Source organism: Mustela lutreola, chromosome X (assembly GCF_030435805.1).
Source record: "Mustela lutreola isolate mMusLut2 chromosome X, mMusLut2.pri, whole genome shotgun sequence".
NCBI lineage: Eukaryota > Metazoa > Chordata > Mammalia > Carnivora > Mustelidae > Mustela > Mustela lutreola.
In genome coordinates, this window is record NC_081308.1 from 45,428,587 (window position 1) to 45,572,765 (window position 144,179).

Genomic DNA, 144,179 nt, shown 5'->3' on the forward strand with positions numbered 1-144,179 from the left:
ATGGGTATTAAGGAGGGCACAAATTGCCTGGAGCACTGAGTGTTATACACAAACAATGAATCATGGAACACTTCATCAAAAACTGATGATGGTGACTGATATAACATAATAAAAATTTTTTAATTTAAAAGAAGAAAGAAAAAAAGATGAAAGAAAGAAAGAAAAGGAAAGGAAGGAGGAAAGAGAGACTTCTATTCTTACTTGACACCATAAGCAAAAAAAAACTGGAAATGGAAATGGAAAACCTAAGTGTGAGTTAAAATTCTTAAAATCCTACAAGGAATCATGGGAAATTATGACCTTCATAGTGTGCTTGATTTGGATAAAGTTTTTCAAAATAGGATGTCTAAAGCACAAACTATACAAGAAAAAAATGGGTAAATTTGACCTCACCAAAATAAATATATATATATATATATTTTGGTATTCAAGTGTCACTGTTTTGAAAATGAAAGAGAAAGTCACAGGCTGGGATGAAATACTTAGGAAAAAAAATATATCCAACATAGGACACGTTTCAACTATATAAAGAACTCTTCAAATTCAATCATAAGAAAATAAATACCCAACTAAAAAACTAAAAACCTGGACAAAATATTTCAACAGACTACCTCAATAAAGAAGTAATACAGGTGGCAAGTAGGCACATGAAACATGCTCACCGTCATTTATTATTAGGGAAATGCGGATTAAAACCACAATTTAAAACTGTGGACACCCTAGCATGACTAAAATAAAATAGCTGACCATAACAAATGGAACAGAGCAACTGGAATACTCATACACTGGTGGTGGAAATGTAAAATAATGCAAACACTTCAGAAAATAGGGGGCACCTGGGTGGCTCAGTGGGTTAAGGCCTCTGCCTTCGGCTCAGGTCATGGTCTCAGGGTCCTGGGATCGAGCCCCACATCGGGCTCTCTGTTCGGCGGGGAGCCTGCTTCCCCCTTCCCCTTTCTCTCTGCCTGCCTCTCTGCCTACTTGTGATCTCTCTCTGTCAAATAAACAAATAAAATATTTTTTAAAAAAATAAAAGAAAATAGTTTGATAGTTATCTGGCTAAATATACATGTCCCATACAACCCAGCCATTCCACTCCAAGGTATAAAATCTATTTCTACAGAAAGTGTGCATATGAATGTTCCTTGCAATTTTATTTCTAATAGACAAAACCCCAGAGACAAACCAAATGTCCATCAACAGGGACATGATCTAATTGTGGTATATCCATACGATGTCATAAGCCATTGAAAAGGAATGAATTATTGATATATACAGCAGCGTGAATAAATCTGAAAATATAATACTAGAAAGAAGGCAGAAGATCCCCTGCCCCCCAAAAAGAATACATGCGGTACGATTACACTTATTAATACTAGAAAATGAACATTAATCTATAGTAACAGAAATCAGTTCTATGGTCGCCTGGTGATGAGGGCATGAGGAGGGCAGGATGGCTTTCAAAGGCACACGAGGATATTTTTGGTTGTTGGTATTGAATAGATAATGAATATATACGTATACGTACATATACATACATACATACATACATACATATACATACGTATACATACATACATATTCATTATCTTGACTATGATGATTGGTCCACAAGCACATATAACAAAATGCATCAGACTGTACACTTTACTTCTAGAAGATTTACATTTGTTAATTTGAGAGAGAGGGGGAGGGAGTGTGTGCCCCAGAGTAGGGGGACGACGTGCAGAGAGAGAGGATCTTCAAGCAGACTCCCTGCTGAGTGCAGACCCCAACGCAGGGCTCAATCCCCTGATCCACGAGATCACCACCTGAGCCAAAACCAAGAGTCGGGCGCTCAACTGACTGAGCCACCCAGGCGTGCCCAGACTGTGCACTTAAATTAAGTCTGCTGGGTCTCTAGTATGTCAGTTTTAACTCAATGCAGCCATAAAAAAATAAATAAATAAAAGATCAGGGATAAGGATATATGTTACACATTTTACAAATTTATAAAATGTAAATATCAAATACTGTGTCCACCAAGAACACTGGTCTCACTGTATGCATTTTTCAGTTGCATAAAGAAAATGATACATATTAAACACACTGGATTTCTTGTTTCTGTAAGAGGCACAGAGTTGGAGTGGAAAATGCAAACAAAGAGCATCAAATAAATGAATGACAAGTGAGGGGCCTGGCCTGAAAGAATCACGAGAACAGTGATATGAGCTGGAAATAAGATTTTGTCAAACTCTGACCCTAAAGTATCCGCACTGCCCCTTTGCTTGAACTATTCTGACCTTCTCTTAGGCCTGTGAGAATCATACTTGGGCCTGCCTCAGGAACTTTAGAGTGCTATTCCTGGAGACCCCGAAGTGGTAAGCCATTTTCCTCTCCTGTTCATCTGTCTACCTCATGCTTATTTTTGAGGTCTCAACTTAAATATCACTTTTTCATGAAGGCATTTTCTGGCGACCAACCACTTTATCCCCAATTTAAATTACTCATCCTCTTTTCCTTTCTCTTAGTACCTGAAAACTTCCTCCACTTCGGTATTTGTCACAAAAGTTTATATTCATTAGAGAGAGCCTTTCTGAAACATCTGTCTCCCCGTTCCAGCCCAAGCCCCATGATGAAAGTTGCCATTGTCTGTTTTCTTCTCCACTGTATGTCCTGAGGGCCTATTCCAATGCCTGTTACATAATGGACTCTCAAGTATGTCTGTGGGAGGAATAAACGAATAAATGAATGAATTGAAAAACTGAGTGGAAAGGATGGAAGAATTGGTAGAGGGATTGGTATATGAATGTATAAATTCACGGTTTTCCTGCAGATGTGGCTCCATGTGGCCCTGACAGTAGGGAAACAGACAGGCATATGGGAGGGAGAGCAAACGGATGAAAGGTACCCAGACATGGAATATGGGGGAAAGGATGGAAGGGAGAAAGAGAGACTAAGCAGAAAAACCAGTGGGAGGACCGAAAAGACTTAGGAAAGAGGGAGAGAGAAGTAGTAGCAAAGAGAGAGGGAGGAATCAGGGGAGACGAGGGAGAGGTGGGGGGAGAGGGGCAGTAAATAGGACAGCAGGGTGACAAGCAGAAAGGCAAGGGGTAGGAAGAAAAGTTAAGGAGCACCTCTCCCCAGTGACACACCTTACTGGGTGGTGAACAAAATAATGAATTCCAGAAGTGCCCCCCTTTTCTTTCTATCACTATCATCTCTCAACATGGGCCACGGAAAATTTAGAGCTGTTTGTAAAAACCGAGACCACAGAGGTCCTGCCTCATTCATTGCTCTTGGTGAAAAGCTGGTAGCTGAGATCTCACCAGCGATAAGGCTACAGGGAAGAAACATGAACAAGAACACACTCCTCATTCTGAAGCCAGCTGCATTCAGGTGGCTACACAGGAAGCACATACTGTGAAGGTATGTGCTACACTGACGTGTGCATTGTATTTGTGGAAAGAAAATAAAAAGGAAATATTTTACCAAGTCTTTCATGTAACATGCCATGGAGAATTCCCCATCGTGGGGGCACTGGGAAGGAATTGAATCCTCTCAGGGACAACACAAGGAATTCCAGATAGAAGTTGCTTCTGCTGCTGCTGGTATTGGGAATTCATTATGTCAAACCTCTGGAGTACTCTCTGGAATAGAGAATTTAATGTCCCAAAGCCATGAAAAGGTTTGTAAACATGATCATTTGATCCCAAGCACGTTTCTGCAAGTGGTGTTAGACTAAGGGCACTCAATGAAAACAAACAGCCACATTTTAGCATTTACATGCTAATACGAAACTACCCTAACATCCTGATCTTAGTTTTGCCATTAGATCTTCCCCTTCCTTCTCCTGAGACATGAGGGAGGTAAAAATTTACAATGATCCCATTTTGGGTACCTTTGAGTAATGGTGTGGGGGTGTGTGTGTTGCCCCTCACAGTGGATTTTATTTGGGGAGGACAAGGAAAGCAAACATGAGGAGAACTTATGAGAGTGAAATGTTGGCTTCCCAATAGTAAACGGCAGCCCTGGGGCAGGCAACACAGGATTAACCGAAAGGCTGATTACTAACAGACTTGTGAGGCTTATTCAGAAAGTGGTTATCAAGGGAAAGTTATTCTTGGATCCCTTTTATCATCAGATCCTTCTTTGGGGGGGGGGGAGAGGGAAGGGGGCCATTAGGGGGGCTAGGTACAACAAGAAATGTGCAGAGTATTATCAATATAGTACTTAATGGTAGCCAAAAGGCATTTCTCAAAAAGGCAGTAGGGTTATGTGTTGTCCAGTTGCAGATAACTGTAAAATGTGAGGTACATGAAGTAACATCGTGTCCAGAGTAAATGGATAATTATTTACATATGTGGGAGTAGTTACTAAGTATGACCTGAAGTGGCCAATTCTATCTGAAAAATATCAGACGCCAGTAACTCAACCATGGGACGTGTTGACAGTTTGGACAATCTAAATGTCAAGAACAAAGTGCTGAGAGATAAAACGAGGCTTAAATGAGGACAACCTACTTATGTGGGACCAGTTTAAGGTTAAGAACACTGATGTCATGGTACCAGACATTAGTGCATGAGCCCCTGATGGAAAAGCAGGTGTGAGGGAATGACTGAAAATTCAGGGGTCCTTAACCAGACAATTTACCTTATCTTCACATGCGTTGAGTCCACCAACCATGCCTGCAAACACCAAGTGCCGGTCTCTGGATGAGACTATGGCATCACCTGAGGCCACGTCTATTCAAATGGGTGCATGTGATATTTCAATGTGGGTTATGACATTTGGGTATATGTGTTTCCCATCTGCAGTAGGGTGAGAGGTATGTGAAAGTGTGGAGTTATCGGTAAGAATCTGACAGTACGGGACTAGTATTTGTCCAGAGGACGAAACGACATCTTCCTCCTACCCGGCACTGCCACTCTGCCCTCTCCCAGAGCTTTCTCTAAATGAGGCACAGACACAAGGGCTTGGAATATTGTCCACTGGGCTAGTTCCCTTTACCCCTCCATTTAGAGCCTTCTGGTTCTACACACAGGCGTGGGCTCAAGAATGAAGCAGAATTCCTTTGATTCATTCTGCATCTTACCACCACTGACCCCCAATGTGCAAGGACGATGACTAAGCCCCAAAGCTCCAGTGGGAAGACAGGAGGAGAGAGTGACGTGGCAGCACCCCGCCTTCACCGGTGGGCACTGGCTCAGCTTGCAGCTTAGTATTGTAAGAGAGAACATGGGCGTGTCCTACATGCATGCATGCCACCTCACAGTGGCCAGTGGTACTGTGCTCAGTGCTCCAGAACCTGGCCCATCATAGGAGTCTTCCCCCTTGGGATCAGGGCCTTTCCCTGGACTGAGGAGTGCAAAGAGAAGCCCGACTCCATTCCCTGTGAGCTAGAACCACAGATAGAAACCAATTTGGTCAAAGAACAAGGAAGTCATGTGTAAAAACTGGTTTCTCTAAAACAAAAAAAAACAAAAAACAAAAAACTGGGTTTGCTGTTACAACCTCAAACTGTTAAAATCTGGGCCTGATGAGAAAAACAAAGGTGAATTCACGAAAGTGAACTTTCACTAAAAAATGAAGGAGCAATAAAGTCTAGCATGTAATGGCTGACGATTTTGAAACTTTTAATCAAGGTGGAAATCAGTCACATGCTTTGGTATAAAGTACTACAGTGTGGGGTTTATACAAATTAAAAAAACAAAGGATATTTATTATACACATTTATTACAACATGTTAATTATTTTGAAAAAATCAAGCACTACAAGAAAATATTAACATGGATACAATAAATTATATCAAATTGCAATGTTCAGAATTACTGGTTCAAAATCATTGCATACAAACATCTATGTTTTCATTTGTGAGATAAACTCACAGGCTAGCAGATGGATAGCAAGAAAGATAGATAAATTTACAGAAATGATTTTTACAAGAATCAGCTTCTAACACACATGCTATTCAAATAAAAAGTACCAGATTTTATTTTATTAGACTATGACAAAATAAAGGGCAGGAATCAAGAAAGAGGTAAATCTTGTTTAGTGATCTCTTTACCCAAAGAGATATTTGTTTATGGAAGATTACTCCAAGGTTAAGGAAAAAGAATTCTGGAAACCAATAAAATGTGGATCTATTGAGAAAAATAAATGTGAATTCACTCACAGAAAATTACCCCTGAAACTAATATTACGCTGTATGTTAACTAACTAGAATTTAAATAAAAACTCAAAAAAAGGGAAAAAAGCAACAAAATGTAGCATATAGATGCTGAGGATTTTAAAGTGTTCGATGGTGGGTATAAATTGAAAACATGGTTTAATTAACTAATGCTATTCTGATCAAAATTCCACCGGTATTCCTCAAAGAGCTGGAGCAAATAATCCAAAAATTTGTATGGAATCAGAAGAGACCCCGAATCGCTAAGGAAATGTTGAAAAACAAAAATAAATCTGGGGGCATCACGTTACCTGATTTCAAGCTTTATTACAAAGCTGTGATCACCAAGACAGCATGGTACTGGCGTAAAAACAGGCACACAGACCAGTGGAACAGAGTAGAGAGCCCAGATATGGACCCTCAACTCTATGGTCAAATAATCTTCGACAAAACAGGAAAAAATATACAGTGGAAAAAAGACAGTCTCTTCAATAAATGGTGCTGGGAAAACTGGACAGCTATATGTAGAAGAATGAAACTCGACCATTCTCTTACACCGTACACAAAGATAAACTCAAAATGGATAAAAGACCTCAATGAGAGACGGGAATCCATCAGACTCCTAGAGGAACACATAGGCAGTAATCTCTTCGATATCAGCCACAGCAACTTCTTTCAAGATATGTCTCCAAAGGCAAAGGAAACAAAAGCGAACATGAACTTTTGGGACTTCATCAAAATCAAAAGCTTCTGCACAGCAAAGAAACGTGCAACAAAACAAAGAGGCAACCCACGGAATGGGAGAAGATACTTGCAAATGACAGTACAGACAAAAGGTTGATATCCAGGATCTATAATGAACTCCTTCATCCTCACTAGCCATCAGGGAGATTCAAATTAAAACTACATTGAGATATCACCTTACACCAGTTAGAATGGCCAAAATTAGCACGACAGGAAACAACATGTGTTGGAGAGGATGTGGAGAAAGGGGAACCCTCTTCCACTGTTGGTGGGAATGCAAGTTGGTGCAGCCTCTTTGGAGAACAGTGTGGAGATTCCTCAAGAAATTAAAAATAGAACTTCCCTATGACCCTGCCATTGCACTACTGGGTATTTATCCCAAAGATACAGATGTCGTGAAAAGAAGGGCAATCTGTACCCCAATGTTTATAGCAGCAATGGCTACGGTCGCCAAACTATGGAAAGGACCACGATGCCCTTCAACGGATGAATGGATAAGGAAGATGTGGTCCACATACACTATGGAGTATTATGCCTCCATCAGAAAGGAAGGATACCCAACTTTTGTAGCAACATGGACGGGACTGGAAGAGATTATGCTGAGTGAAATAAGTCAAGCAGAGAGAGTCAATTATCATATGGTTTCACTTATTTGTGGAGCATAACAAATAGCATGGAGGACAAGGGGAGATGGAGAGGAGAAGGGAGTTGGGGGAAATTGGAAGGGGAGGTGAATCACGAGAGACTATGGACTCTGAAAAACAATCTGAGGGGTTTGAAGTGGCGGGGGGTGGGAGGTCGGGGTACCAGGTGGTGGGTATTATGGAGGGCACGGATTGCATGGAGCACTGGGTGTGGTGAAAAAATAATGATACTGTTATGCTGAAAATAAATAAATTTAAAAAAAATTATATATATAAAAAAAACAACATGTAGCTACATTTACAAAATGTAAGAGGGTTAGGTATTATAAATTTAAAGACATAGGCCTGTGATTTCATAAATTTATTACAATACGCTGATTGTTAATAAAAGAAATCAAGGACAATGTGGAAAAATAAGTGCAAAACAATAAATTATACCAACTTTAACATCCAGAATTATCTAGTTCCAACACTGGCTCAAAATCACTTCAGATACTTTGTTATTCACCTATGAAACAAAAGGATAGGTTGGTAGAGGGAAAGCAAGAAAGAGGGACAACTTGAGAGAAATGAATATCACAAAAAGTGGCTTATACCACACATGCCATTCGAGATAAAAATATACTCAATTTTGTTTTATCAGTATGCTAAAATAAAGGGAAAGGGAAAAAGAAAGAGATGAATCTCGGTTTGGGGATATTTGTGTCTGGAAGATTCCTCCAAAGTTAAGAAAATAGATCCTCAGTAACATTATGTATTTGGGGACTTTATTATTTTCACGGTTCATTTAAATTTTGTTGGGCTCAGGAAAATCCCTGCCTTGGAAGATAACATACGAAGAGGATAGTTCCCTTGCACTTTCCACCACAACAAACCCCACCCACATCCATTCTCCCATTTTTTACAAATACACTTATTTATTAAAGTATAAATTACAAAAATTATTCAAATCATGATTGTGTTGCTCCATGTAATTTCACAAAGTGAACACACCATACCTATACAATCCCCATCAGACTGAAATGTAGAATATCACGTACCTCCCTACAAGGCCCTCTTGGGCCCCTTGCCAGTTACTGCCCATCCCTCGTCTGCAAAGTAACCATAGTCCTCACCTCTGGCATCATGGTGTGGTTTTGTCTGATTTTAAATTTATGTAAATGGACTCATATGGTATAGAGTCTTTTGTGTTTGGCTTCTTTTCACTCAACATCATTTTCCTGTGTTTTATCCATGCTCTTGGGTCTGGTAGTTATTCAATCATTTAATTGTTACGTTGTAGTCTGTCATATGAATGTGTATAATTTATTCATCAATTTTACTTGTTGTAAATATTTGGGTAGTTTTTTGGTCTGGAAAAGTACATATTTTGCTATATGAACAATATTGTACAGACTTTAGCATTAACTATACTTATATATGTGAATTTGTGTGGTCACCTAGGAGCTGAACAGCTAGGACATAGGACATTGCCTACAGTCAGCTTTATTAGGTAGTACCAGAGAAATCTCCAAAATGATCGTACTACTTTAAAAAAAATGCATGGTAAAATGTACATATCATAATAGTTATCATCTTAACCATCCATAAGTGTAGAATTCATGGTATTAAGTACATTCACAATGTACCCATCACCATCACCACTAACTGTACCTAAAAAGTTTGTCATCATCCCCAACACAAACTCTGTACCTATTAAAAAATAACTCCCCATTTCTTCCTCCTGCTGGTCAACACAAATACAGTATTTGTTTTACTGTGTCTGCCTTATTTTAGTTAGCATAACGTTTTCAAGGTCCATCCATGTTGAGGCATATGTCAAAATTTCGTTTTTAAAATATCTGATTAAAATTCCATTGCATGCACATACCACAAATCATTTACCGATTCATCAGTTGATGGACACGTGGCTGTTTACACCTGTTGGCCACTGTCAATAATGCTGCTATGAACGTGGGTATACAAATTTCTGTTTGAGTCCTTGCTCTCAAATTTTCTGGATATATACCTACAAGTGGAATTGCTAGGTCATGTGGTAGCCCTGTGTTTAACTTTATGAGAAGCTGCCAGCTCCTTGGCCATGAAAAGCTGTGATCAACAATCAGAATCCAGAGCCTCAATATTTAGAGAACAAGGTTCTAATTGCCCACGCTGGCTCCAGCAAGCCACACCAGCTGCCTGACTGTATTTTCTTCTGAAAGCTTTATTATTTTACATTTCTTACTTAGATGTGGAATACATCTCAAATGGATTGTTTCACATTTTGTGAGAATGGAGGAATATTCTTTTATTTCCCCCTGTAGAGATACACAACTGATACCGCACAAGTTATTGAAAAGACCATCTTTTCCCCCACCTCACTGCAATGGCATTTACATCATCAGTGACCATATATGTGCATGTGTGTTTCTGGACTCTTTAGTCTATTCCATATGTCTGTTTATCCTTGCACCAATAATACAATGTCTTCATTATAACTTTCTATTAACTCTTCTTATAGAGCCCTTCAGCTATGCTTTTCTTCATCAAGATTAATTGGCTCTTTCTCTCCATTTCCATTTCCATATACATGTTAAAATGAACTTGTCAATTTCCAAAAATCCTGCTGTGTTTTTTTAAATGTAATTAAATGTAATTTAATTTTAATTCCAGGATAGTTAATATATAATGTTGTATTAGTTTCAGGTGTACAAATAGTGATTCAACAATTCCATTCATGACCCAGTGCTCATCACAGCAAGTGCACTCCTTAATCCCCATCACCTATTTCACCCTTCCCACCCCCCACCTCCCATATGATAACCATTGGTTTGTTCTCTGTAGTTAAGAATCTGTTTCTTGGCTCTTCTCTCTCTCTCTCTCTCTCTCTCTCTCTCTCGCTATTGGTGTTTCTTTAATTCCACATATGAGTGAAATCGTATGGTATTTGTCTTTCTCTGAATGACTTATTTCACTTAGCATTATACTCTCCAGCTCCATCCATGGCATTGCAAATGGCAACATTACTTTCTTTTTTATGGCTGAATAATATTCCATTGTGTGTAAATACCACATCTTCTTTATCCATTCATCTATCAAGGGATACTTGTGCTGCTTCCATAACTTGGCTATGGTAAATAATGCTGCTATAAACATAGGGGTGCATGTATCCCTTTGAATTAGTGTTCCTGTATTATTTGAGTTAATACCCAGTAGTGTGATTGCTGGATCATAGGGTAGTCCTATTTTCTAACTTTCTGAGGAACCTCCATACTGTTTTCCACAGTGGCTGCAAAAGTTTGCATTCCCACCAACAGTGCAAGAGAGTTCCCTTTTCTCCAATCCTCATCAATACCTGTTGTTTTTTGTGTTGTTGGTTTCAGTGATTCTGACAGGTGTGTGGGGTGATATCTCATTGTAGTTTTGATTTTCTCGATGATCAGTGATGTTGAGCATCTTTTCATGTGTCTGTTGGCCATCTGGGTGTCTTCTTTGGAGAAGTCTGTTCATATCTTCTGCACATTTCTTAACTGCATTGTTTGTTTGGGGAGCTGAATTTGGTAAATTCTTTATAGATTTTGGATATTAGCTCTTTATCAGATATATCATTTGGATCTATCTCCTCCCATTCAGTAGGTTGCCTTTTTTTTTTTTTTTTAAAGGATTTATTTATTTATTTATCTGAGAGAGAGGGAGAGTGGAGCGAGGTGCAGAAGGAGAGGGAGAGAGCGAATCTTCAGCTGACTCCCCACTGAGTGTGGAGCCTGACGTGGGGCTCAATCTCAAGATCCTGAGATCACGATCTGAGCCAAAATCAAGAGTCAGATGCTTAACTGACTGAGCCACCCAGGCACCCCAGGTTGCCTTTTAGCTTTGTTGATTGTTTCCTTCAACGTGCAAAAGCTTTTTATTTTGATGGAGTCCCAATAGCTTATTTTAGCTTTTGTTATCTTTGCTTCAGTAGACAGAAGCTGCTATGGCTGATGTCATAGAGATTACTGCCTATGTTCTCCTCTAGGATTTTGATAGTTTCCTGTCTCACATTTAGGTCTTTCAACCATTTTAGAGTTATTTTTGCATATGGAGTAAGAAAGGGGTCCCTTTCATTCTCCTGCATGTTGCTGTCCAGTTTCCCCAACACCATTTGTGGAAGAGACTGCCTTTGTTTTCACTGGATGAACTTTCCTGCCTCATCAAATATTACTTGACCATATAGTTGTGGGTCCATTTCTGGGTGTTCTATTCCATTCCACTGATCTAGGTGTCTACATTTGTGCCAGGACCATACTGTCTTGATGACTACAGCTTCTTTTTTTTCCCTCGTTAAACTTGTGTTTTAATGGGTCTCGAAATTCTGTGACAGATTTTTGGTCAAGTTGTTTCCATTACAAAGTACTGATTTTAGTAATAGCTTAGAATTGCCACACACATGAAAAAAAAAAAAAAAAAAAGAACAAATGGTCCACAGGACATTTTCCTTTCCTTCTGAAGGTTTTACGATGCATTGTTATCATTTACCAGTCTTTTACTATTAAACTTAAATGGTCAACTGACACAAACCATTCTGAGACCATTCTTCCACAGCTGATTAAGACCAGAGTGACAGATATTGGGAATAATATACATTTAGGCTTCTGAGCTTTCTGGGAAGACTTGGTGACCATACCAGCTCCAGCTGTCTTCTTGTCTACTGCTTTGATGACACCCACAGCAACACGGCCCAGAGGGGGATAGTCAGAGAGGCTCTCAACACACACAGGCTTGCCAGGAACCATCTCAACAATGGCAGCATCACCAGATCTCAAGAACTTGGGACCGTCTTCCAGCTTCTTTCCAGAATGATGATCTATCTTCTCCTTCAGCTCATCAAACTTGCAGTGTGAGCTGTGTGACAATGCAGCACAGGTGCATATTCAGCACTGATTTGGCCTGGATGGTTCAAGATAATCACCTGAGCTGTGAAGCCAGCTGGTTCAATTGGTGGATCATTTTTCCTGTCACCAGCCACATTGCCACGATGAACACTTTGGCAGACATCTTCTTGACATTGAAGCTCACATTGTTCCCAGCAAGAGCCTCACTCAAAGCTTCATGGTGCATCTCAACAGACTTTGCTTCAGTTGTAACATTGACTGGAGCAAAGGTGACCACCATGCCAGGTTTAAGAACACCAGTCTCCACTCGGCCCACAGGGACAGCACCGTACCACCAATTCTGTAGACGTCCTGGAGAGGTAGACACAAGCTTGTCAGGTGGACAAGTTGGTGGCAGAATGCAATCCAGAGCTTCAAGCAGTGTGGTTCCACTGGCATTCCCATCTTTTCGGGTGACTTTCCATCCCTTGAGCCAAGGCATGTTAACAGTTGGCTCTGGCATGTTGTCACCATTCCAACCAGAAATTGGCACTAATGCTACTGTGTTGGGGTTGTAGCCCATTTTCTTAATGTAGGTACTGCCTACCTTAATGATTTCCTCGTATCTCTTCTGGTTTTCGGGTGGCTCAGTGGAATCCATTTTGTTAATACCAACAGTTAGTTGTTTTACACCCAGTGTGTAAGGCAGAATGGCATGCTCATGGCTCTGCTCATTCTTGGAGATGCTTCCTTCAAATTCACCAATGACAGCAGCACTAATCAGGACAGCACAGTAAGCCTGGGATGTACCTGTAACCATGTTTTTGATAAAGTCTCTGTGTCCTTGGGCATCAGTGATGGTCCCATAATACTTGCTGGTCTCAAATTTCCACAGGGAGATATCCATGGTGATACCACATTCACATTCAGCTTTTGGTTTGTCCAAGACCCAGGGACACCTGAAGGAGCTCTTTCCCATCTCAGCAGCTTTCTTCCCAAAATTTCCATGGTTCTTTTATTGATTCCACCACATTTGTAGGGCAGATGACCAATAGTGGGTTCAATTCCTTGATTTATCTTTCTGCTGCTTCATTATGGGTGTATAGAAGTACAAGACACATAGATCATTGTAACAGAATAGACAGACCAGAAATAGACCCTCAACTCTATGGTCAACTAATCTTTGACAAAGCAGGAAAGAATGTCCAATGGATAAAAGACAGTCTCTTCAACAAATGGTGTTGGACACATTGGACAGCCACATGCAGAAAAAAGAAACTGGACCACTTCCTTACACCACACATGAAAATAGACTAAAAGTGGATGAAAGACCTCAATGTGAGAAAGGAAATCATCCAAATCCTTGAGGGGAACACATGCAACAACCTCTTCAACCTCAGCTGCAAATCTTCTTCCTAGGAACATCACCAAAGGCAAGGGAAGCTAGGGCAAAAATGAACTATTGGGACTTCATCAAGATCAAACACTTTTGCAGCAAAGGGAACAATTAACAAAATCAAAAGTCAGCTGACAAAATGGGAGAAGACATTCACAAATGACATATCTGATAAAGGGCTAGTTACAAAAATCTATAAAGAACTTAGCAAACTCAACATCCAAAGAACAAATAATTCAATCAAGAAATGGGCAGATCATTTGCGACGACGTGGATGGAACTAGAGGATATAATGCTTAGCGAAATAAGCTAATCAGAGAAAGACAACTATTATATGATCTCCCTGATATGAGGAACTGGAGATGCAACATGGGGGGCTATGGTGTAGGAGAAGAATGAATGAAACAAGATAGGATTGGGAGGGAGACAAACCATAAGTGACTCTTAATCTCACAAAACAAAATGAGGGTTGCTGTGGGGAGGGGATTTGGGAGAGGGGGTGGGGTTATGGACATTGTGGTGGGTATGTGCTATGGTGAGTGCTGTGAAGTGTGTAAACCTGGTGATTCACAGACCTGTACCCCTGGGAATAAAAATACATTATATGTTCATAAAAAAAATAATAAATAATAAATAAATTTTTAAAAAAAGAACGAAAGCTCTAAGTTTTCCCCTAAAAAACCTGCTGTGTTTTAATATTTTTATTACATTATCTCTATGGAGCAATTTTGGCAGTATTTACATCTACATCATTGACATTTCCAATCCAGGAGCATGGCATTTATTAAATTTCCTTTAGTTTCTCTAATAATGTTTTGTGTCTTGCATTTCTTTCCTTGAATTGATTCCTAGATTTTTTTCTATGTTATTATAAGTTGATATTGCCGTTACTGTGTCCCTTACTTTTCTTTGCTTATTTTTATTTGTAGAAAAATAATTGTTATATATCACTCTTGCATCATGCAACTTTGTTAAATTAACCTATTAATTCTAATAATTTGTAAATCCTTTTGGATTTTCTATGTTTTTGGTAATGCCATATGTTAATAATAACATTTCTATTCCATCTTTTCCAATCTATATCATTTTTCTTGTCTACCTGTACCATTGTGAACTTTAGGTAGAATGTTTTAAATAGTTCACCACTCTTGATATTGCTACATGTTTTATGGAGAGTATTTATCAGGACTCTATTCACTAATTTTCTAAGAATTTTTCAATAAATAATTAATTTTGTAGAATTATTTTGTTCTATATCCTTTGAGACTGTCATAATACTTAATTCCATTTTATTAATGTGTGGAATTACACTGATAAATTTTTCCAATATTAAATCACCCTTGCCTTGTTTAATTATGTGTTAATCACATATACTATCCTGTATATATATATTGCTGGATTCTATTTGTTGATATTTTGTAATTCTGCCTTTTGTAAGTTCTGTGTCCCATTTTGGGTCAAGATATTTCCCAGAGAGTTAAAGTAGTTTGAAAGGGTACTTCTTTATCAAAGACTTTATTTATAACTGGTGCCATTTCTTTCTCTCTCTTTCTCTCTCTCTCTCTCTCTCTTTTTTTGAGTATAGTTGACACACATTGCTGCATTAGTTTTTACCTAATATAAATATACTGTAGAACATGGTGCTTAGCAACACTAATCATCAGGAAATGCAAATCAAAACCACAAGATACCACCTCACACCTGTCAGAATGGCTAAAACCAAAACAGCAAGAAATAACAAATGCTGGCAAAGTTGTGGAGAAAACAGAATGCTCATGAACTATTGGTGGGAGTGTAAATTTTTATAGTCACTGTGGATAAGAATCTCAAGTTTCTTCAAAAATTTTAAAATAGAAATATCATATGATCCAATAGTTCCACCACTGGATATTATTTAAAAAAAAAAAAAAAAAACACTAAGCTGGTGCCATTTCTTTTCCAAGTGTTTAGAAGGATTCATTGGTTGAGCAATCCATGCCCCCAATTTTCTTTGTGGGAAGGTATTTTTTTTTAAGATTTTATTTATTTATTTGACACAGAGAGATCACAAGTAGGCAGAGAGGCAGGCAGAGAGAGAGGAAGGGCAGCAGGCTCCCCGCTGAGCAGAGAGCCCAACGCGGGACTCCATCCCAGGACCCTGAGATCATGACCGGAGTGGAAGGCAGCGGCCCAACCCACTGAGCCACCCAGGTGCCCTGTGGGAAGGTGTTTAATGATCTGTCGTTTTAACAAAGAATTTTAAAAAGATTTTATTTATTTATTTGACAGACAGAGATTGCAAGTAGGCAGAGAGGCGGACAGAGAGGAGGAAGCAGGCTCCCCGCTGAGCAGAGAGCCCGATGCGGGGCTCTATCCCAGCACCCTGGGATCATGACCTGAGCCAAAGGCAGAGGCTTTAACCCACTGAGCCACCCAGGTGCCCCCATTTTAATAAATTTTAATATCAAACGTATTTTCTATTTCTTCTGTCAGATTTGGTAAGTTGTTTCTCTTCAGGAATTTTTCTTTTTATGTAAATCTTCAAATTTGTTAGTGTAAAGTTGTCCATAACAGTTTTACACCAGCAACCTTTAAATATATATGTCTTGAATGTTATCATCTCATTCATTCTTGATATTGTAATTTATGCTTTCTCTATTTTCCTTGATCAGTCATGCTATTGGTTTAACAGACATAACCTTTGCAAATAAATTTTTAGTTTTATTTCATATACTCTATGTCTGTTTTTCTATTTCATTGATATCTTCATTTCTAAATTTTTTAGTTCATTAAGCTTTAATGTAATTGCTGATATATTTCCGTTTAAATCTACCATCATAGGATTTGCTTCTGTGTCTCCCATGTGTTTGGTTTCATTTTTGTTTGGTTGCTTTGTCACCTTCTGAGTAACCAAGTTTATCTGTTTTGCCACCTTCTGACATTTCCTCTTCAGTACCAAGTTATATGTACAATTCTTTTTCTTTTAGTGACTTTTCTCAAGAATACACTCTGAATTTTGCTTATTAGTACATAATTTTTGTAGATACTTCCACTATTTCCCAGTAAAGTGCAAGGATAGTAAAACACCTTAGTTCCCCTCACGTTCCTCATCTTCTGTGTTATTTTAAAAATATATTTTAATTTTACATATATTTTCAGGTCCATATGAAATTATTACCGTTTTTTCATAACCAATATTCATTTAGAATAACCCATATATTTTCCCCTTCAATTTATGTTTCCATTGGTGATCATTTTACTCTACCTGAAGGATGTCCATTCTGCCCCATTCTCTCTCCTTTCTCTCTGCCTGCGTCTGACTAAAATTCAATTTATTATTATTATTATTATTATCATCATCATCATTATCATTATTATTAAGTAGGTTCCACACTGGGCTTAAGCCCAACACGTGGCTTGAACTCATGACCCTGGGATTGAGACCTAAACTGAGATCAAGGGTCAGATACTTAACTGAGCCAGCCACCCAGGCACTCCTGAAATTAGGTATATGTTATACATATTCTCTATTTCTCATGTATCTTACACTGACTTTTTGGCCTTCTATCCTTTTTGCTTTCTCCTTCTCATTCTGGATATTTTATTTTTTATTTTTTTATTAATATATAATGTATTCTTTGTTCCAGGGGTACAAGTCTGTGAATCATCAGTCTTACACAATTGACAGCACTCACCATTATTTTTCATTTTTTTTAAAAAATTGTATTATTATGTTTATTCATCCAACATATAGTACATCATTAGTTTTTGATGTAGTGTTCAGTGCTCATCCCAACAGGTTCTTTCTTTAATACCCATCACCCAGTCACCCCATCCTCCCACCCTCCTTCCTTCCATAACCCTCAGTTTGTTTCTCAAGGTCCAGAGCCTCTTATGGTTTTTCTCCTTTTCTGATTTCTTCCCATTCCTTTTTCCCTCCCTTCCCCTGTGGTCCTGTGCACTATTCCTTATATTCCACATACGAGTGGAACCATAGGATAATTGTCTTTCTCTCCTTGATTTATTTCACTTGGCATAATCCCTTCCAGTTCCATCCATGTTGATGCAAAAGATTCATTCTGGATATTTTAATCTGATATATTTTCCAGTTCCTATTCCTCTCTTCTTGTCTTACCTCGTTCAAAATCAATCTGTTGTATTTTTAAATCATTATTTTATTTTTATTTTTAAAATTTTATTGTGTAATTTCTTAAATTTATTAATTTATTTATTTTCAGCATAACAGTATTCATTGTTTTTTGTACCACACCCAGTGCTCCATACAATCCGTTCCCTCTCCAATACCCACCACCTGGTTCCCCCAACCTCCCACCCCTCGCCGCCTCAAACCCCTCAGATTGTTTTTCAGAGTCCATAGTCTCTCATGGTTCACCTCCCCTTCCAATTTCTCCCAACTCCCTTCTCCTCTCTAACTCCCCTTGTCCTCCTTATATATTTACCTGGTGAGATTCTTTTCATCTATTTTCTTAAATTTTAAAATCTGGATCATTTATGGGTCTGTTCTTTTTTCTTTTTTTCTTTTTCACTGGGGATCCATTCATTTAGTCCTATTGTTCATGGGCTGCTACTTCGTATATAAAACATGTTGAAATCACTTAAGGTTTTGACCTCCATAAAAGAACTACTTTTGCTCTCTGGCATAAAATTGGAATAGGAGAAGGTCATCTTAATTCCTGAAACTAGACTAGCTAATCCCCTTCTCAATTTACTTTTGATATTTGTATTATTTTTCACTTTGACCATTTTCATAATGCTTGCCTTCTATTCTGTGCTCATAACTTCCTAATGGTTTAGTGTTCATTCTAGTTGTAAATAGGTTTAGTGTTCAGCCTTCATTATACTCACACTTTTTAAATTCCTGGTTTATGCATTAGTATTCATCTATGAGTTAGACTTCATCATTAAGCACTGTGATTATTCTTTTAATAGGTTCTTTCCATATATTCTTTCATGTTTGACAATGTGCATAAGTTACCTTCATATTCAACAGCTATTTTGGTTGTGTATGATACTTTTGAGTTATAGTTAGTCCACTCACAGTTTTATGACATTGCTCCATCGACCTCTGTCATGAAATGTTGGTGTGGTAATATCTGAGCTCAAACTAATTTTTTCACTTTGTAGGCGATTTGCCTTCTCTACTTGGCCATATGAATAATTATGTTTTTATACTTCCATATAAATAACTTAGTCTGGATTCATCACTGTCATCATTTTTCAACACATTTTTCCAATATATGGTGTGCTTTTATGAGCCAGAACTTCAGCATGTCTTTTACTTCAAGAGAAACTTCTTACACTATTGAAATTTTAATAGATTTCATATATTTTAGGGATTCAATTAAGCTAATTTTCTATTAACTTGTTTCCCATTTTTATGATTTTCCTAATTGCTTAATTTTCCTGTTTTCTTTCTTTAAAAAAAGATTTTGGACTGCCTGGATGGCCCAGTGGGTTAAGCCTCTGCCTTCGGCTCAGGTCATGATCTCAGGGTCCTGGAATTGAGTCCCGCATTGGGCTCTCTGCTAGGCAGGGAGCCTGCTTTCTCCTTCCCCCACTTCTTGCCCCTCTGCCTACTTGTGATCTCTGTCAAATAAATAAAATCTTTTTAAAAAAAATATTTACTTATTTGTGTGAGAGAGAGCACAAGCAAGGGGAGAACCAGAGGAATAGGGAGAAGAAGGCTCCCCACTAAGATAGGAGCCTGATTCAGGACCTGACTCCAGGACCCTGGGATCATGACTGGAGCCAAAGGCAGCCACTTAAGGACATTAGGAGAAGGAAGGGAAAAATGAAGGGGGGAATTGGAGGGGGAAACGAACCATGAGAGACTATGGACTCTGAGGAAAAAATTGAGCATTTTAGAGGGGAGGGGAGTGGGGAGATGGGTTAGCCTGGTGATGGGTATTATTAAGGAAAGCATGTACTGCATGGAGCACTGGGTGTTATACACAAACAAAGAATCATGGAACACTACATCAAAAACTAATGATGTGCTGTATGGTGACTAACATAATAATAATAATAATAAAAAAGATACCCTGACTGAGCCACCCAAGCATCCCAATTTTCCTGTTTTCTTTCTTTGCACTCACTGTTATGATCACAGTCCAGTTTCTTCTTAAAATTATTCATTTTAAAATAAACATTTTATTTTGGAAGAATTTTAGATTCACAGAAAAATTGTGAAGATAGTACAGATTGCATAGAGTTTCCTTTATTATGAACATCTTACATTAGTGTGGTAAATTTGCCACAATTAGTGAATCAATAGTAATATTGCTAACTAAAGTCCACACTTCCTTGGTTTTACCTACTCTCTTTCTGTTATAAGATTCCATCCACACTGGAAAAAAAAAATTCCATCCAACATACCACGTTATCATGTCTCCTTAGTTTCCTCCTGTGTGTGACAGTTTCTTAGTCTTTCTTTGTTTTTAATGACTTTGACAATATTGAAGAGTATTGCTCAGATACTTTGCAGAATGTCCCCAACTTGGGTTTTGTCTTATGTTGGTTTCATGATTAGACTGGGGTTATAGAATATCACAGATGTTAAGTGTCATTATCATCACATTATATTAAGGGTGCATACTATCAACATGATTTATCACTGCTGATGTTAACTTTAATTGTCTGGCTGAAGTACAGTATGGCAGGTTTCTTCACGAGAAAGTTACTCTTTTTTCCACTTTTCCATACTTTAGTCTTTGGGATTAAGTCATTATGAGCAGCTCACACTTAAGGAGCGGAGACTATGTTCAACCTCCTTGAGCATGGAGATTCTATAAATAATTATTTGGAATTTGTAACCATGGGAAATTTGTCTATTCACCTCCATTTATTTTCTTCAATCACTTATTATCATGCGTACATATGTTATATTTTGGATTATAATTCAATACTATTTTGTTTATTTTTTCCCTGAGTTGTTTCAGCCTTGGCCACTAGAATATCTTTCAGTTAGCTCCTGTGTTTCTTTGACTTAACCCTGTTATCGATTTTTTTTCAGTATTCAGTACTTTCAGTACTTTTTCACTTTCTGGTACTACAAGATGCTTCATACTCATGTTGTATATTTCCTCCTTCAGTCCTAGAATTAATCATTTCTTCAAGAAGCCCTGATTCCTTCCATGAGAGAATGATATTAGAAATCAAGGCCTGTAGAGAACAAATAGATGGTTTCCAGAGGGAAGGTGAATGGGGGAATGAGTGAAATAGGTGATGGGGATTAAGGAGCGCACTTGTGATGGTGCACGGTGTTGTATGGAAGTGTTAAATCACTCTATTGTATGCCTGAAACTAACATTATACTGTATGTTAACTACCTAGAATTAGAATAAAGACTTTAAAAAAGTCAAAGAAAGCAGGGTTTGGGTATGAGGTAGCTGATGTTATTCCTACTTTTTTTCTTGGTTGCTTTTCTTCCTATTTCTTACAATGGTGTTTTGTGTTTGTTTGTTTTTGTATTTTTTTTAGTTCTTGGTTCATTTCCTAAGCTCAGAAATTTTTCCTTTCATCACATTCTGTTAGTCTAATTTACTGTCTTTGAGCTAGTGTTTAAGTGAATGTGTATTATGGATAAATTCTTCTGTATTATGAAATACTTACAGAGAATAATTCATTTATTTCCTTTGGGTAATGATTCTTTCTTTCTTTCTTTTTTTTTTTTTTAAAGATTTTATTTATTTATTTGACAGAGAGAAATCACAAGTAGATGGAGAGGCAGGCAAAGAGAGAGAGAGGGAAGCAGACTCTCTGCTGAGCAGGGAGCCCGATGTGGGACTCGATCCCAGGACTCTGAGATCATGACCCGAGCCGAAGGCAGCGGCTTAACCCCCTGAGCCACCCAGGCGCCCAGTAATGATTCTTTCTTGACTCTTCTATTCCTTACTCCTTCTTCAAGGATCATCAATATACTGATTTCCAAACAAGATAGATTAGTTTTGCCTGTTTTAATAATTTATATAAATGGATTCAGACAGATTGAATTATTTAATGTCTAAGTTCTTTAAAGTTATATTTGCGTGATTTGATTCATCTTGGTTGATGTATGTAGCTGTAGATCATTGATTCATATAGTATGATATGAATATAACATAATTTATGTATCTATTTCACTATGGCATTTGATTAGTTTCAAGACAGTTGAGAGAAAGAGCAAGAGACAGATTAGTAATAGATCTATCATCCTTTCCTTCTATTTGCTCTTTTTTTACACAAGTTTCCCATCTTATCTAAGAGTACTAAGCTTTCTAGATGAAAATCTGTCCACATGCAGAAATCCACAAACAGGAAACCCAAGAATCAAAAATAATGAGTGTTGGGAATCAACATGTTCAAAGACAAAGTCTTTGAAAAAATTTTTTTAAATTTAATTAATTTATTTGACAGAGAGAGATCACAAGTAGGCAGAGAGGCAGGCAGAGAGAGAGGGGGGGGGAAGCAGGCTCCCTGCTGAGCAGAGAGCCCGATGCGGGACTCGATCCCAGGACCCTGAGATCATGACCTGAGCCGAAGGCAGCGGCTTAACCCACTGAGCCACCCAGGTGCCTCGTCTTTGAAAAATTTTGAACTTTCTATGTAGACAATCATATCATCTGCAAATAAAATTAAGTTTGTATATTTCTTTCTAGTTGTATCTCTTTTTTACTCCAACTTATTTTTTAAAATTTTATTGTGTTTTATTAATCACCATAAAATACATCATTAGTTTTTGATGTAGCATTCCAAGATTCATTGTTTATGTACAACACCTAGTGCTCCATGCAATATGTGCCTTCCTTAATACCCACCACCAGACTCACCTAACTCCCACCTCAGTCCCCTCTAAAACCTTCAGTTTATTTCTCAGAGTTCATAGCCTCTCATGTTTCGTCTTCCCCTCTGATTTCCCCCAGTTCACTTTTCCTTTCCTTCTCCTAATGTCTTCCATGTTATTCCTTATGTTCCACAAGTAAGTGAAACCATATATAATTGACTTTCTCTGCTTGGCCTATTTCACTCAGAATAATCTTATCCAATCCCATTCATATTGATGCAAAAGTTGTGTATTCATCCTTTCTAATGGCTGAGTAATAGTCCATTGTATATATGGACCAAATCTTCTTTATACATTCATCTGTTGAAGGGCATCTTAGCTTTTTCCACAGTTTGGCTAATGTGGACATTGCTACTATGAACATTGGGGGTACATATGGCTCTCGTTTTCACTACAACTGTATCTTTGGTGTAAATACCCAGTAGTATAATTGCCAAGTCATAGGGTAGCTCTATTTGTAATTTTTTGAGTTATCTCCACACTGTTTTCCAAAGTGGCTGCACCAAATTGCATTCCCACCAACAGTGTAAGAGGATTCCCCTTTCTCCACATCCTCTCCATCATTTGTTGTTTCTTGCCTTTTTAATTTTTCTCATTCTAACTGCTGTAAGGTGGTATCTCAATGTGGTTTTGATTTGACTTTCCCTGATGGCTAGGGATGATGAACATTTTTTCATGTGTCTGCTAGCCATTTGTATGTCTTCATTGAAGAAGTGTCTGATCATGTCTTTTTTTAAATTTAATTTTTTTTATAAACATATAATGTATTATTAGCCCCAGGGATACAGGTCTGTGAATTGCCAGGTTTACACACTTCACAACACTCACCATAGCACATACCCTCCCCAATGTCCATAACCCCACCACCCTCTTCTGACGCCCCTCCCCACAGCAACCCTCAGTTTGTTTTGTGAGATTAAGAGTCTCTTATGGTTTGTCTCCCTCCCAATCCCATCCTGTTTCATTTATTCTTTTCCTACTTCCCAAGCCCCCCACATTGCATCTCCACTTCCTCATATCATGGAGATCATATGATAGTTGTCTTTCTCCAGTTGACTCATTTCGCTAAACATAATACCCTCCAGTTCCATCCACATCGTCGCACATGGCAAGATTTCATTTCTTTTGATGGCTGCATAGTATTCCATTGTATATATATACCACTTCTTTATCCATTCATCTGTTGATGGACATCTAGGTTCTTTCCATAGTCTGGCTATTGTGGACATTGCTGCTATAAACATACAGGTGCACATGCCCCTTCAGATCACTACATTTGTATCTTTAGGGTAAATACCCAGTAGTACAATTGCTGGGTCATAGGGTAGCTCTATTTTCAACATTTTGAGGAACCTCTGTGCCGTTTTCCAGAGTGGTTGCACCAGCTTGCATTCCCACCAACAGTGTAGGAGGGTTCCCCTTTCTCTGCATTCTTGCCAGCATCTGTCATTTCCTGACCTGTGAATTTTAGCCATTCTGACTGGTGTGAGGTGGTATCTCATTGGGGTTTTGATTTGTATTTCCCTGATGCCGAGTGATGTGGAGCACTTTTTCATGTGTCTGTTGGCCATCTGGGTGTCCTCTTTGCAGAAATGTCTGTTCCCGTCCTCTTCCCATTTCTTGATTGGATTATTTGTTCTTTGGGTGTTGAGTTTTCTAAGCTCTTTATAGATTTTGGATACTAGCCCTTTATCTGATATGTCATTTGCAAATATCTTCTCTCATTCTGTCAGTTGTCTTTTGGTTTTGTTAACTGTTTCCTTTGCTGTGCAAAAGCTTTTGATCTTGATGAAATCACAATAATTCATTTTTGCCCTTGCTTTCCTTGCCTTTGATGATGTTTCTAGGAAGAAGTTGCTGTCAGCTGAGGTCGAAGAGGCCGCTGCCTGTGTTCTTCTCAAGGATTTTGATGGATTCTTTTCTCACATTGAGGTCCTTCATCCATTTTGAGTCTATTTTCGTGTGTAATGTAAGGAAGTGGTCCAGTTTCTTTTTTCTGCATGTGGCTGTCCAATTTTCCCAACACCATTTGTTGAAGAGACTGTCTTTTTTCCATTGGACATTTTAGATAAACTAATAAAAAATCGTTAAAAAAGAAAAAGGTAACAGTTAAAAAAAAAATTTTACCCGAAGGCGAGAAAAAAAAAAAAATTAAATTAACTGCAAGACTAAAAAAAAATCACAGGAAAAAAGCCATGAGTTCCGTGCTTGGCTTTCTCCTCCTCTGGAATTCTGCTGCTCTCCTTGGTATTGAAACCGCACTCCTTGGTAGGTGAACTTGGTCTCGGCTGGATTTCTTGTTGATCTTCTGGGGGAGGGGCCTGTTGTAGTGATTCTCAAGTGTCTTTGCCCCAGGCGGAATTACACCGCCCTTACCCGGGGCCGGGGTGAGTAATCCGCTCGAGTTTGCTTTCAGGAGCTTTTGTTCCCTGAGCGCTTTCCGGACATTCTTTCCTGCTTTGTCAAAGATTAATTGACCATAGCATTGAGGGTCTATTTCTGGGCTCTCTATTCTGTTCCACTGATCTATATGTTTATTTTTGTGCCAGTACCATACTGTCTTGATAATGACAGCTTTGTAAGAGCTTGAAGTCCGAAATTGTGATGCCACCAACTTTGACTTTCTTTTTCAATATTCCTTTGGCTATTTGAGGTCTTTTATGGTTCCATATAAGTTTTAGGATTATTTTCTGTTCATGTTTTTTTCCCATTTTTTTTTTGACATGATTGTTTTTTGGGGGGTGTTGAGTTTGAGAAGTTCTTTATAGATCTTGAATATCAGCCCTGTGTCTGTAATGCCATTTGAGAATATCTTCTCCCATTCTGTGGATTGCTTCTTAGTTTTGTTGACTGTTTCCTTTGCCATACAGAAGCTTTTTATCTTAATAAAGTCCCCCAAATTCCATGTAGCTAACATATAGTGAAGGATTAGTTTCAGGTGTAGTGTTTAGTGATTCATCACTTACATATAACCCTTGGTGCTCATCGTAACAAGTGCATTCCTTAATACCCATCATCCCATCATCTATTTAAAGCATAACCCCATCCACCTCCCTTTCAGTAGCCATAAGTTTGTTTTCCACAGTCAAGAGTCTGTTTCTTGGCTGGCTTCTCTCCCCCCCAACTATGCCAACTATGTTCATTCATTTTGTTTCTTGAATGAGTGAAACCATATGGCATTTCTTTCTCTGATTATGTTTTTTCACTTAGCATAATACTCTCTAGCTCCATCCATGTCATTGCAAATGGCAAGATTTCATTCTTTTTGGTGGCCAAGTAATATTCCATTATATATGATATATTACATATTAGTAATTATTTATATGTAATCATTAATTATTATCAACAAAATATATAAAATTATATATATATATATATATATATATATATATATATATAAAATCTTCTTTAACCATTTCTTAGTCAATGGATATTTGGGCTCATTCCATAACTTGGCTATTGTTGATAATGCTACTGTAAACATCCGGGTACATGTATCCCTTCAAATCAGTATTTTGGTATCCTTTGGGTACATACCTAGTACTGCAATTGCAAGGTTTAATGTAGTTCTATTTTTCACATTTAAAGAAATATCCATACTGTTTTTCAGAATGGCTGCACCAGTTTGCATTCACTCCAAAAATGCACAAATGTTCTGCTGTCTCTGCATCCTCTCTAATACCTATTGTTTCTTGTGATGTTGATTTTAGCCATTCTGACTGGTGTGAGGTGATATCTTATCTATTTTGATTTGTATTTCCCTGATAATAGTGATGTTGAGTTTCTTTTTCTGTGTATAACCATCTGGATGTGTTCTTTGGAAAAACATCTACTCAATGTCTTCTGCCCAATTCTTAACTTGATTATTTGTGTTTTGGGTTTTGAGTTTGATAAGTTCTTTGTAGATTTTGGATACTAACTTTCCTTCTCCACGGGAGCACTGTTATGCCTGCTGGGCTCTACATCTGCCATTGTTTGGACTTGCTAAAACTTCAGTCTTTTATAATCAGTCTCTGTTGATTATAAAAACTCAGGATAATTAGTCCCTCTCAATTTCCCAGTGAGTAGTTTTGGGGAAATACTTTTCTTGGGCAATTTCTCTCCTCTTTCCATGACCAAGGCTCCCTCCTCTCTGCAGCATCCTTGATTCTTTTATCCCCCTGAATAAGGAGTCTGCATTTCCTACCTTCCATGATGTGGCCTCTTTTCTCCCTCTAGTTATGAGTTTGTTCTCTCAGTCCTCAGATCAATTTCTTGGGTGTTTACAATGATTTGATGTTCATTTAGCTGTGTTTGAGGGACAAGGAAAGCATGGAATACCCCTACTACTCTATTTCTGTGACTTATTTAGTTTACAATAGCTGCTATCTCTTATTGATCCCTATTGTGTTTTAATTTGCTCTTACCTAATGGATAATTATGTGGAGAATCTTTACTTCTGCTTATTTAACAATTTTATTTCTTATTTAGAAAAATGTCTATTTAAATCTTCTCTTTTTAAAATTGGGTTATTTATTTTTTATTATTGAGTTATTAAATTAAATGTATGAATACAAGTCTCGTATGAATACAAGTCTCTTATCAGACACATGATTTACAAATATTCTTTTCCATTCTGCGGGTAGTTTTTTCATGTTCTTAATGGTATTTGCAGCACACACTTTTAGATTTTGATAATTGAGATTTTATTTTTACTACATTTAATTACTTTTTAAATTAATTATGTATTTAACCTTGGGAAACAATTTTATATTTCAAATTTCAAATATCAAGATTTCAGAACCACTTAAAGATAGAAAAAGCTTTGGATGGATTTACATGGAACTACAGATAAGAAAGGCATTGGGGTTGGAAACAGGCTTAGACAAAGTGATAAAGGGAAATTTATAATTTTTACTTGGTGTGTTAGAAATATAAGTTAACAAAAAGGCTAAGTGTATTTTTTATATTTACTTCATTGAATTACAAATTATCCAAATTCCATATTCAATTCAATTCAAGGACATACTTTTTTTGTGCACTGTTATAATTATTTGGTATATATTAGTGAACAGAAAAGACAGGGTTCCTGGACCTTAAGGAGTTTACATCCTAATAGAGACAGATAACAAACTATAAACAGAGAGTAAATTAATTATATGATCCATTAGATGGTAATGAGCTGGGAGGAAAGAAAATGTAGAGTGGAGGAAGGGATCAGGAGCACAGGTCAAGGCCAAGAGGTGAGAAAAGAGGAAAAATTGCTGTATTAAATGGAGTAGGCCTCCTTGAGAAAGTGAGATTTAACCAGATTGAAAGAAGATTGAGAGAACATGCCAAGTGCATCTGGGGCAGCATCTCAGGCAGTAAAAATAACTGGATGGCAGCCATGAGGCAGGAAGGTGCCTGGCCAGCTAGGTGGGATAATAGTGAGGTAAAAGGTTAGAGAGATGAGCAGGAAGGGAGAAAAATTAGATCAGCCTTACAGGCATGATTAGAACATTTGAAGTAAACAAAACTTTACAGGGTTTTGAGTAGAGATCTAATATCATTTGATTTATAAAACACTCACTGGTATTAAGCATAATTAACTCTAGGGAATAAGAATAAACACTAGGGAATTTTCTTTTGATAAAGTGCAGATTTATTGGACTAGCCCTTCTACAGATAGTGTTGTAAATGCTAGGCAATGTAGAAAAGCTAATTATTTGATGGCCAAAACCAGATGGCAAAACAACAACAACAAGCAAAGCAGCAGGGAGGCAAATATCTAACTTCTTGAATTCCGTGCAGGGAATGAATCTGACCTGTAGTCACATCTGGGAGAGTGAACTCAAGACTGGTAAAGTAAGAGAAGTGAAATAGAATCATGTAAATCATAAAACATATTTATTTTGCTGTATGTTTTCTTTTTAAAAAGATTTTATTATTTATTTGATAGAGAGAGAGATTACAAGTAGGCAGAGAGGCAGGCAGAGAGAGGGGGGAAGCAGGCTCCCTGCTGAGCAGACAGCCCAATATGGGCCTCAATCCCAGAACTCTGAGACCCTGACCTGAACTGAAGGTGGAGGCTTTACACACTGAGCCACCCAGGCGTCCCTTGCTGTATGTTTTCTTATGTAGACAAGTAGTACTTATTAGATATTAAAAATTAAAAAAACATTTCTTTATTATTCTTAATACACTTCTGTCTCATAAAGAATATATTAGTAGATCAAAAACAAAACAAACAAAACAACCTCATACTTAGTAGCATTTACCATGATGCTGACTAGCAGCATGTCAGAAATGCTCTTCCCTTTCTTCAGCAACTTCTCCGATTTTACACCAAACTGTGAAAATAAACAATGAATAGTAGAGAACAGCTAATTTAAAAGTTGGAACCCAAATATTTGGGGGGAAATTAAATGGGCATACTCTCTGGTGAAAACACCGATCACCTGGCACGTTTCTGGAGTCAGCCAAGCATTAGGGGAAATGTGCATGTAGATTTTGAGGCTCCTCTGTTGTGGTTCCCTTGTTTCCAAGATCTTCCTCTTTTCAGCTGCTCTGAAATCCCTAACTTTCATTTGCTAATACCTTAAATCAAAACAACTAAAGATTTCTGTTTGAGTTCTAGCCACTCTAATACTATGCAGATGTGACATTTTCTGGGATAAACTATACAAGCATGGCTCTTGCCCAGGGAATTTTCCTTCCTTCAGTAGTCCAATTCCACACAATTCCTGCCAGGTTTATGCTGATGTGGATCACTTTTTACCACTTTTGGTTTGGTAGCATATTTAAAAACCTATTGTGTAACCCGAAGTCATAAAAATTTACTCCAATGTTTTCTTCCAAAAATTCATAGTTTTAGGTCTTGCATTTAGGTTGATGATCCACTTTGAATTGAGATTTGTGTAGAGGTACAACTTCACGTTTTGCATGTGGATAGCCAGTTGTCTCAGTATAATTTTTTGAAAAGGTTATTCTTTCACCATATAATTGTCTTGCCACCTGTGTGGAAACTGACAACAAATACAAGGGATTAATAGACTCTCAACTCTATTCTATTTATCTGTATCTACTCTTGTGCTAGTATAACACTATCCTGATAACCACACCTTTGTAATTAAATTTTTATGTTGGGAAGTATGAATCTTCCAAATTTGTTCTTCCCTTTTTAGATTAATTTGGCTATTTTGTGTCCCTTTTAGTACAATAAAATTTTTAGAGTCACCTTGTCAATTTCTTTTTCATAATTGTCATTGTTTGAATTATTTAAAATTATGTTATTTTTTTAATTTTTAAAAAATTTTTAAATTTATTTTCAGCATAACAATATTCATTATTTTTGCACCACACCCAGTACTCTATGCAATCCGTGCCCTCTCGAATACCCACCACCTAGTTCCCCCAACCTCCCACACCCCTGCCACTTCAAACCCCTCAGATTGTTTTTCAGAGTCCATAGTCTCTCATGGTTCACCTCCCCTTCCAATTTCCCCCGATTCCCTTCTCCTTTCTAACTCCCCATGTCCTCCATGCTATTTGTTATGCTCCACAAATAAGTGAAACCATATGATAATTGACTCTCTCTGCTTGACTTATTTCACTCAGCATAATCTCTTCCAGTCCCGTCCATGTTGCTACAAAAGTTGGGTATCCTTCCTTTCTGATGGAGGCATAATACTCCATAGTGTATATGGACCACATCTTCCTTATCCATTCGTCCGTTGAAGGGCATCTTGATTCTTTCCACAGTTTGGCGACTGTGGCCATTGCTGCTATAAACATTGGGATACAGATGCCCTTCTTTTCACTACATATGTATTTTTGGGGTAAATACCCAGGAGTGCAATGTCAGGGTCATATTATGTTAGTTTTGAACCTACTATAAATGTAAACAATATTTGGATTGTTCATTCTTAGGTTATAGGAATACAAATGATAGTCACCATACAGTACATCATTGGTTTCTGATGTATGGTGACTATCATAAAACAATTAAAAAAATCCTTTAATAAAGGAATACAAATGATATTTGCATTGATTTTGTATCCTAAAACTTTGAAGAATTTATTATTTCTAATAGTTTTTAGTGATTCTTTAGAATCACTATATACACTATATATAAGATCATGTCATTGTAAAGAAGACAATCTAAATTGGCTTTCTAATCTGAACATTTTATTTCTTTTTCTTGCTTGGTACTGTCTAGAATCTCCAGTACAACTTGAAAAAAAGAAAAAAGAAGTGGTGAAAGTGGATAACTTTGTTCTAAATAATAAGGGAAAATATTCAATTTTTCACATTGAAATATGATGTTAATTGTGGGGAGTTGTTGTAGATGACCTTTATCTGGTTGAGGAAGTCCTTATCTTTTCCTAGCTTTTTGAGTGATTCTATCATGAAAGGTGTGATATTTTGTTACATACTTTTTCCTGTGTGTATAAGATGATCATGTGAGGTTTGTCCATTAGCCTGTTAATGTGGTATATTGTATTAATTGTTTTTGAGGTGTTAAGCCCACTCTCCGTTCCTGGGATAAATCTCACTTGGACACACTGTATAAAGCTTTTTATATGTAACTGGAATCAGTTTGCTAGTATTCTGTTCGAGTTTTTTTTTTTAAGATTTTATTTATTTATTTGGGAGAGAGAGAATGAGCTAGAGAGAGAGAGAGAGAGAGAGAGAATGTGAAAGTAGAGAGGTCAGAGGGAGAGCAGACTCCCTGCAAGCAGGGAGCCCAATGAGGGATTCGATCCTGAGACTTCAGGATCATGACCTGAACTGAAGGCAGCTGCTCAACCAACTGAGCCACTCAGGCATCCTCAAGATTTTTTTTTTAATTAACATACACTGTTATTTGTTTCCGAAGTACAGGTCTGTGATTCATCAGTCTTACAGAATTCATAGCACTCTCCATAGCACATACCCTCCCAATGTTCATCACCTAGCAATCCCATCCCTCCCACCCCCCTTCCCCTCCAGCAACCATCAGTTTTTTTCCTGAGATTAAAAAGTGCCTAATGATTTTCCTCCCTCTCTGATTTCCTCTTTTTTCATTTTTCCCTCCCTTCCCCTTATGATCCTCTGTCTTGTCTCTCAAATTCCTCATATCAGTGAGATATGATAATTGTCTTCTTCTGATTGATTTATTTTGCTTAGCATAATAAACTCTAGTCCCATCCATTTCATTGCCAGTGACCAGATTTCATTTCTTGATGGCTGCATAGTATTCCCTTGTATATATATATACCACCTCTTCTTATCCATTCATCTCTTGATGGACATCTAGGTTCTTCCCATTATTTAGATATTGTGGACATTGCTGCTATAAACATTCAGGTTGCAAGGTTTTTTTTTCTATTAAAACATTAAAAATTTTAAAAATTTTTTAAAAATTATAATTGCAATAGGGTAACTCTATTTTCAACTTTTTGAGGAAACTCCATACTGTTTTCCAGAGTGGCTGCACCAGCTTGCATTCCCACCAACAATGTAGGAGGGTTCGCCTTTCTCCACATCCTTGCCAACACCTGTCATTTCCTGACTGGTTAATTTTAGCCATTCTGAATGGTGTGAGGTGGTATCTCACTGTGGTTTTGATTTGTATTTCCCTGGTGCCAATTGATGTTGAGCACTTTATCATGTGTCTGTTGGCCATTTGGATGTCCTCTTTGCAGAAATGTCTCTTCATATCTTCTGTCCATTTCTTCATTGGATTACATGTTCTTTGGGTGTTGAGTTTGATAAGTTCTTTATAGATCTCGGATACTAGCCCTCTATCTTATATGTCATTTGCAAGTACCTTCTCCCATTATGTTAGTTGTCTTTTAATTTTGTTGACTATTTCCTTTGCTGTGAAAAAGCTTTTTATCTTGGTAAAGTCCCAATAGTTCATTTTTGCCCTTGCTTCCCTTGCCTTTGGCGATGTTCCTAGGAAGAAGTTGCTGAGGCTGAGGTTGAAGAGACTGCTGACTGTGTTCTCCTCTAGGATTTTGATGGATACCTATCTCACATTGAGGTCTTTCATCCATTTTGAGTCTATTTTCAAGTGTGGTGTAAGGAAATGGTACAATTTTATTCTTCTGCATGTGGCTGTCCAATGTTCCCAACACCATTTGTTGAAGAGACTGTCTTTTTTCCATTGGTCATTCTTTCCTGCTTTGTCGAAGATTAGTTGACCGTAGAGTTGAGGGTCTATTTCTGGGCTCTCTATTCTGTTCCATTGATCTAGGTGTCTGTTTTTGTGCCAGTATCCTACTGTCTTGATGATGACAGCTTTGTAATACAGCTTGAAGTCTGGAATTGTGATGCCACCAACTTTGGCTTTCTTTTTCAACATTTTTCTGGATATTCAGGGTCTTTTCTGGTTCCATATAAATTTTAGGATTATTTGTCCCATTTATTTGAAAAACGCTGATGGTAAATTGATAGGGATTGCATTAAATGTGTAGATTGCTTTAGGTAGCATAGACATTTTCATAATATTAGTTATTCCAATCCATGAGCATGGAATGTATTTCCATTTCTTTGTGTCTTCTCAATTTCTTTCATGAGTACTCTATAGTTTTCTGAGTACAGATTCTTTGCCTCTTTGGTTAGATTTATTCATAGGTATCTTATGGTTTTGGGCGCAGTTGTAAATGGGATTGACTCCTTAATTTCACTTTCTTCTGTCTTGTTGTTGGTGTATAGAAATGCAACTGATTTCTGTGCATTGCTTTTATATCCTGATACTTTACTGAATTCCTGTATGAGTTCTAGCAGTTTTGGAGTGGAGTCTTTTAGGTTTTCCACATAAAGTATCATTTCATCAGCAAAGAGTGAGAGTTTGACTCCTTCTTTGCTGATTCAGATGCATTTTATTTCTTTTTGTTGTCCGATTCCTGAGGCTAGGATTTCTAGTACTATGTTGCATGGCAGTGGTGATAGTGGACAGCATTTCTGTGTTCCCTACCTTAGGGGAAAATCTCTCAGTTTTTCCCCATTGAGAATGATATTCGCTGTGGGTTTTTCATTGATGGCTTTGATGATATTGAGTTATGTACCCTCTATCCCTACACTGTGAAGAGTTTTGATCAAGAAAGGATACTGTGCTTTGTCAAATGCTTTTGCACCATCTATTGAGAGTATAGTATGTTTCTTGTTCTTTGTTTATTAGTGTATTGTATCACATTGGTTGATGTGTGGTATCGATCCAAACTTGCAGGCCAGGAATAAATCCCATTTGATCATGGTGAATAATCCTTTTAATGTACAGTTGGATCCTATTGGCTAGTATTTTGGTGAGAAATTTGGGGTCCTTTCTCTTTTCTTTTTTATAAGTCTGGCCAGGGGTTTATCAATCTTATTAATTCTTTCAAAGAACCAGCTCCTAGTTTCATTCATTTGTTCTACTGTTCTTTTAGTTTCTATTTCATTGATTTCTGCCCTGATCTTTATTATTTCTCTTCTCCTGCTGGGTTTAGGCTTTCTTTGCTTTTCTTCCTCCAGCTCCTTTAGGTATAAGATTAGGTTGTGTATTTGAGACCTTTCTTGTTTCTTGAGAAAAGCTTATATCGCTTTGTACTTTCCTCTCAGGACCATCTTTGCTGTGTCTCATAGATTTTGAACAGTTGTGTTTTCATTTTCATTTGCTTCTATGAATTTTTAAATCATTCTTTAATTTCCTCATTGACCCAATCATTCTTTGGTAGGATGTTTTTTAGCCTCCATATATTTGAGTTCTTTCCAAGTTACCTCTTGTAATTGAGTCCTCATTTCAGAGTATTGCGGTCTGAAAATATGCAGGGAATGATCCCTGTCTTTTAGTATTGGTTGATACTTGATTTGTGACGCAGGATGTGATCAATTCTGGAGAGTGTTCCATGTGCACTAGAGAAGAATGTGTATTCTGTTGCTTTGGGATGAAATGTTCTAAATATATATGTGATGTCCATCTGATCCAGTGTGCCATTTAAAGCCTTTATTTCCTTGTTCATCTTTTCCTTAGATGATCTGCCCATTTCAGTGAGGGGGGGTGTTAAAGTCCCTTACTATTATTGTGTTATTGTGATTTGTTTCTTTGATTTTGATGTTAATTGGTTTATATAGTTGGCTGCTCCCATGTTAGGGGCATAGATATTTTAAATTGTTAGATCTTCTTGTTGGACAGATGCTTTAAGTACAATATAGTGCCCTTCCTCATTTCTTATTATATTCTTTAGCTTAAAATCCAATTTATCTGATATAAGGATTGCCAACCCAGCTTTCTTTTGATGTTCATTAGCATGGTAAATTTTTTTCCACCCCCTCACTTTAAATCTGAAGGTGACTTTTGGTCTAAAGTGAGTTTCTTGTAGACAGTATATCGATGGGTCTTGTTTTTTGTTTGTTTGTTTGTTTGTTTTTCCAAATCCATTCTGATACCCTGTGTCTTTTGATTGGGGGCATTTAGCCCATTTACATTCAGGATAACTATTGAAAAATATGAATTTAGTGCCATTGTATTGCCTGTAAGGTGACTGTTACTGTGTATTGTCTCTGTTCCTTTCTGGTCTATTCCTTTTAGGCTTTCTTTGTGCCTAAGGACCCTTTTCAGTATTTCCTGGTGGGCTCATTTGGTGTTTAAAACTATTAATTTTTGTTTGTCCCAGAAGATTTTTATCTCTCCTTCTATTTTCAATGACAGCCTAGCTGTATATAGTATTCTTGGCTGCATATTTTTCTCATTTAGTGCTCTGAATATATTATGCCCATCCTGTCTGCTCTGATATGTCTCTGTGTATAGGTCTGCTGTCAATCAAATATTTCTTTCATTGTAAGTTACAGACATCTTGTCCCAAGGTGCTTTCAGAATTTTCTCTTTGTCTCTGAGACTTGTAAGTTTTACTATTAGATGATGGGGTGTGGATCTTTTTTTTTTTATTGTGATGGGAGTTCTCTGTGCCTCCTGGACTTTGATGTTTGTTCCCTTCGCCAAATTAGGGAAATTCTCTTCTATAATTTGTTCCAATATACCTTCTGCCCCTTCCCCTTTCTTCTTCTTCTGGGATCCCAATTATTCTAATATTGTTTTTGTCTTATGGTATCACTTATCTCTTGAATTCTCCCCTCATGGTCCAGTAGTTGTTTATCTCTCTTTTTCTCAGTTTCTTTATTCTCCATCATTTGTTCTTCTATATCACTAGTTCTCTCTTCTGCCTCATTTATCCTAGCAGTAAGAGCCTCAATCTTTGATTGCACCTCATTAATAGTTTTTAAAATTTCAACTTGGTTAGACTTTAGTTCTTTTATTTCTTCAGAAAGGGTTTTTATTTCTCCAGAAAGGGATTCTCTAGTATCTTTTATGCTTTTTAAAAAAAATTTATTTTCAGTGTAACAGTACTCATTGTTTTTGCACCACACCCAGTGCTCCATGCAATCCGTGCCCTCTCTATTACCCACCACCTGGTTCCCCCAACCTCCCACCCCCTGCCCCTTCAAAACCCTCAGATCGTTTTTCAGAGTCCATAGTCTCTCATGGTTCACCTCCCCTTCCAATTTCCCTCAACTCCCTTCTCTTCTCCATCTCTTTTATGCTTTTTTTCAAGCCCAGCTTGTATCTTCATAATCATCATTCTGAACTCTAGTTCTGACATATTAATAATGTCCATATAGATTAAGTCCATAGCAATTGGTACTGCCTCTTGTTCTTTTTTGAGGTGAGTTTTTCCACCTTGTCATTTTGTCCCAAGAAGAATAGATGAATGAGAGAACAAAATACTAAAAGGGTAACAGTGACCCTAGAAAAATATACGCTAACCAAATCAGAAGAGACCCAAAAATGGGGGAGAAGAAAGAAAAAAAAATATGATTATGCTGATGAATAGAACAGAGCCACCCACTTGACTTTGAGTGTAATTTGGCCTCTTAAAATAAACTGCCTCATAAAATTTAAAAAAAAAAGAAAAAAATATGTATGTATATGTATATGGGTAAACATGATGAAGGGATGGAATATGACTGCAAAGATTAAAATTAAAAATGATTTTAAAATAGAAATTAATAAGATAAGTAGTCGGTTGAAAAAAGAAAAAAGAAGAGAGAGAATGTGATCAGGCTGGAAACTAGAACAAAGCCATATGCTAGATCTAGGGTATATTTTGGTCTGTTAGAAGAAACTTTATCCCAAAATTTTAAAGAAAGAAAAACTTACATGTATACAAAAAATAAGTTTAAATACAATGAAGGGATAGAATATGAGTATAAAAATGAAAATTAAAAAAAGGTTTTAAAAAGGTACTGAGAAGATAAAATAGTTAAAATAGGTTAAATTAGGAAAGAGTAAAAATTCAAAAGGAAAAATATAGGAAAAGAAAAAATGTCAATTTTTAAAAAATTTTATTTATTTTTAAATTTCTTTTCAGTGTTCCACTGGGTGTGGTTCATAAACAATGAATTCTGGAACACCGAAAAATAACAAAAACTTTAAAAATTTAACTTTTAAAGACTAAAGAATCATGGTGGGGGAAAGCCACGAATTCCATGTGTTATATTCCCCTAGCACTGTTTTTTTGTAGTTCTCATTGATCAAACTTGATCTTGGCTGGATGTTCTTGCTGATCTTATGGGTGAGGGCCTTCTTACAGTGATTCTCAAATGTCTTTTCCTGAGGCAGAATTGTATTGCTCTTGCCAAGGGCCAGGCTAAGCAATTTGCTCAGGTTTGCCCTTGGTAGCTTTTGTTCCCTTAAAGCTTTCTGTACAGCTTTGGAGGACAAGAATGAAGATGGCATCCTCCCAATATCTGGCCCTGGAGGAGCCAAGAGCTTGAGGGCACCCCTCTTTAGTGAGTCCTCAGAGAAAACCAGTCAATCACTCCTGTCTCCCTGGTCTCTGGCCGCACTCCATGCTCACCTGACCTGTGACTGAGCATTTGTATTTCTGGCATGTGGCCCCATTTGGAGTTTCCAAACCCAGCCGATTCCTGCAACACACTCCCATGCCCCTCCTCCCAGTGGGGGAAGCGGGGGTCTCCCCTGATCTGCCCTTAGTGAGATCCCTGCTCAAAGAGTAGTGGCCTGACTTTGCCTCAGATCATGGTTTATGGCAACCCCAACTGAGAGCCCCCTCCTTGGCTCCATCTTTGTAGCTGGCTTCCCTGCTGTGATACCTGGGAGCTCTGCCAGACTGAGGCACCCCTTGTCTTTCTGTGCCCCTGAGGGTCCTGAGACCACACTGACCCAGTGAGTATTCCACCCCCTGCTTAGCCACTGGAGTGACATCCCTCCACAGAGCAGACTTCTAAAAGTTCTGATTTTTCTGCTCTGATGCTCTCTCACTTGCCAGGAGCTGGCCCCTCCCCTGTGGTCTATCTTCCTGTATATCGCCTCTGATTCACTTTTCTGCCCCTTCCAGAAATTGGTCGCTTTTTTGTTCATAGAATTGCTATTATTCTTTCTTCCATCTCCTATTGAGTTTGTAGGAGTTCAGAACAGTTTGATAACTATCTAGCTGAATTCCTGGTAAATTTAGGTCTCCTATTCCTCTGCCATCTTACTATTCCCTTCTGTTCAAGATTTTCATTGAGATTTTTGTTGAAGCTTATTGTTCTGAACTTTCCTGTTTTTGTGATATCTTTGTCTGGCTTTGGCATAAAAGTACTACTAGCCTCATAAGTTGAAAAGTATTTCATTCTCTTTCATTTATTGGAAGATTTATTGAAAAATTGGTAATAATTCCCGTTAAATTTTTGGTACAAGCAGTGCCAGGACTTTTCTTTGTGGGTGGTTTTTAAGTTATTACTTCAAAGACCTTATTTGCTTAGATTTATGCAGATTCTATATTTCCTCTGTAGTAGATTTTGGTAGTTTGTGTTTTTTAGGAATTTGTCCATTTTATCTAACCTATCTACCATGAAGGCATGAAATTATTCATAGTATTCCCTTATAATTATTTTAGTATCTATAAAGTTATTATTGATATCCCAACTTTCATTTTTGGTTTTAGCACTTTGAGTCTTTTAAAATTTTGTCATCATAGCTAAAGGTCTGTCAATTTTTTTTAATCTTGTTCACTTTTTTAATTTATTTTTTTGAATTTTTAAAAATTTTTTAATTCTTTTCAGCATAACAGTATTCATTGTTTTTGCACCACACGCAGTACTTCATGCAATCCTTGCCCTCTCTAATACCCACCACCTGGTTCCCCCAACCTCCCTTCACCACCCCTTCAAAACCCTCAGATTGTTTTTCAAAGTCCGTAGTCTCTCATGGTTCACCTCCCCTTCCAATTTTCCCCAACTCCCTTCTCCTCTCTATCTCCCCATGTCCTCCACGCTATTTGTTATGCTCCACAAATAAGTGAAACCATATGATAACTGACTCTCTCTGCTTGACTTATTTCACTCAGCATAATCTCTTCCAGTCCCATCCATGTTGCTACAAAAGTTAGGTATCCTTCCTTTCTGATGGAGGCATAATACTCCATAGTGTATATGGACCACATCTTCCTTATCCATTCGTCCGTTGAAGAGCATATTAAATTAAATTAAAATTTAATTTAATTCAATTCAATTTTTAAAATTTATTTTCAGCATAACAGTATTCATTGTTTTTTCACCACACCCAGTGCTCCATGCAATCCTTGCCTCTATAATACCCACCACCTGGTACCCCGACCTCCCACCCCTTCCTTATCCATTCATCCGTTGAAAGGCATCTGGGTTCTTTCCACAGTTTGGCGACCATGGCCATTGCTGCTATAAACATTGGGGTACAGATGGCCATTCTTTTCACTACATATATATCTTTGGGTTAAATACTCAGTAGTGCAATGGCACGGTCATAGAGAAGCTCTATTTTTAATTTCTTGAGGAATATCCACACTGTTCTCCAAAGTGGCTGCACCAACTAGCATTCCCACCAACAGTGGAAGAGGGTTCCCCTTTCTCCACATCCTCTCCAACACATGTTGCTTCCTGTCTTGCTAATTTTGACCATTCTAACTGGTGTAAGGTGGTACCTCAATGTGGTTTTAATTTGAATCTTCCTGATGGCTAGTGATGATGAACATTTTTACATGTGTCTGATAGCCATTTGTATGTCTTCATTGAAGAAGTGTCTGTTCATATCTTCTGCCCATTTTTTGATATGATTATCTGTTTTGTGTGTGAATATTGTTGATCTTTTTTAAAAGAATCAACTTTTGATTTTGTTGATTTTATTTATGGTTTGCTATTCCTTATTTCATTTCTTTTCTCTCTAATATTATTGCTTTCCTCTTTTTGCTTACTTTAGGTTTAATGTGCCCTTCTTTTCCCTGTGCCTAAAGGTCAATAGTTAAATTATTGATTTGAGATCTTTCTTCTTTCTAATATATTAATTTAGAGCTATATATTTTCCACTGAGCATGCTTTAACGTCATTCTGTAAGTTTCATTATTTTTCATTTTCACTTTCATTGAAGTATTTTCTAACTTCCCTTGGGATCTCTGCTTTGAGCCAATGTTATTTATAATTTGATGATTTGTAGCAGTGCAGTGCCAACACTGGCTGCCTAACTTGCATACATCAAGTACCTGCCCCTGGTGCTCTGGTAGCACTTTCCTTTTAGTCATGCTATCCTCTGTTCCAGCATGGTGGTCCCAAACCCCAGAAGACTGGCACAAATCACTGCACACAACATGTCCCCCAACCAGAGAGTCCTTCAGGGCTTTGTTCTGAGGGAGGTGGTGACAGGTCTCATTTCACAAACAGACTAGAGCACACCAATTTAAAACTCAGAATATTCAGGCCAGGAACCAAACACTGCCCATGGCAGGCAAGGAGAGTCTCTGAAGATGACTGGTCTGAAGAAAAGAGCTGCCACACACAACAACAGAGCACAAGTGGAATACATTTGAGACATTCTTTGAAGCTGTAGGCCCCTGGCACTGCATGACCTCTTCTTCATAAGGCCATTACTTTCAGGAGTGGGAGGCATAACTGACCTTCCTAACACAGAGAAGAAGGCAGCGACTTAGACAAAATGCAAAATCAAGTAACTTGCCTGATACATGATACATGTAACTTGCTTGATGCAGAATTTAGAGTAACAATCAAAAGGATACTCACTGGGCATGAGATAAGAATATAAGACATCAGTGAGACCCTTACCATGGAGCTAATATTAGAAAAGAATTGATCAGAGATGAAGAGTACAATAAATGAGATTGGAAACAGATTTGATGTAGTGAACAGCTGGCTGGAAGAAACAGAGGAATGAATTAGCAACCTAGAAGACAGCATAATTGAAAGCAATGAAGCTAAAAAAAAGAAAGAAAGAAGAATTATGCAAGATGAGAATAGACTTGGGAACTCAATGACTCCATCAAATGTAATTAACATTCATATTATAGGAGTCCCAGAAGAAGAAAAGACAAAAAGGGTGGAGAAAATTTATTTGAGGAAATCATAGCTGAAAACTTCCCTGGGCTTAGGAAGGAAACAGGGGTCCAGATCCAGGAGGCACAGATAATTCCCATCAAAATTAAAAGAAGCAGGCAACACCAAGCCTCATTGTAATTAAATTTGCAAGATACAGTGATAAAGAAAAAAACTTGATGAAATCCCAAAAGTTCATTTTTTGCTTTTGTTTCCCTTGCCTTTGCAGATATATCTTCTTTTTTTCCTTTAAAGATTTAATTTTTAATTTTTTTAAATTTTTTATTTTTAAGAAACATATATTTTTATCCCCACGGGTACAGTTTTGTGAATCGCCAGGTTTACACACTTCACAGCACTCACCATAGCACATACCCTCCTCAATGTCCATAACCCCACCCCCCTTCTTCCAACCCCCTTCCCCCAAGCAACCCTCAGTTTGTTTTGTGAGATTAAGAGTAATTTATGCAGACGTATCTTGAAAGAAGCTGTGGTGGCTGATGTTGAAGAGATTACTGCTTATGTCCTCCTCTAGGATTTTGATGGATTTCTGTCTCACATTGAGGTCTTTCATCCACTTAGAGTTGATCTTTGTGTATATGGTGTAAGAGAACCGTTCAGTTTCATTCTTCTGTATATAGCTGACCAATTTTCCTAGCACTATATATTGAAAAGACTGTTTTTTATCCACTGGATATTTTTTCCTGCTTTGTCAAATATTAATTGACCGTAGAGTTAAGGGTCCATATCTGGGCTCTCTACTCTGTTCCATTGATATATGTGTCTATTTTTGTGCCAGTACCATGCTGTCTTGGTGATCACAGCTTTGTAATGTAGCTTGAAATCAGGGAATGCAATGCCCCCCCAGCTTTTTTTTTTCTTTTTCAATATTTACTTGGAGATTTGGGGTCTTTTCTGGTTCCATACAAATTTGAGAACTGTTTGTTCCAGCACTTTGAAAAAATGCCATTGGTATATGTATTGATTGTATTGATTAGGATGGCGCTGAAAGTATAGATTGCTCTGGGCAAAATAGATATTTTGATGATGTTTATTCTTCTGATCCATGAACATGGAATGTTTTTCCATATTTTTGTGTCCTCTTCAACTTCTTTCATAAGTGTTCTGTAGTTCCTATAGTATCAATCCTTTACCTCTTTGGTTAGGCTTATTCCCAGGAATCTTATGGTTTTTGGTGCTATTGTACATGGAATCAATTCCCTAATTTCTATTTCTACAGTTACATTGTTAGCTTATAGGAAAGCAACTGATTTCTGTGCACTGATTTTGTATCATTCCACATTACTTAATTGTTGTATCAGTTCTAGTAATTTGGGGGGTGGAGTCTTTTGGGTTTTCCAAATAAAGTATCATGTCATCTGTGAAGTGAGGGAATTTGACTTCTTCTTTATCAATTTGAATAGATGTTATTTCTTTTTGTTGTCTGATTGCAGTTGCTAGGACTTCTAGTACTATGTTGAACAATAGTGGTGAGAGTGGACATCCTTGTAGTGTTCCTCATCTTAAGGGACAGATCTCAGCTTTTCCCCATTGAGAATGAAATTCTCTGTCGGCTTTTCATAGAGGGCTTTTATGAAATTGAGGAACGTTCCCTCTATCCCTACACTCTGAACAGTTTTAATCAGGAAAGGATGCTGTATTTTCAAATGCTTTTCCTGCATCAACTGATAAGACCATGTAGTTTTCTCTCCTTTTATTAATGTGTTCCATCAAATTGATTTGGTATTGTTGAACCAACCTTGCCTCTCAAGGATAAATCCCACCTGGCCATAATGGATAATCTTTTTAATGTGCTGTCAGATCCTATCAGCTAGGATCTTGTTGAAAATTTTGGCATCCATATTTATCAGGGATATTGGTCTGAAATTCTCCTTTTTGATGGGGTCTTTGCCTGGTTTTGGATTCAAGGTGATACTGGTCTCATAGAATGAGACTGGAAGTTTTCCTTCTGTTTCTATTTTTTGAAACAGGTTCAGGAGAATAAGTATTATTTCTCCTTTGAGTGGTAGAATTGCTTAGAGAATCCATTAACTTCAAGACATGTCTCCAAAGGTAAGGGAAATAAAAGTGAAAATTAACTTTTGGGACTTCATCAAGATAAAAAGCTTTTGCACAGCAAAGGAAAGAGTCATAAAAACTAAGAGACAATCATATAAAAAAATGGGCAGAAGATATGAACAGACACTACTCCAATGAAGACATACAAATGGCTATCAGACACATGTAAAAATGTTCATCATCACTAGCCATCAGGGAGATTCAAATTAAAACTACATTGAGATATCACTTTATACCAGTTAGAATGGACAAAATTAGCAAGACGAGAAACATATGTTGGAGGGGATGTGGAGAAAGGGGAACCCTCTTCCACTGTTGGTGGGAATGCAAGTTGGTGCAGCCTCTTTGGGGAACAGTGTGGAGATTCCTCAAGAAATTAAAAAAAGAACTTCCCTATGACCCTGCCATCGTACTACTGGGTATTTAACCCAAAGATACATATGTCGTGAAAAGAAGGGCATCTGTATCCCAATGTTATAAACAGCAATGGCCACGGTCGCCAAACTGTGGAACGAACTAAGATGCCCTTCAAAGGACGAATGGATAAGGAAGATGTGGTCCATATACACTATGGAGTATTATGCCTCCATCAGAAAGGATGAATACCCAACTTTTGTAGCAACATGTATGGGACTGGAAGAGATTATGCTGAGTGAAATAAGTCAAGCAGAGAGAGTCAATTTCCATATGGTTTCACTTATTTGTGGAGCATAACAAATAGCATGGAGGACAAGGGGAGATGGAGAGGAGAAGGGAATCGGGGGAAATTGGAAGGGGAGGTGAATCATGAGAGACTATGGACTCTGAAAAACAAGCTGAGGGTTTTGAAGGGGTGGGGGGTGGGAGGTCGGGGTACCAGGTGGTGGGTATTATAGAGGCAAGGATTGCATGGAGCACTGGGTGTGGTGAAAAAACAATGAATACTGTTATGCTAAAAAAAATAAAAAATAAATTAAAGGGGGAGGAATCAAGATGGCAGAGAAGTAGCAGGCTGAGACTACTTCAGCTAGCCAGAGATCAGCTAGATAGCTTATCTAAAGATTGCAAACACCTGAAGATCCATCGGCAGATCAAAGAGAAGAAGAACAGCAATTCTGGAAACAGAAAAACAACCACTTTCTGAAAGGTAGGACCGGCAGAGAAGTGAATCCAAAGCGACGGGAAAATAGACCCCGGGGGGAGGGGCCGGCTCCCGGCAAGCGGCAGAGCAACGGCGCACAAAATCAGGACTTTTAAAAGTCTGTTCCGCTGAGGGACATCGCTCCAGAGGCTAAACCGGGGCGAAGCACACGCGGGATCAGCGTGGCCTCAGGTCCCCCAGGGTCAGAGAAGGATCGGGGGTGTCTGAGTGTCGCAGAGCTTGCGGGTATTGGAACAGGAAAGCCAGCTACAGAGACAGAGACGACAGTAAGCTCACAGCTCGGTGTTACCTTGAACCGGTCGCAGGCTCGGTGAGGTCAGAGCGCGGCCGGAGGTCAGGCAGACGGGAGTAACTGGGCGCTGTTCTCTGAGGGCACACTGAGGAGTGGGGCCCTGGGCTCTTGGCTCCTCCAGGCCGGAGACCAGGAGGCCGCCATTTGTATTCCCGTCCTCCGGAACTCTACGGAAAGCACTCAGGGAACAAAAGCTCCTTAAAGCAAACCCGAGCAGATTACTCACCCCAGCCCCGGGTAAGGGCGGTGCAATTCCGCCAGGGGCAAAGACACTTGAGAATCACTACAACAGGCCATTCCCCCAGAAGATCAACAAGAAATCCAGCCAGGACCAAGTTCACCTACCAAGGAGTGCGGTTTCAATACCAAGGAGAGCAGCAGACTTCCAGAGGAGGAGAAAGCAAAGCACGGAACTCATGGCTTTTTCCCTGTGATTTTTTTTAGTCTTGCAGTTAATTTAATTTTTTTCTTTTTCATTTTTTGTTTTTTTTCTCGCCTTCCAGTAATTTTTTTTAACTTTTACCTTTTTCCTTTTTAACGTTTTTTAACTAGTTTATCCAATATATATATTTTTTCTTTTTTATATTTTTCTTATTTGTTTTCTTTTTTTAAATTCCTTTCTTTTCTTTTTTTTTCTTTTTTTTCTTTTTTCTTTTTTTTCCTTTCTTCCTTTTTGAACCTCTTTTTATCCCCTTTCTCCCCCCTCACGATTTGGGATCCCTTCTAATTTTGTTAAAGCATATTTTCCTGGGTTGTTGCCACCCTTTTAGTATTTTACTTGCTCCTTCATATACTCTTATCTGGACAAAATGACAAGACGGAAAAATTCAACACAAAAAAAGAGCAGGAGGTAGTACCGAAGGCTAGAGACCTAATAAATACAGACATTGGTAATATGTCAGATCTAGAGTTCAGAATGACAATTCTCAAGGTTCTAGCCGGGATCAAAAAAGGCAGGGAAGATATTAGAGAAACCCTCTCGAGAGATATAAAAGCCCTTTCTGGAGAAATAAAAGAACTAAAATATAACCAAGTTGAAATCAAAAAAGATATTAATGAGGTGCAATCAAAAATGGAGGCTCTCACTGCTAGGAAAATGAGGCAGAAGAAAGAATTAGTGATATGGAAGACCAAATGACAGAGAATAAAGAAGCTGAGCAAAAGAGGAACAAACAGCTACTGGACCACGAGGGGAGAATTCGAGAGATAAGTGACACCATAAGACGAAACAACATTAGAATAATTGGGATTCCAGAAGAAAAAGAAAGAGAGAGGGGAGCAGAAGGTATACTGGAGAGAATTATTGGAGAGAATTTCCCCAATATGGCAAAGGGAACGAGCATCAAAATTCAGGAGGTTCAGAGAACGCCCCTCAAAATCAATAAGAAAAGGCCCACACCCCGTCACCTAATAGTAAAATTTACAAGTCTCAGTGACAAAGAGAAAATCCTGAAAGCAGACCAAGAAAAGAAGTCTGTAACATACAATGGTAAAAATATTAGATTGGCAGCTGACTTATCCACAGAGACCTGGCAGGCCAGAAAGCGCTGGCATGATATTTTCAGAGCACTAAACGAGAAAAACATGCAGCCAAGAATACTATATCCAGCTAGGCTATCATTGAAAATAGAAGGAGAGATTAAAAGCTTCCAGGACAAACAAAAACTGAAAGAATTTGCAAACACCAAACCAGCTCTACAGGAAATATTGAAAGGGGTCCTCTAAGCAAAGAGAGAGCCTACAAGTGGTAGATCAGAAAGGAACAGAGACCATATACAGTAACAGTCACCTTACAGGCAATACAATGGCACTAAATTCATATCTCTCAATAGTTACCCTGAATGTTAATGGGCTAAATGCCCCTGTCAAAAGACACAGGGTATCAGAATGGATAAAAAAACAAAACCCATCTATATCTTGCCTCCAGGAAACTCATTTTAAGCCTGAAGACACCTCCAGATTTAAAGTGAGGGGGTGGAAAAGAATTTACCATGCTAATGGACATCAGAAGAAAGCAGGACTGGCAATCCTTATATCAGATCAATTAGATTTTAAGCCAAAGACTATAATAAGAGATGAGGAAGCACACTATATCATACTCAAAGGGTCTGTCCAACAAGAAGATTTAACAATTTTAAGTATCTATGCCCCCAATGTGGGAGCAGCCAACTATATAAACCAATTAATAACAAAATCAAAGAAACAGATCAACAATAATACAATAAAAGTAGGGGACTTTAACACTCCCCTCACTGAAATGGACAGATCATCCAAGCAAAAGATCAGCAAAGAAATAAAGGCCTTAAACGACACACTGGACCAGATGGACATCACAGATATATTCAGAACATTTCATCCCAAAGCAACAAAAAACATATTCTTCTCTAGTGCACATGGAACATTCTCCAGAAGAGATCACATCCTCGGTCCTAAATCAGGACTCAACTGGTATCAAAAGATTGGCATCATTCCCTGCATATTTTCAGACCACAATGCTCTGAAGCTAGAACTCAACCACAAGAGGAAGTTTGGAAAGAACCCAAATACATGGAGTCTAAACAGCATCCTTCTAAAGAATGAATGGGTCAACTGGGAAATTAAAGAAGAATTGAAAAAAATCATGGAAACTAATGACAATGAAAATACAACAGTTCAAAATCTGTGGGACACAACAAAGGTAGTCCTGAGAGGAAAATATATAGTGGTACAAGCCTTTCTCAAGAAACAAGAAAGGTGTCAGGTACACAACATAACCCTACACCTAAAGGAGCTGGAGAAAGAACAAGAAAGAAACCCTAAGCCCAGCAGGAGAAGAGAAATCATAAAGATCAGAGCAGAATTCAATGAAATAGAAACCAAAAAGACAATAGAGCAAATCAACGAAACTAGGAGCTGGTTCTTTGAAGGAATTAATAAAATTGATAAACCCCTGGCACGACTTATCAAAAAGAAAAGAGAAAGGACCCAAATAAATAAAATCATGAATGAAAGAGGAGAGATCACAACTAACAGCAAAGAAATACAAACTATTATAAGAACATACTATGAGCAACTCTACGCCAACAAATTTGACAATCTGGAAGAAATGGATGCATTCCTAGAAACATATAAACTACCACAACTGAACCAGGAATAAGTAGAAAGCCTGAACAGACCCATAACCAGTAAGGAGATTGAAACAGTCATTAAAAATCTCCAAACAAACAAAAGCCCAGGGCCAGACGGCTTCCCGTGGGAATTTTACCAAACATTTAAAGAAGAACTAATTCCTATTCTCCTGAAACTGTTCCAAAAAATAGAAATGGAAGGAAAACTTCCAAACTCATTTTATGAGGCCAGCATCAACTCGATCCCAAAACCAGACAAGGATCCCATCTAAAAAGAGAGCTATAGACCAATATCCTTGATGAACACAGATGCCAAAATACTCAACAAAATACTAGCCAATAGGATTCAACAGTTCATTAAAAGGATTATTCACCACGACCAAGTGGGATTCATTCCAGGGCTGTAAGGTTGGTTCAACATCCGCAAATCAGTCAATGTGATACAACACATCAATAAAAGAAAGAACAAGAACCATATGATACTCTCAATAGATGCTGAAAAAGCATTTGACAAAATACAGCATCCCTTCCTGATCAAAACTCTTCAAAGTGTAGGGATAGAGGGCACATACCTCAATATCATCAAAGCCATCTATGAAAAACCCACCGCAAATATCATTCTCAATGGAGAAAAACGGAAAGCTTTTCCACTAAGGTCAGGAACACGGCAGGGATGTCCATTATCACCACTGCTATTCAACATAGTACTAGAGGTCCTAGCCTCAGCAATCAGACAACAATAGGAAATTAAAGGCAACCAAATTGGCAAAGAAGAAGTCAAATTATCACTCTTTGCAGATGATATGATACTATACATGGAAAACCCCAAAGACTCCACTACAAAACTGCTAGAACTTATACAGGAATTCAGTAAAGTGTCAGGATATAAATTCAATGCACAGAAATCAGTTGCATTTCTCTACACCAACAGCAAGACAGAAGAAAGAGAAATTAAGGTGTCAATCCCATCTACTATTGCACCCAAAACCATCAGATACCTAGGAATAAACCTAACCAAAGAGGCACAGAATCTATATTCAGAAAACTATAAAGTACTCATGAAAGAAATGGAGGAAGACACAAAGAAATGGAAAAATGTTCCATGCTCCTGGATTGGAAGAATAAATATTGTGAAAATGTCTATGCTACCTAAAGCAATCTACACATTTAATGCAATTCCTATCAAAGTACCATCCATCTTTTTCAAAGAAATGGAACAACTAATTCTAAAATTTATATGGAACCAGAAAAGACCTCGAATAGCCAAAGGGATATTGAAAAAGAAATCCAAGTTGGTGGCATCACAATTCCGGACTTCAAGCTCTATTACAAAGCTGTCATCATCAAGACAGCATGGTACTGGCACAAAAACAGACACATATATCAATGGAATAGAATAGAGAGCCCAGAAATAGACCCTCAACGCTATGGTCAACTAATCTTCGACAAAGCAGGAAAGAATGTCCAATGGAAAAAAGACAGCCTCTTCAATAAATGGTGCTGGGAAAAGTGGACAGCCACATGCAGAAAAATGAAATTGGACCATTTCCTTACACCACACACAAAAACAGACTCAAAATGGATGAAGGAATTCAATGTGCGAAAGGAATCCATCAAAATCCTTGAGGAGAACACAGGCAGCAACCTCTTCGACCTCAGCCGCAACAACATCTTCCTAGGAACAACGTAAAAGGCAAGGGAAGCAAGGGCAAAAATGAACTATTGGGATTTCATGAAGATCAAAAGCTTTTGCACAGCAAAGGAAACAGTTAACAAAATCAAAAGACAACTGACAGAATGGGAGAAGATATTTGCAAACAACATATCAGATAAAGGACTAGTGTCCAGAATCTATAAAGATCTTAGCAAACTCAACACCCAAAGAACAAATAATCCAATCAAGAAATGGGCAGAGGACATGAACAGACATTTATGCAAAGAAGACATCCAGATGGCCAACAGACACATGAAAAAGTGCTCCATATCACTCGGCATCAGGGAAATACAAATCAAAACCACAATGAGATATCTCCTCACACCAGTCAGAATGGCTAAAATAAAGAAGTCAGGAAATGACAGATGCTGGAGAGGATGCGGAGAAAGGGGAACCCTCCTACACTGTTGGTGGGAATGCAAGCTGGTGCAGCCACTCTGGAAAACAGCATGGAGGTTCCTCAAAATGTTGAAAATAGAACTGCCCTATGACCCAGCAATTGCACTATTGGGTATTTACCCTAAAGATACAAACGTAGTGATCCAAAGGGGCACGTGCACCTGAATGTTTATAGCAGCAATGTCCACAATAGCCAAACTATGGAAAGAACCTTGATGTCCATCAACAGGTGAATGGATCAAGAAGAAGTGGTATATATACACAATGGAATACTATGCAGCCATCAAAAGAAGTGAAATTTTGCCATTTGCCACAACATTGATGGAACTAGAGCGTATCATGCTTAGTGAAATAAGTCAAGCAGAGAAAGACAACTATCATATGATCTCCCTGATATGAGGAAGTGGTGATGCAACATGGGGGCTTAAGTGGGTAGGAGAAGAATCAATGAAACAAGATGGTATTGGGAGGGAGACAAACCATAAGTGACTCTTAATCTCACAAAACAAACTGAGGGTTGCTTGGGGGAGGGGGTTTGGGAGAAGGGGGTGGGATTATGGACATTGGGGAGGGTATGTGCTTTGGTCAGTGCTGTGAAGTGTGTAAACCTGGTGATTCACAGACCTGTACCCCTGGGGATAAAAATATATGTTTATAAAAAATAAAAAATTTAAAAAAATTTAAAAAAAAAACTGAGAGGTAACCCGCGGAATGGGAGAAGATATTTGCAAATAACACTACAGACAAAGAGCTGATATCCAAGATCTGTAAAGAATTTCTCAAATTCGACCTCCAAAAAACAAATAATTAAGTCAAAAAATGGACAGAAAACATGAACAGACACTTCTCCAATGAAGACATACAAATGACTGGCAGACACATGGAAAAATATTCATCATCATTACCCATCAGAGAAATGAAAATAAAAACCACATTGAAATCTCACCTTACAGCAGTTAGAATGGCTAAAATTGACAAGGTAAGAAACAACAAATGTTAGAGAGGTTTTGGAGAAAGGGGAACCCTCTTACACTGTTGATTGGAATGTAGGTTGATATAGCCACTTCAGAAAAATGTGGAGGTTCCTCAAGAAGTTAAAAATAGAGCTACCTTATGACTCAGTAATTGCACTACCAAGCATTTATCCCAAAGATACAGGGGTAGTGAAAAGAAGAGCACATGCACCCCAATGTTCATAGTGACAATGTCCACAATAGCCAAACTGTAGAAAGAGTCACAATGCCCTTCAACAGACAAATGGATAAAGAAGATGTGGTTCATATATACAATGGAATATTACTCAGCCATCAGAAAGGATGAATACCCAGGTTTTGCATCAACATGGATGGGACTGGAGGACATTATGCTGACTGAAATAAGCCAGAGAAAGTCCATTATCATATGCTTTCACTTTTTTTATGGAACATAAGGAATAGCATGGAGGACATTGAGAAGGAAGGGAAAAATGAAGATGGGGGAATCAGCGGGGAAGATGGTCCATGGGAGACTATGGACTCTGGGAATCAAACTGAGGGCTTTAGAGGGAAGAGGGTTAGGGGAATGGGTTATCCCCTTGAAGGGTATTAAGGAGAGCATGTATTGCATGGAGCACTGGGTGATATACATAAACAATGAATCTTGGTACACTACATCAAAAAAAAAAAAAAAAAAAAGCCTAAATATGTACTCTATGGTGACTAACATAATAAAAAAAAGAAAAAAAATCTTAAAAGCAGCAAAACAAAAGAAGTCCTTCACTTGCAAAGAGAAAACCCATAAATCTTGCTGAATATTTCTCAATAGAAACTTGACAAGCCAGAAGGGAGTGGTATGATATATTCTAAATGCTGAATGGGAAAAATCTGTAGTAAAGAAACTGTATCCAGCAAGGCTATCATTCAGAATGACAAGATAGATAGTTCCCCAGAGAAACAAAAATTAAAGGAGTTTGTGACCACTAAATCATCCCTGCAAGAAATACTGAAGGGGACTCTTTGAGTGCAAAAGAGAGACCAAAAATGACAGGGATAAGAAGGGAATCAGAGAAAATCTCTAGAAACAAAGAAAAAACAAGTAATAAAATGGCACAAAATACATAGCTATCAATAATTACTTTGAATGCAAATAGACTAAACACTCCAGTCAAAGGACATGGATTGTCAGAATGGATTAAAAAAAAAAAAAAGGCAGGGGGAGGGGCGCCTGGGTGGCTCAGTGAACCCACTGAGCCAAAGCCTCTGCCTTTGGCTCAGGTCATGTTCTCAGTGTCCTGGGATCGAGTCCCACATTGGGCTTTCTGCTTGGCAGGGAGCCTGCTTCCTCCTCTCTCTCTGCCTGACTCTCTGCCTACTTGTAATCTCTCTCTGTCAAATAAATAAATAAAATCTTTTAAAAAGGGGGGCATCTATATGCTTTCTACAAGAGACTTATTTTAGACCTGAAGACACCTGCAGATTTAAAGTGAGGAGATGCGGAAACATCAATCATGCAAATGAATGTCAAAAGAAAGCTGAAGTAACAATATTTATATCAGACAAACTAAACATTAAAACAAAGTTTCTAAAAAGAGACAAATAAGGGCCTGTATAATCATAAAGGGGATAATCCAACAAGATTATATAACACTTGTAAATATTTATGCACCTAAGATGGGAGCACCCAAATATATAAAGCAATTAATAAAAAGCATAAAGGAATTCACCGATAATAATATAATAATAGCAGGGGACATTAACACCCCACTAACATGAATGAACAGGTCATCTAAGCAGAAAATCAACAAGAAAACAATTGTTTTGAATGACACACTAGACTAGATGAACTTAACACTGCATCCTAAAACAGAAGAATATACATTCTTTTCAAGTACACAAGGGACATTCTCCAGAATAGATCATATATTAAGTCACAAAACAGGCCTCAACAATACAGAAAGAGTAACATCATATACTGCACCTTTTCTGACCACAGTGCTATGAAACTAGAAGTCAGATAGAAGAAAAAAATCGAGAAAGACCACACATACATGGAGGTTAAACAACATGCTACTGAACAATGAATGGGTCAACCAGGAAATCAAAGAAGAAATAAAAATTACATGGAAAGAAGTGAAAATGAAAGCTTTTGGGATGCAGCAAAAGCAGTCCTAAGAGCAAAGTATATAGCAATAGAGGACTACCTGAGGAAGCAAGCAAAATCTCAAATGTACAACCTAGCCTTACACCTAAAAGAGCTAGAAAAAGTACAAATGAATCCTAAAGCCACTAGAAGGAGGAAAATAAAGATTTAAGCAGAAATACAAGGTATAGAAACTAAAGAAAACATTAGAACAGATGAATGAATCCAGGATCTGGTTCTTTTAAAAATTTAACAAAATTAATAAACCTCTTATTGAAGAGACTTTTTTCCATCGGAAGTTTCTTCCTGCTTTGTCGAAGATTATTTGACCATAGAGTTAAGGGTCCATATCTGGGCTCTCTACTCTGTTCCATTGATATATGTGTCTGTTTTTGTGCTGGTATCATGATGTCTTGGTGATCACATGTAGCTTGAAATCAGGGAATGCAATGCCCCCAGCTTTGTTTTTCTTTTTCAACATTTCCATGGTGATTTGGGGTCTTTTCTGGTTCTTTTCTAGTTCCATACAAATTTGAGAATTGTTTGTCCCTGCACCTTGAAAAATGCTCGTGGTATTTTGATCAGGATGACATTGAAAGTATAGATTGCTTTGGCCAGTATAGACATTTCAACAATGTTTATTCTTCTGATCCATGACAATGGAATGTTTTTCCATCTTTTTGTGTCTTCAATTTCTTTCATGAGTGTTCTGAAGTTCCTTAAGTACAGATCCTTTACCTCTTTGGTTGGGTTTATTCCAAGGTATTTTATGGTTCTTGGTGATATAGTAAATGGAATAAATTCTCAAATTTCCCTTTCTATAGTTTCATTGTTAGTGTATAAGAAAGCAACTTATTTCTGTGCATCAATTTTGTATCCTGCCACATTACTGAATTGCTGTATAAGTTCTAGTAATTGCAGCCACTTTGGAAAACAGTGTGGAGATTCCTTAAAAAATTAAAAATATAGTTACCCTATGATCCAGCAATACCCATTAGTGTATTTACCCCAATGATACAGCTATAGTGAAAATAAGGGCCATATGCACCCCAATGTTCATAGCAGTAATGTCCACAATCACCAAACTGTGGAAAGAGCCAAGATGCCTTTCAACAGACAAATGGATAAAGAAGATATGGTCCCTATATACAACGTACTATTACTCAGAAAATATGAATACCCAGCTTTTGTATCAACATGGATGGGACTAAAGGAGATTGTGCTGACTGAAATAAGTCAAGCAGAGAAAGTCAATTATCATATGGTTTCACTTAATTGTGGAACATAAGGAATAACATGGAGGACATTTGGAGAAGGAAAGGAAAAGTGAATTGGGGGAAATTGGAAGGGGACATGAACCATGAGAAACTATGGACTCTGAGAAACAAACTGAGGGTTTTAGAGGGGAGGGGTGTGAGGGGTATGGGTGAGCCTGGTGGCGGGTATTCAGGAGGGCACATATTGCATGGAGCATTGGGTGTGGTACATAAACAATGAATCTTGGAGCACAGAAAAAATAAAATTAAATTTAAAAAAGGCAAGCTCATAAAAATAAAAATAAATAAATAAAATTGATAAACCTCTAGCCATATGTATCAAAAAGAACAGACACAAAATAAATAAAATCACAAATACAGGAAGATAAATAATAACAAGTACCACAGAAATGCAATTATAAAAGAATATTATGAAAAATGATATGCAAACAAATTGGACAACCCTTAAGAAATGGACAAATTCATAGACACATATAAACCCACAAAATGGAAATAGGAAGAAATAGGAAACTTGAATAGGCAGATAACCAGACTATAAAGGGAATCAATAATCAAAAACTCCCAACAAACAACAGTTCAGGGCCAGATGGTTCACAGGAGAACTCTACCAAACATTTAAAGAAGAGCAATACCTTTTCCTATGTAATTATTCCAAAAAATAGAAGTGGAGGGAGAACTTCCAAATTCATTTTCCCAGGCCAGAGTTACCCTGATATCAAAACCAGACAAAGACTCCACTAAAGAAGAATAGTTCAGGTCAATATCCCTGATGAACATGGATGCAAAAATTCTCAATAAAATACAAAAAAACCCACCTGAATCCAACAATATATTTAAGAAAATCAGACCCCAATCAAGTGAGATTTATTCCTGATTTGCAAGAGTGGTATAATATTTGCAAATCAATCAACACAATACATCACATTAATAAAAGAAAGGATAAAGATTGTATAATCATTTCCATAGATCCAGAAAAAAATTGACAAAATACAGCATTCATTCTTTTTTTTTTAACAAAATATTTTATTTATTTGAGAGAGTGAGAGCACAAGCAAGGGGGAGGGGTAGAGGAGAGGGATAAGCAGACTCCTTGGTGAGTAGGAAGATGATGTGGGACTTGATTCCAAAACCCTGGGATTATAACCTGAGCCGAAGGCAGACACTTAACTGACTGAGCCACACAGGCGCCTTACAGCAACCATTTTTGATAAAAACCTTCAACAAAGTAGGTTCTGAAGGAACAGACCTCAACATAATAAAGGCCATTTATTGAAAACCCACAGATAATTTCATCCTCAATAGGGAAAAACTTAGAGGTTTTCCTCTACAGTCAGGAAGAAGAAAGGGATATCCACTCTCACCACTTTTATTTGTCATAGTAGTGGAAGTCCTAGCCACGATTAGACAACAAAAATAAATAAAAATCATCCAATTCAGCAAGGAAGAAAGAAAATTTTCACTATTTTCAGATGACATGATACTCTATATAAAAATCCTGAAGCACTCTACCAACAAATTGTTGTAACTGCTAGATGAATTCAATAAAGCCACAGGATAAAAAATTAATATACAGAAATCTGTTGCACTTCTGTATACTAATAATAAAGTAGCAGAAAGAGGGGCGCCTGGGTGGCTCAGTGAGTTGAGCCGCTGCCTTCGGCTCAGGTCATGATCCCAGGGTCCTGGGATCGAGCCCCACATCGAGCTCTCTGCTCAGCAGGGAGCCTGCTTCCTCCCCTCTCTCTGCCTGCCTCTCTGCCTGCTTGTCATCTCTCTCTGTCAAATAAATAAATTAAAAAATCTTTAAAAAAAAAAAAGTAGCAGAAAGAGGAATTAAGGAATCAATCTTATTTACAAGTGCACCAACAATGATAAGATACCTAGGAATACCCTAACCAAAGAGATTAGAGACCAGCACTCTGAAAGCATAGAACACTTATGAAAGAAACTGAGAAAGACACAAAGAAATGGAAAGACTTTCCATGCTCATGGATTGGAAGAACAAATATTGTTTCAATGTCAACGCTACGTGTAAGGGCCTATTTAGCGAGTGGGAGCCATTTTGTTGCTTATGCAGTAAACTTAGACTGACCCTATGCAGTAAACTTACCTTGACCCTGCCCCTCCCAGAGGAACTTACTTGCAAAGCCCAGATACAAGGGCAGGTCAGGCCAGGTGGAGACATCCAATCAGTGGAGTGTGCATACTGTCTCCCTAGCTACCAGGGAGCGTGGGCCCCGCCTTTTGGGCGCCAATTCTGACCAAGGTGATAGGCTAGCTCAAATATCTACTAGGGTAAATTGTAATCTCATTGGCCACCTGTGGGTAGCCAGGCTCAACCACATGGCCTTTGCTCTATAAAAGTTAGTCTGTGAGGCTGGGAGGGGTTGCCTCTTTGTAAGAGATGGCCCTGACCTGTCAGTTTGACTCTCGATGCTTGGCGTGAAATAAAGCTTTGCTTGACCTTTGCTTTGTATCAGTCTTGTTCCTTTGATTACAGACTCAACACTGGGGGCTCATCCGGAATTAAACGACAAGAACTGAGCCAGCATCAGAATTTCTGAAAAAAGCCTCTGGAGGTAAGATCTCGGGATCCTGTCTATCTGTCTGGTTGTGGAGCTCCAGGGTATGGCCCACCAGGGAGAAGCTGGAAACAGCCATGCTCCCCAAGGCTGGAGTGGATGTGGGGAAGTCCCTTCCCTCCACTGGTAGATCGCCAGGGGGTTTGAGTCCCCCTAGAAATCCCCACCAGTGTCAGGACTACTGGACCTGTGGTTGTCTTTGTCTTGTCTTTTTGTTGTCTGTTGTGTTGTTTGCTGTGTTTAAAGAAATGGGGCAAGCAGAGAGGGAGGGGACTGTGACTTTTAATGGCTATATATAACTGGAGCCAACTGTGGTTAGTCCAACTTGAGACAGAGACTTTAGGGAATATTCCCAAGCAGCTGCCAAAACTCCCTTTGTTTCAGGGAAGTTCCTGTCTTCTCTGGCCAGATGTGGACTGCATAGCCCCTCCCCTTGCTGGCAGGAAAGTGGAGTGGGCCCAGGTGGAACGTGAAATCTGTTAACAAAGAGATTACTAAAACTAATGGTTAACTTTCTGTCTCAGGGTTTTAATGGGTAATTGTTAAAGTAGCTCTCAAAGTCTTTGGTAACCTGAAACAGTGAAGGAAGGGTTGCTTGAAAGACAAATGGAATTAAATTTGTTGGACATCTAGGTCTTAATCAAATGGGATAAAATGCTAGAGTGTTGGTTGCTGGAACTGGGTTTGTGCTTTTGAAATCTGTTGGTGAACATTTTTTGTGCTTAACTGATTCATAAATTTGCCTTCTGAGAATTCTCTTGTAAAATAACTTCCGCCTTAAAGGGAATTCATATGGGAAGACTTTCAAGACAAATACAGGTCTTTGATATGTTAAAATCCTGGAACTGAAATGGTAAGAATTTCCAGAGGTAAAAGCTGCATTCGGACTAAACCAGAATTAATAACATGGGACTAGATGAACTGAAAGATTGTAATGTTGTATCTCTTGATGTTTTGTTTTACTTTAAACATTACTGGTTCTGTAATGTTTGCTCTTCCAGCCTAAGGAAACTTTTTCTTAAGTTATCTGTAACTTACAGAGATGTAAAAGTAAATGTTTGTTTACCTAAGCTAGACAACTTGAGGTAAACTCAGGGAAGTTGGACGATAGCTCGTTTAGATGATCTTGCTTTTGCCAGTCAGTCAGCCCCAGATATAGGGAGGAAACTTCAGAAAATCAAAGGACTTGAAGGGAAGATTCTGACTGGGTTAGTGGCAGAAAAGGTGTTAAACAACAGGGATGCACAGGAGGAAGATTTTGGCATTACATGAGGCAGGTAAATGGAAGGAAAAGCCTAAGCACAGAGAAGGCAGGCAGGAAGACTTAGATTCAGATCAATGTGCTTACTGTAAGGAAAAAGGACACTGGGCCAGGGAGTGCCCCAAAAGGAAGACAGCAATGCTGGCCACCAGAGACTGAAGGGGCTGTGGTTCAGAGCCCCTCCCCAAACCTCAGGTGAAAACTGAAGTGGAGGGGAAATCAATTGATTTTTTGGTAAACATGGGAGCCCAATTTTCATCATTACTTAAATCTATGGGAAAACTATCTGGAGAGGAAGTCTGGGTACAAGGGGTGAATGGCACAGAAAGACATAAATGGACAACAGAAAGGACTTTAAATTTGGTCTCAGGAGTAGTCAATCATTGATTCTTGGTCCTCCCTAATGCCCCATAGAACCTGATGGGAAGAGATCTCCTCCACAAACTATGAGCTGGTATTCAGTTCTCAGGAGATATGACTATAACCTTGAGACAACCCACTGTGAAGATGTTTGTGGCAGCATTAGATGAATACCTTTTTTACAAGCCAGTCTCAGAATCAGAGGAGACAAGAGAAGGGAGTCTTCTCCAAACCCTAAAGGTCGAGTTTCCCGAAGTCTGGGCAGAAGGGAAGCCCCCTGGCTTGGCCAAGGGACAGCCTCCAGTGGTGGTACAATTAAAAGCAATGGCGACAGCTGTTCACATCTGGCAGTACTCCCTTCCCTGGGAAGCAAAGGAAGGGATCAGAAAACACATTAACCGCCTCCAAGGAGACGGGATCATAGTTCCTTGCAAGTCTCCATGAAACACACCTTTGCTGTCCATCAAAAAGGCCGAGACTGGGGAGTACCAGCCTGTTCAGGACTTGCGGGAAGTTAATAAATGGGTTGAAGATATCCACCCAACAGGGCCTAACCCCTATACCCTACTCTCCCTCTTGGGTCCCAAAAGAACTGTTTATACCATCTTAGATCTCAAGGATGCATTTTTATGCATATCTTTAGCAAGGGATTCTCAGCCCCTCTTTGCTTTTGAGTGGTCCGACCCACAGGAAGGATTCCAAGCCCAGCTCACCTGGACAAGACTTCCCCAAGGATTCAAGAATTCACCCACTATCTTCGACGAAGCCCTACATGAGGATTTGTGTGAGTGCAGAACCTCCAACCCGGGAGTCACTCTGTTACAGTATGTTGATGACTTGCTAATAGCCGCTGAGGACTATGAGTCATGTTTGCTGGGGAGGAGAGCTCTCTTACTGACTCTTCAGGAAAAAGGGTATCAGGTGTCAGCAAGGAAAGCACAGCTTGTCAGAGCCATGCCACTTATATAGGCTTTGATCTCCACGAGGGAGTGTGTTCACTGTCTGAGTCCAGGAAACAGGTGATCACCCACCCCAACATGTCCCGACAAGTGAGGGAGTTTCTTGGGACAGTGGGCTACTGTAGGCTGTGGATACCACGGTTTGCAGAGATTGCCCAACCTCTCTACGAACTGGCAAAAGGGGGGCTCACTATGATAGAGTGGACAACTGAGGAAGAAGGAGCATTTCAGGAATTACAAACAGCCTTACCAAGTGCCCCAGCATCAACCATCCCAGATGTTACCAAGCCCTTCCACTTGTATGTGGATGAAAAAGCAGGGGTGGCCAAAGGAGTTTTGACTCAGACTCTGGGGCCTTGGCCAGTAGCCTATCTTAGCAAGAAAATAGATCCAGTAGCAGCTGGGTTTCCCCCCTTGCCTCCGCATAATTGCTGCCACGGCCCTCCTGGTCAAGGATGCAAGTAAATTGACTTTGGGTCAAAATCTCATCTTGACCACCACCCATGTTATCGATGGCCTTCTCCGGACTCCCCTAGACTGATGGATGATGAACGCCTGAGTGACAGGGTATCAGGCCCTTCTCCTCAACAAACCAAGAGTGACCTTCTAGCCCCTGTGGTGCTAAATCCAGCCACACTGCTGCCAGAGGAGCTGGCTGACCACCCACACGACTGCAAGGAGGTCCTAACCCAAGTCACAGGAATAAGGCCGGACTTCAGAGACATTTCCTTCCCAGATGCAGAGATGACTCTGTTCACAGACAGGAGTAGCTACATGGTCAATGGAAAGAGGTATGTGGGGGCTGCGGTGGTTTCCCCTGAGCAGGAACTCTGGACGGCAGCCCTGCCACATGGAACCTCAGTGTAGAAAGCAGAGCTGATTGCACTCACTAAGGCACTGCAGATAGCCAAAGGTAAAACTGCCAACATCTATATGGACAGCAGGTATGCCTTTGCTACTCTCCATATACATGGCGCTATTTATAAAGAAAGGGGCCTATTAACAGCAGAAGGAAAAGGAATTAAAAACAGAGAAGAAATATTGGCTCTCCTCCAAGCTATTTGGGACCCAAAAGAGGTGGCTGTTATGCACTGCCTGGGACACCAAAAGGGGACTGATCTGATTTCAAAAGGAAACCAATTAGCAGATCAAGCCACAAAGCAAGCAGCCCAAGAGACAGTGCAAGAGCTGGTTACACTCCCGGCTCCAGCCCTACCAGAAAAACTTGACTACTCAGAGGAAGATTTAAAGTATTTACCAAAAAAAATGGGCTAAATTAGACTATGAAGGGGATTGGGCTAAGACTAAAACAAGAACGTTAATTCTTCCTCGAAGACTAGGCAAGAAGTTAGTAGACCAGATACATCAGGGTACTCATTTGGGGACATGTGAACTCAAGGAGCTTATAGGCAAGCAGTTCCAGGTCTCTAAATTAGGGCGTATGGTTCAGGATGTAGTTGATAGATGTGCTCAATGCTAGGCAGTTAATGTGGGGGGAATTAGAATGGGAAGAGGGAAAAGAGAAAGAGGTAAGGAAACAGGAATTTATTGGTAATAGATTTTACAGAGATGAAACCCAGAAAATATGGGCACAAGTGTATGTTAGTTTTTGTAGATACCTTTTCAGGCTGGGTAGAGGCTTTTTCTGCCAAACATGAGACAGCAGGAGTGGTAGCCAAAAAGCTACTAGAAGTTTGGGTTGCCTCTCACTATCGGGTCAGACAACGGCCCTGCATTTGTGAGTTCAGTCTCACAGGCATTGGCCAAGGCTGTGGGCACTAATTGGAAACAACATTGTGCCTACTGGCCTCAGAGTTCCGGGCAAGTAGAGAGAATGAACCGGACTCTTAAAGAGACCTTGACAAAGCTAATTCTGGAGACTGATGGTGGATGGGTGGATCTCCTTCCTTTTGCCCTCCTCAGGGCGTGGTGTACACCCTACTTAAACAAGGTGACCCCATTTGAAATAATGTTCGGGAGACCACCCCCCAACTCTGCCCTCAGCTACAAGAGGTTGCTATAGCAGAAATGACTGATCAGTCTGTACTCCGATCACTGCAGGCATTATAGTCTGTCTTTTAAAAAGCCCACACAGGGATCCAGACTGCCCACACTGGGACAGAGATGGAGGTGGAGCTACATCCTTACCAACCTGGGGATTTGGTTTGGATATGCCGCCACCAAGTGGGAAACTTGGAGCCTCGCTGGAAGGGACCATTTACTGTCATCCTGACCACCCCATGGCAATAAAAGTAGAAGGTATCAGGGCCTGGATTCACGTGGGTCACGTCAAATGAGCTGAGGACAAGGACACCCCCCAGAGATGGGAGCTGAAGCCAATGGACCCCGCTGACCATGGACTAAAGCTAAGACTCAAAAGACTATGAGTTCATTGTTGCTCCTATTGTTACCTGCTTGTGTAAGAGTTTCTGAGTCACCTCATAAGACAAAAAAGTATAGGTGGGAAATTAGACAAACAGAATTAGGAAAAATGGAAAAGGTTATACAAAGCGGTGAATGGCTACCTCATCAACTGACTGTGCACTAATGTTACTTTTTGGCCCCTGCATTAAAAACACCCTAATGTCATTTGTACAAAAGAAAATTAGAGCGATAAAAATGTTAGTCTTACATGCTCAATATAACCCCTTACAACAGGAGAACATAGAACTGGCTGAAAAGTCAAAAATTTGACTAATCTCCAAAGAAAAGTGGGGAATGTAAGGGCCTACTTAGCCAGAGGGAGCCATTTTGTTGCTTATGCAGTAAACTTAGACTGACCCTATGCAGTAAACTTACATTGACCCTGCCCCTCCCAGAGGAACTTACTTGCAAAGCCCAGATACAAGGGCAGGTCAGGCCAGGTGGAGACATCCAATCAGTGGAGTGTGCATACTGTCTCCCTAGCTACCAGGGAGCGTGGGCCCCACCAATTCTGACCAAGGTGATAGGCTAGCTCAAATATCTACTAGGGTAAATTGTAATCTCATTGGCCACCTGTGTGTGGCCAGGCTCAACCACATGGCCTTTGCTCTATAAAAGTTAGTCTGTGAGGCTGGGAGGGGTTGCCTCTTTGTAAGAGATGGCCCTGACCTGTCAGTTTGACTCTCGATGCTTGGCGTGAAATAAAGCTTTGCTTGACCTTTGCTTTGTATCAGTCTCACTCCTTTGATTATGGAATCAATCATATTTACAAGTGCACCAACAATGATAAGATAGGTAGTAATACCCTAACCAAAGAGGTTAGAGACCAGCACTCTGAAACTATAGAACACTTTTGAAAGAAATTGAGAAAGACACAAAGAAATGGAAAGACTTTCCATGCTCATGGATTGGAAGAACAAATATTGTTTAAATGTCAGTGCTGGGGCACCTGGGTGGCTCAGTGGGTTAAGCCGCTGCCTTCGGCTCAGGTCATGATCTCAGTGTCCTGGGATCGAGTCCCACATCAGGCTCTCTTCTCAGCAGGAGGCCTGCTTCCCTTCCTCTCTCTCTGTGATCTCTTCCCTTCCTCTCTCCTACTGTGATCTCTCTCTGTCAAATAAATAAATAAAATCTTAAAAATGTCAATGCTACCCAAAACAATCTACACATTTAGTGCAATCCCATCAAAATGCTAACACTATTTTTTGCAGAAGTAGAACAATCAATTATAAAAGATATATGGAACCACAATAGCCAAATACAACCTTGAATAGCCTGAATAGCCATAACAACCTTGAAAAAGAAGAGCAAAGCTGGAGGCATCACAATTCCATACTTCAACTGATTACAAAGCTGTAGTGATCAAAAGAGTAGGTGTTTGGCACAAATTACTGGATCAATCGAACAGAAAAGGAAACCCAGAAATGAACACACTACTATATTGGCAATTAATCTTCAACAAAAAAGGAAAAAATACCAAATGGGGAAAAGACAGTCTCTTCAGCAAATGCTGTTGGGAAAGCTGGACAGTTAACATGCAAAAGAATGAAACTGGACCATTTTTTTTGCATTTTTAAAATTTAAATTCAATTATCCAACAAATAACACATCATTAGTTTTTAATATAATTTTCAATGATTCACCAGTTGTATACAACTTCCAGTGCTCATCACATCATGTTCCCTCCTTAATGCCCATCACCCAGTTGCCCCATCTCCATAGCCACCTACCTCCCTGTCCACAGCCCTCAGTATATTTCCTGGAGTCAAGAGTCCCTCATGGTTTGGTTGCCTCTCTGATTTCTTCCCTTTCAGTTTTCCTCCCTGCCCTATGATTCTCTGCACCATTCCTTATATTCCACATATGAATGAAACCATATGATAATTGTCTTTCTCTGATTGACTTACTTCACTTAGCATATTACCCTCCAGTTCTTTCCATGTCAATGTAAGTGATAGGTATTCATCCTTTCTGATGGCTGAGTAATATTCCATTGCATACGTGGACCACATCTTCTTTATCAATTCATCCATTGAAGGACATCTTGGCTCCTTTCACAGTTTGGCTATTGTGGACATTGCTGTTATGAACATTGGGGTGCATGTAGCTCTTCTTTTCACCACCTCTGTATCTTTGGGGTAAATGCTCAGTAATGCAATTGCTGGGTCATAAGGTAGCTCTATTTTTAACTTCTTAAGGTACCTCCACACTGTTTTCCAAAGTGACTGTACCAACTTGCATTCCCACCAACAGTGTAAGGGGGTTCCCCTTTCTCCGCATCTTCACTAACATTTGTTGCTTCCTGTTTTGTTCATTTTTTAAAATATTTTATTTATTTATTTGATAGAGAGCGATTAAAGTAGGCAGAGAGGCAGGCAGAGGGGCGGGGGAAGCAGGATTCCCGTGAAGCAGAGATTCCAGTGCGGGGCTCAATCCCAGGACCTTGAGATCATGACCTGAGCCGAAGGCAGAGGCTTAACCCATTGAGCCACCCAGGTGCCCCGTTTTGTTCATTTTAACCATTCTAATTGGTATAAGGTGGTATCTCAGTGTGATTTGATTTGAATTTCCCTGGTGGTTAATGATGATGAATATTTTTTCTTGTGTCTGTTAGCCATTTGCATGTCTTCTTTGGAAAAATGTCTGTTTATGTCTTCTGCCCATTTTTTGACTTATTTGTTTTTTTTTTTTTTTTTTGAATGTTGAAATGAGAAGGTCCTTATAGATTTTGGATACCAGCTCTTATCTGTAATGTCATTTGCAAATATCTTCTCCCATACTATGCGTTGCCTCTTTGTTTTGTTAGCTGTTTCCTTTGCTGTGCAGAAGTTTGTTGTTGTTGTTGTTGTTGTTGCTGTTGTTGTTTATCTTGATGAAGTCCCCGAATTGCCAAGGAAATGTTGATAAAGAAAAACAAATCTGGGGGGCATCATGTTGTCTAATTTCAAGATTTATTACAAAACTCTGATCACCATGAGAGACTATGGACTCTGAAAAGCAATCTGAGGGTTTTGAAGGGGCGAGGGTTGGGAGGTTGGGGGAACCAGGTGGTGGGTATTAGAGAGGGCACGGATTGCATGGAGCACTGGGTGTGGTGCAAAAACAGTGAATACTGTTATGCTGAAAAGAAATAAAAAATTTAAAAAAAACCCTCTGATCACCAAGACAGCATGGTACTGGCACAAAAACAGACACATAGACAAATGGAACAGAATAGAGAGGGGGGGGGGCAAGATGGCGGGGGAATAGGGGGAGGCGCCTTTTCAGCCGGTACCCCAAAGTGAGCTGATTACCTACCAAAGAACTCCATTCACCCATGAAATCAGCCTGAGATCAGAATTATACACGTCTGGATCTCTACAGGGGGAGAAGATGCCAGTGGGCAGGTAAAGCGGAGTGGGAACTGCGAACTGATATCAGAAGATAAACAAAAGGGGGAGGGAGCCACCAGAGGCAACCGGTTGGAAAGTAATACCCCAATACGAGCGAGAGTGCCCTGCATCTGGGGACCAGCATTAACTTGGAGACTGGTTGAAAGCACTCCAAAAGAGCAAAGGATTGCGGGGGGGATATTGTGGGAATCGGGGCAGCTAGGGACAGGGGCTTAAGTCTCCGGTCCCAGGACAGCCTCCCCAGCATTGAGGCTGAGAGAGTGTGGCGGAGAAACCAGGTCTTGGTCCCTAAGCCACCAGCGCGCCCGAGAATGCATGGGCTCTAGCTCCTGTGATGGGATGGGAGCTAAGCGGGTCGGCAGAACATGAGAACCCTACTACAAAGCCTGAGATATGCGAGCATGTCCCTCATGCTCCCCTGAGAGAGTTACCAAGGCCCGGCCTGCGCTCTTTGACCCGCGCCATTGTTTCAGAGCCTAAGCCCCACGGCCCAAACTCTCCACTGACAGAAGTGCGCAAAAGCTCAGCCTGCTGCATTCGGACCAGCGCCCCGTTCTCAGTGCCTGAGACTTGCCCGCGACCCATAGCCACCCCTGAAAGAGGTGCGCGCAAGCCGGGCACTCTTAGACCCAGCAAGACCAGGCACTCCCAGCCCGGGCCAGCGGCAAAATCTCAGTGTGCGATTGCTGCTTGGAACCTCTCTGGCGGTCGGGAGCTCCCAGACAGCCACCACTGCCTTGGCTTTGGGTACAAGCAAAAGATTCTGCGCCCCCAGGGTCTGCAACTTGGAACCTGCTCTGCTAGGGGCCAAGGGGGGACTTATTTAGGCTCTGCACCCAGACTGAGGCTTCTCTCTGAGAGGGAGATCAGGGTGCGGTTTGTTTTCCTCTAAAACTACAAAAACCATCACAGGCGGTCAAGGTGAGAGAAAAAAAAGTGAACAAACATAAAAACCGCCAGAGAACAAAAGCCTGAAAAGAACCTGTTTCCTCAGAGCCCACCCCCTTGAGGGGGGCGGGAGGACTTAACTCAGGAAACATCATTGACTGACAACCCACGTGGCAGGCCCCTCCCCCAGAAAACAAACCAACAAAGAAAAAAAAGAGAGAAAAAGAGAGAGAAAGGACTACAAGAGAACAACCACTACTTCATGGGAAAACTTTTATTGTTCACTCCTTCCTCCTATTCTGGTTCATTTTTTTTTTTTTTACACATAGGTAATTTTTTAAACCTATTTACCATCACAGCGAGCTGTACAGTACATCAAATTCCATAATACCCTTCTAACCTGAACTTTTTGATACATACACCTATGTTTTTCTTTTGCATTTTTATTTTTTGAATTCCTTTTTTTAAATTTTAGTTTAGTTTAGTCTAGTTTATTCCTTTTTATTTTTATCCTCTAATATTCATATAGAGTAAAACTTCAAAGTAATTCCCTTTCCCCAATCAATACTACCCCTATATTTTTAATCCCTTCTTTCTTAGGAAAGTTGAGTCCTTTAACAAAGATATCAAGATACATCCAGGAAGAATCAAAACAACCTTCCTCGCATACACTGAGAATTTAAAAGAACTCTCCCATCTTCTTCTTACACCAGTGTTTCTGTGTTTTTGTGTTTGCCCTGATAGCATATAAATCTTACACTTGGGGTTCTTTTTGAGAGGTTCTTCCTTTATTTGCATATATTTTTTTTTCTCTTGTCATATACTTGTATCAGTCTTTTTGTTTGTCTCTTTTTCTTTGTCAACTTCATAAATCTTACCTTGGGGCCCATCTGGGCTGAAACTTCTTTTTCATCTACACTTTCTTTCCTGTCTCTCTCTCTCTCTCTTTTTTTCTTTTCTTTTTTCTTTTACTTTTTTTTCCTTTTTCTTTTCTTTTGGCTCTCGTTTGGGTGGGGAATCCTGATTGCTCAGAAGTGTTCCAGGGTGCACCTTGACTGCACCACAGTTGATACATCCAGCTACATCTGTTCAGTCATCTCCCACCAAAATGACTAGGGGGAGAAATGCCCAACAGAAGAAAAATACAGAGGATGGACCTTCTGCAACAGAGCTAACGGCTATCAACATAGACAATATGTCGGAAAGAGAATTCAGGCTAACAATTATCCAGGAAATAGCTAGGTTGGAGAAAGCCATGGATGACCAAACGGAATTGATTAGGGCAGAACTGAAAGCGACCAGACAGGATGTTCACAATATTAGGGTGGAGCTTAAAGCCACCAGGGAGGAGGTTCACAATGCTCTCAATGAGTTCAATCTAATCTAAACTCTCTCAAAGCTAGGGTAACTGAGACAGAAGATAGAATTAGTGATCTGGAAGACAAACAGATAGAGAGAAAGAATCAGGAGGAAGCCTGGAACAAACAGCTTAGAAACCACGAAAACAGAATCAGGGAAATAAATGATGCCATGAAGCGTTCCATAGTCAGAATTATTGGAATCCCTGAAGGGGAGGAGAAAGAAAGAAGTCTAGAACATATAGGGATCAAGCTCTTCATGAAAGATCACGACCAATGCAAAAGAAACAGGGAATTGTTAGGACACATTATCAGCAACTATATACCAACACATGCAATATTAAGGGGGTTCTATAATAGAGAAAAAATCCTAAGAATGGCATTGAAAAGAAATATAGAGACAATCTACAGAAAGAAAGACTTCAAAGGTAACCAGATGTCAATAAAACATATCAATAATCACTCTCAATGTGAATGGCCTAAATGCGCCCATAAAATGGCACAGGGTTGCAGATTGGATAAAACGACAGGACCCATCCATATGTTGTTGACTAGAGACCCATTTTGAACCTAAAGATACACCCAGACTGAAAGTGAAGGGATGGAGAAGCATCTTTCATGCCAATGGGCCTCAAAAGAAGGCTGGGGTAGCGATTCTCATATCAGATAAATTAGACTTTAAACTAAAGACTGTAGTCAGAGATACAGAAGGACACTACATAATCCTTAAAGGGACTATCCACCAAGATGATCTAACTATTGTAAATATCTATGCTCCCAATATGGGAGCAACCAATTACATAAGAAAACTGTTAATCAAGATAAAGAGTCATTTTGATATGAATACATTAATAGTAGGCGATCTTAACATGCCTCTCTCAGAAATAGACAGATCATCGAAATAGAAAATCAATAAAAAAAAGAGCATTGAATGACACATTCAATGGTCCAGATGGACCTCATAGATATATACAGAACATTCCACCCTAAAACAACAGAATACTCATTCTTCTCAAGTGCACATGGAACCTTCTCCAGAACAGACCACATACTGGGTCACAAATCAGGACTCAACCAATACCAAAAGACTGAGATTATTCCCTGCAAATTCTCAGATCACAGTGCTTTGAAACTGGAGCTCAATCACAAGGAAAAGTTCAGAAGGAACTCAAACACCTGGAAGCTATAAAGACCACCTTGCTTAAGAATGCTTGGATCAACCAGGAGATCAAAGAAGAACTGAAACAATTCATGGAAACCAATGAGAATAAAGACACTTCGGTCCAAAACCTATGGGATACAGCAAAGGCGGTCCTAAGGGGGAAATACATAGCCATCCAAGCCTCCCTCAAAAAAATGGAAAAATCCAGAATACACCAGCTGTCTCTACACCTTAAAGAACTGGAGAATCAACAACAAATCAAACCAACTCCACACATAAGAAGGGAAATAATCAAAATTAGAGCTGAGATCAATGAGGTAGAAACCAGAGATACAGTAGAACGTATCAATGAAACTAGAAGCTGGTTTTTTGAAAGAATCAATAATATCGATAAACCATTGGCCAAACTAATCCAAAAGAAAAGAGAGAGAGCCCAAATTCATAAAATGATGAATGAAAAGGGAGGGATCACAACTAATACCAAGGAAGTAGAAACAATCATCAGAAGTTATTATCAACATTTATATGCCAATAAGCTTAGCAACCTAGATGAAATGGATGCATTCCTGGGAAACTATAAACTACCAAAATTAAAGCAGGAAGAAATCGACAACCTGAATAGACCAATATCTAGTAACAAGATTGAAGCAGTGATCAATAACCTCCCAAAAAACAAGAGCCCAGGACCTGACGGATTCCCTGGCGAATTCTACCAAACATTCAAAGAAGAAATAACACCTATTCTCCTGAAGCTGTTTCAAAAAATTGAAGCAGAAGGAAAACTTCCAGACTCTTTCTAGGAAGCCAGCATTACCCTGATCCCCAAACCAGGCAAAGATCCTACGAAAAAAGGAGAATTTCAGACCAATATCACTGATGAATATGGATGCTAAGATTCTCAACAAGATCCTAGCCAACAGGATCCAACAGCACATTAAAAAGATTATCCACCGTGATCAGGTGGGATTCATCCCTGGGCTACAAGGATGGTTCAACATTCGCAAATCAATCAATGTGATAGAACAAATTAATATGAGAAGAGAGAAGAACCACATGGTCCTCTCAATTGATGCAGAAAAAGCATTTGACAAAATCCAGCATCTGTTCCTGATTAAAACGCTTCAAAGTATAGGGATAGAGGGAACAGTCCTGAACCTCATCAAATCTATCTATGAAAGACCCACAGCAAATATCATCCTCAATGGGAAAAAGCTTGCAGCCTTCCTGTTGAGATCAGGAACAAGACAAGGATGCCCACTTTCACCACTCTTGTTCAACATAGGATTAGAAGTCCTAGCAACAGCTACCAGACAACAAAGAGAAATGAAAGGTATCCAAATTGGTAATGAAGAAGTCAAACTCTCTCTCTTTGCAGATGACATGATTCTTTATATGGAAAACCCAAAAGACTCCACTCCCAAAATTTGAGCAATTCTTATACCTCTGTTTTTTAGTCTATTGATTCACTCCTTGGCTATGAAAATCTACTGGCAAGCCTTTGAAATGCATTCTTTATATTTTTTACTGTATTTTTTATTTCTATGATTTCCTTGGGTTCTTATAGTTTCCATCTCTTTGCTAAAATAACCTATCTGCTCTTTCATGTGATCAACTTTTTCTTTTAGAACCTTTATTATATTAATCATAGTCATTTCAAATTCCTTAAAAATCTTTTGACCACTTTCACCATCATTTTATTTTAACTTTTGGCATTCTTTGTAAAATTATTTGAAAGCCTAACATGTTATTTAAGGTACTAGATATAAGGGAAATAAACCTCTAGTGTGCAGATTTCTGTTAAACTAGCCAGGAATTGTACTATATTTGAAGGTTTTTTTTTTTTCATTGCTTTGTTAGCAGTGTTGAGATTTACATCTTGCTCTGGATAGTAGAGGTTTGAAATTCCTCTGGTGGTTTGTCTCCCATATTAGCTTTTGTTGCTCTCTTTATCTGGCTTTCAAGAAACAATCTGTCTCTTGTAGCTCTCCCAGCTGTACTTTGCTATGTTGCTAAATGTTTTTTTTACTGTGGTGATAGAGTATAGGGAATCAGTGAGGGTGGGGATTATGTGATGTCCTTATTATGCCTCAGTCTTTGGGGAACACAGTGAGTCTGCCTTTCAATGATCTTACCTTCTTTATAGGATCTTCTGTCATTCATGGAAGGCTAGAGCTTTCACCATCCTCATTTCCTCTCTCCAGCTAAAGCAGCCATTTACCAAAATTCTCTGTCTGTAAGTTGGGAATTTTCTTCCTACAGATTAAGGCTTTTCTTTTATTTTTTACCTAATGAGATTGTGGACCTGGACCTGGACAGAGTTCCATTTTGCATTAGTATATCACTAGTGTCTCCAGGTGATATACTGCTCTTTTATTTTTTATAAAGATTTTATTTATTAATTTGACAGACAGAGATCACCAGTAGGCAGAGTAGCAGGCATAGAAAGAGGAGGAAACAGGCTCCCCGCCGAGCAGAGAACCCGATGCGGGGCTGGATCACAGTACCCTGGGATCATGACCTGAGCCGAAGGCAGAGGCTTTAACCCACTGAGCCACCCAGGCGCCCCAATACTGCTCTTTTAATAAAAAATTTTGTTTCATGGGGTGCCTGGGTGGCTCAATTAGTTAAGTGTCTGCCTTTGGCTTAGGTCATAATCACAGCGTCTGGGATCGGGCCCTGCGTTGGGCTCCCTGCTCACTGGAGAACCTGCTTCTCCCTCTCCCTCTCCTAGTCCCCCTGCTCATGCTCTCCGTCTCTTATTCACTCTCTCTCTCAAATACATAAATAAAATCTTGGACACCTGGGTAGCTCAGTCAGTTAAGCTTTGCCTTAGGCTCAGGTCATGATCCCAGCGTCTGGGGATGGAGTCCCATGTCAGGCTCCCTGCTCAGTGGGAAATCTGCTTCTCCCTTCCCTTGCTCTTGTTCTCGCTCTCCCTCTAAATATACATACATACATACATACATACAAATAAATAAATAAATAAGATTTTTAAAAAATTTTGTTCTGCAAAGTGAAAGAGTCTTGGCAGATTTCCCGGTGACTTGCTCTTCCCTTGTCCTAACCAACACCATAAAGGTGGGAGGTAATTTCTTTAGGTTCTTCTTAATCTTCATTTTCAGAGCTTGGTGGAGTTCCTCCAAAAGCTTTCAAAAGGCTGGGAAATTTCCTTGCTCAGGTCATTTTATCTCAATGAAAGTACCTGTCTCTCCCTAAATTCAGCATGACTGTTCTGTAAATTTAGTTCTATGTTGGAACCAGTCATTAATATATTTTTTACCAGCTGTTTTTCTATATTTTTCCATCTTTGAGTTTAAACTGGAAGTCCAGCCTTCATTTTTGAAGGGTACTCATGACTCACGGTGAGTACAGAATATTCATTTTATGATTTGGGTTTTTTTCATTTAATGCATTAAAGATGTCATTCAGCTGTCTTCCTGTTTGAAAATTCTGCTATAAAATTTATTTTATTCTTTTGGGCAATGTGTCTTTTTTTACATGGTTGCTTTGAAGATTTTCTTTGGTTTTCAGTAGTTTCACTGTCATATGCCCGTGTGTGTGCGTGTGTGTGTGCTGATATTTAACTTGCTAGGTATTCTCTAAACTTCCTGGTTCTATGGCTTGTTGTCTGTCATTAATGTTGGTTGACTCATGACCATTATTTTTTCAAGTATTAATTCTGGCTTTCTCCTTCTTCTCATTATGGAATTTCAATTACACATATGTTACACAGTTTGATATTGACCAACAGCTCTTGGATGTTCTTTCTTTAACTATTTTTCTCTTTGTATTTGAATTTGGATAATTTCTACTGACCTATCTTCAAATTCAGATTTTTCATTGTTGTTTTGAGAAACTGATGAGACTGTTAAAGGCATTATTCATTTCTGTTGGTGTTTCTTTTATTTCTAGCATTTTATTTGATTCTTTCTACTTATAGCTTTTATCTCTCTTCTTAAATTACCTGTCTAATCTTTCATGTACTATACTTTTTTCAATAGAGACTTTAACATTAGTTATAATTATTTTAAATTCTCTGCCTGATATTTCTAACACCTGTGTCAAATCTGAGTCTAGTTTTTTTTTTTTTTTAAGATTTTGTTTATTTACTTTGACAGAGAGAGAGATCACAAGTAGGCAGAGAGAGAGGGGGAAGCAGGCTCCCCGCCAAGCAGAGAGCCCAATGCGGGGTTCAATCCCAAGACCCTGAGATCATGACCTGAGCTGAAGGCAGAGGCTTAACCCACTGAGCCGCCCAGGCGCCCCTCTGACTCTAGTTTTAATGACTACTTTGTCTTTTCAGATTGTTTTCCTTGCCTCTCTTTATGCCTTGTAGTTGTTTGTAGCAAGCTGGACATGTTGTATAGGATAGCAAATACTGAGATAAATATATTTATGCTTTGATATGAGCCAGCCTTTCCCTTTTCTAGGCCTTTACTGTGGAGGTGTGCTTTAATGTGGTCTGGAACTGCAGTGCAGCTGAAATTTGTTGTTGCTATGGTTACCAGAATTTAAGATTGCTGTTGCTTTGGTTACCAGATTAAAGGGGAAATTTTTTTTATTATTGTTGCTATGGGTACCAGAGCCTTAATATTCTTCCAGTAATTTATTTTCTTTCTCACTACTTGTGCTTCTCCCCAGAATGAATCTGTCACCTGCAGTTCTACCAGTTATATTTCACTATAATATTTACTGTATATTTGTTAGGTTTGTGTGAGGAATAAGCATGATGAATGTATTTGGTCTTTTAATTTGGTCTTAATGGTAGACATGCACTGTATATCTGAGTTTTACTGATGTGGATTTCACAAGCTTTCCTGCCCCTCCTCCATATTCAATGATGGACTTAACAAGAATTCCTTTCCTTCCTCCAGGGGAAGAGCCTTGTTTTTTCCCTGTTCCCTTACCCTATGTGCAGTGCGTTTCCACCAGTGTCCTCAAATTAATATTATGATGCCCTCTCTCTTTAATATTGAGGCTTTTCTTATTTGTGACAGATAGGGGAGATGGGTCCGGAAAGAGTTTTGGTGGTGAGCATTGTGCCCTGTCCCAGTTGCAATGGAATTCCCTCAGTGCCCTCAGGATATGAGTTTTTATGAATTTTCCCTTAAAGATTAATTTTTTCTGTAATATAGACAGAGAAGATAGGTCCAGTTGGATTTGGTAATGATTGTTGTTTCTTTTTTTTATTATTTATTTTCAGCATAACAGTATTCATTATTTTTGCACCACACCCAGTGCTCCATGCAATCCATGCTCTCTATAATATCCACCACCTGGTACCACAACCTCCCACCCCCCGCCACTTCACACGCCTCAGATTGTTTTTCAGAGTCCATAGTCTCTCATGATTCACCTCCCCTTCCAATTTCCCCCAACTTCCTTCTCCTCTCCATCTCCCCTTGTCCTCCATGCTATTTGTTATGCTCCACAAATAAGTGAAACCATATGATAATTGACTCTCTCTGCTTGACTTATTTCACTCGGCATAATCTCTTCCAGTCCCGTCCATGTTGCTACAAAAGTTGGGTATCCTTCCTTTCTGATGGAGGCATAATACTCCATAGTGTATGTGGACCACATCTTCCTTATCCATTCATCCGTTGAAGGGCATCGTGGTTCTTTCCATAGTTTGGCGACCGTAGCCATTGCAGCTATAAACATTGGGGTACAGATGGCCCTTCTTTTCATGACATCTGGATCATTGGGGTAAATACCCAGTAGTGCAATGGCAGGGTCATAGGGAAGTTCTATTTTTAATTTCTTGAGGAATCTCCACACTGTTCTCCAAAGAGGCTGCACCAACTTGCATTCCCACCAACAGTGGAAGAGGGTTCCCCTTTCTCCACATCCTCTCCAGCACATGTTGTTTCCTGTCTTGCTAATTTTGGTCATTTTAACTGGTGTAAGGTGATATCTCAATGTGTTTTTAATTTGAATCTCCCTGAGGGCTAGTGATGATTAACATTTTTTCATGTGTCTGATAGCCATTTGTATGTCTTCATTGGAGAAGTGTCTGTTCATATCTTCTGCCAATTTTTTAAATATGATTGTCTGTTTTGTGTGTGTTGAGTTTGAGGAATTCTTTATAGATCCTGGATATCAACCTTTTGTCTGTACTGTCATTTGCAAATATCTTCTCCCATTCCGTGGGTTGCCTCTTTGTTTTCTTGACTGTTCCCTTTGCTGTGCATAAGCTTTTGATTTTGATGAAGTCCCAAAAGTTTATTTTCGCTTTTGTTTCCTTTGCCTTTGGAGACAGATCTTGAAAGAAGTTGCTGTGGCTGATATCGAAGAGATTACTGCCTATGTTCTCCTCTAGGATTCTGATGGATTCCTGTCTCGCGTTGAGGTCTTTTAACCATTTTGAGTTTATCTTTGTGTACAGTGTAAGAGAATGGTCGAGTTTCATTCTTCTACATATAGCTGCCCAGTTTTCCCAGCACCATTTATTGAAGATACTGTCTTTTTTCCACTGTATATTTTTTCCCGTTTTGTTGAACATGATTTGCCCATAGAGTTGAGGGTCCATATCTGGGCTCTTTACTCTTTCTACTGGTCTATGTGTTTGTTTTTATGCCAGTACCATGCTGTCTTGGTGATCACAGTTTTATAGTAAAGCTTGAAATCAGGTAACGTGATGCCCCCCATTTTATTTTTGTTTTTCAACATTTCCTTAGCGATTCAGGGTCTCTTCTGATTCTATACAAATTTTTGGATTATTTGCTCCAGCTCTTTGAAGAATACCGGTGGAATTTTGATCGGAATGGCATTAAAAGTATAGATTGCTCTAGGCAGTAGAGACATTTTAACAATGTTTATTCTTCCGATCCAAGAGCATGGAATGGTCTTCCATCTTTTTGTGTCTTCTTCAATTTCTTTCATGAGTGTTCTGTGATTGTTGTTTCTCTCCTCTCAGACAACATCAAAGAGAAAGTTTTACTGATTACTTGCTAGTTCTCCCTGTGAATGCTTGGTGGGGTCTATTAAGTAAAAAACTGCCAAGAGTGTGGGAAACCTTTATGCCTGTGACCCCTAGTGTTTCACATTCTTAGGCTTGTCCATGCTAAGACTTAAGCAATTTATTAAAAAAAAGTTTCTAATTTAATCTTCCTACCACCTTATATGTTATCTGGTGGCATCTGTCCCAAGTAAACAGACACCAAACTAGTGTTTATATATGAGGGTTCCATTCTGTGTCAAAATTTTGAGTTGGCTTTTTGTTCTGTTTTCTGAAGAGTTTACGAACATTAATTTGCTGTCCATCCAACTCTTTTCTTGCCATAATTATAGTAAAAGTATTCTTTCCTGCTTTCTACATTTTGTAATTTTTATTGTTATGTTAGTGACCACACAGTACATCATTAATTTTTGATGTAGTGTTCCATGATTTGTTGTTTGCATATAACACCCAGTGTTCCATGCAATACATGCCTTCCTTAATACCCCTCACCAGGCTCACCCATCTCTTTACGCTCCTCCCTTCGAAAACCCTCAGTTTGACTCTCGGAGCCCATAGTCTGTCATGGTTCATATCCCACTTTACTCCCCCTTTCCCTTCTTTTTCCTGTTGTCCTGATTTCTACATTTTGAAATGAAAGCAGAAGTCAATGAATGCATTAATTTTATATAAACATTTGGGTTTAACAGATAAATCGTTATTTTGACATTTGAATAAATATTTGAGACATTTGTGTTGGCTAGTGTCTAAATGAGATTTTGAGACAATAGAATGAGAAAATTTGATATCTGATAATGAACATTTGCTATAGTTTTAGGTGATGCCCACCTATTCTAGTGTCACCATTGCCCATCCATTGTCACACATTTACTCACACATCGCTGGTGACTATTCATATAATGCACACATGCACAAACTTGCAGACAGTCATATGTAAACCACCATCAACCAACCCTTCCCTTCTTCTACACATTCATGGTCCAACACAAACATCTCAGAGCTGCTGCTCTCCTATTTAACAGCTTAGTTAAAGGCATCAGAACCTCCCAATCACCAAAACCACAAAGCAATCTGTAGTCAATGTTGGATTCCCCACATATTCCATCACCAAGACTTTTCTAGTCAATTTCAATTGTGTTTCTGTAGTCCATTCCCTCCTTAGCAACCCAATGGCCACAGCCTTATTTCAGTGTCCCCTGGAGCACTAGAACTGCATTCTCACTGACACCCTTCCAATATATCATCTGTTCTACAAAAAAAAAAAAAAAAGTCTGTACGATGCACACAAATCTGTCCATGTCACTACTCTGGCTAACTACCATTTATGAATGACTTCCCACTGTCCTGTAGGAGTAATTCTACATTGTTTTTTAGCTTGGTCTTTAAAGGCCTTCTTGACCTGACTTCTGAATATTTCTTCTTCTGTGTGTCTAGGTATGTCTCCTCTTATGGACAAGAAAGGACCATTAACCAGTAACTTTGTTTTAGTTGCCTTTTGTTTCTCAAATATTAGCAACAGTCTTGAAATATGGAAGGCCATCAATAGCTTCACTAACACAACATGCATAATATATTTCAGATATTACTATACTGATTGAATTATAATATATGCATTAAAATATTTTAAAACTACCCTCAAACATGACAGAAACATGATCAGACCACTCTGTCTCTCAATCAGAAATTAGTGTATCCTGGGATGCAGCAGAGGCAGTCATAAAAGGGCACTATATAACAATACAGGCCTACCTCAAGAAGTAAGACCCAGATACACAATCTAACCACACATCTAATGGAGCTAGAAAAGAAGCAACAAACAAAGCATAAAGCCAGCAGAGGAAGAGAAATAATAAAGATTAAGGCTGGGAAAAATGATATAGAAACAAACAAACAAATAAACCCAGAACAAATCAATGAAACTGAGAGTTGGTTCTTTGAAAGAATTAATAAAATTGATAAACACTTACTCAGACATATCAAAAAGAAAAAAAGGACTCAAATAGATAAAATCACAAATGCAAGAGGAGAGATCACAACCCACACCACAGAAATACATAAAACTCTAAGAGAATATTATGAAAAATTATATGCCACAAAATGGAAAGAATTTGATAAATTCCTAAAAACATACAAACTAACAAAACTGAAAGAAGAAGAAATAGAAAATCTGAACAGATGCATAATCAACAAAAAAATTGAATCAGTAATCAAAAAAAGTTCAGGGCCAAATGACTTCCCAGGAGAATTCACCGAACATTCAAAGAAAGGTTAATATCTATTCTTCTCAAACTATTTCAAAAAATAAAAATGGAAGGAAAACTTCAAAAGTCATTCCATAAGTCCAACACTACCTTGATTCCAGAACCAGACAAAGACTCCACTAAAAAGAATTTCAGGCCACTATCTGTGATGAACTTGGAAGCAAAAATTCTCAACAACTAACTAGCAAACCGAATCTAACAATACATTAAAAACTTACTCACCATGATAAAGTGGGATTTATTCCTGGGCTTCAGGGTTGGACCAATATTTGTAATCAATCGATGTGATACACCACATTAATAAAAGAAAGGATAACACTATATGATCCTCTTGATACATGCAAAAATAACATTTGACAAAATAGAGCATCTATTGCTGAAAAAAACCCTCAACAAAGTAAGGTAGATGGAAAATACATCAAGATAATAAATTCCATATATATATAAGACCCACAGCTAATATGGCCCTCAAAGGGGAAAATTTGCAACAATTCCCCCTAAAGTCAGGAACATGAGAATGGTGTCCATCTTTACCATTGTTACTTAACATAGTACTGGAAGTCCTAGCACTCAAACCACAAAAAGAGATATAAGGCATGCAAATCAGCAGGAGGAGTTCAAACATTCACTATTTACAGACAGCATGATACCCAATATAGAAAACCCAAAAAAATCCACCAGAAAATAACTAGAACTGATATATGAATTCACAAAGTCAGGGATATAAAATGAATGTACAGAAATCTCTTGGTTTCTATATACCCACAATGAAGCAGCAGAAAGATAAATCAAGGATTGAACTCACTATTGGTCATCTGCCCTACAAATGGATGTTGAGTTTGCTAAGTTCTTTATAGATTTTTGTAACTAGCCCTTTATCAGATATGTCATTTGTGAATGTCTTCTCCCATTTTGTCAGCTGACTTTTGATTTTGTTAATTGTTCCCTTTGCTGCAAAAGTGTTTGATCTTGATGAAGTCCCAATAGTTCATTTTTGCCCTAGCTTCCCTTGCCTTTGGTGATGTTCCTAGGAAGAAGATTTGCAGCTGAGGTTGAAGAGGTTGTTGCATGTGTTCCCCTCAAGGATTTGGATGATTTCCTTTCTCACATTGAGGTCTTTCATCCACTTTTAGTCTATTTTCATGTGTGGTGTAAGGAAGTGGTCCAGTTTCTTTTTTCTGCATGTGGCTGTCCAATGTGTCCAACACCATTTGTTGAAGAGACTGTCTTTTATCCATTGGACATTCTTTCCTGCTTTGTCAAAGATTAGTTGACCATAGAGTTGAGGGTCTATTTCTGGTCTGTCTATTCTGTTACAATGATCTATGTGTCTTGTACTTCTATACACCCATAATGAAGCAGCAGAAAGATAAATCAAGGAATTGAACCCACTATTGGTCATCTGCCCTACAAATGTGGTGGAATCAATAAAAGAACCATGGAAATTTTGGGAAGAAAGCTGCTGAGATGGGAAAGAGCTCCTTCAGGTGTCCCTGGGTCTTGGACAAACCAAAAGCTGAATGTGAATGTGGTATCACCATGGATATCTCCCTGTGGAAATTTGAGACCAGCAAGTATTATGGGACCATCACTGATGCCCAAGGACACAGAGACTTTATCAAAAACATGGTTACAGGTACATCCCAGGCTTACTGTGCTGTCCTGATTAGTGCTGCTGTCATTGGTGAATTTGAAGGAAGCATCTCCAAGAATGAGCAGAGCCATGAGCATGCCATTCTGCCTTACACACTGGGTGTAAAACAACTAACTGTTGGTATTAACAAAATGGATTCCACTGAGCCACCCGAAAACCAGAAGAGATACGAGGAAATCATTAAGGTAGGCAGTACCTACATTAAGAAAATGGGCTACAACCCCAACACAGTAGCATTAGTGCCAATTTCTGGTTGGAATGGTGACAACATGCCAGAGCCAACTGTTAACATGCCTTGGCTCAAGGGATGGAAAGTCACCCGAAAAGATGGGAATGCCAGTGGAACCACACTGCTTGAAGCTCTGGATTGCATTCTGCCACCAACTTGTCCACCTGACAAGCTTGTGTCTACCTCTCCAGGACGTCTACAGAATTGGTGGTACGGTGCTGTCCCTGTGGGCCGAGTGGAGACTGGTGTTCTTAAACCTGGCATGGTGGTCACCTTTGCTCCAGTCAATGTTACAACTGAAGCAAAGTCTGTTGAGATGCACCATGAAGCTTTGAGTGAGGCTCTTGCTGGGAACAATGTGAGCTTCAATGTCAAGAAGATGTCTGCCAAAGTGTTCATCGTGGCAATGTGGCTGGTGACAGGAAAAATGATCCACCAATGGAAGCAGCTGGCTTCACAGCTCAGGTGATTATCTTGAACCATCCAGGCCAAATCAGTGCTGAATATGCACCTGTGCTGCATTGTCACACAGCTCACACTGCAAGTTTGATGAGCTGAAGGAGAAGATAGATCATCATTCTGGAAAGAAGCTGGAAGACGGTCCCAAGTTCTTGAGATCTGGTGATGCTGCCATTGTTGAGATGGTTCCTGGCAAGCCTGTGTGTGTTGAGAGCCTCTCTGACTATCCCCCTCTGGGCCGTGTTGCTGTGGGTGTCATCAAAGCAGTAGACAAGAAGACAGCTGGAGCTGGTATGGTCACCAAGTCTTCCCAGAAAGCTCAGAAGCCTAAATGTATATTATTCCCAATATCTGTCACTCTGGTCTTAATCAGCTGTGGAAGAATGGTCTCAGAATGGTTTGTGTCAGTTGACCATTTAAGTTTAATAGTAAAAGACTGGTAAATGATAACAATGCATCGTAAAACCTTCAGAAGGAAAGGAAAATGTCCTGTGGACCATTTGTTCTTTTTTTTTTTTTTTTTTTTTCATGTGTGTGGCAATTCTAAGCTATTACTAAAATCAGTACTTTGTAATGGAAACAACTTGACCAAAAATCTGTCACAGAATTTCGAGACCCATTAAAACACAAGTTTAACGAGGGAAAAAAAAGAAGCTGTAGTCATCAAGACAGTATGGTCCTGGCACAAATGTAGACACCTAGATCAGTGGAATGGAATAGAACACCCAGAAATGGACCCACAACTATATGGTCAAGTAATATTTGATGAGGCAGGAAAGTTCATCCAGTGAAAACAAAGGCAGTCTCTTCCACAAATGGTGTTGGGGAAACTGGACAGCAACATGCAGGAGAATGAAAGGGACCCCTTTCTTACTCCATATGCAAAAATAACTCTAAAATGGTTGAAAGACCTAAATGTGAGACAGGAAACTATCAAAATCCTAGAGGAGAACATAGGCAGTAATCTCTATGACATCAGCCATAGCAGCTTCTGTCTACTGAAGCAAAGATAACAAAAGCTAAAATAAGCTATTGGGACTCCATCAAAATAAAAAGCTTTTGCACGTTGAAGGAAACAATCAACAAAGCTAAAAGGCAACCTGGGGTGCCTGGGTGGCTCAGTCAGTTAAGCATCTGACTCTTGATTTTGGCTCAGATCGTGATCTCAGGATCTTGAGATTGAGCCCCACGTCAGGCTCCACACTCAGTGGGGAGTCAGCTGAAGATTCGCTCTCTCCCTCTCCTTCTGCACCTCGCTCCACTCTCCCTCTCTCTCAGATAAATAAATAAATAAATCCTTTAAAAAAAAAAAAAAAGGCAACCTACTGAATGGGAGGAGATAGATCCAAATGATATATCTGATAAAGAGCTAATATCCAAAATCTATAAAGAATTTACCAAATTCAGCTCCCCAAACAAACAATGCAGTTAAGAAATGTGCAGAAGATATGAACAGACTTCTCCAAAGAAGACACCCAGATGGCCAACAGACACATGAAAAGATGCTCAACATCACTGATCATCGAGAAAATCAAAACTACAATGAGATATCACCCCACACACCTGTCAGAATCACTGAAACCAACAACACAAAAAACAACAGGTATTGATGAGGATTGGAGAAAAGGGAACTCTCTTGCACTGTTGGTGGGAATGCAAACTTTTGCAGCCACTGTGGAAAACAGTATGGAGGTTCCTCAGAAAGTTAGAAAATAGGACTACCCTATGATCCAGCAATCACACTACTGGGTATTAACTCAAATAATACAGGAACACTAATTCAAAGGGATACATGCACCCCTATGTTTATAGCAGCATTATTTACCATAGCCAAGTTATGGAAGCAGCACAAGTATCCCTTGATAGATGAATGGATAAAGAAGATGTGGTATTTACACACAATGGAATATTATTCAGCCATAAAAAAGAAAGTAATGTTGCCATTTGCAATGCCATGGATGGAGCTGGAGAGTATAATGCTAAGTGAAATAAGTCATTCAGAGAAAGACAAATACCATACGATTTCACTCATATGTGGAATTAAAGAAACACCAATAGCGAGAGAGAGAGAGAGAGAGAGAGAGAGAGAGAAGAGCCAAGAAACAGATTCTTAACTACAGAGAACAAACCAATGGTTATCATATGGGAGGTGGGGGGTGGGAAGGGTGAAATAGGTGATGGGGATTAAGGAGTGCACTTGCTGTGATGAGCACTGGGTCATGAATGGAATTGTTGAATCACTATTTGTACACCTGAAACTAATACAACATTATATATTAACTATCCTGGAATTAAAATTAAATTACATTTAATTACATTTAAAAAAACACAGCAGGATTTTTGGAAATTGACAAGTTCATTTTAACATGTATATGGAAATGGAAATGGAGAGAAAGAGCCAATTAATCTTGATGAAGAAAAGCATAGCTGAAGGGCTCTATAAGAAGAGTTAATAGAAAGTTATAATGAAGACATTGTATTATTGGTGCAAGGATAAACAGACATATGGAATAGACTAAAGAGTCCAGAAACACACATGCACATATATGGTCACTGATGATGTAAATGCCATTGCAGTGAGGTGGGGGAAAAGATGGTCTTTTCAATAACTTGTGCGGTATCAGTTGTGTATCTCTACAGGGGGAAATAAAAGAATATTCCTCCATTCTCACAAAATGTGAAACAATCCATTTGAGATGTATTCCACATCTAAGTAAGAAATGTAAAATAATAAAGCTTTCAGAAGAAAATACAGTCAGGCAGCTGGTGTGGCTTGCTGGAGCCAGCGTGGGCAATTAGAACCTTGTTCTCTAAATATTGAGGCTCTGGATTCTGATTGTTGATCACAGCTTTTCATGGCCAAGGAGCTGGCAGCTTCTCATAAAGTTAAACACAGGGCTACCACATGACCTAGCAATTCCACTTGTAGGTATATATCCAGAAAATTTGAGAGCAAGGACTCAAACAGAAATTTGTATACCCACGTTCATAGCAGCATTATTGACAGTGGCCAACAGGTGTAAACAGCCACGTGTCCATCAACTGATGAATCGGTAAATGATTTGTGGTATGTGCATGCAATGGAATTTTAATCAGATATTTTAAAAACGAAATTTTGACATATGCCTCAACATGGATGGACCTTGAAAACGTTATGCTAACTAAAATAAGGCAGACACAGTAAAACAAATACTGTATTTGTGTTGACCAGCAGGAGGAAGAAATGGGGAGTTATTTTTTAATAGGTACAGAGTTTGTGTTGGGGATGATGACAAACTTTTTAGGTACAGTTAGTGGTGATGGTGATGGGTACATTGTGAATGTACTTAATACCATGAATTCTACACTTATGGATGGTTAAGATGATAACTATTATGATATGTACATTTTACCATGCATTTTTTTTAAAGTAGTACGATCATTTTGGAGATTTCTCTGGTACTACCTAATAAAGCTGACTGTAGGCAATGTCCTATGTCCTAGCTGTTCAGCTCCTAGGTGACCACACAAATTCACATATATAAGTATAGTTAATGCTAAAGTCTGTACAATATTGTTCATATAGCAAAATATGTACTTTTCCAGACCAAAAAACTACCCAAATATTTACAACAAGTAAAATTGATGAATAAATTATACACATTCATATGACAGACTACAACGTAACAATTAAATGATTGAATAACTACCAGACCCAAGAGCATGGATAAAACACAGGAAAATGATGTTGAGTGAAAAGAAGCCAAACACAAAAGACTCTATACCATATGAGTCCATTTACATAAATTTAAAATCAGACAAAACCACACCATGATGCCAGAGGTGAGGACTATGGTTACTTTGCAGACGAGGGATGGGCAGTAACTGGCAAGGGGCCCAAGAGGGCCTTGTAGGGAGGTACGTGATATTCTACATTTCAGTCTGATGGGGATTGTATAGGTATGGTGTGTTCACTTTGTGAAATTACATGGAGCAACACAATCATGATTTGAATAATTTTTGTAATTTATACTTTAATAAATAAGTGTATTTGTAAAAAATGGGAGAATGGATGTGGGTGGGGTTTGTTGTGGTGGAAAGTGCAAGGGAACTATCCTCTTCGTATGTTATCTTCCAAGGCAGGGATTTTCCTGAGCCCAACAAAATTTAAATGAACCGTGAAAATAATAAAGTCCCCAAATACATAATGTTACTGAGGATCTATTTTCTTAACTTTGGAGGAATCTTCCAGACACAAATATCCCCAAACCGAGATTCATCTCTTTCTTTTTCCCTTTCCCTTTATTTTAGCATACTGATAAAACAAAATTGAGTATATTTTTATCTCGAATGGCATGTGTGGTATAAGCCACTTTTTGTGATATTCATTTCTCTCAAGTTGTCCCTCTTTCTTGCTTTCCCTCTACCAACCTATCCTTTTGTTTCATAGGTGAATAACAAAGTATCTGAAGTGATTTTGAGCCAGTGTTGGAACTAGATAATTCTGGATGTTAAAGTTGGTATAATTTATTGTTTTGCACTTATTTTTCCACATTGTCCTTGATTTCTTTTATTAACAATCAGCGTATTGTAATAAATTTATGAAATCACAGGCCTATGTCTTTAAATTTATAATACCTAACCCTCTTACATTTTGTAAATGTAGCTACATGTTGTTTTTTTTATATATATAATTTTTTTTAAATTTATTTATTTTCAGCATAACAGTATCATTATTTTTTCACCACACCCAGTGCTCCATGCAATCCGTGCCCTCCATAATACCCACCACCTGGTACCCCGACCTCCCACCCCCCGCCACTTCAAACCCCTCAGATTGTTTTTCAGAGTCCATAGTCTCTCGTGATTCACCTCCCCTTCCAATTTCCCCCAACTCCCTTCTCCTCTCCATCTCCCCTTGTCCTCCATGCTATTTGTTATGCTCCACAAATAAGTGAAACCATATGATAATTGACTCTCTCTGCTTGACTTATTTCACTCAGCATAATCTCTTCCAGTCCCGTCCATGTTGCTACAAAAGTTGGGTATCCTTCCTTTCTGATGGAGGCATAATACTCCATAGTGTATGTGGACCACATCTTCCTTATCCATTCATCCGTTGAAGGGCATCGTGGTCCTTTCCATAGTTTGGCGACCGTAGCCATTGCTGCTATAAACATTGGGGTACAGATTGCCCTTCTTTTCACGACATCTGTATCTTTGGGATAAATACCCAGTAGTGCAATGGCAGGGTCATAGGGAAGTTCTATTTTTAATTTCTTGAGGAATCTCCACACTGTTCTCCAAAGAGGCTGCACCAACTTGCATTCCCACCAACAGTGGAAGAGGGTTCCCCTTTCTCCACATCCTCTCCAACACATGTTGTTTCCTGTCGTGCTAATTTTGGCCATTCTAACTGGTGTAAGGTGATATCTCAATGTAGTTTTAATTTGAATCTCCCTGATGGCTAGTGAGGATGAAGGAGTTCATTATAGATCCTGGATATCAACCTTTTGTCTGTACTGTCATTTGCAAGTATCTTCTCCCATTCCGTGGGTTGCCTCTTTGTTTTGTTGCACGTTTCTTTGCTGTGCAGAAGCTTTTGATTTTGATGAAGTCCCAAAAGTTCATGTTCGCTTTTGTTTCCTTTGCCTTTGGAGACATATCTTGAAAGAAGTTGCTGTGGCTGATATCGAAGAGATTACTGCCTATGTGTTCCTCTAGGAGTCTGATGGATTCCCGTCTCTCATTGAGGTCTTTTATCCATTTTGAGTTTATCTTTGTGTACGGTGTAAGAGAATGGTCGAGTTTCATTCTTCTACATATAGCTGTCCAGTTTTCCCAGCACCATTTATTGAAGAGACTGTCTTTTTTCCACTGTATATTTTTTCCTGTTTTGTCGAAGATTATTTGACCATAGAGTTGAGGGTCCATATCTGGGCTCTCTACTCTGTTCCACTGGTCTGTGTGCCTGTTTTTACGCCAGTACCATGCTGTCTTGGTGATCACAGCTTTGTAATAAAGCTTGAAATCAGGTAACGTGATGCCCCCAGATTTATTTTTGTTTTTCAACATTTCCTTAGCGATTCGGGGTCTCTTCTGATTCCATACAAATTTTTGGATTATTTGCTCCAGCTCTTTGAGGAATACCGGTGGAATTTTGATCAGAATAGCATTAGTTAATTAAACCATGTTTTCAATTTATACCCACCATCGAACACTTTAAAATCCTCAGCATCTATATGCTACATTTTGTTGCTTTTTTCCCTTTTTTTGAGTTTTTATTTAAATTCTAGTTAGTTAACATACAGCGTAATATTAGTTTCAGGGGTAATTTTCTGTGAGTGAATTCACATTTATTTTTCTCAATAGATCCACATTTTATTGGTTTCCAGAATTCTTTTTCCTTAACCTTGGAGTAATCTTCCATAAACAAATATCTCTTTGGGTAAAGAGATCACTAAACAAGATTTACCTCTTTCTTGATTCCTGCCCTTTATTTTGTCATAGTCTAATAAAATAAAATCTGGTACTTTTTATTTGAATAGCATGTGTGTTAGAAGCTGATTCTTGTAAAAATCATTTCTGTAAATTTATCTATCTTTCTTGCTATCCATCTGCTAGCCTGTGAGTTTATCTCACAAATGAAAACATAGATGTTTGTATGCAATGATTTTGAACCAGTAATTCTGAACATTGCAATTTGATATAATTTATTGTATCCATGTTAATATTTTCTTGTAGTGCTTGATTTTTTCAAAATAATTAACATGTTGTAATAAATGTGTATAATAAATATCCTTTGTTTTTTTAATTTGTATAAACCCCACACTGTAGTACTTTATACCAAAGCATGTGACTGATTTCCACCTTGATTAAAAGTTTCAAAATCGTCAGCCATTACATGCTAGACTTTATTGCTCCTTCATTTTTTAGTGAAAGTTCACTTTCGTGAATTCACCTTTGTTTTTCTCATCAGGCCCAGATTTTAACAGTTTGAGGTTGTAACAGCAAACCCAGTTTTTTGTTTTTTGTTTTTTTTTTGTTTTAGAGAAACCAGTTTTTACACATGACTTCCTTGTTCTTTGACCAAATTGGTTTCTATCTGTGGTTCTAGCTCACAGGGAATGGAGTCGGGCTTCTCTTTGCACTCCTCAGTCCAGGGAAAGGCCCTGATCCCAAGGGGGAAGACTCCTATGATGGGCCAGGTTCTGGAGCACTGAGCACAGTACCACTGGCCACTGTGAGGTGGCATGCATGCATGTAGGACACGCCCATGTTCTCTCTTACAATACTAAGCTGCAAGCTGAGCCAGTGCCCACCGGTGAAGGCGGGGTGCTGCCACGTCACTCTCTCCTCCTGTCTTCCCACTGGAGCTTTGGGGCTTAGTCATCGTCCTTGCACATTGGGGGTCAGTGGTGGTAAGATGCAGAATGAATCAAAGGAATTCTGCTTCATTCTTGAGCCCACGCCTGTGTGTAGAACCAGAAGGCTCTAAATGGAGGGGTAAAGGGAACTAGCCCAGTGGACAATATTCCAAGCCCTTGTGTCTGTGCCTCATTTAGAGAAAGCTCTGGGAGAGGGCAGAGTGGCAGTGCCGGGTAGGAGGAAGATGTCGTTTCGTCCTCTGGACAAATACTAGTCCCGTACTGTCAGATTCTTACCGATAACTCCACACTTTCACATACCTCTCACCCTACTGCAGATGGGAAACACATATACCCAAATGTCATAACCCACATTGAAATATCACATGCACCCATTTGAATAGACGTGGCCTCAGGTGATGCCATAGTCTCATCCAGAGACCGGCACTTGGTGTTTGCAGGCATGGTTGGTGGACTCAACGCATGTGAAGATAAGGTAAATTGTCTGGTTAAGGACCCCTGAATTTTCAGTCATTCCCTCACACCTGCTTTTCCATCAGGGGCTCATGCACTAATGTCTGGTACCATGACATCAGTGTTCTTAACCTTAAACTGGTCCCACATAAGTAGGTTGTCCTCATTTAAGCCTCGTTTTATCTCTCAGCACTTTGTTCTTGACATTTAGATTGTCCAAACTGTCAACACGTCCCATGGTTGAGTTACTGGCGTCTGATATTTTTCAGATAGAATTGGCCACTTCAGGTCATACTTAGTAACTACTCCCACATATGTAAATAATTATCCATTTACTCTGGACACGATGTTACTTCATGTACCTCACATTTTACAGTTATCTGCAACTGGACAACACATAACCCTACTGCCTTTTTGAGAAATGCCTTTTGGCTACCATTAAGTACTATATTGATAATACTCTGCACATTTCTTGTTGTACCTAGCCCCCCTAATGGCCCCCTTCCCTCTCCCCCCCCCCCAAAGAAGGATCTGATGATAAAAGGGATCCAAGAATAACTTTCCCTTGATAACCACTTTCTGAATAAGCCTCACAAGTCTGTTAGTAATCAGCCTTTCGGTTAATCCTGTGTTGCCTGCCCCAGGGCTGCCGTTTACTATTGGGAAGCCAACATTTCACTCTCATAAGTTCTCCTCATGTTTGCTTTCCTTGTCCTCCCCAAATAAAATCCACTGTGAGGGGCAACACACACACCCCCACACCATTACTCAAAGGTACCCAAAATGGGATCATTGTAAATTTTTACCTCCCTCATGTCTCAGGAGAAGGAAGGGGAAGATCTAATGGCAAAACTAAGATCAGGATGTTAGGGTAGTTTCGTATTAGCATGTAAATGCTAAAATGTGGCTGTTTGTTTTCATTGAGTGCCCTTAGTCTAACACCACTTGCAGAAACGTGCTTGGGATCAAATGATCATGTTTACAAACCTTTTCATGGCTTTGGGACATTAAATTCTCTATTCCAGAGAGTACTCCAGAGGTTTGACATAATGAATTCCCAATACCAGCAGCAGCAGAAGCAACTTCTATCTGGAATTCCTTGTGTTGTCCCTGAGAGGATTCAATTCCTTCCCAGTGCCCCCACGATGGGGAATTCTCCATGGCATGTTACATGAAAGACTTGGTAAAATATTTCCTTTTTATTTTCTTTCCACAAATACAATGCACACGTCAGTGTAGCACATACCTTCACAGTATGTGCTTCCTGTGTAGCCACCTGAATGCAGCTGGCTTCAGAATGAGGAGTGTGTTCTTGTTCATGTTTCTTCCCTGTAGCCTTATCGCTGGTGAGATCTCAGCTACCAGCTTTTCACCAAGAGCAATGAATGAGGCAGGACCTCTGTGGTCTCGGTTTTTACAAACAGCTCTAAATTTTCCGTGGCCCATGTTGAGAGATGATAGTGATAGAAAGAAAAGGGGGGCACTTCTGGAATTCATTATTTTGTTCACCACCCAGTAAGGTGTGTCACTGGGGAGAGGTGCTCCTTAACTTTTCTTCCTACCCCTTGCCTTTCTGCTTGTCACCCTGCTGTCCTATTTACTGCCCCTCTCCCCCCACCTCTCCCTCGTCTCCCCTGATTCCTCCCTCTCTCTTTGCTACTACTTCTCTCTCCCTCTTTCCTAAGTCTTTTCGGTCCTCCCACTGGTTTTTCTGCTTAGTCTCTCTTTCTCCCTTCCATCCTTTCCCCCATATTCCATGTCTGGGTACCTTTCATCCGTTTGCTCTCCCTCCCATATGCCTGTCTGTTTCCCTACTGTCAGGGCCACATGGAGCCACATCTGCAGGAAAACCGTGAATTTATACATTCATATACCAATCCCTCTACCAATTCTTCCATCCTTTCCACTCAGTTTTTCAATTCATTCATTTATTCGTTTATTCCTCCCACAGACATACTTGAGAGTCCATTATGTAACAGGCATTGGAATAGGCCCTCAGGACATACAGTGGAGAAGAAAACAGACAATGGCAACTTTCATCATGGGGCTTGGGCTGGAACGGGGAGACAGATGTTTCAGAAAGGCTCTCTCTAATGAATATAAACTTTTGTGACAAATACCGAAGTGGAGGAAGTTTTCAGGTACTAAGAGAAAGGAAAAGAGGATGAGTAATTTAAATTGGGGATAAAGTGGTTGGTCGCCAGAAAATGCCTTCATGAAAAAGTGATATTTAAGTTGAGACCTCAAAAATAAGCATGAGGTAGACAGATGAACAGGAGAGGAAAATGGCTTACCACTTCGGGGTCTCCAGGAATAGCACTCTAAAGTTCCTGAGGCAGGCCCAAGTATGATTCTCACAGGCCTAAGAGAAGGTCAGAATAGTTCAAGCAAAGGGGCAGTGCGGATACTTTAGGGTCAGAGTTTGACAAAATCTTATTTCCAGCTCATATCACTGTTCTCGTGATTCTTTCAGGCCAGGCCCCTCACTTGTCATTCATTTATTTGATGCTCTTTGTTTGCATTTTCCACTCCAACTCTGTGCCTCTTACAGAAACAAGAAATCCAGTGTGTTTAATATGTATCATTTTCTTTATGCAACTGAAAAATGCATACAGTGAGACCAGTGTTCTTGGTGGACACAGTATTTGATATTTACATTTTATAAATTTGTAAAATGTGTAACATATATCCTTATCCCTGATCTTTTATTTATTTATTTTTTTATGGCTGCATTGAGTTAAAACTGACATACTAGAGACCCAGCAGACTTAATTTAAGTGCACAGTCTGGGCACGCCTGGGTGGCTCAGTCAGTTGAGCGCCCGACTCTTGGTTTTGGCTCAGGTGGTGATCTCGTGGATCAGGGGATTGAGCCCTGCGTTGGGGTCTGCACTCAGCAGGGAGTCTGCTTGAAGATCCTCTCTCTCTGCACGTCGTCCCCCTACTCTGGGGCACACACTCCCTCCCCCTCTCTCTCAAATTAACAAATGTAAATCTTCTAGAAGTAAAGTGTACAGTCTGATGCATTTTGTTATATGTGCTTGTGGACCAATCATCATAGTCAAGATAATGAATATGTATGTATGTATACGTATGTATATGTATGTATGTATGTATGTATGTATATGTACGTATACGTATATATTCATTATCTATTCAATACCAACAACCAAAAATATCCTCGTGTGCCTTTGAAAGCCATCCTGCCCTCCTCATGCCCTCATCACCAGGCGACCATAGAACTGATTTCTGTTACTATAGATTAATGTTCATTTTCTAGTATTAATAAGTGTAATCATACCGCATGTATTCTTTTTGGGGGGCAGGGGATCTTCTGCCTTCTTTCTAGTATTATATTTTCAGATTTATTCACGCTGCTGTATATATCAATAATTCATTCCTTTTCAATGGCTTATGACATCGTATGGATATACCACAATTAGATCATGTCCCTGTTGATGGACATTTGGTTTGTCTCTGGGGTTTTGTCTATTAGAAATAAAATTGCAAGGAACATTCATATGCACACTTTCTGTAGAAATAGATTTTATACCTTGGAGTGGAATGGCTGGGTTGTATGGGACATGTATATTTAGCCAGATAACTATCAAACTATTTTCTTTTATTTTTTTAAAAAATATTTTATTTGTTTATTTGACAGAGAGAGATCACAAGTAGGCAGAGAGGCAGGCAGAGAGAAAGGGGAAGGGGGAAGCAGGCTCCCCGCCGAACAGAGAGCCCGATGTGGGGCTCGATCCCAGGACCCTGAGACCATGACCTGAGCCGAAGGCAGAGGCCTTAACCCACTGAGCCACCCAGGTGCCCCCTATTTTCTGAAGTGTTTGCATTATTTTACATTTCCACCACCAGTGTATGAGTATTCCAGTTGCTCTGTTCCATTTGTTATGGTCAGCTATTTTATTTTAGTCATGCTAGGGTGTCCACAGTTTTAAATTGTGGTTTTAATCCGCATTTCCCTAATAATAAATGACGGTGAGCATGTTTCATGTGCCTACTTGCCACCTGTATTACTTCTTTATTGAGGTAGTCTGTTGAAATATTTTGTCCAGGTTTTTAGTTTTTTAGTTGGGTATTTATTTTCTTATGATTGAATTTGAAGAGTTCTTTATATAGTTGAAACGTGTCCTATGTTGGATATATTTTTTTTCCTAAGTATTTCATCCCAGCCTGTGACTTTCTCTTTCATTTTCAAAACAGTGACACTTGAATACCAAAATATATATATATATATATTTATTTTGGTGAGGTCAAATTTACCCATTTTTTTCTTGTATAGTTTGTGCTTTAGACATCCTATTTTGAAAAACTTTATCCAAATCAAGCACACTATGAAGGTCATAATTTCCCATGATTCCTTGTAGGATTTTAAGAATTTTAACTCACACTTAGGTTTTCCATTTCCATTTCCAGTTTTTTTTTGCTTATGGTGTCAAGTAAGAATAGAAGTCTCTCTTTCCTCCTTCCTTTCCTTTTCTTTCTTTCTTTCATCTTTTTTTCTTTCTTCTTTTAAATTAAAAAATTTTTATTATGTTATATCAGTCACCATCATCAGTTTTTGATGAAGTGTTCCATGATTCATTGTTTGTGTATAACACTCAGTGCTCCAGGCAATTTGTGCCCTCCTTAATACCCATCACCGGGCTCACCCGTCCCCTCACCCTCCTCCTTCTAAAACCCTGTTTGTTTCCTGGAGTCCATAGTCTCTCATGTTCCTCTCCCCCCCTCCAATTTCTCTCTCTCTCTCTCTCTCTCTCTCTCTCTCTCTTTCCCTCTCTCTCTCGCATATGGCTATTTCATCTTTTCCACAACAATGATTTGAAAAGATTATTTTTTCCCCATTGAATATCCTTGGCACATTTTTTGAAGAAGCAGTTGACTACATACTTGTGTGTATTTGTACCTGGAATCACTATTATGCTCCATTGTCCTGTAGTCAATCTTTATGTCAGCAGCAAACTCTCTTGATTATTGTAGCTTCATAGTAAGTGTTGATTTTTTTCTTTTTTAATTTTCATTTAAATTCCAGTTAGGTAACACAGAGGGCAGTATTTGTTGCAGGTGTACAACACAGGGATTCAACCGTTCCATACAACTCCCGATGTTCATCACAAGGAGCGCCCTCCTTAATCCAGATCACCTAAAAAATAAAAATGTTGAAAACTGACAGTGTAAATCTTTCGATTTGGTTTTTCTTTTCCAAAATTGTTTTAGCTATTCTAGGTGTTCTTCATTCTCTTTATAAATTTCAGAATCCGTTGGTCAATTCCTACCAAAACCCTGATGGGATTCTTATCGAGATTGTGCTGAGTCTATTGGTGAATCTGCGGAGATTTAACTCTTTAACAATATCTGGTCTTTGATGTCATGAACACGGTAAATCTCTGCATTTATTTAGGTCTTCTTTAATTGTTTTAATTGTTTTCAGCAATGTTTTAATGTTTTCACGTAAAATGTTGCACGTGTTTTGTCAGATCTATACCTAAACAATTCATAGTTTTAGGCTATTGTAAATGGTATTTTTGCTCTTGCAAATGGTATTTTAAATTTCATTCTCTTGATTACTTATTTTTGTTGCACCAAACTGCATTGATTACAATAAAGTTATTGATAATATGCACTTATAAACTTTAAAAGAAAGATCCTTGATGACAATTTTCTCATTCCTGATATTGGTAACTCGTGTCCTCTCTCTTGTATTCCCCTAATCATTCAAGATAAAGGCTTATCAATTGTATTGATACTCTTTTTTAAAATAGATTTTATTTATTTCTTTGACACACACACACAGAGAGAGAGAGAGAGAGAGAGAGAGACAGACAGACAGACAGACAGACAGAAGGAGCAGGGGAGCAGAGGGAGAAGGAGAAATAGGAACAGAGGGAGAGAGAGAAACAGACTCCCTGCTGAGAAGGGAGCCCAATGCCAGGCTGAGGCTCTATCCCGGGACTCCCAGGATCATGACCTGAACCACAGGGAGAGGTTTCACTGACTGAGCCACCCAGGCACCCCGTTTGTATTGATATTCTTAGAGGTCAGATTTAAAGTCTTTTATCTTCTCTATTGTCTAGTTCAGTGACTTCTGCACTTTCCCTTGTTTCCTTTCTTCTGCTCTTTTGGTCTCCATTGTTTCTGTATTTTTGTTTCTAAGTACTGAACTTAAGGCCATTGGTTTGAATTCCAGTTTTTATATATAGGCATTTTTGTTCTATAAATTTGTTTCTAAGGACTGCTGTAAATGCAGCCTACTAATTTTAGTAAGTTGTACTTTAATTTTCATTCAGTTCAAATTACTTTCTAAATTTCTTTTTTATTTCCTCTTTCACCCATCTGTTATTGAAGAATGTATTCCATATTTTCCAAGTATTTTTGAAATATTACAGATACATTTGTGCTATCTACTTCTAATTTAATCCCACTGTCCTCTAGGAAAATCTTTGGGGTGATGCTAATCCTGTCAAATGTAGTAAGACTTATTTGTGGCCTGGAATATACTGTCTATCTTGGTCAGTTTTCGTGTACATGTGAAAGTAGTGTGTGTTCTTTGTTGGGGAGAGTGTTCTAAGATGTTGATTAGGTTAATTTAGGTGATAGTGTTTTGCGGTCTATACACTTACCTTTTCATCAATTTGTTCAGTTGTTGAGAGGAAAGACTTAAAATCTCTGACCCTAACTAATTGTGAATCTTTCTCTCTTTCATGTATTTCCAAACTCTGTTTATAGGTGTATAAACATCTAGAATTTTTACGTCTACCTGATGAATTGGCCATTTTAGCCGACTACCAATATAAAGGATCTTCTTATATATGATCCTCTCTATCCCTGCTGATATATTTTGTTCTGAAATCTGCTTTGTCTGATATTAATATATCCAGTATAGCTTTGTTATAGTTACAGCTAGCATGATCTATCTTTTCCCATCCTTTTACTTTTAACCTCTGTGCACCTTTATATTTAAAGTGGGATTTACGCAGCATATAGCTGGATCTTATTTTTAAAATCCATGTCCTGTGTCATCAGGGAAATACAAACTAGAACAGTGAGATGCCCCTGCACACCTATGAAAATGGCCCAAATCCAAAACGGTGGCAATACCAAATGCCGGTGGGGATGTGGAGCAACAGGAACTCTCCTTCATTGCTCGTAGGAATGCAAAATAGCAAGAACACTTTGGAAGACAGTTTGACAGTTTCTTACAAAACTAAATCTACTCGGACCATACAGTAAAGCTGTATGGATCGTTTCTTGGTATTTACCCAAATGAGCTGAAAATGTATGTCCACATAAAAATCTCACATGTATGCTTATACCAGCTTCATTCATAATTGCTAAAACTTGGAAACAACCAAGATGTCCTTCAGTAGGTGAATGAATAAATGAACTGTGGCACACCCAGACAATGGAACAGTATTCAACATGAAAAAGAAACGAGCCATCAAGCCATGAAAAGACATGTAGGAAACTTATTTAAATGCATATGACTCGCTGAAAGAAACCAATCTGAAATGGCTACATACTGCATGATTCCAACTATATGACATTCCGAAAAAGGCAAAACTATGCTAACAGTACTAAAAAAAAAAAAAAAATAGTAGTTGCTTGTGGTCAAGGGAGAGAGAGAGAGGAGTTTGTATGTGGAGCACAGAGGATTTGGAGGGGGGATGGGGGGCGGCAGTGAAACAATTCTGTATGATACTATAATGGTGGATACATGTCATTATATATTTGTTCAAGCCTACAGAATGCACAAAACCAACAGTAAACACTGATGTAAATTGTGGACTTTGGGTGATAATGATGTATGGACATAGATTCATTGATTGTAAGAAGTATACCTGTCTGGTGCAGGATGCTGATAGTCGGGGATGCTGTGTCTGTTTTGGGCAAGAGATTTATGGGATGGCTCTGTACTTCCTGCTCAATTTTGCTGTGAACATAAAAGTGCTCTAAAAAAAAAAAATAAAGTCTATTTTAAGAAAAAGGACTCCAGATTGTCAATCTCTACATTTTAATTGGTGAATTAGACCATTTGTATTTAATACCGTTATCGATATGGTTGGATTTAAAGCTGTCATGCTACCTGTTTTCTACTTGCTCATCTATTGTCTTATTGTATTCCCCTTTGAGGATTTATTTCAAATTAAGTGAGGAGGTGCCTGGGTGATTCAGTCGGTTAAGGGTCCAACTCTTGATTTCGGCTCAGGTCATGATCTCAGGGTCATGAGATCCAGCCCTGTGTGAGGCTCCATGCTGGTTGTGGAGCCTGCTTCAGATGCTCTCTCTCCCCCTCTCTCTGCCCCTCCCCCTTCCCAAGCACTCTCTCTCTCTCTCTCAGAATGAATGAATGAGTAGTAAAGTGAGCATTTCATGTTATCATTGATCTCCCATGTAGGCTTATTAACCGTAATTTTTTGGATAAGTCCATTTTGGTTTATACTTGATGCTTCTTTAACTTGCCTCGGTCTACCATCAAATAATATTGTACTACTTCACCTGTAGAATTAGAGTCTTACCACAATATACTTACATTCCCCCCAGTCCCTGTGTTATTATTGTCCAAGAAATTAATAATTCCACATAATTTATACTCCACAATGCATTGTTATGAATTTCTGTTTACACTCTGAATTGATTCATAAGGAATTTTTTAAAAAGTAAACATTCTATTACTATCATCATATTTAGCATCTCCAGTATTGATTATTCATTTCTATAGAACATGTTTACATTTACTGCCATTTTTCTTGTACCTGAAAGGCATCCTTTAATATTTCTCATAGTGCATACCTAATGATGATGAATTATTTCAACTCTGGTAAGTATGAAAAAACTTTTAATTCAACTTCACTTTTTAAAAAAAATATATTTTTTATGTATTTATTTGAGAGCGAGGGAGTGCAAGAGTACAAGAGGATGAGCAGGGGGAGGGGCAGAGGGAGAAGCAGATTCCCCGCTGAGCAGGGAGCCCAAGGCTGGGCTCAATCCCAGGACCCTGGGATCATGACCTGAGCTGAAGGCAGAAGCTTAAGGGGCTGAGCCATCCAGGCACCCCCCACTTCACTTTAAAAAGATATCCATGGAGTACAAAATTCTGAGTTGACAGTAATTAATTATTTCACTATTATAAAGATGGTATGCCACTTTCTTATAACTTGCACTGTTTCTGATCAGAAGTTATCTATAATTCTTACCTCTGGTCCTGAATGATTCTATATTTTTTCTGGTCTCCCACTTCTTTAGGAGTGAGGGGGATCAGACTGGAAGAATGTCATGAATACACACTTTGCGGTATCTGTGTCTAGTCACTTCGGTAGATCTTCGATGGATGCATAGCAAAGTAAACACTTCTTAAAGCCATTCAGTGAAAAAAAATTCAGATTTAAGAAAAATTTTATACCATCATGCCTCTGGCCATGATGGATTTACAGGAACCCGATTTACTCTCCCACCTAAATATCTGTAAACCAAAACAACTATTGTGCTTTACCTCACGGCACCACAGGCAACACAGGCCAGTGATCCCTGAGAAAGGGAAACTAACATGGAGAGCCCTCAGATTGCCCATCTCCTCCAGCTTCTTGCCTGGATAGAGTTTACAGGCTATCGCACGGGGAGATTGGAAACAAACAGAGCCCAGTGGAGGACCTGAGTGAAGGAGACAGAGTTGAGAATTCTGAGAGGCGAACATGACTAGAATTTGCTGGAAGGAAGGGAGGGGAGAGACACACGGAGAGGTAGTTTCAGAGAGCTGTGGAGGTTTCTTCGGGGTGCAGTGTATGAGCAAGGGGGAGTGGTGGTAGGGACTTCCATTTTCTGTGGTGAGTTGTGTGGGTAATGGTGCCACTTACTGAGGTGGTGAAGATGGGAATTTTAAAAACAAGGGAGAGAGGGAGTGTGAGTGTGTGGGAGGAGGAGGTTTACCAAGTGACTGGCTCTAGACAGACTCACTATGAAGAGCCCTCAAGACATCCATGCAGAGATGTCAGGTACGAGAATGAATAGACGGCTCTGGATCTCAAAGGTGAAGTTCAAACTGGGGCTGTAGATTTTGGAGTTATTAGCATATTAGCATAAATAGTTATATAGAAGAGAGAGAGAGAGAGAGAGAGAGAGAGAGAGAGGCTTATAGAAAAACAAATGTAATGAAAGCCCACATCATCAGAAAAAAGATGTAGCTATATATGGTGATGGATGTTAACTGACTAACTGCAGTGATCATCTCATAATATATAAAACTTTTGAATCATTATGTTGTACACCTGAAACTAACATAAGGTTAGTTGTCAATTATATCTCAATTTTAAAAAGGAGAAAGCAAGAAAAAACTAAATAATAAAGCAAATAGCAAAACGAATATAAGAGTCCACTATGGTTTTTGTAAAAAGCACAGGTTCAGTTTGAGATGGGAACGTAGTATTTTCTACTAGCACTGAGCAGTCTGTCAAGGCTTTCATTTCTAGGGTCTGGTCACCTCCCACGGAAACATGTTACACAGGAAGGGCTGAAGAGACGCAGGCTGCTGACAGTGGCGGTTGCTATGCAACAGCTGAGGAAAGCCATCCAACCAGCCAGAATTGATACTGGGCACTGGAGAGTAAAAGCTGTGGTCCTAGCAATAGCTTCCATTCATGCACAGGAGTCCCGGAGAGACTGACTTTAAAAACAAATATAAAAGCCCACCAGGGTTTTTGTCAAAAACACAGGTCCAATCGGAGTTGGAAACATAGCATCTTCTCCCTCCAAAGCGGTTCCTCCAGTCATTCTGGAAGCATAGCAGCCTGGTTTGGGCTGGGTAAGTAAGTGCTTCCTGTGCTTCCCATTTTTGCATATTGAGAAACCGGGCTCAGAGACGTCCGGTGACCTGGGCAGGCTCACACAGCTAGCAACAGACTGGCCAGGCACTCCTTCCCTGGAGTTCTGAAGACAAGCCCAGCTTCTTTCCACAAGACCACAACTGCCCCAAGCCCCTGCCCTGGAAGGAACCCCGGGGCAAACATTTACTCTGAATCGGGGCTCGCCATGGCTCAGGCACACAAGTACCTGATTGTCCTGGCTGCTTCAGCAGGCACCAGGAAGGCCTCAGGGGCAGCCTGTTTGTGTCCCTCACAGCGAAGAGGCCTGACAGTTGGGGCAGGGAGTGGATCCCAAGGAGCAATTCTCACACCTGGATGGACCCACCTAGAGTAGGCGAGCGGTGTTCCTACCTGTGTCCTGGATGCAGAGCATGAGCTTGGGTCTCAGAGAGCACAAACTTTGCTTGTTTGGGACAGGTGTTGGCAGGGCAGAAGAGGGGTGTGTGTGTGGTTTGGGAGGAGTAGGTCTGTCGCTCAAACTGGAGAGGGGAGCCCACCTCCGTCCCCACGCCAGCACTATGGGGACATGGGGTTTGGAGTCAGGGAGACTCAGGCCCACAGTTTGTATTTTCTGTTGACTGGCTCTGTGGCCTTAGCTGTTCCTGCGGTGTGTCTGTGCCTCAGCTTTCTGTTCTGTAAAATGGGGATGCTGACATCTGCCTCCCAGGGCTGCTGTGAGAAGACCAGCCCCAGCACCCAATGTGCTGTGGTGCCCAAGCCGCATTAAGAGCAGCTGGGGAAGGGTGCCTGGGTGGCTCAGTGGGTTAAGCCTCTGCCGTCGGCTCAGGTCATGATCCCAGAGTCCTGGAATCGAGTCCCATATCCGGCTCCCTGCTCGGCTTCTCCCTCTCCCACTCCTCCTGCTTGTATTCCCTTTCTCGTTGTGTCCCTCTGTTTCCAATAAGTAAATAAAATCTCAAAAAAAAAAAAAAAAAAAAAAAAAGAGTAGCTGGGGAAGCAAATGCTCCCAGGGTGTCTGGGGGCCGCAGGGATGGATAGTGCTGGGGAACACAAAGGCAAGTGGCACCCCCTTCCATTCCTTTGTTGCAGTTAGAGACCCAACTAGAGACCTCTGTGTCTGTGACCCAGGGGTCATGCTGGGGAAGCCAGGCATAGTGTACCTCAGACCACACCAGAGGAGCTTAGCGGGAACCCAGAGGGCAGGGAAGAGAAGTGCGAGGATCAAGGGTAGATGATTGGGTGGTCCAAGGGCACCACAGGCTGTGAGAGCGCGCGCCTCGGGTCAGAGGAGGGGTGAGGGGTATCTGGAGGGAAGGCGAAAAAGCCCCCCACCCCGCCCACCCACTCGCTGGATCGCAAGAGCACTGGGGACTCGGTGGAGAGGGCTTTTGTTGGGAAAGCGGGCGGGCTGGAGGGGTCCGCGCATGCGCAGCCTGCCCGGCCGCGGGGGTGGGGGGGGGTGTGCGCGGAGAAAAGGGGCGGGGTGGTCGGAGCTGCTGTGCTGGCAGCAGTAGGCGAGGGCGCGGCTGCGGGGTTCCTGGTGCTGAGGACGGACGCCATTGGAGCCCCAGGGAAGGTAAGGACCCTGCAGCCTCAGAGCGGACAGGGAGAGGGCGAGTGGAACCCGGCACGCTGCGCCCTCCCCACCCCCACACCCGGATCTGAACAAAGCCCAGGCACTCAGAACCCGACCCCTCTTAGACCCAAGGTCTAGGTAGGACCCTCCCCCCGCCCCCTCGCCGCCCTCTCCCGGTAGGAGACGCAGGACTCTCTGATCCGAGCCCTACTTACACCAGAGCCTAGGATCCGAACCCCTTCAGCAGACCCGTGTGCTGCCTGCTGAGCTTCCTTAGAGCGGCGGCCCTACCCCCACCTCAACCACTCCTAGATCACTCCCAACCAGCTGACCCCGTTGCCCCTTTCCTGGAGTTGCAGCCCTGGGGTTTGAGACCTCCAGCGCTCCAATCCATGCCTCACCTGGTCCGAGCCCCTAACGCCCCCCACCCGCCCCCACCCCTTAGAGCTCCTCCTGTATGAGCCCAACCCAGACCTCAATCAGCTGAATGCCCCCGCCCGGACCTAGCCGGAGGGTCTCTGGATGCAGTTTCCCATAAGCTTTTCCAGGCCCCTGTTGTCTAAGCCCTCTTGTGTCATCTGCTCCCCTTTCATCGTTAAATCAAAGCCCTTTGTTTCTCCCTGTCTCCATGCACATCCCCTGTGGGACTCTTGAGACCCAAGCCCGCCAGTCCACCCCCTATTCAAATCTAGCGGCTGGGATGGGGAGCCTGCCCATCCTAAACTCCCCTTTAAGTGCCGGGTCTCTCCCACCACCTCTCTCCCTCTCCTAGAGCTCTGTCTCTGACAGACTCTAACCCAACAGATACCCTCCCCCCCCCCCGCGAGACTTCCCCCGCCCGCCCCCGCCTTCTCCCCCGCCTTGTACTGCCTAGTAACCTGATGATTGCCGACCCCCCCCCCCACCTCCTGAGAGATCCCACCTCCCACTGGATCCCTCCCCCTCCCCCTGAAGAGGCCTTACCCTCCCTCCCAGGCTGAGCTCTCTTCTCCTTGGGACCCCCAGGCATGGCTGAGGGAAGCTACCGCGTGGAATCGGAAGCCTACAACGTTGAAGACATGGATGAGGGTAGTGATGAAGTCGGGGAGGAGGAGATGGTTGAAGGAAACGACTATGAAGAGTTCGGTGCTTTTGGAGGCTATGGCACCCTCACCAGCTTTGACATCCGTATCCTCAGAGCCTTTGGGAGCTTGGGTCCAGGCCTTCGCATCTTATCGGTGAGGCCCCTTGGGGGCCACCTGCTGGCCCTGGGCCTTCTGCCCCCTCCCCCATGAAGCTGCTGGGGAGGGGAGGGGCGGTGGATCAAAGGGAGGGTTGAGTGGGGGAAGGAATGCCCAGCTTCCCCAGCCTTCCCTCTCCTGCTCAGAGAAAGGGGGCTTAGGAAGGTTTGGGGGGCGGGGTGGGCGCTGGCTGCAGGGAGGAGGCTGGCCAGCACAGGGAAGCATCATGGGAGCACACAGAGCTGTCTGCCTTCCCCTACCCTTCTCTCTGGCTTTGCAGAATGAGCCCTGGGAACTGGAAAACCCTATGCTGGCTAGGACTCTGATGGAGGCATTTCAGCTGGATCCAGAAACACTTGCCAATGAGGCTGCTGCCCGTGCTGCCAACGTAGCCCGTGCAGCCGCCTCCAACCGTGCTGCTAGGGCCGCCGCCGCTGCTGCTCGTGCCACCTATAATCAGGTGGTTGCTAACCGCCCGGTGGCCACAGACCAGGCTTCAGGAGAAGATACTCAGCCCATGACCTATGCGGCCCAGGCTCAGGCAGCTGCCCCGAGACAGGCAGCTGCCCCCGAGACAACCCTGGCTGCTCCATTGCCCCCTTCCTCCCAGATGCTAGTCAACAGTGAGATGGCCGCCCCCGGGGCTCTGGCAGCGTCCACTCAGCCCCAGCCAGTCTCCCAGGCCCAAGAGGCCGCTACCGAGGGCCCCAGTACCGCCTGTGCTTTCGCTCAGGCTCCATGTGCTAGTGAGATGGATGCCACCCGGCCCAAGACAGCTTTCCTGGGTCAGAACGATGTCTTTGATTTCACCCAGCCAGCAGGTGTCAGTGGCATGGCCTTTCCACGCCCCAAGAGGCCCGCCCCGGCCCAAGAGGCTGCCCCAGAGGGCCCCAGTGCTGCCTCCTCGGGGGTGCCCCAGGCGGCACCAGCCAGGGAAGGGGCAGCCACCCGGCCCAAGACGACCAAGTCCGGAAAGGCTCTCGCCAAGACTCGGTGGGTGGAGCCTCAGAATGTTGTGCCAGCAGCTGCCACCAAGGCCAAGGTGGCCCCGAGCATCCCTGAGCCCGAGGGTGCAGCTGCCACCGCTCAGCACAGTGCTGAGCCCTGGGTCAGGATGGGAGGCAAGAGGACCAAGAAGGTGAGACCTCCCTGCTATCTCCCATCCCCCCTTGCTCCCCTCCATTCTCTGCTTAGTCCTCATCCCTGCCCCCTCCTCCCCCTCCCCTCCCCTCCCCTCTCCCCTTCTCTCAGCTTGTGCATGTTTGTCCAACCCAAGTGCAATAGCGTGCTTTGACTGCACAAAGTCTCTGCCCTCAGGCCTGGAGGGAGAAGAGGTTGGCTCAGTGCCGGGCACGTAGTAAGCACTCAGCACACGTCATCTGCTGTTTGTACTACTTGATTTCCAAGCACCTGCTCTGGTTAAGATGTGTGCTGGGCACTTTTGCACGGCGAACCTGGTAGCCCTGGGTCTCTCCTCCCTCTCTCGCTATAGTCCAAGCACCTGGATGATGAATATGAGAGCAGCGAGGAGGAGAGAGAGCCTCCTGCGGTCCCACCGACCTGGAGAGCGTCGCAGCCCCCATTGACGGTGCGGGCTCAGATGGCTCCCCGGCCCCCCATGGCCCTGAGGTCCCAGGTACCCTCAAGACACGTACTGTGCTTGCCACCCCGCAACGTGACCCTTCTGCAGGAAAGGGTAAGAAACCTGCCTTTCCCCCATCTCCCACCTCTCCTCTCCTGTGGGCCAGTTCTTGGAGGTCACCCATGTCTTGATCTCCCTGTGCGGTGCTCCTTCTCCAGGCGAATAAGTTGGTGAAATATCTGATGATTAAGGACTACAAGAAGATCCCCATCAAGCGCTCAGGTAGGCAACCCGGGCCCCCTCCCCGAGCTCTGCCCTTCCATTGTCCCATCTGGCATCAGATGCCTCCACCCAGCATGCCCAGCTGATCGCCGCATTTGCACAGTAAGGGGGGTGGGGCTGGGGGTGGGGGTTGGGTCCCCAATGGTGCTCCCCTCAGCAGGGCTGACCAAGGGGCTGCTGCAGCTCTTTGGCCCCTGCTCAGCCCAGGTGCTCTCTGCACTTCTCTCACCTCCTGCAGACATGATGAAGGATGTCATCCGAGAATACGACGAACATTTCCCCGAGATCATTGAACGAGCAACATACACCCTGGAAAAGGTGGGCGAGTGCCTGGGCAGCTCATGGTGGTGCCAGAGCTGCAGGGGAGCCTTGAGCCCTGCAGCTCCTTGAGGCCCCCTTTCAGTACTACCTGCTCTGGGAAAGCTTCCCTAGCTTCTCCTCCTGGGAGCATCCACTGCATACTTCCTTCCCTGGAGGTTCCCTCTCCCTCGGATTCTTTATTGTCCCTTGTCTCCTGAAGTGGGTTCTGTTGCCTTGGCCAATGCCAGAGCTCCCACAAGGCAGTCCCTCTGCAGCCTCTCTTCTTGAGTCTTCCCTATGACTTCGGGGTCCCTGCGAGGGAAACTTCTAATGGGGAACAGAGGGACTGTCTGCAGGACAGGCAGTGTGGCTTTCTGCTCTCATGCTGTTTCCTCCCCCATGTAGAAGTTTGGGATCCACCTGAAGGAAATCGACAAGGAAGAACACCTGTACATTCTCGTGTGCACGCGGGACTCCTCAGCTCGCCTCCTGGGAAAGTAAGAAAGGGCAGGAGGGTTGGGGCCTTCCTCACTGGTGCCTCCCCCTCCCCTTCTTCTCAGAGAAATGGAAAAACAGGGGCCTTGGTGCCTGGCACAGCTCCCACCCACCATTAGTGGTGCCCAGTGATTAGGGGATGAAAGGGGAAGTAGCCTGGAGTGAAGCCTTGGTGCTCACAGGGCTCCCCCCTACCCCCCACCCCCACCCCACTACCACACCACCCCGTCTTCCCAGGAAAGCAGGCTCCTTGTTGCCTGCCTCTTCCTGCTACGTGCCTGGTCTGGGCTTGGCAGAGTGGTCCTGGGAGAAGGAGGCTTCCCATCCAGTGTGACTCCTAATGCTCAAAGGGCAGGGGAGGTCTGGATGCTCCCTCTAGACATACTGTTGCCAAGTGGTTGCTCCCCGCCTGAACCCACGTGTTTGCATCCACATTTAAGGCGCGAAACGACTCAGTCTCAGACAGAGGAATGAATGGTCTGGATGAGAGAGCAAGCCATATGTAGAGTGGGAAGACCACCCGGTCGCCCAGCCATCTGGGAAGAGCTAGTTGGGTGAGCAAGCCCTAGTCCCTGGGGCAAACGGCTGCTGGACAGGATCTCTCTTTCTACACCTTCAGGACCAAGGACACTCCCAGGCTGAGCCTCCTCTTGGTGATTCTGGGAGTCATTTTCATGAATGGCAACCGTGCCAGCGAGGGTGAGTGGCTGGGTCCGCAGCTGGGGGGTTGCCCACAGTCAGCTTTGTGTGCTGAAGTCTCGTGGCTCTTCTCCCCTCACAGCTGTCCTCTGGGAGGCACTGCGAAAGATGGGTCTGCGCCCTGGGTATGATTGGGCTCTCGGCTTCCCCCTCTCGGCGCTGTCCTTGGGCACCAGTGGCCCTGGGATGGGATTAGCTTGGGGGCCTAGGGCAGGGGAGTGGACGTCTTGGACTGGGTAGGGCTCAGAGGGTGCATGGGGAAGTGGTCCTGAACTCCCCTCCCCTCTCTGCTCCATGTCCCTTCTCTGTTCCCAGATGAGATCCAAGAGAACCCATCAGAATTAGGGGTTCCAGTCACAGCCTTGCCTAAGGCATCCCTGACATGTGTGGCCCTGTGACCCCTGCTGCCATCCCAGGCCTCCATGGGGATGCCCCTGCCCCCCCGCCCCCCGGCCCCGCGCGCTACCGGCTGGGAAGCTCTCCGCCTTGATAGGGGGTGCTCCTGCCCCCATCTGGGCACTGCCACTGTCTATAGTTACGGATTCCTTTCCTGGCCTTCAGGGTGAGGCACCCATTCCTTGGAGATCTGAGGAAGCTCATTACGGAGGATTTTGTGAAGCAGAAGTAAGTAGTGGCCAAGTTAACTTTGTCTCACGCTCATGCATTCCTCGTGGGCTGGTCTGGCTGCGCAAGCCATTCCCCGTGCCAGATCTTGGCACCAGAGGGATAGGTGTCTCTGGTGTGAGGGTGGGCGGGGTATGTGAGTGTTGTCAGGGAGTAGAATTCCAGCGCAGCCTTGGGGAAAAGGAGTCGAAGTTGACAGAGTATTAGAACCACACTGCCATTTGGTACCTGCCCCGCGGGCTGCAGGAGAATTTCTCCTGCTTTCCATCCCAGGAACCTGGGGCTCAGAGAGTGGAAGTCTGAGTATGGCCCTGGCTAGTAAGGGGCCCATTGGGTCCTGGAGCCCCGTGCTCCAAAAACTTTCTGGTCAGGCCCACCCTGTCCTACCTAGGTCCTTGGAGAACACACAGGTGACACTTGCACATGCCCACGTGCACGCAGACGCGCGCAGGCGCGCACACGCAGAGTGGAGGGCATGCACGGAGTGTGCCGCTTTTCTCCCCTTTACGGTCCTCTTCTATGGTGGACTGTCCCAGGGTTCCACTAGGCCGTGGGTGGGGGCCTGTGATGGAGTGTGCTCATGGCAGGGGGCCTGAAGAAGTGGCTCCTGTGGTTACAACACACCCGACGGGAATCTGGGTTCATTGTGACAAGGGGCATGAAACTTGTGGCCTTCCTACAAACAGATACCCGACACGTGTCCCACCCCGCACCTCGACGTGGCTTCTTTGTAGGCCTCAGTCCTGGAGGCAGAAACCCCAGGAGTGAGCGTGGGAGCGAGGCATGGGCTGGAGGGCCGGGACGGTCCTCCCTCAGGAGCTGAGCTGCAGTATCGGGGCTGGGCAGGGGCTACCTGGGGTCCCTTGGTGCAGCGACAGGTCTGCCTGGCTCTGGAAGCAAACGTTTCTCTTCCTCTTGCACTGAGGTACCTGGAATACAAGAAGATCCCCAATAGCAGCCCACCCGAGTATGAATTCCTCTGGGGCCTGCGAGCCCGTCACGAGACCAGCAAGATGAGGGTGCTGAGATTCATCGCCCAGGTAACAGAGAGCCTCTGTTTGGGGCCCGGCGGTGGGGTGTGGGTTTGGCACTTGCCGTACCTTCTCTGGTTCTTGGCTATGGCCTCCTCCTGAGGCCATTGGTCCAGTGAGGATCCGGACAGGTTCCTAAGTCGGTAACTTAGGCAAGTTCACAGGTGTCGTAAGTGTGAGGGATGGGGTGAGGTCCCGGGGCTGGCACGGAGTCATAGGAGAGTCGGATTCCAGTGGTCTTGACTTTTTTTTTTTTTTTAAGATTTTATTTGTTTATTCATTTGTTAGACAGAGATCACAAGTAGGCAGAGAGGCAGGCAGAGAGAGAGGAGGAAGCAGTCTCCCCGCTGAGCAGAGAGCCTGATGGGGGGCTCGATCCCAAGACCCTGGGATCATGACCTGAGCCGAAGGCAGAGGCTTTAACCCCCTGGGCCACCCAGGGCGCCCCTGGTCTTGACTTTTGTCATGACCGTGCACCGCCCATGGGAGGGTTGGATGGCTGGAAGCAGGTGCTCAGTGAACATGGGGTAGCTGTGTGGATGGCGTCTGTTACTCTACCGCAGAATCAGAACCGAGACCCCCGGGAATGGAAGGCTCATTTCCTGGAGGCTGTGGATGACGCTTTCAAGACGATGGACGTGGATATGGCTGAGGAACATGCCAGGGCCCAGATGAGAGCCCAGATGAACATCGGGGATGAAGCTCTGGTTGGACGCTGGAGCTGGGATGACATACAGGTGGAGCTACTGACCTGGGATGAGGACGGAGATTTTGGTGACGCCTGGGCCAGGATTCCCTTCGCTTTCTGGGCCAGATACCATCAGTACATCCTGAATAGCAACCGTGCCAACCGGAGGGCCACTTGGAGAGCTGGCGTCAGCAGTGGCACTAATGGTGGGGCCAGCACCAGCATTCTAGATGGGCCCAGCACCAGCTCCACCATCCGGACCAGAAATGCCGCCAGAACGAGTGCCAACTTCTTCTCCTGGATCCAGTAAGATTTTCGGTGGCTACATGAAACTCCGAGGGAGGGGGTGGGAAGGGGCTGTGAGAAGTTAGGTCGGGGGGTGGGGAGGCAGGCCTGGGTGCAGGGTCGCGGAACAAAGAGTTGTGAGAGACACTTGTTTTGTTCTTCGCGTCCCTCCCCCTCTCCCGTCTATGGATAGTCCTGTTTCAGCTTTTGTCTTGTGTTACAGACAGCGCTGATGAACCGTGGCCGTCCCTCACTGAGCCAGAGTGCCTCCTCGGGCCCCTCCTTAACACAGCACTCTAGGCAGCTTCTACCAGCCCATCCAAGGTGGCATGCAAGATGAAGCTCTCTTTGCCCTTCCTGCTTTTGGTGTGTGCTTTTGTCGTGCGCTTTTGTCGTGTTTCCATGTTTTTGGTATCAGTGTTCCAGTAAAGTTGCAAAATTATTTGGGACGTTTCCTCCTTTATTTGCTCATGTACCTGTGCCCGTGGTGCTCTGAGTGGCACGTGGTTGGGGGCTGTGACCTAGACACTACCCGCCTCTGCCTGGAAGGCAGCCGGTGTGGGGAGGGTGCTGGGGAGATGTGGAGAGGTGCCAGCTGAGTGTCTAGACCATGAGTTTCGACATCGGGACATGATTTCCTATGTGGTACAACCCCAGTTAAGACGCCAGTGGTGGGGGAGGTGGCAGGAAAAGGGATGGAGTGGAAGGCTGTGGGCTGGAGCCGCTGTCCCTCCCACCAAGGAACCGGGCCCACTTCCTCCTCCCCATCTTTGGAGGTGCCATCTTGGAACCCTTCCCTCATCCTCCACACAACTTCAGCACCTCATCCCTCCCTCAGATGGAGGCTGAAGGACGATGAGATAGGCCTTGGCGACGTTCTCACCCCTCCAGCAGGTTGAAGGAGGAGGCATTATTGCCCACAGAGTAGGTTCGATGAAAACAGACCTCGACAGCCTGTGACCCTGACCCGAGACCAGTTGGTGGGCTCCGGAGCTCTTCTTCACTGGAAGCAGGGCCCTCCCAGTGAAGCCAAGGCCGGGCCTATATCCTGGTGTCTTTGAGGGCTAGGGGGAATCCCTGTAGGAGTGGGGCTGGGACTGGAGTTCCTCCAGTGACTGGCAGTGAGAGCAGAGACGCCTGGGAAGGGCTCAGTGGCAGGTTGGGGCAGTGTCCGGAGCTAAGTGATGTCCATAGTTGGGAGGACGAGGCCCCAGGTTAAGAAAGAGTGAATCGCGTAAGGGCCCCTGCACCCCACTGCCTCTTTTCCCGAGGAAGAGGTTCCCTTCTCTCCCCCAGCCTTGGCTCCGGACCCAGATCCAGGCACATAATTTCACAGGCCCAGTGAGGAATGAAGAACGTGGGTCCCCTTGCTCAAAAATGAGGAAGAATTCCAAGAGACTGATGGCTTAGCCGTGAACTGGGTGCGCAGCCCCTCCGAGCATAAGGTCATCTGGGGCTTCATAGGTCACACCCCCAGGAAGCTAGCTGTATAAGTTTTCCTCCCCTGAAGTCGGGCCTCAGCGGGGCTTCTGCCATGCTGGCCACTGCTGTGGTTTCTGCCTGTCCGGCCGCTGAGCCCCTGCTTGGCCACGTGGATGCTGTGATTCCGACACAACTTGAGTTCCTTTCACTTTGACATCTACTGACACGTGGTCAGGGATGTGAGAGGGATGAAGGATGCCTGGGACCGTGGTCCTGGGGTGATGAACGATCTGAGACTTTTCTGATTCTCTCAGCCTGGGAACCTCCCAGGACCTGCACATAGCAGGCACGGGCCTTTTCATGGATGAGGGTTCGGGCGTTCACCCAAAACCACAGGCGGGAATTTGAGCACTGGGTGCAGAGCACACCTGAGATATGGCATCTCATCTGGAAAGGAGGAGAAAGCAGCTCTCAGAGACAGACAGGGTGCTGGTGAGGGAGACCTGCCCAGGCCTGTGGCCTCACAACACTCCCCTCTTCCATCCTCCTTTCCCCTGCCTGGCCTCTCCAGGCAGGGTTTGGGGGCGGGGCGGGCTTCCCAGGAGCTGCACTCTGCACAGGGTAGTTGAGAGCAGGGTGGGCGGGGAGGAAGAAAGCAGTGGGGTGGCCTCTGGGACAGGGAGGAAGGAGTGCCCAGGGGAATGCTGACAGACTGTCAGGCCGGTCACCCGGGAGGCTGCCCACCCGCTCACTCAACAGGGTAAACGTGACACCAAGGCATATGTCCTTTCCGGGACCCCAACCCAAGACCCTTCAAGGCTAAATGCATGCTCCATCCACTGTAGCCGGCTACCACTGCCTTGGAGGGGCTCACAGTGTTGTGGGAACAACACCTCCATCTCTCACCACTCTCCAACAACAGCCACTCTCTCCCTCCCAGGCTGCCCTTACCACTTTCCATCTCCCTTCACTGGGCCAGATCCAAACCCCTCATGGCTTCTCTGTCCCTGAGATCCATCCTGGGCTTTTAAGGCTCCCACCAGCCTCCCAGCCTCCTGAGACATCAGGTTTGGAGGTATCCTAGGCATCCATCCTGCTCCTCATCCTCCTCTTTGTCATCATGGCTGTCAGGCCCTGGGGTCTGGTGCTTTGGGTGTAAGACCTCATTTCACCCTCGTGGATACTCTGCGGGGGTTACTGTTCCCCATGGCACACGTGACAAATCGGACTCAGAGAAGGGAAGTGACTTGCCTGAAGTCTCTGACCTGGCTCTGCTACCACCTGGACGAGTGACCTTGGCCCAGCCTTTTCTCATTCTGGCCCTCAGAGTTCCCACCTCTCACAGCACAAGACTGGGCTAGATAGATGTACTCCGAGGTATTATGGGTCTGCTTTCCCAGTCACATCAACTCTCTGGGCCTCAAGTTTCCTCACCGAGTAATAGGGGTAAAAGCGTGAACCCAGCACTGCCTGGCCCAGCTCCATGCGCGGCTGGGAGCAGCTGGTGTGGCCTGTGCATGAAAGAAGGTAGGAAGTGGGTAAAGCAGTGTAGCAGTGTGAGAATGACAGATGCATGTGCCCCTCCCCCAATGTGTGCATGTCTGAGAAGGGGGTCCTCGGGAAAGCACTTGAGATTGACATCCCTCCCTGTCCCTCTGAGCCCCGTGACCTCGGGCAAGTCCCTTCACCTCTCAGAACCTCCATTTTCTCATCTGCACAGTTAGGGTTACCTACAGTGTTTGCCTTGCGGTCTCAAAAACAGTACCGAGCAGTACAGATCGGAAGTCATTGGAAATCTAGTAGCACAAGAACCCTCACCCTAAACACCAACCCCCTTTCCAGTGAGGAGACTGAGGGCCAGGCAGAGGAAAGGACTTGGCCAATCTCAAGTTCTCAAGTTCCCCAGATTTCAGTTTGGGACGACTCCGTATTACAGGTGCCTTTTATTTGGAAACTAGCATCGTAGAAATGGTACAAACCTGCAGGACATCGTACACTTCAAATATGACTTTGAACACTCCTTGTCATAGCGTCGCAGTCTCCCAAGATGCCAACACTTCAGCATCTATGTCAGAAATGGGCTGTCACACCTCAACAGTCCCTTGCCAGGCATCCTGTCTCAGCCTGTGGTTCAGGCAGTACATGAAAATTTATTTTTGCAGTAGTTGACGTATCTATGGGTTGCAAAGCTCCAGAAGTGAAAAGCAGTGTACATACCCAATGACCACAAGAAAGAAGAAAACTACAAAGACTGTGAGGCGAGAGTTGAGGAGGATGTGGAACAGATCAACTCCCCTACACTGTCCATGGAAGTCTGAATTTGTGCATGACTCTTCAAAAACATCAGAGAATTGTCGCATGTTGCTACCCCACGTGGCCCCGAGGGAGGGGATGTCAGAGACAAGGTCTATGTGGAAGTGAGCCTTCTGAAAGCAGAGAGAGAAGAAATGGAAAGACGGAGCTCTACTACCACTAGCCCATGGACTTTAGCCAGGAATCTGAGATACCTGAGGAGCTGGGTAAACATGTGCCTTGTGGAACAGCAGCAGCTGCAAATTAGGCTTTAGCCTGTCTCTGAAGCTGTCTGAGAAAATTTGGGGTCCTAGCAACTGGAACAGAGACACCGTGGAGGGCTCCTACAATCAGGCCACTCCCTCAAATCTCCTCCTTCTTGCTCCCCCCCCAACCTGAAAAAAAGGGGCACAAGGCACAAGGTTGGAATGCAGTGGGGGCAAAGGTAAGGGCAAAAATCAATGCAGAAGGACGTTTCCCAGGAGATGGACTCCAAGCAGTTTAGTTTCAAATTCTTGTTCTGAAGCACGCCTTGTTCATCTGTGTGGTGGCGGGAGTGGATGGGGAGGAGAGGCTGGCTGGAGCCTTCTGCCTGGTGCCCACAGGTACAAGCTTTGAATGATGATCAGGCCTGGAACGTTTTCATTATCACAGGTCTCTGTTTTGTCTTTTAGCGACCCGAGGTCCTCCAAATCAACCTAACAGCAGGGCTCTCTTTATCCGCTTTACTGAGGTTTAATTTACAAACAAAATAATGCCCATTTAAGTGGACAGTTCCACGGACTTTGACAAATGCTACCATCCATGTCACTCCCACCCCAATCAAGAAAAAGAATAGTTTCACCATCTAAGTGCGTTCCCTTGCACCTCTTCCCAGGGAATTCCTACCATCCACATCCAGCCTTAGGCCACCACTGACCTTTCTCTATCACTGCGGATTAGAATTCTCTTTCTTGGAGTCTGATATACACATAAACATACCGTATGTAATCTTCCATGTCGGCCTTCTTTTTCTCTGCTTCAGTGCTTTGGATATTCATCCATGGGGTGGCACAAATCAGTAGGTTAAATCAAAATGGTGGGACACCTGGGAGGCTCAGCTGGTTAAGGACGTGACTTCAGCTCAGGTCACGATTTCAGGGTTCTGGGATAGAAGCCAGGTCAGAGCTCCGTGCTTGGCAGGGAGTCTCTTTTTTGCCCTCTCCCTCTGCCCCTCGCCCCTGCTCACCGCTCGTCCTCTTTCTAGCTCTCACTATCTCAAGTCAATAAATAAGATCTTTAAAAAATAAATAAATCAAATAAATCAAAATGGCTCCTATTCACAGAAAATCTGATTCTCTCTGTTAAAATCACACAGATACACAGAAATATCTTAGAACTAATAAATGAATTAACCTACAGTGCAGGATATAAGATTAAAATACAAAAGCCACCATATTTATACACACTAGCAAAAGAGTGTTGGAAAAAGAAATTCATCACTCCAAAAAAGAAAATCAGTTCTTAGATGTGACTCTAACAAATGATGCAGGGTATTTATATGCTAAAAGCAGGAAAATGCTGGGGGGAAAAAAAAAAACAAAAAAAAACAAACAGACAAATAAATGGAGGAACATACCGTGGTCACAAGTTAGAATATTTAACATAGTAAAGATGTGCATTCTTCTGAAATTGATCTCTGGACTTACTGTGATTCCAATAAAAATCCTGGCAGCAGGTTGTGTTGTAGACATAGACAAGCTGATCCTAAAGCTTATATGGAAACTAAAAACAAACACACAAACAAAAAGAATAGCCAAGAAATGTATGGGGGAAAAAAAGAATAAATGTGGAGGAATCATATTAGCGACATTGACAACTCTTCAACAAATGTGTGGAAAACACTGGCTGTCCATCTAAAAGAAAAAAGATCGCACACTTTATACTATAACTCACTAAAACTAAAACTTATATATAAATCGTGAATATGAAACTCTAAAATGTGTAAAAAGGAGCAACAAAATCTTCGATTTAGGTTTGAGAAACATGTTCTAGGTAGAATAACTCCAACCTGCCACCACTTCCCCCACCATCCCCCAGCACGCCTTGTTGTTTTTGTTCATTTGGTTGGTTGGTTGGTTGGTTTGGTTTTGGTTTTTGTCTTTGTTTCTGATAAATATGCTGTTAAAGGGTTTGAGGAGAAAAATCTCAGGCTTGGAGAATGTATTAACAATTACCTCAATAATAGAGGACTCAGATCCAGAGTAGGGGAGGAACTGTCAAAACTCAACAGTAAGGGGCTCCTGGGTGGCTCAGTGGGTTAAGCCACTGCTTTCAGCTCAGGTCATGCTTTCAGGGTCCCAGGATCAAGCCCTGCATGGAGCCCAGCATTGGGCTCCCTGCTCAGCAGGAAGTCCACTTCCCTCTCTCTCTGCCTGCCTCTCTGCATACTTGTGATCTCTGTCTGTCAAATAAATAAATAAAATCTTAAAAAAAAAAAAACCTCAACAGTAAGAAAATAATGGAAAAAATTTTTCAAGAGATACATCAATGAAAAGGATATAGAGGTGGCAATTGAGCACATGAACAGATGAGCACACTCACTGGCTTTCAGACAATGCACACTAAAACTATGGTGAGATACCAGTATTCCTGTATTAAAATTGCTGAAATTACAAAAAGCAAACAAGCAAATAAAACACCAACATGTGACAATATCAAATGGTGTTGAGGATGGGCAGCAACTGGTGCTGGAGGGGAATGTAAGGTGGAACAACCACTCTGGAAAGCAATGTTATTGCTTTTTATGAAGTTAGACGTCTACTCAGCCACATGACCTAGCAATCTCACTCTGAAGTATTTCTCCTAGACGATTTTCAACTTGAGTTCATTAAAATTACCTGTGAGTGAATGTTTGTAGCAGTTCTGTTCTTCATCATCCCAAACCTACTAAGGAAGGCACGGCACATATTGCATGGAGCACTGGGTGTGGTGCATAAAGAGTGAATCGTGGAACACTGAAAAAAAAAATAAAATTTAAAAAAAATCACCCCAAGCTTGAAACAACCCAAATATCCTACAACAAAGTGTATTCCTTCCATACAATTAAATATTACTCAGTGGTCTAAAGGAATGAAGTATTAATGCAGTCAACAACTTGGATGAAACTCAAAAGCATTATGTTTAGTGATAGACGCCAGGCTCAGAGAGGTTACAATTTATTTTATTTTGTTTTATTATTTTATTTTAAGATTTTATTTATTTATTTGAGAGAGAGAGAAAGAGAGAGAGAGAGAGACTGAAGGAGAGAGAGAGTGAGCACGAGCAGAGCAGAGGGAAAGTGAGAAGCAGACTCCTGGCTGTGCAGGGAGCCCAAGGCAAGACTCCATCCCAGGACCCTGGGATCATGACCTGAGCTGAAGGCAGACACTTAACCGACTAAGCCGACCAGGAGCCCCAGAAGGTTACATTTTAAATGGTTCCATTTCTATGACTTTCTGGAGATGTTAAAAGTATCATAAAGGAAAGCAAGTCAGTGGTGCCCTGGTTAGGTGTAGAAAAGGAGTGTGACTACAAAGGGATAATACCAGGGTCTTCTTGGGGCTGTACATGTGTTCCGATGGGGGCTACAGGAATCTATACATGTGTTCAAATCCCTAGAACTGGAGGTCCAGAAGAAGTCTATGTCACTGTATTTAAAGATACAATTGGAGAAATAATGACAAAAAGGTTTTTTTCAACCAAACATTGTTAGAATTGAACAGTAGTGTATTTCACTAAAAAAAAAAAATATTGAATACATTCTTCTAGGATTAAGGAAAACCATACCTAATGTCAACCCAGATGAACACAAATGAATGAATGAATAGCTATAGAAATGGTGTAAATGTAGGGAAAGTAAATTATTTTGCTCTTCAAAAATTTCTTTAAAATTAACCGAAGTCCCACAAGTTCATTTTTGCTTTTGTTCCCCTCGTCTTTAGAGATGTGTCTTGAAAGAAGTTTCTGTGGCCAGTGTCAAGGAGGTTACTGCCTATGTCTTCCTCTAGGATTTTGATGGATTCCTGTCTCACATTGAGGTCTTTCATCCATTTTGAGCTTATCTTTGTGCATGGTGTAAGAGAATGGTCTAAGTTTTATTCTGCCACATGTGGCTGTCCAGTTTTCCCAGCACCATTATTTTTGTATTTAATTTTTTAATTAATTAATTAATTTTTATTTCTTTTCAGTGTAACAGTATTCGTTGTTTATGCGCCACACCCAGTGTTCCATGCAATACGTGCCCTCCATAATACCGACCACCTGGCCCCCCCAACCCCCCACCCCACCCCTTCAAAACCCTCAGATTATTTTTCAGTCCATAGTCTCTCATGGTTCACCTCCCCTTCCAGTTTCCCTCAACTCCCTTCTCCTCTCCATCTCCCCTTGTCCTCCATGCTATTTGTAATACACTATGGAGTATTATGCCTCCAGCACCATTTTTTAAAAAGACTTTATTTATTTATTTGTCAGAGAGAGAGCAGAAACATGGAGAGCTGTAGGCAGAACAGGCAGAGCAGGCAGAGGGAGAAGCAGGCTCCCTGCTGAGCAAGGAGCCCGATGCGGGACTCGATCCCTGGACCCTGGAATCCTGACCTGGGCCGAAGGCAGATGCTCAACCAACTGAGCCACCCAGGCATCCCCCCAGCACCATTTATTTTCATCAAACTTAAAAGGAGTGCATTTTATTTTATAAAAATTATGACTCAAGTTCATGATAAACATTCCACCTAAGGTTACTACCCATTAGATTCCCTAGATTCTCATTTTTTTTTTAAATTTCTTTACAGCGTAACAGTATTCATTGTTTTTGCACCACACCCAGTGCTCCATGCAATATGCCCCAGCAGCATTTTTTGAAGAGACTTTTTTGTTTCCCATTGGATGTTCTTTCCTGCTTGGCTGAAGACTAGTTGACCATATGACCATAGAGTTGAGGGTCCATTTCTGACCTCTCTATTCTGTTCCATTGGTCTATGTGTCTGTTTTTGTGCCAGTACCATACTGTCTTGATGTCTACAGCTTTGTAATACAGCTTGAAGTCAGGCATTGTGATGCCCCCAGCTTTGGTTTTCTTGTTCAACATTCCCCTGGCAATTCGGGATCTTTTCTTGTTCCACAAAATTTCAGGATTGTTTGTTCCAGCTCTGTGAAAAATGTCAATGCTCTTTTGATAGGGATGGCACTGAAAGTGTAAATTGCTCTGGCCAGCATAGACATTTTAACGATGTTTATTTTTTTCCAATCCATGAGCATGGAGTGTTGTTCCATCTCTTTGTGTCTTCCTCAATTTCTTTCATTGTATTTGAAGTGTTCTATAGTTCCTAGAGTATAGATCCCTTTGGTTTAGGTGTCTTACGGTTTTTGGAGCTATTGTGAATGGAAAAGCTCTTGCACAGCAAAGGAAAGAGTCAACAAAACTAAGAGGCAATCGATCCATGGAATGGGAGAAGATATTTGCAAATGACATTCAGATAAAGGGCTGATATCCAAAAATCTATAAGGGACTTATCAAACTCAACACCAAATAATCCTTCAAGAAATCGGCAGAAGACATGAACAGACACTTCTCCAAAGAAGACATACAAATGGTTAACAGACACATGAAAAAAATGTTCAGCATCTCTAGCCATCGAGGAAATACAATCAAATACAAGGAAATACAAATCAAAACTACAATGAGATACCACCTTACACCAGCTAGAGTGGCCAAAATTAACAAGACAGGAAACAAGTGTTGACGAGGTTGTGGAGAAGGGGGAACCCTCTTGCACTGGTGGTGGGAACGCAAGCTGATACACCCACACTGGAAAGAGTATGGAAGTTCCTCAAGACATTAAAGATAGAGCTACCCCACGACCCAGTGATTGCACTACTGGGTATTTACCTGAAAGATACAGATGTAGTGAAAAGAAGGGGCACGTGCACCCCAATGTTCATAGCAACAATGTCCACAATAGCCAAACTGCAAATGGATAAAGAAGATGTGGTGTAGATATGCAATGTAAAATTACTCAGCCATCAGAAAGGATGAATACCCACCATTTGCATCGGCATGGATGGAACTGGAGGGGATTATGCTAGGTGAAATAAGTCAAGCAGAGAAAGACAATTATCATATGGTTTCACTCATATGTGGAACATAAGGACTAGAGCGGAGGACCACAGGGGAAGGGAGGGAAAACAGAATGGGAAGAAGTCAGAGAGGGAGACAAATCATGAGAGATTCTGGACTCTGGGAAACCAACTGAGGGTTATAGAAGGGAGGAGGGTGGGGGGATGAGGTCACCGGGTGATGGGCATTAAGGAGCACATGTGTTAGGATGAGCACTGGGTGTTATACCCAATTGATGAATTGTTGAACACTACAACAGAAACTTATGATGTACCATATGTTGGCTAATTGAACATAATGAAATCTTTTTGCTTAAGAAAATTAAATATATAAACGTTAAGTGAATGTTGGAACACCTGGATGGCTCAGTCAGCTAAGTGTCCTATTCTGGATTTTGACTCAGGTCATGATTTCATGCTCTTGAGATTGAGCCCTGTGACAGGTGTCATGCTCAGCAGGCTGTCTGCTTGAGATTCTCTCTCTCCCTCTCCTTTCGCCTCTCCCCTTAATCACACGTGCTCTGTGTGTGTGTGTGTGTGTGCATGTGTGTGTGTGTGAAATAAAGAAGTCTTTAAAAAAAGTTAGGTGAATGTTTATAAAACCAATAACAATGCTTTTTGGGGGGGTGCAATATACATATAAATAAAGTTTATGGAAATAAAAGCAATCAGATGGGAGTGTAGAAATAAAAGCATGCAAGGTAAGTTTTTACTTCATACGTGAAGAAAAATTTTATCATTGAAGATGAAATGCCTGATTTTAACTATGTATCACATAATCCTTACAGGAACCACTTACATATAAAACAAAAGGAATAAGTATGAAAGCAAGGTGTAGATTAAAAATGGAATACTGGAAAATACATCAAAAAAAGGAAAAGAGAAAGATAAATACTTCAGTTATACATAAGGTGCTGAGGGAATTGGGTTAAAGAAAGAATGAAAAGACAAAGGAAAGAACGAAATAAAAGAAGGAAGGAAGGAGGGAAGGAAGGATAAAGGAAGCCCGGAAGAAGGAAAGAAAGAGAGAAATAAAGCTACTCAAAATAAGATGATGTGAGTTAGGGGAGACTGGAGAGGGAGACAGTCTACGGCCATACCACCCTGAACGCGCCCTATCTCGTCTGGAGAGGGAGACAAACCATGAGACGCTGTGGACTCTGAGAAACAAACTGAGGGTTTTAGAGGGGAGGATGGTGGGGGCTTAGGTGAACCTGGTGGTAGGTATTACGAAGGGCACGTATTGCATGGAGCACTGAGTGTGGTGTATAAACAATGAATTTTGGAACACTGAAAATTTTTAAATTAAATTAAATTTTAAAAAATAAGATGATGATGTTAAAGCCAACCATCCTTACACTAAAGCTAGTTGTATATATTCTAAACTTTCCTGATAAAAGGGAGATTGTTAGGCACAAGAGCTGCAAGACACACAATATGCCATTGAATAGAAACTCACTTTTTTTTTCTCATTTTAACAGTTTTTATTTGATGTCTTATATGAGATTAGATTAGTTTATTCCTCTGTCTTGCCAATGTTTCTTCCTTACATTTCCAGTTTTCCTTTCCTACCTGATGAGATCTGGCTTGACCTTCAAAGATCATTTTGTGGGTTTTGTCTAGCTTTAGTCTAGTGGTAGCCACCTTGCTAGGGTGAATGCCTACATGGACATTCATGCCATTCACCTTCTCACGCTGTACTCATTCAATGTAGATGATCTATTTCTTCTAAATGTAGACAACTTTGCCAATTTGCTGGCTGGCTTTTGTCGTGTCCTGGCACAACCTGTACCTCATCATCCCTTCAGGTGGGCACGGATGAAGGATTGTACTTCTGTGTCAGCTCTTTAGAAAGACAGGAAGACATAATCTTCCTGCGAGTGTGAGAAGGTGCACTAAAATGCCGTTTCTGCTTCTTGCTCAGGTCAGAAGTCACAAAGGGATTCAACTTCCTGTTGGCTGCTGACACTTCCGTGATAGCTGCAAAAGGGAAGAGTGAGACTCACTTTAATGTGTGAACAGAGATAGGCCAAAGGTAAAAGTGTCGATAAAGAGATGCCATGGGAACATAAATTTTAAGGGGAAAAAGAAGGTTCTGATAGTGGCTAAGATAAATTTTAGGACCAGGAGTATTACTGATGATACACAGGGATATTTAATAATGATAAAACCATTGTGTATATATACCACATCTTCTTGATCCATTCATCTGTTGATGGACATCTAGGTTCTTTCCATAGTTTGGCTATATACACAATGGAATACTATGCAGCCATCAAAAGAAATGAAATCTTGCCATTTGCAACAACATGGATGGAACTAGAGCGTATCATGCTTAGCGAAATAAGTCAAGCAGAGAAAGACAACTATCATATGATCTCCCTGATATGAGGAAGTGGTGATGCAACATGGAGGCTTAAGTGGGTAGAAGAAGAATAAATGAAACAAGATGGGATTGGGAGGGAGACAAACCATAAGTGACTCTTAATCTCACAAAACAAACTGAGGGTTGCCGGGGGGAGGGGGTTTGGGAGAAGGGGGTGGGATTATGGACATTGGGGAGGGTATGTGATTTGGTGAGTGCTATGAAGTGTGTAAACCTGGTGATTCACAGACCTGTACCCCTGGGGATAAAAATATATGTTTATAAAAAATAAAAAAATAAAAAAAAATGGTTAATTTATATGTCTTAAAAAAAAATAATGATAAAACCATCAATTAATCAGGAAAGCCTAACAATCACCAGGCGCCCTGGAAAATAGAACTTTAAATTTCATAAAGTGAGGGCTGATAGAACTTAAAGGACATATAGACAAATCTATTAATAGTTAGAAGTTTCAAAAATTCTCCCAGATTTTGATATAGCAAATAGAGAGAAGGTCAATAATTATAAAGAAGACTTGAACAACACTATGAGCTGAATCGACTTAATTATAGTTCATTCCACCCAATAGCAGTAGAATACACACTTTCTTTAAAAGCACATGGAACATGCACGAGGCAGGAGCCTATCATGGGTTATAAAATAATACTCCATCAAAGAAGAAGGACTGAGAGGGACTGTGGACTCTAAGAAACAAACTGAGGGTTTTGGAAGGGAGGGACGGTGAGGGAATGGGTGAGCCTGGTGGTGGGTATCAAGGAGGGCACTTATTGCATGGAACACTGGGTGTGGTGCATAAACAAAGAATCTTGGAGCACTGAAAAAAAACAAAACAAAATTAAATTAAGATGTTAAAAAAATAGAAGAAGGACTGAAATCCATGTACCCTCTGGGCACAGTGGATTAAACAAGAAATCTATAACAAGAAGATTTCTAGATAGTCCACAGAACTTTGAAATTAACCAACAGACTTCAAAATAACACACAGCTGAAGATAGGGCACTTAGGGAAATTGGAAAGTCACTTGAACTCAAGAGAAACATAATCACATCATGTCGACTTTTGTGTGATTCATCTAATGCACGGCTGAGAGAGAAAATTGTAACTTTCTGCGTTTATGTTAGGAAAGAAGAAAGGTTTGACGTCAATAAAATACAAAACTAAGATGCTACAAAGAGATGTAAAGAAATAAGAGGAAGTAGAAAGAAGGAAGCAAAAAGGCTATCAGAGCTGATGTTCATATGTGGAATTTAAGGAATAAAGGGTGAACACAGGGGAAGGGAAGGGAAAATTAAAAGCGCAAAAACAGAGAGGGAGGCAAACCGTAAGCGACTCTTAATCTCGGGAAACAAACTAGCTGTTTGGATGTATTGGAGGGTTGGATGTATTGCAGGGTTGCTGGATGGGAAGGGGGAGGGAGGGATGGGAGTCTGTGTGGCGGACATTGGGGAGTGCATATGATGTAATGAGCACTGGGTGTTTTAGGCAACTGACGAATCACTGAATTCTACCCTTGAACCTAATAATATACTATAGGTTAACTAAATTGAATTTAAATAAAAATTTTTTTGAATTTTTAAATTGAATTTAAATCAATTTATATTTATTGGATTTAAATTTAATTTAAACTTATTTTAATTTAAACTAAATTAAATTTCAATTTAAATCAACTTAAACTTATTGAATTTAAATCAAAGTATTGAATTTAAATAAAAAAAAATTTTAAGGATATCAATGAAATAGAAAGCAAACCACAGAGAAAAATGGAATGAAACCAATAGCTGGTTTATTGAAAAGATTAATACAATTGATACAACACTATGTAGACTAATCAAGAAAAAGCAGTTAAGATGCTAATGACCAGTGTCAGGAATAATAGAGGAGACATGACTTTAGAGTGCAGAACCGCTAAAGCAATCATAAAGAACAACTTCATTACCAAAAATTGACAATGCAGATAAAATAGACAAATTCTCTCAAAGATGCCAGTCTATGAACTTTGATAGACTGCAAGAAAATACAGAATGCTTGAATACCCTTATATCTCTTAAGGAAATTGAATCTGTGGCTAAAATCCTTCTCACAGAGGAGACTCCAGGCACGGTTGGCCCTGCCAGAGTGTTCTACAAGTAGTTCAGGAAGAAATAGCACCAAATTTACACAATTCTGTCAGAAAAATGAAGAAGGAATACTTCTTGATTCATTCTGTGAAGCTAGAAGTGTCCTTGTGTCAAAACCAGACAAAGGCATTACAAAAAAATATATTCAAAAACAAAATGATATTAATGGACTTGTAATTTATTAAGAGAACCATAAAATTCATCTAAACAGATGCAAGTAATAGGCAGAATAATGGAATCCAGATATATTCATGTCTTTCTTCAACCCTGTAAAGTCTGAATATGTTGCTTTCCATGGCAGAGGGTACGTTGCAGATGTGACTAAGTTGAAGATGGTGAGGTGTGGAGATTATCCTGGATGATCCAGGCGCAGCAATGTAATTACAAAAGTCCTTTTAAGAGGGGAGCAGCACATGATGGTGAAGAGAAGGAGATATGAAAACAGGAGTAGAGGTCAGAGAGGTGAGTGATTGAAAGATGCTATGCTGCTGGCCTTGAATATGGAGAAAGGAGCAGGAGCCAAGGAATAGAGAGAGGTGGCCTTTAGAACATAGGGAAGGCAAGGAACAATTTTTCCCCTAGGGGTCTCAGATGAACATAACTCTGTAGACATATAGATATTGGCCATTGGCCTTGTAAGACCCATTTTAGACTTCCAACCTCCAGAGCTGTAGGATAACAGGCTTGTGTTGTTTTAAGCCATGAAGTATACAGTCATTTATGATAGCTGCAATGTGACAGTCACATAATTCAGAAAAGACATTTAACAAAGTTTAACACCTATTCAGATTAAAAAATTATCTGGAAACCAGGAACGGGAAAAACTTCCTCAAGCTGATAAAGGTCACCTAAAACATATGTCCGGGTTTTTTGTTTGTTTGTTTGTTTGTTTGATTTAAAGATTTTATTTATTCATGAGGGGTTGGGAGCAGAGGAGAGAGACAGAGGGAGAGGCAGACTCCCTGCTGAGCCTGAACCAGGAGTCCGATCCCAGGACCTGGAGATCGTGACCTGAGCCAAAAGCAGATGCTTAACCACCTGAGCCACCCAGGTGTCCCTAAAACATACTTCATTGTTAAAAAACACAAAGCTTCCCCTCTATGATCTCTCACTCCTCCTAATAAGCACCAATTGGCACTCTGACATAGTGCATTAAGGCAGGATTTGAAAAAAAAAATTAAAAAGGCATACAAGTTGGAAAGAAAGAAGAAAAATTGTCTTTATTCATGAATGATATGACCATATACATAGGAAGTTCTAAAAGAAAACTCTTTTTAAAAGTGTTTATATCTACTGCTAGTGAGATAAACAAGGTTGCAGGACATGAGGTCAATAACCAAAAACCGATTATAGTTATCTATTCTAAAAACAAACCATTGGAATTAAAAGTATCATTTACAATACATGCAAAACATGAACTCTTTAGGGTGACTCTAACAAAATACGTGTGAAGCTGCAGAACGTACCACAATAAGCATTGCTGAGAGAAATTTGAAACAATCTCAACCAAGGAAGAGATAGATGATGTGTATAAGATTTTAAGACTCAGTATTGCCAAGATGTGTATTCTCCCCACATGGACCTATTGATTCATAGCAAGTCAAATGACTAAAAAGCAGCATGGTGATTATACAACTTTTGCTGGCATACAAAGGATTCAAAGAGCCAAAATAATCGAGATAGAGGAGCACATATTTGGATTTCTCATACTGCCTCACTTCATAAGTTACTATAAAGCTACAGTCATCAAGATAGTGTGGTACTAGAATAAATATAGGCATATAAATAAATGGAAAACAAACAGAAAGTCCAGAAATAAATGTACACATGTATGGGCAATTGATTTTCAACCATGGAGCTCATGTGATTCAAAGAGGGAAAACTTGCTTTCAACAAATATTGAAGAAAAGTTGAATATGTATGTGGAAAACAATGGAATTTCACATTAGCTCAAATCACATGCAAATATAAACCGAAATGGATAATAAGCATATAAAACTTGTTATGATAACAAAAGAAAAAACTCTGTTAACTTGAGTTAGGTCAGACTTCCTACAGCACAAAAAGCATGAACAACAACAACAAAAAAGAAAACAATGGCAAACTGACTTTGTAAAAAAAAAATCAGAAGGCAAACTAAAACTTGCACTTCAGAAGATCTTGTTAAGAAAACAAAATCTGCTAGTATAATTGCTCAATCATAGGGTTGCACTACTGGGTATTTACCCCAAAGATACAGACATAGTGAAAAGAGGGATCACATGCAACCCAATGTTCATAGCAGCAATGTCCATAAAAGCCAAACGGTGGAAGGAGCCAAGATGTCCTTCAATGGATGAATGGGTAAAGAAGATGTGGTTCATAAACACAATAGAATATTACTCAGCCATCAGAAAGGATGAATACCCACCATTTGCATTGACATGGATGGAACTGGAGGAGAGTATGCTAAGCAAAATAAGTCAAACAGAGAAAGACAATTACCATATGGTTCCACTCATATGTGGAACATAAGGAATAGTTCAGAGGACAGTAGGGGTGGTGGGGGGAATTGAATGGAAAGAAATCAGAGAGGGAGACAAACCCTCCAAACTGAGGGTTGCAGAAAGGGAGATGGGGGGAATGGGGTAACTGGGTGATGTGAGGAGCAATGGGTGTTATACTTAATGGATGATGAATCATTAAACATTTTATCAAAAACCAATGATGTACAATACATTGGCTAATTTAATTTAATTTTTTTTTTTTTTAAAGCCGTAACGTTGAGAGTCCATATCTGGGCTCTCTACTCTGTTCCATTTGGTCTATGTGTCTGTTCTTGTGCCAGTACCATGCTGACTTGGTGATCACAGCTTTGTACTATAGCTTGAAATTAGGCAACGTAATGCCCCCAGCTCTGCTTTTCTTTTTCAACATTTCCTTGGCAATTCGGGGTCTTTTCTGGTACCATACAAATTTTAAGAATGTTTGTTCCAGAATTTTGAAAAATGCTGTTGGTATTTTGATTGGGGTGGCATTGAAAGTGTAGATTGCTCTGAGCAGCATAGTCATTTTAACAATGTTTATTCTTCTGATCCGTGAGCATGGAATGTTTTCTTACCTTCTTGTGTCTTTTTCAATTTCTTTCATGAGTGTTTTGTAGTCCCTAGAGTACACATCCTTTACCTCGTTGGTTAGATTCGTTCCAGAGTACCTTATGGGTTTTGGTGCTATTGTAAATGGAATCAATTCTCTAATTTTTCTTTCTACAGTTTCACCCTTAATGTTTAAGAAAGCAACTGATATCTGGTGCTGGGAAAATTAGATAGCTATACACAGAAGAATGAAACTCGACCATTCTCTTACACCATACACAAAGATCAACTCTAAATGGATGAAAGACCTCAACGTGAGAGAGGAATCCATCAAAATCCCGAGAAGAATAAATGAAAGAAGATGGGATTGGGAGGGAGACAAACCCTAAGTGACTCTTAATCTCACAAAACAAACTGAGGGTTGCTGGGGGGAGGGGGTTTGGGAGAAGGGGGTGGTATTATGGACATTGGGGAGGGTATGTGTTTTGGTGAGTGCTGTGAAGTGTGTAAACCTGGTGATTCACAGACCTGTACCCCTGGGGATAAAAATATATGTTTATAAAAAATAAAAATTATATTAAAGCAGCAATGTTAACCTCCTTAAAAAATGTGGATGTGTGGGCAAATAAATGATATTTTTCCCTCTGTTTTAAAAAAAAAAAAATCCTAGAGGAAAACATGGGCAGTAACCTCTTTGGCATTGGCCACAGCAACTTCTTTCAAGACACGTCTCCAAAGGCAAGGGAAACAAAAGAAAGCATAAATGAACTTTTGGGACCTCATCAAGATAAAAAGCTTCTGCACAGTGAAAGAAACAGTCACCAAAACACAGAGGCAACCCACAGAATGGGAGAAGATATTTGCAAGTGACACTACAGACAAAGGGCTGATATCCAAGATCTATAAAGCACTTCTCAAACTCCACACCCAAAAAGCAGATAATCAAGTCAAAAAAATGGGCAGAAGACACGGGTAGACACTTTTCCAAAGAAGACATAAAAATGGCTAGCAGACACATGAAAAAAAGGTCATGATCTTTAGCCATCAGAGAAATTCAAATCAAAACCACATTAAGGCAAATATCTGAGGCCAAAATACTTTCTAAAAATCTATGACTTTGTGAGAATAATATATTTTTTTAATAATAATAACTTCATTAGGATATAATATTGTATTTCCTTACATAACTTCACTTATCTTCAAAGCAGAATTTAGAAATTAAATGAATACATAGTAGATCAGTGTAAATGCATAGATTATAGGCCCATATTAGTACATTTTTTTGTACTCTTAGGGTATTTTTATTTTCTTTTTTTTTTCATTTTTTATTTCTGTTCAGCATAACAGTATTCATTGTTTTTGCACCACACCCAGTGCTCCATGCAATCCGTGCCCTCTCTAATACCAAGGTTTTATCTATGAAGCAAAAGTAACGATTTTTTTTTTCAAAAAAATAATTTAAAATCTGCAATGTTCAATGAATAAATCATGGTGTGACTAAAATAATGAGAAAAAAAAAACACATTGCAGCTGTTAGAATGGCAAAACTTGACAAGGCAAGAAACAACAAATGTTGGGGAAGTTGTGGAGAAAAGGGAACCCTCTTACACTGTTGGTGGGAATGCAAATTGGTGCAGCCACTTTGGAAAACAGTGTGGAGGTTCCTCAAAAAATTAAAAATAGAGCTACCCTATGATCCAGCAGTACCCAGTAGGGTATTTACCCCAACGATACAGACGTAGTGAAAAGAAGGGCCATATGCACCCCAATGTTCATAGCAGCAATGTCCACAATAGCCAAATTGTGGAAAGAGCCAAGATGCCCTTCAACAGACAAATGGATAAAGAAGTTGTGGTCCATATATACAACGGAATATTATTCAGCCATCAGAAAGGGTGAATACCCAATTTTTGCATCAGCTTGGAAGGGACTGGAGGAGATAATGTTTAGTGAAATAAGTGAAATAAATCAAACAGAGAAAGTTAATTATCGTATGGATTCACTTATTTGTGGAGCATAAGGAACAGCATGGAGGACATTAGGAGAAGGGGGAAATGAAGGGGTAGAAATCAGAATGGAGATGAACCATGAGAGACTGTGGGCTCCAGGAAACAAACGGAGGGTTTTAGAAGGGAAGGGCGTGGGGGGATGGGTGAGCCCAGTGATGAGCCCAGTATTAAGGAGGGCACGGATTGCACGGAGCACTGGATGTTATAAGCAAACAATGAGTCATGGAACACTACATCAAAAACTCATGATGGGGGCACCTGGGTGGCTCAGTGGGTTAAAGCCTCTACCTTTGGCTCAGGTCATGATCTCAGGGTCCTGGGATCGCGCCCCGCATGGAGCTCTCTGCTCAGTGGGGAGCCTGACTCCCCTTCTCTCTCTGCCTGCCTCTCTGTCTACTTGTGATCTCTATCTGTCAAATAAATAAATAAATAATCTTTCAAAAACAAAGACTCATGATGTACTGTATGGTGACTAACACTACACAATAAAAATTAATTAATTAATTAATTAGTTTTTAACTAAAAAAGCATGAAAGAAAAGAAAAGAAAATCTGGTCCCAGAGAGGGAGAACACTTAGATAACACAGAATTTTCTTGTATATCTGTATATATAAAAATCTCTTTCAAGTCAGTAAAGGGAACATGTAGCTTGTTTTAAATATAGGCAAAATACTTGCACAGACATTTTCCTAAAGACAATACATGTAAGGTAATTAAACACATGTACATTTGTTTAAACTTATTAGTCAACAAGAAAATAAAACTTAAATCCGAAAGGATATAGCATACCACAACTACTAGTAGGGCCACATCCACATGCCTGACAATGATGACCAGACCTGGTAAGGTGAAGCCATTATGGTTTTCATCCATGTTGGTGTAAATGCTAGGCATTTTTCAAAAAGTTTGGCAGCTTCTTACTAAGTTAGGCATGCAAGTACATGTAGTCCTGTCATTTCACACTTAGGTATTTAATTCAGAAAAAGAAAAACATATGGCCACACCAAACCCATATGTGAACGTTGGTAGCAGCTTTATTCATAATGTCCCCAAACCAAGAACATCCCAAATGTCCATCAGTTGGTGAATGGATAGTGAAAGATGGGATATCCATACAAAGTATCAAAAAGGAACAATGCTTGGGCATATCAAAAGTATTACATGGAAGAATGGAAACTCAATATTGCAAGCTGTCTGATTCATTTGGCATATAATTTTTGAGAAGTTAACACTCAAAGGAGTCAAGGGAACTTGGTGGTTGCCCAAGGCTGGAGGTGGAGCGAAGAGAATGACTTGGAAGGCACAGGAGGGCACTTTGCAGGGCACTGCAAATGTTCTCTATCTTGATAGTGGTAGTAGTTATACACATTTCAGTTTGTCAAAAATCATTAAACTGTACACTTTACATAGGTACAGTTTATTGTATGTAATGTGTGAGCAAAAAATAAACAGAACAGATGTTATACATACAAAACATGCAAGACATTAGGAGAAGGAAAGGAAAAGTGAATTGGGGGAAATTGGAGGGGGAGATGAACCATAAGAGACAGTGGACTCTGAGAAACAAACCGAGGGTTTTAGAGGGAAGGGGGTGGGGGGATGGGTGACCCTGGTGGTGGGTATCAAGGAGGGCACGTCTTGCACGGAGCACTGAGTGTTGTGCATAAACAATGAATCTTGGAACACTGCATCAAAAACTAATGTTGTATTCTATGGTGACTAACATGACACACTAAAAATAATAAAATAAATAAAATAAAATATCTGAAAGCAAGAACTGTATTCGATACATTTTCAACGAGTAACACATGATGAGGAAAGATTAGTGCATTAGATGATGGATCAGATAAAAATATCCAGAATAAAATATAAAGAGAAAAGATGATGGAAAATGCAGAATGGATAGGAGGAGAATAAGCGGATACAGAGGCTAACACAGGTGTAACATATTTTAATTGGAGTTAAGTGATGAGATGACAGAGAAAACTGCCTAGGCAATATTTGAACAGATAAGGGCATGGTGTTTCCAATGCTGATGATTAACAGCTTGTTCAAGACTCAAGGAAGACTGAGAATCCCAAGAAAGATAATTCTAAAGTAAACATCTTTTAAACTTACATTGTCAAACAAACAAACAAACAAACAAACATAAGGTGTGTGGGGGGGAGAACAACATGAAAGCAACCAGGGTAAATAAAGGTATGGGCTTCAGAACAGGACAATGGAAGTTGACAGTGGACTTTCAATATAAACAAGAAAGTTCAGAGTCCAGAAGTTTGTAAGATGATATATCAAAGTGCTGAAAGAATAAGTGCCAACTAAGGGCTCTGTAACCAGGAAAAAATACCCTTCAAGAAGAAGGGGAAATAAGGACATTTTCAGACAAAACAAAGAAAGTTTCATATTCCTATTATATGATCCAGCCATCATGCTTCTTGGTAGTTACCAAAGTGAGTCGAACACACTTGTCCACTCTAAATCCTGCACACAAAAATTGATAGCAGCTTTATTCACAATTGCTAAAACTTGGATGTAATCGTTACAGCATGGTGACCATAGCAGATAACAGTGTATTATATACTTGAAATTTCCTGACAGATTACATACCAAGTTTTCTCACCACCTAAAAAAGTAACTGTATTAATTTGTTTGATCATGGTAGTCATTTTGCTGTGTTTATCAAGTCATTACATTATATCACCTAAATATATGCAATCATTACTTGTCAACCATAGCTCAGCCAAGCGGAAACAGAAGATGACCTGCAATAGCTAAGTGGATTAACTGTGGTACACCCATATAATGCCCATACTCAGCGACAAGAACGAAAGAGCTACCGAGTTGCAAAGAGACATTCAGGACCTTAAAAGCACATTGCAACACAGAAGAAAACAATCAGAAAAGGCTACCTACTGTATGATGCCAACTACCACATATGATATTCTGGAGAAGGCAAGACTATGAAAACCCTAAAAAGATCAATGTTTGCTAGGATTTAGGGGCAGTGAAGGAAGGAAGGATAAATGGAGCAAAATGGAGTCTTAGGACAATGAAAATATTCTCTATGTTACAGTAATGATAGACCCGTCATTATGCATTTGTCAAAAGTACAACACAAAGAGGGAACCGGATGTAAAGTACGGGTTTTAATAATCACGAATCAATATTGATCTGTTCATCACTTGTAATGGATGGATCACAGTAATAGAAGATGTAAATGATAGGGAAACCAAGAGCAGACTGCAGGTGGTGGGGAGAAGGAGTGTGCAGGAGCACTCTACCTTCCAAACAATTCTCTTCTAAGCACAAAACTGAGCTAAACATTAAAATCCATTAATCTTGATAATTGGCTCTCTCTGCTTGACTTATTTCACTCAGCATAAGAGAGAGTCAATTATCATATGGTCTCACTTATTTGTGGAGCATAACAAATATCATGGAGGACAAGGGGTGTTAGAGAGGAGAAGGGAGTTGAGGGAAATTGGAAGGGGAGGTGAATCATGAGAGACTATGGACTCTGAAAAACAATCTGAGGGGTTTGAAGTGGCGGGGGGGGGGGTGGGAGGTTGGGGTACCAGGTGGTGGGTAGTATAGAGGGCACGGATTGCATGGAGCACTGGGTGTGGTGAAAAAATAATGAATACTGTTTGCTGAAAATAAATTAATTAATTTAAAAAAACCATTAATCTTCATTACAAAAGGAATGCTTCATCAGCACATCCACTCTAAAGGAAATACTTAAGTGTATTCTCTAAGCAGAAAAAGAACCAAATTCGATCAAACCTAAAGATAGAGAAGTAGAGCAACATATAGGATCAATCTGTAGGTGTATTTAAATGACACTGGTTTTACAAAATGATACTCAAAACAATAATGTCTTTTGAGGTTAAAACCACATGTGTTTGTGTGTGTCTATCTACAAGTGATTAAATTGGCAGCCACGATATATTAAAGTAAGGAGAGGGTGAATGTGCACTAAGTGTTCTAAGTAGTTACATTTTCTGTGATGACATGAAAGGATCAATGTATATTAGACTTGGACAAGTTAAAAAAAGGCACGTAGTAGTCGCCATATAACCACTAGAAGAACAACGAAAAAGTGAATATCTATCAAGGTGATAGAGGTAGAAAACAGATGAATTTTTAAAATTAATCCAAAAGAAGGCAAAAAACTAAGAGATAAATGAGCACAAACAAGCAGGAGAAATAGAAAATAGTAAGATGGTAGATATGAATCTGAACATGTCAATAATCACTTTAAAGGTAAATATTCCAATTAAAAGACAAAGGCTAACAGTCTGGAACCAGAAGGATGAAGAGGAAGAAAAGGACGTTGAGGGAGGGATAAGGAGGAGAAGAAGACAGAAATCAACCATATGCTGCCTACAAAGACGTACTTCAGCTGTAACTACACGGAAAATTTCAACATTACAAATTAGAAAACCATACACCTTAAAATATTAATAAAGACAAGCTGATATAACTCTATTCACAACAGAAACGTTGGCCTTTTAGGCAAAGAAGCATTACAATAGATAAAGGTGGATACTTCATAATCATAACAGGTCTAACTCACCAGGGAAATAAAAGTTATGAGCCTGTTTGCACTCAAAAACACGGTCTTCAAAAATGTCATGCAAACCTTGACAGAGCTGCTAGGACATATATGTGAATCCATAATCATAGTGGGAGGTTTTTCTAACACTTTTCTCAGCAACTGAGAGAACATACTGATAAAAATCACAAAGGTATGAAAGATTAGAAAAATACAATGAGGAATCGTGGAGATATATCTATCTTTATCTATCTATATAGATAGATAAAGATAGATAGATAAAGATAGATACATCTCCACAATTCTTCATATCTATATATCTACATATGTCTATATAGATCTATATAGATAGATAAAGATAGATATACAGATACAGATAGATACAGATATATGAAAGATTTTAAAATTTTAATTGCAGTGTAGTTAACATACATTCTCGTATTAGTTTCAGGCATACAATATAGTGATTCCACAATTCTATACATTACTCCGTGCTCATCATGGTAAGTGTGCTCTTAATCCCCATCACCTATTTTTACCATTCCCTCATCGAATTTCTCTCTAGTAACCGTCCGTCTGTTCTCTATAGTCAAGAGGCTGTTTTTTGGTTTCTCTCTCTCTCTCTCTCTCTTTCTCTCTTTTTCCTTTGCTCGTTTGTTTCCTATGCTCTTTTGTTGTTTCTATAATTTGGCAATTTTGAGTAATTCTGCAGTAAACATAGGTTTATCACCCATATAACTGTGGGTTAAGGATCCCTTTGAATTCGTGTTCTTGTATGTTTTGTGCAAATATCCAGTCCTCTGATTGCTGGATCATATGGTAGTTCTACTTTCAACTTTTTGAGGAAACCCCACACTGTCTTCCACAGCAGCTGCACCAACTTGCATTCCCACCAACAGTGCAAGAAGGCTCCCCTTTCTCCACATCCTCTCCAACATCTGTTGTTTCTGTGTTGTTGATTTTAGCCATTCTGGCAAGTGTGGGGTCATATTTCATTGTAGTTTTGATTGGCATTTCCCTGACGATCAGTAATGTTGAGCATCTTTTCATGTGTCTGTCTGGATGTCTTCTTTGGAGAAATGTCTATTCGTGTTTTCTGCTCATTTTCAAATTGGATTCTTAAATTTGGTTGTGGGGGTGTTGATTTGTAGAAGTTCTTTACAGATCTTGGCTATTAGCTCTTTATTGGATAGATGATTGGCAAAAATTTTCTCCCATACAGTAGGTTGCCTTTTAGTTTTGTTGATTGTTTCCTTTGTTGTGCAGAAGCTTTTTATTCTGATGTAGTCCCGACAGTTTGTTTTTGCTTTTGTTTCCCTTGCCTCAGGAGACATGTCTAGGAAAATGTTGCTCTCACTGATGTCACAGAAATTATTGCCTGTGCTCTCTTGTAGCATTTTTGTGGTTTCAGGTCTCTCATTTGGGTCTTTAATCCATTTTGAGTCTATTTTTGTGTATGGTGTAAGGAAGCCGTCAAGTTCAATGCTTTTGCATGTAGCTGTCCAGTTTTCCCAGCAGCATTTGTTGAGCAGACTGTCTTTTCCCCGTTGTATACTCTCACCACTTTTGTCATACTTTAATTGACCATATAACTGTGGGTTAATTTCTGCACCCTCTGTTGTGTTCCACTGATTGATGTCTCTTATTTTTGTGCCAGGACCATACTGTTTTGATCACCATCTTGTAAGAGAACTTGAATTCTAGAACTGTGATACCACCAGTGGTTTTGTTTCTCTTTTTCAGGGTTATTTTAGCTATCGGCAGTCCTTGCGGTTCCATATAAATTTTAGGATTTTCTTTGTTCTAGCTCTATGAAAAACACTGTTGGTGTTTTGATTGGGATGGCATTAGGTCTGTAGATTGCTTTGGGTAGTATAGATGTGTAACAATATTTGTTCCTCCAGTCCCATGAGCATGGAATATCTTTCCATTTCTTGGTGTCCTCTTCAGTTTCTTTCATCAGTATTTTGCAGTTTTTAGAGTACAGGCCTTTCACCTCTTTGGTTAAGTTCATTCCTGGGTATTTTATTCTTTTTGCTGCTATTGTGAATGGGATGGTTTTCCCAACTTCTCTTTCTGCAGCTGCATTATTAGTGTATAGAAAAGCAACAGATTTCTGTACATTGATTTTGTATCCTGGGACTTGACTGAATTTGTTTCTTACTTCTAGCAGTTTCTTGCAGGAGTCTTTTGGGTTTTCCGGATATTGTATCACGTCCTCTACGAGTATGAAGGTTTTACTTCTTCCTTCTGGATTTGGAGGCCTTGGACTTCTTTTTGTTGTCTGATTGCTGTGGTCAGGACTTCCAGTACTGTGTTGGGTAAAAGTGGTGAGAGTGGACATCCTCCTTTTGTTCCTGACTTCAGGGGAAAGTCTTTCAGTATTTCCTGCTGAGTATGATGTTGACTGTGGGTTTTCCATGTAAGTCCTTTATTATGCTGAGGTATGTTCCCTCTAGATCTACTTTGTTCAGGGTTGTTACCTTGAATGGATGTTTACTTTGTTAAATGGTTCTTTCTGCATCTGTTGAAAGGATCATATGGTTTTTAAACTTTCTCTTACGGATTTGACTTACCATGTTTATTGATTTGCAAATGCTGGACCACTTTTGCATCCTGGGAATATATCCCAATTGATTGTGGTGAATGACTTTTTTTTTTTTATGATTCTATATGCTTTATTATCTGTCCCATTACATTTCTAAAGGCTATCTGTTGCTTTTGTAAATTTTTTTTTAATTTTTTATTTTTTATAAACATATATTTTTATCCCCAGGGGTACAGGTCTGTGAATTACCAGGTTTACACACTTCACAGCACTCACCAAAACACATACCCTCCCCAATGTCCATAATCCCACCCCCTTCTCCCAAACCCCCTCCCCCCAGCAACCCTCAGTTTGTTTTGTGAGATTAATAGTCACTTATGGTTTGTCTCCCTCCCAATCCCATTTTGTTTCATTGATTCTTCTCCTACCCACTTAAGCCCCCATGTTGCATCACCACTTCCTCATATCAGGGAGATCATATGATAGTTGTCTTTCTCTGCTTGACTTATTTCGCTAAGCATGACTTTTTAAATAGATTGTGAGATTCGGTTTGCCAGTATTTTGTTGAGGACTTTTGCAGCTATATTCATCAGAGACATTCGTTCTCTTTTGTTGTGGTGTCTTTATTTGGTCTTGGTATCGGGCTAAGGCTGGCCTCATTAAATGAATACATTTATATCGGTGCACTCAACAATGGCAGGATACATAGTCTTTTCATGTGCTATTGGTATTTCCCAAAACTGACCATATGTTGACCATAAAGCTGGTCTCAGCAAATTTTGAGACAATTAAATAATAAGGAGTAGATGCCCTGGGGCGCCTGGGTGGCTCAGGTTAAGTGTCTGCCTTTAACTCAGGTCACAATCCCAGGCCCCTGTGATCCAGCCCTGCATTGGGCTCCCTGCTCAGCAAGAAGCCTGCTTCTCCCTCTCTCCCTCCCTCTGCTTGTGTTCCCTCTCTTGCTGTCTCTCTGTCAAATAAGTAAATAGAATCTTTAAAAAAAGAATTTTAAAAGGGTAAATTCTCTGACTACAATGCCATGAAATTATAAATTAGTAACCAGTGATAACTAGAAAATCCCCCATGGGCTTTTCTTTTTTAATTTCTTTTCAGTGTAGCAGTATTCATTATTCTTGCACTACACCCAGGGCTCCATGCAATACGTGCCCTCCCCAATACCCACCACCTGGTTCCCCCAACCTCCCACCCCCCGCCCCTTTAAAACCCTCAGATTGTTTTTCAGAGTCCATACATAGACTCTCATGGTTCACCTCCCCTTCCAATTCCCCTCAACTCCCTTCTCTCCATCTCCCCTTGTCCTCCATGCTATTTGTATGCTCCACAAATAAGTGAAATCATATGATAATTGACTCTCTCTGTTTGACTTATTTCACTCAGCATAATCTCTTCCAGTCCTGTCCATGTTGCTACAAAAGTTGGGTATTCGTCCTTTCTAATGGAGGCATAATACTCCATAGTGTATATGGACCACATCTTCCTTATCCATTCGTCCGTTGAAGGGCATCTGGGTTCTTTCCACAGTTTGGCGACCGTGGCCATTGCTGCTATAAACATGGGGGTACAGATGGCCCTTCTTTTCACTACATCTGTATCATTGGGGTAAATACGCTGGAGTGCATTGGCATGGTCACAGGGAAGCTCTATTTTTAATTTCTTGAGGAATCTCAAGAAATAATGTCAATTTTAACTACTTGCCAGAAAAAAGAAAAGAGAGGAGTCATGTCTCATCTCATTCTATGAAGCCTAAACATTACAAGAGAGGAAGTGTACAAGCCAACCTTCCACATAAGCATAGAAGGAAAAAATCACGAATAAAACCCTAGGAAAGCAAATCCAGTTGTATGTGTCAAAAGGATAGTATATCACAAGAATATCAGGACTATTACAGAAATAGAGTGGTTTAGCGCTTGGAAATAAATGTATTTCACAGAATTAATGTATGAAGAAGAAAACCTTGTTACATTCCCTATATATAGATGAAGAAGAACGTATTTCATGAATTTGATTTCTAAAAACTAAGTATCCAACAATGCGGAGAAAAGGGAACCCTTGTGCACGGTCGGTGGGAGTATGAACTGGTACACGAGCTGTGGAAAACAATGTGGAGGTTCCACAAAAAGTTAAAAATAGACCTACCATATGATCCAGCAGTTCCACTTCTGAGTTTGTATCTGAAGGAAACAAAATCACTACCTGGAAGAGATAGCTGCACCCCCATGTTCATTTCAGTACTATGCACAATAGTCACAACTTGGAAACAACCCAAGTGTCTATGGACAGATGAATGGATACAAAAGATTTTATAGTGGGATATTATTCAGTCATAGAAACGAGGGAAATCCTGCTGTTTGTGACACATGGAAGGACCTTGAGGGCATCGTGCTATGTGAAGTAAGTCAGACAGGCAAAGACAAATACTGTATGATCTCACTTATATGTGGAATCTAAAACAAAGCCAAATACAGAAACAGACAGTAGTTGGTGCTTGCCAAGGGCTGGGGGGTGGGGGATGTGGGGAGATATTGGTCAAAGGAGGCAGACTCTCAGTTATAAGATGAAAAAGTTCTGGAGTTCCAATATTCAGCACAATATTCAGTTCCGATATTCAGTATAGTTAACTATACTGTTACATACAGTTGAAAGTTGCTTAAAAAAAAAAAAGAAAAGATCTTACATTTTCTCACCAAAATATTATAATTATGTGCTGTGAAGGAGTTGTTAACTAACTTTATTGTAGTAATCATTTCCCATAGGTGTGTGTATCAGATCATCACCTTATGTAAATTTACACAATGTTATAGGTCAATTACATATCAATAACATTGGAAATTTATTTAAAATAAAAATACACATTTAAGATAAAACCTCTAAGCAAACTAGGAATAAAAGAGAACTCTCTTAAACCACTCAGAATACCTTTGGAAAGCCTACAAAAACAGGGGCACCTGGTTGGCTCAGTTGGTTAAGCAACCTACTCTTGGTTTTGGCTCAGGTCATGATCTCATGGGTTGTGAGATCAAGCCGGGCCTTGTGCTCCAGGCTCAGAGGGGAGTCCACTTGGAAAATTCTCTCCCTCTGCCCCTCCCCCTACTCAGGAGTCCTGTCTCTCTCTCTCTCTCTCTCTCTCTCTCTCTCTCAAACAAATAATCTTTTTTTAAAAAATTAAAAAGTAAAAGCCTACCAAAACCATTGCACTTAATCAAGAAATATTGAAAGTCATCCTTCCGAGATCATGAAAAACAAGTCAGTGATCTTCTGTCCCTACAACCAATGCCATAAAGGAAGAAAAAGTAACAAAGATGGTCCGGCCAGTATAGCCCTAAATGCATACACATGTGAATCAAAGGACATGTATATGAATGTTCTCCACAGTGGCATTTTTAATACTCTGGGACCAGAAACTACTGAAACGTCCATCAGAAATAGGAGGTACTAAAAAAAAAAAAAAATTGCGGCATATTTACACAAATTGAGATATTACTCAGTAGTGAAAATCTATGAACTCAGCCAACAAACAACAACAACAAAAAGAGGCATAAGTGAAAAATATATTGTTGCCAAAAGAAAGCTAGATTATAAGAATATGTACTCTAATGATCGTGTTTATCATGTGCCATGAAGTTCACAGGCAGGCACAAGTGAAGTGTTAGAAGTCAAAATACTGGTTAGACTTGCTGAGGTGGCACATAACACTGACCAGGTAAAGGCACAAGGGTGATTTTGGTTTGTTGGCAACGCCAGATCTCTTGACCTGGATTGTAGGTTCTCAGATATTTGTGATATAATAATTTACTGATGGTACATTTATGTTTCATGCAATTCCCTTTGGTGTTCTATTTCACTGAAAAGTTACAGAAAGATGTTCAATAAGTAGAGCCTGAGGAGTGTACATAAAGAATTGATTCTTTGGTTATTTGTATATTTTCTGACTACCATGCCATTAAACTATAAATTAATAACCAAAATCTTCAGAAAAATCCCTCACATGTTTGTAAAGAAATATCTTCCCGAATACCGAGGGCTCTAAGAAGAAATAACGTTGAGATCAGAAAATATTTTGGACTGACGAAAATGAAAACTCAGGAGACTTTTTGCCTGCTGTAATTATTAAATCTCTTCTCTTGTGATGCTTAGATTTCTCAGGGAAGGATGTCCTGCTTCTATGGGAAAAGGCAAGATGCCAGTGGTTTGGACAAGTTGGGAATGTGGCTAGGAATTAAACTGTTATGTAGATTTTTTACTTAAATCCCTATATTGGGTTTGGATGCCTGCCTTCACCTGAGGCTGAGATCCCGAAGTCCATTAATCATCCATTTATTCCACACCCCCTCCAGAGAATAATTATTTGCTCAAACTCCCAAGGGTTTGGGGAAAGCAATTTGCCCAGCCAGAGGTTGCTGAGAGGGGTTCTGGGTTTCTAAATGTGTCTAACTATACTTTAGAACAATCATGTAGTTTATAACCCCCACCATTACCTCTAGCTTGCAGGAGAACATGCCACTGCCAATCTCACCAACAGTTTGAAGGTCTGGTGAGGGAAGGGGGTTTAAAGACCATTGCTTTGGAGGTTTCCTCACTGGTGGGTTAGGACTGAATGCTCACAAATCAGTTAATTCAGACATCACTCATCTGTCTGCTTTCCATCTTCTCATACTTTATAATTACTGTCTCCTCACCCATCCTTTTTTGTCTTGTGGGGTTAGGCAGCTAATGAAAAGGATCTAGCCAGGAGAGCAGAAGGAGAAATCGATGGAAGAACAAAGAATGCGAAAGGGAATGGATGAAGGATATGAGCAAAGTGCCTCTGGGGCACTTGGAAAGAGGAGCAAGTGTCCAGCGACATGATGAAACAGCTCCTCACTGTGTGTTTGGTGCATGTGTTAGATCTCAGTGAGTGGGTATCTGGTTGGACTTCATGTTCACACCTGGGGTGGTGGAAAGCAGGAGACCTAGGTCCTATTATGAGAGTCCCATCATGCTGTAAACGACGGAAGAGGATAGTTGCCCCCAATGTTAAGGGGAAGACAGTTACCCTAAGGAGGCAATAAGAGAATGCTGGATGCCATAATGCCAAATGCCAATGAACTTCCCTCCACTGAACCCACCACGGAAATTAGTTCCTCTATTGTTCATAGTCATAGCTCCTTGTCATCTAATTCCATATCACTTCTCATAGTTTGCAGATGTAACAATAATGTCTGTGAAGCATTTTATGATGCTGAAAACTCGATGTGCATAGCCATATTAGTCCTATCATAATTGGATGAATCAATTCTTAGTCACTCCATAAGTAGCTGGATGGGGGCAGGGGAGGAAGGGTGCAAGGAAGAACAAAGTATACAGAGAAGGAGGAAGAAAAGAGAGGACAGAACACCAGAGGACCAAAATGAAAACCTAAGGTGGGAGAAAAGAGGCCAGGGATTGGTCACGACAGAAGGAGGAGAAAATGAAAGACAAGGCAGGTAGGAGAGAGGGAGGAGTGAGAAGGAGAAAATAAGAAGGTAATGATGTATATTGAAGTGGTCACAGCACAGCCTCACCCACAAGAATCCTGTGGGCCTGCAGCATGATGCAGATAATGGTGTGTGTGTGTGTGTGTGTGTGTGTGTGTGTGTGTGTGTGTGTGTGTTTGCGCGCGCGCGCACGCACCTGTGTTTTTCCTGGGTATAATAAGTGCAGGGTAAGACCTGCTAGTGGAAATTGCAAATTCTTTCAATATGAGTGCTTTGCTCAAATCTCTTCCCCTGAGGGCCTTAATGTCAGAACAACCTCTGCTTTTCTCCCATAGGCCAATGCATTACTCAGCTTCAGTTCCCATGGTAACCAAGCTATCTGCTTCCTGTCATGTCTAGGGACTAAGAATGAGACAAAGAGAAAGGCTGGGAAATGTGTCTTCTTCTGAGGTAAAGAAGTTCCTCTTCAGGGATTTAAAAGCACAGTCTATTTAGTTCCATCTTGACCTACGCCCATGCCTGGTGGAGGAGGACAGAAATTACAGAGAGGCCCAGTATGAACTCAGAAATTCTACCTGTCCATAATGCACCCACATGGTTGGGAGACCTAGGCTTCCTTGCTCCTTAGCCACCTTCCTATCAATAATTTGTCTTACCTCCAAACCACACCCAAGAGGTCCAGGATTGCTTCCCCACAACCAACTTCTCCTCGTCCTACCCTCTAGCCTCTATCGCATGATGGGGGGAGGGCAGTTCCAGTAGCCCCATTTTCTGATGCAAACCTCAGTTCCAGCCAGGTTTCGGAAGCACTGCTTCCAGAAAAGATCCATGATCCACAGTAGGGGAGTCACTCAGAGCAAACAACTTCCTCCTCCTCTCCTCTTTGGCCTGGGAGACCTCTACCCAGATCATGAGACCAGTTAATAAGGCTCCTACTCCCTGTTCCCCTGCCCCTCTCCTACCAGGGCCTTGGAGAGACTGAGGAGGGAGGTCTCTGCCAATCTCCCGATTTGGGATTACAGCAAAGGTACCGAAATGCCTCTTCCCTTTCCCCTTCTCCAGAGTGGCCAACTTCTTCCTTTGCGTTTTCTCCCCATTTCAGAGTCTGGGCAGGCATGGTTTCTGGCAAGACATGAGACTTCCCAGGGCACCAGTTTGTGAGGAGAGACAACGCGAAACTTGAAAGTATGTCCCATCTGCCCCTCCCTTCTCGCCCAGTATTTTAGATATCTCTGGAAGTCCATTTGTCCAGCCTCACTCTCTTCTCCTGGGTCTCGGCTATCCACCGTTTCCCATGTCCTGAAATCCCTCAGTCCAAAATAGTCTGAGGAATCTCATCTCCACTCCTATTGAATAACACACACTGGACAGAATCCAAACCCTTGCCCATTTGTTGTTGTTGTTGTTGTTGCTGTTGTTTTGAGACACCCAGCTTATGTTTGTCAAGGGAGTTTGCTTCATATCCACTGCCAGTATCCACCTGCCAGCCACTCCTCTAAGTCTCAAACACCTCTCAGGGGATCCCAGTCCTGCTTCGATGCTGCTCTCTGTCTGGATGTGCGGCAGGAGATTCCCTTGGAGTAGGACAACAGTGGAACAGTAATGCAAGGAAAGCAATGCTCTGCTTGATGCCCTTCTCCTGAAATCCCCCCAAACACCACTCTAGACTTTATGGAAGCTGCAGATTTGAAGGATAGGTGAAAAGTAACTAGAGGAACAAGAGGCAATGATAATACGGAACAAAACTACTAGGAAACGATGGCTAAGTATCAATGTTCTTAGAGCCCACAGAAAATCACCCATCTCCTGATACCCTGACAAAAAGTTAGGCCCTTCTGGGGAGATTCCACTCTGGGTGGACCCCTGTTCCTAGCTTTTCTTCTCTGTCTTCGGGACTGAGGAATTTTTCTCGCCTTGAGGGAGATTTATTTTTCTCGCCTTGAGGGAGATTTATTTTTCTCGCCTTGAGGGGATTTATTTTTTCCCTAACAATGGGATCTTTCCACATCTCCAACTCCCTGACTCTGAACATACAAACATACAAAGACTCTCTCTCACACACACACACCCCAGAACTAGCAGTGGCACACAATAATCTCGAACCAATACACTTCTCAGCTTTTAAATGAGTCGGTCTAGATTAACCTCTAGTGCTCAGTCTGGATGGATCTCGTGTACTTCAAACCTCATTCCCTGATCCTCGGGCCAATACTGGTTTGCTAATATCTTCATTCTCAATTTGGCCATACACTCAAGGATGTAAGTATCAGCATGTCTTTAAGTAAGAGTATGAAGCCTGGGGCAGGTGGGTCATAGTTGTGACAAAGACAGCATCTCCAGTTGATCTAATCTTTATTCTGACCCTTGAAAACTCACTGCTGCAGCTAATCAGTTTCTCTTGCATCTTCATAGTCTTTTGCTCTAGTGGTTATTCCCATCAGCATACCATTGTGCTCCACCATACTCCAATTTAAACAAATGCCTTTCCTCGATCACACTTCCCAACCCATGATTGTTCCAAGTATAAGTTGCTCTTTATAGCAAAGACTTTATCATAAGTTCTTTAAATGAGCTGTCTCCACTTACTCCCCTCTCCCTCCAACACATCTTGCATCGCCTTCTCTCCTCTAAACTTGTTTTTTCATGTTCTTTAACAGCCACCAGGATGTGACATCAAAGTATCATTCCTCTGCTCCTGTCTCACTTCTTAGTAACATTAAGCATGTTGCCTACTTCTTCTTCTTTGATATCTTTTGATTTTTATGAAACCATTCTCCTTTGGTTCTCTTCCTTCCTGCGTGGATCCTATCCTTTGACTTAGTTATGGGCTTCTCCTCCTCTAAACATCTTTACAGGTTGACATGCTCTAGGTTGGTGCTTTGTATTCTCTTTTCTTCCTTTCGTACATTTTTATAGAAATTTTTAATCAACTTATATACCTTAAATATATACAGCTATTTTTATGTCAATCACACCTCACTCATGTGGCTTAAAAATAAGATAGAACATACTTCACAGCACTCACCAAAACACATACCCTCCCCAATGTCCATAATCCCACCCCCTTCTCCCAAACCCCCTCCCCCCAGCAACCCTCAGTTTGTTTTGTGAGATTAAGAGTCACTTATGGTTTGTCTCCCTCCCAATCCCATCTTCTTTCATTTACCTGTACCCCTGGGGATAAAAATATATGTTTATAAAAAATAAAAAATTATATTAAAAAAAAATAAGATAGAACATATTTCTTTTCCCTTTATGACTGTAAATTAAGCAGCTGCCAACCTCTGTATGAATCAGTATGTGATTACAGCAATAGGAAAATGTACAGGTTTGTTTGATCCAAAATAAATCTTCTTGAGAAGAGGGCACATATTGCATGGAGCTCTGGGTTTTATACATAAACAATGAATCTTGGAACACTACATCGAAAACAAAGACATACTGCATGGTGGCTAACATAAGATAATAAAAAAAATAAAAACATTAAAAATAGATTAATAAATACATATAAAGTAAATTAAAGAATACCAATATAGAAATAAAAATGAACACAACAAAATCAGTAACAATTAGAATAAATAAGTGAATCCAAGTTTGCAATGTACTGTATGCTGAATTCATTTATTCTCCAGCATTAATTTGGACATGACAACTATTTTAGATGGATATGAGTTTAAGTTTGGCAACTAATGTGGACAGTACTTCATCTAATTTATATGGATTGACATTCTTTCACTTAAGAATGTTTGTTTTCCAAAGAACAAATAATCCAATCAAGAAATGGGCAGAGGACATGAACAGACACATGAAAAAGTGCTCCATAGCACTCGGCATCAGGGAAATACAAATCAAAACCACAATGAGATATCACCTCACACCAGTCAGAATGGCTAAAATCAACAAGTCAGGAAATGACAGATGCTGGTGAGGATGCGGAGAAAGGGGAACCCTCCTACACTGTTGGTGGGAATGCAAGCTGGTGCAGCCACTCTGGAAAACAGCATGGAGGTTCCTCAAAATGTTTTCAATAGAACTGCCCTATGACCCAGCAATTGCACTACTGGGTATTTACCCTAAAGATATATACTTCTGTTTTTAACTTTTTGAGGAAACTCCATACCATTTTCCACAGTGGCTGCTCTGGATTGCATTCCCACCAAGAATGCATGAAAGTTCCCTTCTCTCCACATCCTTTCCAATACTAGCTATTTTTTGTCTTTTTGATTTTAGCCATTTTGACAAGTGTGAGATGATATCTCATTGTGGTTTTGATTTTTATTTCCCTGATGATCAGTGATGTTCAGCATTGCTCCATGTGTCTGTTGGCCATCTGGATGTCCACTTTGGGAAAAATATCTTCATGTCTTCTGCCCATTTCCTAACTGGATTATTTGTTTTGGGGGGATTGTTTGATAAGTTATTTTTTAAAAGAATTTACTTATTTATTTATTTATTTATTCATTCATTCATTCATTCATTCATTTGACAGAGAGAGAGAGAGAACACAAGCAGGGGGAGCAGCAGGCAGAGGGAGAGAGAGAAGCAGGCTCCCTGGAGAGCAGGGAGTCTGATATGGGGATCTATCCCAGGACACTGGGATCATGACCTGAGCTGAAGGTGGAGGCTTAACCCACTGAGCCACCCAGGTACCCAGGTAAGTTCTTTACAGACTTTGGATACTAACTCTTTATCAGATATGTCATTTGCAAATATCTTCTCATATTCCAT

General features: G+C 40.8%; 1 protein-coding gene, 1 non-coding gene and 3 pseudogenes across 2 annotated transcripts; 3 read left to right on the forward strand and 2 right to left on the reverse strand.

Moving 5' to 3' along the window:
• Positions 1-12,029: 12,029 nt before the first annotated feature.
• LOC131820950 (elongation factor 1-alpha 1-like) lies at positions 12,030-59,301 on the reverse strand (annotated as a pseudogene).
• Positions 59,302-59,761: 460 nt separating this feature from the next.
• LOC131820951 (elongation factor 1-alpha 1-like) lies at positions 59,762-80,452 on the forward strand (annotated as a pseudogene).
• A 19,664-nt stretch (positions 80,453-100,116) lies between these two features.
• Positions 100,117-107,884, forward strand: LOC131821705 (melanoma-associated antigen D4). Its single transcript, XM_059157979.1, has 13 exons — positions 100,117-100,236; positions 101,242-101,453; positions 101,737-102,594; positions 102,949-103,152; positions 103,257-103,320; positions 103,559-103,638; positions 104,026-104,117; positions 104,735-104,814; positions 104,897-104,939; positions 105,376-105,438; positions 106,364-106,478; positions 107,033-107,463; positions 107,666-107,884. Exons 2-13 carry the CDS (start codon positions 101,244-101,246, stop codon positions 107,673-107,675), a joined length of 2,250 nt encoding a protein of 749 aa, XP_059013962.1. The 5' UTR covers positions 100,117-100,236; positions 101,242-101,243; the 3' UTR covers positions 107,676-107,884.
• Positions 106,008-106,137, forward strand: LOC131822413 (small nucleolar RNA SNORA11). The gene has a single exon (XR_009350271.1). It is a non-coding gene; the product is annotated as a small nucleolar RNA SNORA11 (small nucleolar RNA).
• A 10,910-nt stretch (positions 107,885-118,794) lies between the features above and the next one.
• On the reverse strand, positions 118,795-127,747 carry LOC131820952 (large ribosomal subunit protein uL24-like; annotated as a pseudogene).
• Between the last annotated feature and the right edge of the window lie 16,432 nt (positions 127,748-144,179).

Bases quoted from the DNA above. Each gene is read 5' to 3' on its own strand.
- LOC131821705 (XM_059157979.1), top strand. From the start codon at position 101,244: ATGGCTGAGGGAAGCTACCGCGTGGAATCGGAAGCCTACAACGTTGAA. The intron at 104,815-104,896 runs GTGAGTGGCTGG...CTCCCCTCACAG, and splicing joins TGGCAACCGTGCCAGCGAGG to CTGTCCTCTGGGAGGCACTG. The intron at 106,479-107,032 runs GTAACAGAGAGC...ACTCTACCGCAG, and splicing joins TGCTGAGATTCATCGCCCAG to AATCAGAACCGAGACCCCCG.